Source organism: Bubalus kerabau, chromosome 3, assembly GCF_029407905.1.
Source record: "Bubalus kerabau isolate K-KA32 ecotype Philippines breed swamp buffalo chromosome 3, PCC_UOA_SB_1v2, whole genome shotgun sequence".
NCBI classification, from domain to species: Eukaryota; Metazoa; Chordata; class Mammalia; order Artiodactyla; family Bovidae; genus Bubalus; species Bubalus kerabau.
This window is the reverse complement of record NC_073626.1, coordinates 26,839,602-26,964,461: the sequence shown is the minus strand read 5'-3', so window position 1 is coordinate 26,964,461 and position 124,860 is coordinate 26,839,602. Positions and strand designations below refer to the sequence as shown.

General features: G+C 44.7%; 1 protein-coding gene and 2 long non-coding RNA genes across 5 annotated transcripts; 1 reads left to right on the top strand and 2 right to left on the bottom strand.

The window, feature by feature from the left end:
- Positions 1–19,464: 19,464 nt before the first annotated feature.
- LOC129647562 (uncharacterized) lies at positions 19,465–21,869 on the bottom strand. The gene is made up of 3 exons (XR_008712348.1): positions 21,685–21,869; positions 21,093–21,251; positions 19,465–19,729 (listed from the first exon to the last, which is right to left on the bottom strand). It is a non-coding gene; the product is annotated as an uncharacterized LOC129647562 (long non-coding RNA).
- Positions 21,870–34,684: 12,815 nt separating this feature from the next.
- On the top strand, positions 34,685–40,250 carry LOC129647561 (uncharacterized). Its single transcript, XR_008712347.1, has 3 exons — positions 34,685–34,883; positions 35,846–36,018; positions 40,141–40,250. It is a non-coding gene; the product is annotated as an uncharacterized LOC129647561 (long non-coding RNA).
- Positions 40,251–43,344: 3,094 nt separating this feature from the next.
- ELOVL5 (ELOVL fatty acid elongase 5) lies at positions 43,345–116,699 on the bottom strand. Of its 3 annotated transcripts, XM_055571202.1 has the most exons (9): positions 116,512–116,699; positions 106,898–106,949; positions 74,510–74,575; positions 71,353–71,540; positions 51,811–51,888; positions 50,871–51,042; positions 48,923–49,047; positions 46,560–46,694; positions 43,345–45,226 (listed from the first exon to the last, which is right to left on the bottom strand). In XM_055571202.1, the coding sequence occupies exons 3-9, from the start codon at positions 74,565–74,567 to the stop codon at positions 45,083–45,085; spliced, it is 900 nt and encodes a 299-aa protein (XP_055427177.1). In that variant the 5' UTR covers positions 74,568–74,575; positions 106,898–106,949; positions 116,512–116,699; the 3' UTR covers positions 43,345–45,082. The 3 variants fall into 3 exon arrangements, with proteins under 3 accessions (XP_055427177.1, XP_055427176.1, XP_055427178.1); XM_055571201.1 differs by lacking the exon at positions 106,898–106,949 and having other exon boundaries at positions 116,512–116,698; XM_055571203.1 differs by lacking the exons at positions 106,898–106,949; positions 116,512–116,699 and adding an exon at positions 108,195–108,271.
- Between the last annotated feature and the right edge of the window lie 8,161 nt (positions 116,700–124,860).

Genomic DNA, 124,860 nt, shown 5'->3' with positions numbered 1-124,860 from the left:
TCAGCCTAAATCTTTGCCATTATTTTGATCACCCTCTTATTTCCACCTAGACTTGGTCAGGAGTTTCTGTTGGCTTTCCATTTATAATTTATCTAGCATCTCTGTCCATTTCTCACAGGTGTCACTGTCTCATCAGCTTGCCTAGATTATGGCAATACCCTCCTAACAGTTTTCCTCTCTTCCACCCTTAGCAGATATTATCTCCACCCAGTGGCTAGAAAATTCCTGTTAAATGGAAGTCACAAGAGACCCCTGTGTTGGCTCTGTGTTTCATTCAGAGCAAAAGCCAGAGATTTTTTATAATAACTATAAAAGTATAGAGTATACTCTATAGTATAACTATAGAGTATAACCTTTAAAAATTGTGAATCACCATATTGTATACCTATAACACAGATTATATCAAGTATGCTTCGGAAGAAAAGCCCCACATGGTGCAGTGGTAAAGAATTTGCAGCTAATGCCAGAGATGAAAGAGACCTGGGCTCAATCTCTGGTTTGGGAAGTTCCCCTGCAGTAGGAGATGGCCAACTCACTCCATCATTCTTTCCTGGAAAATTCCATGGAAGAGAAGCCTGGGTGGGCTACAGTCTAGGGGGTTGCAGAGAGTTGGACATGACTGAGCATACGCACACATACTTCAGAGAGAAAAGCCAGTGTCCCTTAATGGCCTACAAAGCTGTGCTTGATCTTGCCTCCCCACCCCCACCTCTCTGATCTCCTCTCTGGTTATCTCCTGCTAACCTGCTCAACACAACACATGGCCTGCTTGTGGCTTCTGAGCCAAGACTGTGCTGCTCCCACCTGTGGCCTTTGCACTGACTGTTCCCTCGGCCTCAAATGCTTTTCCTTAGACAGCAGCATGGGAACCTCTGCCACCTTCAAATCTGCTTGAACGTCGCCTTTGCGGTGCGTCCCGCCTGGCCTCTCGGTCCCTCAGCCTTGCACTCGTGTATGATCTTGCCCTGTAACTTGCAACATATTACGGTGGTGGCGGTTCAGTGGCTCAGTCGTGTCCGACTCTTTGCCACCCCATGAACTGTAGTCCCCCAGGCTCCTCTGCTTGTGGGATTCTCCAGGCAAGAAGATTGGAGTGGGTTCCCATTTCCTTCTCCACAACATATTCTATCATGCACTTATTATGCAGTTTCTACAATGCTCACGCCACAAGGCAAGACATCTTTGTTTTGTCCACTTCAATTATTTAGTTCCAAGTGAAACTAAAATCCTCTCAATGAATGTTTGTTGAATGAATGAACTGAATGTCAATGTGCTAGATATTTCGCCTTCGTTTCGTACTTTTCAACAAGATTGAACGTTATGTGCTATCTCCATTTTACCCACAACATTCATTAAACGTGGAGGTCCTTGGAATGAAGTGGACTGAATAAGAAAACCAAAACCTAAGCTTGAAATGTCTAAGAATCAAAGCCTAAAGGCAAACCATCATTAACAGTCAGTAGGGCTGTAAATTACAGCCAATCCCACAATTTCCTTCTATGCTTTGCACCTTCTCTGTATGTCTTTCCCCTGCTCCTGTCAACAAAACTGTCCTAACCAAGTCCACTTTGGTGCCGCGTGATTTGAATCAGTTTTTCCTCAAAATAATAATCGGCCTGCCAATCGGCCTGCAGCAGACAAAAGAGACCTAGGTTCGGTCCCTGGATTAGGAAGATGCCCTGGAGAGAGAAATGGCAACCCAATCCAGTATTCTTGCCTGGAGAATCCCATGAACAGAGGAGCCTGGTGGGCTGCAGTCCATGGGATCACAAAGAGTTGGACACAACTGAGCAACTAACACATTTCTGCTCAAATAAACTCTTCAAAATTTTAATATGCCTCAGTTTCTATTGTAATAACCGGAGGACAGTACTTTAAAAGTGTAAGTAATTTGCACAGATCACAGGTTATTAGCTTGAAAAGTGAAATTGAGGACTTCAATCTTTTTTCCCTCCTATAAATAGTGTTGTTCTCAGCTTTCCAAAGGCTGCCTCCTGTGTTCCTGTTCCTCTCATGTTCAAGGCATAACAAAGGCACTCATGAAGTATATGATTTCTCAGAGTCCATGAGGAAGGCAAAATTCTGTAAACCAAAGCAGAATTTCCCAAAATAATGCAAAGGAAAAGTTAGGACTAGACACTTGCTTGTAATTATCATTCCACTTGTTCCTAAAATAATCCACACGTTTAAGAAACATAAATGTATTTAAATATGTAGGAATCTTTTAAGAATACATGAAGGAGTAAACATAAAACTAATCACATTTATGGAGTTTATTATAGTTATACTATACATGTTTACTATTATGTATATAAATAATATGCATATAAGAAGTGATGGATGTGCTAACTAACTTGATGGGGGAATATTTTCACAACATATAACAAATCATTACTTGGTGCCACTTTAATATCTTATCATTTTATTTGTCAATACTACCTCAATATATCTGGAGGAAAAAAAGACTTATGAAGCTCTAGTAGTTAAATCAGTGTGATCTTTTGGTGCAATGAAAGGCAAATAGACCAATAAAACAGAACAGGGCCCAGAAGCACACATATGAATGGCTAATTTACAGTGAAGGTGTTACTGTATATAGTAGAGAAAATATAGTCCTTTCAAAGCATGGTGCTAAGTTAACAGGATATTCAAATGGAAAGAAAAATGAATCCAGACCACTACCTTACAATGTACACAAAGACCAATTCAATGGCCTGGAGATCTGAAAACGTAAAACAACTGAGCTAATAAGAAACATAGATAAATATCTTCGTGAGTTTGCAGAAGGCAAAGATTCCTTAAACAGGAAACAAGTGGTAACCATAAAATAACAAAATGTAGGGAATTCCCTGGCTGTCCAGTGACTGGGACTTGGTGCTTCTACTGCAGGAGGCCCGTCGGGGAACTAAGATCCCACGGGCTGTGAGGCTTGGTTAAAAAAAATAATTACAAATTGAAGTATATTAAAACTAAGGACCTCTGTACATTCAAAGACACCATTAAAAGGATCAAAAGGAGGCCACAGAGAGGAAAAGTTATTTGCAGTACACATAATTAATGACGGACTCATAGCCAGAAATGTAAAGAAACACTAATCAGTAAAAAAAAATAAATGTCCTGTGGGGTTTTTTTTTCCTTTTAATGAGCAAAAGACCTGAATATCTGTTTACTAAGAGGCTCATGGTAAGAGCCTCATGGACCATGAGAGTTTGAGGACATTTTCTTTCTTGTTCTAGGAGGACATGAGTATGTTTGCTTTGAGAAAAAATATTAAGCTGATCATTTATCATTTGTGTACATTTTCCTTCAGACATATACTTTAATGGAAAGTTTAGATTTTAGAAATGGAGTAAGTAAATATTCACACTCATATGCATTGAAGTCCCTGCTGCTGCTGCTGCTAAGTCGCTTCAGTCGTGTCCGACTCTGTGCGATCCCATAGACGGCCTCCTACCAGGCTCCTCGGTCCCTGGGATTCTCCAGGCAAGAGCACTGGAGTGGGTTGCCATTTACCAAAAAAACTCTTTTGGGGAGGAGGTGCTAGGAAAATAGGGACAACTGTGGGAAAGAAACTTCTCATTCTAATTTTTTATTTTTTCAACTATCAGAGTGGAAGATGCTTCTAATAGTTGAAGAATAAACTTGGGACTTGCCATATGGTCCAGTGGCTATGACTCCTAGCTCCCGATGCAGGGGGCCCAGGTTTGATTCCTGATCAGGGAACTAGATTCCACATGCCACAGTCAAACTAAATAAATAAATAAATATATATATATATATATTTTTTTTTTAAGAATAGAATTTAGACTAGAAGTTACTGTGTAGCACAGAGTGCCCAGTCTGGCACTCTTTGATGAACTGGAGGGACGGGAATGGGGGAGGGGATGTATGTATAATTACGATGATTTGTGATGTGCAACAGAAACCAACACAACATTGTAAACATTTTTTTTAATTTAAAAATAAAATTTTGAGATATGAAATGAGAAAATAATGTTTTTCTAAAATTCTAATAGCTTGATTTCTTGATGGTCACCAAAATTCTTATTACAAGAGATAATACTTCATCAACAAATGATAAGATACTTTAATTTTGCTAATCAATCAACTTTCAGTCATTCACAAACATACTTTTTTTAGCAGGAGAATTTATTTTATTTTTATTAATTTTTTCTTGAGGTATATTGGAGTTACAATATTATATAGGTTTCCAGTGTACAACTTTGTGATTCACAAGTTTTAAAAGTTATACTCCCCTGGCAATCCAGTGGTTAGGGCTCCATGCTCTCACTGCCAAGAGCCCAGGTTCGATTCCTGGTTGGGGAACTAAGATCCCACAAGCTGCACCCAAAAAAAAAAAAAATTACACTCCATTTATAGTTATAAAATGTTGGCTATATTCTCTATGCTGTACAATATATCCTTGTAGCTTATTTATTTTCTTCATAGTGGCTTTTACCTCTTAAAGCAAATGTACTTTGATCTCACAAAAATGACAACTCAGCAAAGGACCTAGGACTGTAAAATTTAGGGTGAAATAAACAGGGGCCTTCCCAGATGGCTCAGTGGTAAAGAATCTGCCTGTGACACTAGAGACTTGGGCTCCATTCTTGGGTGGGAAAGGGTCTCTGGAGAAGGAAATGACAACCTACTCCAGTATTCTTGCCTGGAGAATCCTGTGGACAGAGGAGCCTGGGGGGCTACAGTTCACAGGGTCACAAAAGAGTCAGACACACAAACTCCCGAGCACAGGACACACAAAGAGGTTGTGATTAGGCAACTCTCCTTGTCTGAAGGCGTCCTGAGGAGGGTCTGGGGCTCCAGCTCAGGGACATATGGGACATATTTGCCAAAAATGGAAATCTGAAATGATTTCCCCACCAGCTGAAAAGGATGCTAGCAAGGAAACATCACTGTTTTCTATTTAATTCTTCCTAAATGCTTCCCCATCCATTCTTAGCCAGACGGCTGGCAGTAAAAATACTCATCTATTCTTTCATTTACTTGGATCAATACAGCCAGATTCTAACAAAAACCTCTGGGTTACTGCTTGTTCCAGCCCCAGAACAGGCTGTTCTAGTTTAATCAAGGTGAGATCAAATGTCTCAGCACTGCTTTCCTCAGCCAGCACTGAGTCTGTGCAGGGACCGTCTTCCTAAAAGAGTGTGAATAAGGCGAGGAGAAGGGGCCACATCAGAGGAAAAGCATCATGGCCCAGTGAACACAAAGGGAAAAGAGAAGCAGGATTTATACTTTTGTTTTACTCCCCAAGGTTGTGGCAACAGTCCCAGGGAGACAGTGGTCTCAAGATGGCTCTGACCTTGCACAGGTCCCTGTATGCAAGGAGTTTTGCTCCATCTCCAGACTCCAAGCCTGCAGAGGACCCCTCTCTGCTCTTTTCCTCCCGCCCTTCCTCCCTTTCCTCCTTAGCTCTTGGTCTCACTCTATTTGTTTTTTTTTAAGGTCAGATTAATTAAAATATAATTTTTACTTAAGAGTAAAATTCACCCTTTTTTCAGTGCACACGTCCATGAATTTTGACAAATGAATACAATTACATGGGCTTCCTCTGGTGCTAGTGGTTAAGAAGCTGCCTGCCAACGCAGGAGACTTATGAGTTGCAACTTTGATCCCTGGGTCAGGAAGATTTCCTGGAGGAGGGCATGGTGACCCATTCCAGTTTACTTGCCTGGAGAAGCCCATGGACCTGGCAGGCTACAGTTCCATAGGGTAGCACAGAATCAGATACAACTGAAGCTACTTAGCACAGCACAGAGCAAAAACTTACATAACCACCAAGATACAGATAACTTCCAACAGGATATCCACTGGCCCCCTGCCCCCCAGTTCCCCTTGCCACTTTGTAGTCAATCTCATCCTCCAACCCTGGGCCTTGTCAACCACTGATCAACTTTCTGTCCCTTTAGTCCTTTTCAGAATGTTCTATAAATGGAATCATAGAGCAAATAGCTTTCATGATTCATCCAGTTGTGTGTGTTAGCAGTCTCTTCCTTTCCATTGCTGAGTAGTATTCCATTGTATGGCTGTTGGTTTATTGATTCATCTATTGATGGATATTTAGCTTGTTTCCAGTTTGGGGCCATTATGAGTAAGGCTGTTATCAATATCTGCAAACAGTTTTCTCTGTACTCCTTAGTTTGTTATGAATATTCAAACATACACAAAAGTAGAGAGAATTCAGTAATGGAACCCCACCCATACCCATTCCTTGAAATTCAGTAGTGTCAAAATTGTGCTGTGTCTTCTATATCTATCCCTTTTTTTTCTTTCTTGCTAAAATATTTAAAAGAAGATGCTAGAAATCATATCAAATCCCTAAAAGCATGACAGATCTCTGCTGCTGCTGCTGCTAAGTTGCTTTAGTCGTGTCCAACTCTGTGCGATCCCATAGACGGCAGCCCTCGAGGCTCCGCTGTCACTGGGACTCTCCAGGCAAGAACACTGGAGTGGGTTGCCATTTCCTTCTCCAACGCATGAAAGTGAAAAGTGAAAAGTGAAAGTGAAGTCGCTCAGTCGTGTCCGACTCTTAGCAACCCCATGGACTGCAGCTTACCAGGCTCCTCTGTCCATGGGATTTTCCAGGCAAGAGTACTGGAGTGGGGTGCCATTGCCTTCTCTGGACAGATCTCTAAAGCATGGCATTTCACAATTCCAAATTCACTCCTAACTAACTTTTTCTTGGTATTATGCTTTTGAACTATGGTACTGAAGCAGACACTTGAGAGTCCCTTAGACTGCAAGGAGGTCAAATCAGTCAATCCTAAAGGAAATCAACCTGAATTCTCATTGGAAAGACTGATGCTGAAGCTGAAGCTCCAATATTTTGGCCACCTGATATGAAGAGTCAACTCATTTGAAAAGATTCTGAGGCTGGGAAAGATTGAGGGCAAAAGGAGAAGGGAGCAGCAGAGGATGAGGTGGTAAGATAGCATCATCGACTCAATGGACATGAATTTGAGCAAATTCCGGGAGATAGTGAAGGACAGGGAAGCCTGGTGTGCTGCAGTTCATGGGGTCACAAAGAGTCGGATGTGACTTAGGACTGAAAAACAACAAATCCATTCTATTGCTCCTTGTCAGACTTCCTTGATTATATCAAAAATATCTTTTTACAGTTGGTTTCTTAGAGTTTGGGCCCATATTACACAAGGTTGTGATGGCTCTTTAGAGTTTTCATCCAGACTAGTCCCCTCTCCTTTGACCTGCGTGCCACTGACTTACAGAAAACACATCTGTTTTTCTGTAGAATGTTTCCATATTCTGGCTTTGTCATCTTGCTTCCATGTAGCATCATTTAACTTTCTCCTCTATTTCCTGCATTTCATGTAAGCTTAGCTCTCAGGGCATCATTAGATGGTTGGGCATGTTAAAAAATAAATTGAGACATATGACAATTTTTAAGAGTTTGAGCAAAAATTGATTCCACATTGGGCAGTGTTAAACCAGGAATGGCTTTGAGTCCTTCACCAAAGGGAGCTGGGAGAGACTTTTAGAGAGAGAAGACAGAAACAGAGCAAGGAAATTATTGATTGGCTGTAACTTAAAGCCTAGTTTGCAATTGGTTATCATTGCGTTTCAATTTCATAACCTTGAGGCAGTCACAGGCTTAGATTTTGCTTTGCTTATGAAGGTCATCATGGCATTAGAGCTACCTCTGGTCTCTGGCTTCCTTGTTTAATGGATTTAACAGAAGCAAGACTTCTTCCTCGGAGAGGCAGTGGGCTTCAGGTCCACCCCATCAGGGCCTCTTGCCTACTGTCCCTATTGGTGATGCTAAGTTCTATCAATGTCAGAATGCAAGTGGCAGGCCAGGCGTGAAAGGGACCGTCAAGTCCCCTTTGAAAGTTGTGCTGCTCTATTTGTGTGACCCTGTCTGTGTGAGGGTCTCTTGTGTGACCCTCCCCAGGGAGTCCCCACACAGATGTGGAAGCCTGGGCCAGCTGCTCTTCACTCCTGCCCACAGTTCCCATCCAGAAGAAACCCTTTGTCATAACAGCTCTATCTACCTCTGCATTCTACCTGGCTTCATGCTTGCATTTGTGCCCGCTCCCTTTAGGCCGCAAGGCTCTGAGGGCAAGGCAGTGGTTTGTGTATCTTCTTCCTCCTATTTTCCTAAGTGATGTGACTTGAGCGCTAAGAGCACAGCTCCCGAGACAGAGAGACGGTGTCTCTTCAAAAGCATCTCTACTGCATGTGGATGACAGGCTACAGACAACTGACTTGGATTCCCTGTGCCTTGGTTTCTACACCTTTAAAGTGGGGATAGTAATAAAACTAATTTATGGGGGGCTGTTGTGAGGAGTGAATATTCAATAAAAACTACACATCTTCATCATCCTTATTGTGCATAGTTGGCTATCTATACAGAACTATGTGTCTTTGTTGGCTGCTCAGACACTGGTATATCTTGTATTTGCTTCATGCTCAAGAAGTGTACAGTTGATTTTCTCTACTTCATGGGATTCTATGACCCCCGAACTTGTGGGTACAACGGGTTATTTGGTCTAGTCCTCAGACTTTCAGGGAGGAGATAAGATGTTGTTCTCATCTTACAGGGACCCTCAGAGCCTAATTTATTCAAATAAATAAATAAAATTATTTATTCAAATAAAATGTATTCAAATAAAGATTTGAAGATTTAATGGTAGTGATAGGTAAGTGGGTCTTGGTGATTATAGGGCCAAGAAGTGTTGGAAGAGAGTTGGATTTCAGGTTTCCTACTTCCAGCTCTAGAGGTCTTTCTACTACAGCCTAATATTTGTGGATTTATCTAGCCTTTGGGTCTTCACTTGCAGTTGACTTGACAACTGTAGCAATGAGTGAAGACTAAACTGAAGAGGGAAAAAGTTGCAAAGACAATTTTGCAGAAAGTCTATTTCTGTGGCACTCTACTCTACTCTCAGTTAGGGCTTTCCCTGTAGCTCAGTCAGTAAAGAATCTGCCTGCAATGCAGGAGCTGGGTTCAATTCCTGAGTAGGGAAGATTCCATGGATAAAGAAATGGCAACCCGCTCCAGTCTTCTTGCCTGGAGAATCTCATGGACAGAGGAGCTTGGCAGGCTACAGTCCATGGGGTCGCAAGAGTCGGACACGACTTAGCGACTACACCACCACCACCGCTACTCTCAGTTGCTCTGCATTTCTTTCCTTCTGCCCTATCTGCGATTAATGTTCCCAGCAGGAAAAAACACAAACAACAAACTATGTTTTTGTCTGCTTGAATATCTGTGAGTACAGGAGATATGGTGAGGCCTTGGTAGAATGCTTCATCATCTTTGTACCTTAATCCCTGCTGTGGGGCCTGGGCACAGGCCAGAGAGTTCAGTGCCACCAAGGGCTTCCCGGGTGGCATTGTGGTGAAGAATCTGCCTGCCAGTGCAGGAGACACAGGAGACTGGGGTTTGATCTCTGGGCGGGAAAGATCCCCTGGAGTAAGAAATGGCACCCCACTCCAGTATTCTTGCCTGGAAAATCCTATGGACAGAGGAGCCTGGTGGGCTACAGTTCATGAGGTTGCAAAGAGTCAGACACAGCTGAGTGACTGAGCACTCACGCACAGCAGGTATTACTTTCTGGACAAGTCCATCTAGCCTAACGGTGCTCACATACCTCTTCCACCCCCACCAGTCCCTACAACTGAAATACAACTTTGAAAGTCTTTCCCTCCAGCCAAGGTGTAGTCTCCAAGATTACTTCATTAAAGTGCAAATGAACCCTCAAGAGATATGAGGTCCATTGTACTAATTCACAATGACTCAATGCTCCTAGGAGAAGATCCCTAACACTTGCTAATCACCCTTTTAGTAAAGGATCCCAGCTTCCCTCTTGCAAGGTTTAAAGTTGATTTGAGAATATTGTTTTATTTCTGCCATATTTTTTTTTTCCGGTTACTTTATATTTGTGCCAAATGCGTTTTCTATTTTAAGATGTCACATAAAGTTATCCTTTAGGATATAATTATTTAACTCTGTAAAAAATAATTAGGTTTAATAGAAGTCATTAGGCAAATAACTATTGAAAACAATATGGGGTTCCTTAAAAAACTAAAAATAAAGCTGCCATATGACCTGCAATCCCACTCCTGGATTGCAGAGAAAACTCCAGCTCAAAAAATACGTGCACCTCAGTGTTCATAGCAGCACTATTTACAATAGCTAAGATGCAGGCAAAAGCTAGGCTGCTTATACAGAGAACCAAAATTTATTCAGGAGCTTATTTCTCATATTACAGTCTGGAGTCAACACAGCAGGTTGATGGCAACTTTGCTCCATGTGGGCATTCACAAACCAGCTCCTTCCAATATTTTTATTAACCATCTCCTATGCATTGCCCTCCGGAGAAGGCAATGGCACCCCACTCCAGTACTCTTGCCTGGAAAATCCCATGGATGGAGGAGCCTGGTAGGCTGCAGTCCATGGGGTCGCTAAGAGTCGGACACGACTGAGCGACTTCACTTTCACTTTTCACTTTCATGCATTGGAGAAGGAAATGGCAACCCACTCCAGTGTTCTTGCCTGGAGAATCCCAGGGACAGGGGAGCCTGGTAGGCTGCCGTCTATGGGGTCGCACAGAGTCGGACACAACTGAAGTGACTTAGCATCTTAGCAGCAAGATGCGAAAACGACCTAAATGTCCATCAAAAGATGAATGGATAAAGACATGTGGTATAAATATACAATACAACTGTAAAAAGAATGAAATAACGCCATTTGCAGCAACATGGTGGACTTAGAGATTATTGCACTTAGTGAAGTAAGCTAGACAGAGAAAAGCAAATACCGTATGATATACCTTATATGTCGAATTTAAAATACAATACAAATTAACTTATTTACAAAACAGAAATAGACTCACAGACACAGAAAAACAAACATGGTTACCAAAGGGGATAGGAGATGGGAGAGGGATACACATTACTAGATATAAAACCGATAAACAACAAGGTTCTATTGTATAGCACAAGGAACTATATTCAATATGTTGTAATAATGTATAATGAAAAAGAATCTGAAAAAGAATATAGATATATACATACAAATATATAATCATTTTGCTGTATACCAGAAACTAACATGACATTGTAAATCAATTCTACTTCAATAAAAAAAATTTTTAAATCATTTTAAAGTTATTAGGCAAATAGCACAGGTGGTCCTCACTAATGGCAAAAATCAGGAACTGCTACTGCTGCTAAGTCTCTTCAGTTGTGTCCGACTCTGTGCGACCCCATAGATGGAAGCCTACCAGGCTCCCCCGTCCCTGGGATTCTCCAGGCAAGAACACTGGAGTGGGTTGCCATTTCCTTCTCCAATGCATGAAAGTGAAAAGTGAAAGTGAAGTCGCTCAGTTGTGTCCGACTCTCAGTGACCCCATGGACTACAGCCTACCAGGCTCCTGCGTCCATGGGATTTTCCAGGCAAGAGTACTGGAGTGGGGTGCCATTGCCTTAAGCTAGGTATAAAAGACTGAACTGAGAGTAGAATTATGGCATCACTGACCTAGTAAAAACTTGGCTTAACTTTTAAAAACTAATTTTAAATTATAAAATGTGTGCTGCTAAGTCACTTCAGTCGTGTCCGACTCTGTGTGACCCCATAGACGTCAGCCCACCAGGCTCCCCCTCCCTGGGATTCTCCAGGCAAGAACACTGGAGTGGGTTGCCATTTCCTTCTCCAATGCATGAAAGTGAAAAAGTGAAAGTGAAGTCGTTAAGTCATGTCTGACTCTTAGCGACCCCATGGACTGCAGCCTACCGGTCTCCTCCATCCATGGGATTTTCCAGGCAAGGGTACTGGAGTGGGGTGTCATTGCCTTCGCCGATAAAATGTGGAACCAATTCAAAAAAAGTTTGGGAAACAGAGAAAGGGGGGAGGGAAACAGCTATAAATATTCCACTCACAAATATCATTTTCAATCCTATTCACACTTGGGTGTTTACTGGGAAGGGTAACTAGAATACATGAGACGTGGCAGGTGAGTCTGCAGGGTGAGAAAGGGATTACTAAATTCCAAGGTGACTGCCCAGGAGAGAGATTCCTGGAACAGGTTAGTATTAAAAGACAGGAGGAGGGGGAGAGCATGATATAGGGAGGTTGTGTTAAATAACAAGAGGAAAAGAGATTGGAAGGCTAACAGGAGGATGTCAGAGGCACCATTCTCTGGCTATGCTCAGTCCAGGGTCTGAGTGACCCTTTGTCAGGGTAACTGAGTAGGAACTATTTGAAGGGAAATCTATCAGGGGATAACAGAGGACCAGATGGTTGGATGGCATCACCGATTCAATGGACATGAGTTTGAGCAAGCTCCGGGAGATGGTGAAAGACAGGGAAGCCTGGCGTGCTGCAGTTCGTGGGGTCACAAAGAGTGGGACACGACTGAGCAACTGAACAACTAGCACCTAATTGTCTAATGGCCAGATGTGACCTTCCATTTTCAAGGACCAGTGACATCTTCCGGAGAAGATGAGGAATAATTAAAATGTATTGGAACTATACTTAACATTTTGTAATAATCTATAAAGGAAAAGAATCTGAAAAAAGAATACATACATGTAACGGAATCACTTTGCTGTACACCAAAAGCTAGCAATATTGTAAACCAACTGTACTTCAAAAAAAAAAGAATAAATCTACCTGATGTGCATGGGCAGATAAGTTTAGTGTTTTGAAGCACTGCCGTTCTTTTACACCCTCTTAGGATAGGTATTGTTAATTTCACAATTACAAGAAAAAAAAGGTTAAAATGTAGATGGTTATGAAAATCATTCAGTCTTTAAAAAAGAGGAAATTCTAACACATACCATAAAATGGATGAAACTTAAAGACATTATACTCAGTGAAATAAGCCAGATATAAAAAAATATATTATATGAAGTATCTATAGAGTAGAGATAAGGAGACAGGAAATGAAATGGGGGCTGGTGAGATGGGGAAACAGAGAGTTGTTGTTTTATGGGTGTAAAGTTTCAGTTTTGCCAGATGAAAAAAGTTCTGGAGATGGATGGTGGAGATGATTGCACAACAATGTGAAGATATTAGCACTATCAAAATAGGTACTTAAAAATGGTTAAGATGGTAAATTTTCTGTTTGTGTAATTTTCCACAATTAAAATTTTTTAAAAATATATATAGATATTCCAGAATATTCAATATATAGGTATACTTAGATGGAATATGTCAGATTTTTCCTCCGTAGTGGAAGAGATAGGAAGCATGAGATTTCTAGGTAATTAATGAGAAATTTGGTACCCCAAAAGATGGCTTTCAAAGACCCAGAGCACTATCTTATCTTGTTTCTTCCGACAGAACTGTATCACATGAGCTACATTGTGTTGTTCTAACTGTCCCTAAGTGTGCATTTTCTATTTTCCTTATCATGGCTTATCCTATTCACTGAACATTTTCCAAAAGCCTTCAGTTCTTCAGTTCTGTGCCAGGCAGTGAGTATATGGTGGTTAGTCTAACAGATTCCTGCCCTCATTGGCCATAAGGGTCCTGATGAGGGAGCCAGCTCATCACATAGCTAACTTATGATGAATGTCATGGAACAGAAATTCAAGGGGCAAGGAGCGACCCATAACAGACTCTGAGGCTTCAGCTGGAAGTCTGGAAAGGCTGCCCTCACTGTGGTAGGTTAAAGGTGGCTGCTAATTCTGTGCCCTTCTCCCACACAGAGAGCAGAGTTATCTACCCTCCCTTTGAATCTGGGCTGGTTCTGTAACTAGTTTTGACAGGCAGAAATACAGCAGACATGAGGCTGTGTAACTTCTGAGGCTGGACCTAAGAGATCTGCCGTTCCTGCCTTTGTAGTTTGGAAGTACTGCACTGAGCTTCCTGAATTCCTGCTTCGTAGAATCATTCACATTGACACTGCTAGTAAGTGACGGTGCTGGGAGCAAATAAAATCCCTGTTGCTTCGAACCACTATGTTTTGGGTAGTTCGTTACACAGCTGCAGCTAACCAAAACATCGAGGAGGGAGGTGTCCTTTGAAATAGAATGGATGCTTCAGCTTTAGCACATCAACAAGTTTTCCAATATTGTACCACGTCAGTGGTTTTCAAATTGTGTTTACAGAACCATTTTCAGGGGACATCCCTGGCGATTCAGTGGTTAAGACTCCACACTTCCAGTGAAGAGGGCACGAGTTAAATCCCTGGTTGGGGAACTAAGATCCCATGTGCAGTGGGACACGGTCTAAGTAAATAAATACAGACCCATTTTCAGATCCGTGGGGAAAGAGAAACGGGCCTGGCAGTTCACAGTAGGGTAGGGTTTAAAGACAAGAAGTGAAGTAGTAGTTACTCAAGCGGTGGAGACTTGTTTTTTGCTGAGACCTATGGGTCCAAAGTTGGTGGGCTGAATTTGCAACATCTGAAAGCAGAAAGATTTGAGAGTTGTTCATAAGGAAATAAATAAAGGTCCCTAATGCTTTCTCTGATTTTGTGTGACCAGGCTGTCTGTAAACTTGTAAGCTTCTCATCCCTTCCGGTACGTCTCCTGGTCTCTGGTGTCCAGCCTGACAACTTGAATTCTGGGTGCTGCCATGTGGCGGGTTTAGTTGCTAAGTCATGTCCAACTCTTGCGACCCCATGGACTGCAGCATGCCAGGTTCCTCTGGGATTTCCCAGGCAAGAGTACTGGAGTGGGTTGCCATTTCCTTCTCCAGGAGATCTTCCCAACCCAGGGATCGAATCTGGGTCTCCTGCACTGCCCGCAGATTCTTTACCGACTGAGCCACCAGGGAAGCCCAGTTGCTTTGTAACCACCCTCTAAAACCCTAGCTGCAGCGGGACATCTGTTGTCTACCAAGGGAAGAATTTCCCAGAAGGCCTGATGTCTACTTCTGCTGGGCCACCAGCCGTGGACTTGCAGGGCCCTGGGCCCTCCAGAAGGCAGCCCTGGCTGGCCAGGCCTTGCCTCTCTATCTGCCTCAGGAGCTCCTTTGTGACAGCGCTGGGAGTGACCCCTGTGACGAGGAAAGGGCCTTCTTACCTGTACTGCAAATCTTTTGCTAAGAAAGGCCTACATCCTTCAGACAGCCTCTCTAGTCGTGGGCAAACATATTCTTTCAGATAAGGCCTTCCTTTAGCAAGTGGGAGAAAGAAAGGGCAGCACTTGAAATGCTGCTGTTTGGGCACAATGGCCTTTTCTGAAATGATCAATCTGTTTGTTGATGGAACTCATCCTTGTGTACACAGCATGTTTTGTACGTGGCGTTGAGCACGGAGGCCTTCATTATGAGTCTGAAGAGGTAAGTTCTCCTTTTCATATGAGCTGGAACTCTTGTGACATGCTGCTTCATTAGTCAAAGTTTTCGGACCCCGGTTTCTGTCTCCTTCACTGAATTAAGAAGGACTCAAGGGCAGGGAATGTCCCGGTCTTCCTTGTACCTCTAGCATCCAGCACAGGGCCGAGACGATTTGAGGGCAAGAAGACGGAGGAAGGAGGAGAAGAAAGAAGGAAGGGATCTACCATGTAGCACGTGTCACGGGGTCGCCATGTGGAGTAAAACAGTTCTCAGGGTTTGTAGAAAGGCACAGGGTGGGGCTAGGTGTCAAGTTTTTAGGAGGAAGTGGGGCTGTAGCAGGGCTTCTTTTGCATAAAGGGCACAGAAAATAGAATGGACACGGATAGACAAATGAATGCCTTGGCAACCCTCCGCTGCTCCTCCCAGAGCAACTGATACTGGAGGATGACAGCGGGCAGGATGACAGAACGCGGCCCAGGAGGATGGCTGTCTGTAGCGGCTCTGTGCCTCTACAGTGGTTCTGGCCGGCTGCCTGCTTTTCAGTTACCTCTGTGGATCACACGAGGCTGAGGGGTTAGAGGGGCCTCCGACACAAGTGTGGATTTGCCACTTCGTTTTTTGTGCCACCAAGCTCACCTGATGGCTGTTCTTCGGTGTCCTCAGTTCTTCTGACCTTTGCAGAGTGAACTCCCATCTTAGAAAGTGCCTGATTTCAACTGGGAGCCTGAGCTGCAGAGGGCAGAGGAGTCAAGCTAATAAGCTCTCCCTCCCATCCTGCTTCTTGCCAACAGCTTCGGTTTTGAAGAAGGCATTATTTTTAGAATTCCTTCTTGCTTTCATCTGTACCCTGAGTGATTAACTCCTAGTGACTCTTCTAATTGTTTCTGGGGAAGCAAGAAGCAAAAATGTACTTTCAACCCAAACAGAAATCAGACTTTTTTTTTCATCTTTTTCAGTCTGCCTCATACCCCCTAGCTCTCCATCTTCTGCCCCCACCTCCACTCCTCTTACTAAAATCATCTCCATTAGGTTTGCAGAACAGTGGCTTGTTTGGGAGAACCTTGTGAGATAAACCTTTGATTATATTTAAAGTCCAGTCGTGAAAATGCAGAGGCAGGTGAAGTCAATATTAAATTATAAATCTACAAAATACTTTAAAAAATCGAATTTCATTCTGTAGTTTGTTTTTGTTAAATTGTCCTTTACTAATCTTTTTTTTTTTCTTTGCCTCACCACAAGGCCCACAGGATCCTAGTTCCCAGACAAGGGATCAAACCTGGGCCCTTGGCAGTGAGACTGTATATCCCTAATCACTGTACTGCCAGGAAATTCCCTTTACTAATCTTAAAAAAAAAAAAAAAATCTCAGAATGGGAACTAGGATTTTCTTTCATGGAATTCAAAATCAAAAAAGATCATCTTTCAGATAAATTTTCTTAAGAGAAGACTACACACAAATAGTTGCATTTGGGGAATGTTCATACCTACGACATGAAAGCACACTCTATGTGAGTACTGAACAGTTCCTAATATCAACTTACTGGATACAACGTATTGTTTCTTTTTTTTTTTTTAAAGGCTGTGGTGACCAGTAAGAAAACCAAAAATGATGTTTGAGGTTGAATGCAAAATCTAAAAGATGTTTGAGGTTGAATGCAACGAAAAATGGATACATTTGGTGATTTTGCTGAGTCCCATAACTGAGTCCCGTTGTGGTGGTTCTTGATATGTAATGATTAAAATTTTAAATAAACAGAATTTGCCCTTGTATGCACTAAAGCAGAGTTTAAATAAAGCCTGAATCTGACAGGAAATCTTACTATTCATCCTTTCCAAAGTTCCAAGGAGTCAAGTCAAAAGAGGGATTTCTCAATTTCTTTAGTATGGCTCATGCAAGTGATAATTGGCACCTAAGATCTAAAGAACACAGTGTTAAGCTCTGAAATACAAATGACTTTAGGCAGAAGCACAGATGGGTGGGTAGAAGGGAGACAGAGGTTTTTTTCCCCATGAACATATTGTCCCCAAAAGGCACCTTTTGTACAGTTTATTTTTAAGGTCACATTGACAGGATGATTGTTAAGACTTTGATGAAAAAAGTTTGAGGCAACCAGTGTGAAATGCTAGGATGAAGCATCAGTGGTGAAACCGTATTTGAGACAAATAGAGGTCACTGAACAGAGAAAAATAAATATTATATGATTTCATATGTGGAATCTGAAAAACAAAACACAAAGCCATGACAAAACAGACTCAGATACAGAGAACAAACTAGTGGCTGCCAGAGGGGAAGTGGGTGGGGACAGGAGCAAAATAGGATGAAGAGGTACACTTTCATTTGTAAAACAAATAAGTCACGGGGATGTAACAGACTGTGAGGAACACAGTCAGTAGCACTGCAATAACTTTGTATGGTGCTAGATGGTTACTAAACCTAGCCTGGTGATCAATGCATCATGCGTATAGGTGTCAAATTACTATGGTGCACACCTGAAACTAATAATGTACATTATACTGCAACTAAAAAAATAAAAAAGCAGAACTTGAAATCTCAAAAATAAAATGAAATGAAATTTAAAAAGAATGTCATTGAAGTTTGGCATCTCTTCCATTTGCCCTGTCTCACAAAACAGTGACTCTGCTCACATGTTAGAGAAGAAGGAAATATTCAAGGCAAATACACTGGTCCTCATGTGCTATGTGAATGAACAGAATGTTCCAACAGTGTGTTTGGCACCTTCCATCTTGGGTACCTTGTACTGTATTTGTATTTACCAAGTTGAACCACACAGGCAAACACCAACCTCCCTACTCTGCCAGTAAACCCAAAATAAATATATAAACAAATCTAAAATAAATAAATCTTATCTGCTTGAAGTGATGTCTTCAAAAGTTCTCACTGCTCTCAGCATTCAGTCTGGTCTGGTGAGGCACATGCAGCTCTGCAGGAGCCAACCCTCGGACCCCCACATCCATCATCTCCCCCCACCCCACTGCCCGCCATGCCTCTGTGATACTGACTCTGAGGTCCTGGAACCTGTGCCCTCCCCCTCATGCCTCCAGGCTTTTATTTTTCCTTCTCCCTTTACCTTCATGTCTGCCTAACACTGACCCATCCGTCCACCTTTAGCTCAATGGCACCTCCTCCTGAGATTCTTCCTGGACTATCTTTTTGCTCACATCAGGATTGGTACCTCACCAGTATGTTCCCATACATGCTCTACTACAGTGTTAGACGGAATCAAGAGTCTGCGTTTCCCTGCTTACAGTTTCTTTTATAGTAGTAAAAATTCCTGTCTCAAGCAAATGTCTGCTGTACATTTGATGAGTGAATTTTTTTAAAATATTTGTTTATTTGGCTGCTCTAGATCTTAGTTGCAGGATATGAGATCTAGTCCGCTCTCCAAGGGTGGAACCCAGCCGCCTGCACTGGGAGCCAACAGTCCTAACCACTGGACCACCAGGAAAGTCCCAATGAATGAATTGTTTAATCACGGTTTGTTGCTCATCTTGTTTGTAGCCCACCTTTGCTCATTCACTTATGTGCCTAGATGCTACTGCTGCTGCTGAGTTGCTTCAGTTGTGTCCGACTCTGTGCGACCCCATAGGCGGCAGCCCCCCAGGCTCCCCGGTCCCTGGGATTCTCCAGGCAAGAACACTGGAGTAGATTGCCATTTCCTTCTCCAATGCATGAAAGTGAAAAGTGAAAGCGAAGCCGATCAGTCGTGTCTGACTCGAAGCGACCCCAGGGACTGCAACCTATGAGGCGACCCCATAGGCGGCAGCCCACCAGGCTCCCCGGTCCCTGGGATTTTCCAGGCAAGAGTACTGGAGTGAGCTGAGGTCAAATAAATCTTACATCATTTGCTTGATTAAAAATTTTTTCCTGATAGTCATTTGGCAACCTGAAAATTAGTAGGGGAAGTAATGATAGTTACTGACAGACTGCCTTTGTTTAATCTGTGAATCATTTATTTAACCTGTGAATTGAATGCTTTAAATTATTTTACTTGGGATAATAATACCTAAAATGATGAAGATGCACATTAATTATATGTGTACACTAAATCTCCTTTTGTTCCAATTGCAACTCCAAAATTTATCTTCTTCCCGACTCTGCCCACCCTCAATACACACACACACACACACACACATACACACACACGCACAGAGTCCCCTAGAGCCATCTTACCAGATTTTGTTTTTATTAGAGTCCCTTATGACAGATGTTACCACATTTCCAGAGTCATAATGAATCTTGTAAAGGAAAGTTGTAGAAAATGATGAAAAAGAGACCCACTCAGCTGGCATGTGAAGCTTCCCTTTGACTTCTTCAAACAAAACAAGAAATCAAGAGTGAAAATCGTCAAAGAAGACAAAACTTGGAATATTCTCCCAACACCATTAAGTCCTTCACACCCAGTCATGTGGATCTGAGAACAAAGTCAGTTGTGCAAGTCAGCTGTTAAGAGAGAAGAGTTATTTTAGAAAGATCATCCCAGGAAGCTTATTTATACTCTCTTTGAAGTAATGAGTCCAATGAACTCTTGAACTGGAGACTTGAAGTCCCTAATTTTGCCTGTCACTTGGAAAAGTATTACTCTCAATAACTTTCTGTGTAATTTATTGGAGAGCAACTTAAGTGGATGACAATATTATTAGCTGGACTTTTGACCTGTTTCGGTAAACACCAGATAAAATGCTTTAAGGGTGGCATTTGAAAGTCTAATTAGACAACATTAAAAATCAAGGTCTCAATAGCAAGTATAGTTCTTATTTCCAAACAGACATGAAAGACTGTTAGAACATTTTAGCCAACAATTCTGTGTTTCAGAAAATGAGGTTATAGATATGGCATAGTATTCAGCATAGAAAATTTTTCCAGGGGTGTAATAACTGTTATTAGGGACTTCACTGGTGGTCTAGTGGCTAAAACTCCAGACTCCCAGGGAATTAGATCCCCCATGCTGTAACTAAAGATCCTCCGTGCAGCAACTAAGACTCTGTGCAGCTGGCTCCAAGGTGGCTCATATAGAAGATAATGTACCCAAGTCATTCACCACTCCAACATTTCTGCAACATCTTCCCTGTTGCCAGAACTCTGATTTTGTTCAAGGGTGGCCCAGACCCCAGAGGGCTTAGTGAAGGTCTCCAAAGGTCTCTCAGCCTCAAGCGGAAACCCTTGAGAGCCAATCACTGCCTCTGTCTCCTTCTGTCCTCACTGGTGACTGGTTCAGGCATGGACAAGTACTGCAGCTCTAACCAATGGGGGTGGTCGGTTGAGAGACTTCTGGGAAACACATGTTGTCATGTCTGCATGCAATGCCATGGATGCCATGGCATCTTTTGAAGATGAGAAAGCTGAGCTGATGGGCAGAGTGGCTCTATAGATATTTATACGAGTCATCTGGGTCCTTGGTGATGTAGCTGAGTTGCTTAATCAACCTCGGAACCCCACTACCTCTTAAATTCTTGCTATGCGAGGTAAAAACTTTTATCTTATGGTGTGAATCAGAGACCAAAAGTATCTTACTGTAGTTCATGCCTGCCCCCAGGAGAAGCAAGGAGGAAAGCCCCAGCTTTAGAGTCATGAGGACTTGGTTTCCACTCTCACTTCCTATAAGTTGTTACTGAGGAACAAATTATTTCAAAACTTAATGACTTAAAAACACCAACCACATATTATCTTTGGCAAATTTGCAAGTGGCTTGGATGGACAGCTCTGGTTTAGATTTCCTCCTCTTGTGAGACCACAAGACACATGGACAGGAGTTTTATTGCGGTTTCCACAAGAAGGAACAGGCAGCCAAGGTAAGCAGGCTTACCTGTGACATGCCCTACAGACCAGTCCTGATTCAGGGTGAGAGAAGACTACACAAAGGTGTGAACACCCAAGAGGCGAGGATCATCTGGACCGTCCTGGAGGCTGGTTAGTCACCACATGTTTCAGAAGTAGGTTAACCTCCGGGTCTCAGTTTCTTCAGCTGAAAAAGATGGTAATAATTGTATTAGTCACACTTCTTGGTTGTAAGTGTTAGAAGATGACTCTGCCTTACTTAGGCAAAAGGGGGAATTTATTGGGTGAATTTGGGGCAACTCACATAGTAGAAAGGAGGCTTACATACTGAGGCTCATAAAATGTGCAGAAATCAAGAGAGGTCTGGGAACAAGCAGTATCAAGCAAAATTGAAGCCTCAGGATATGTTTGGCTGGGCAACTGGGATTGACATCACCTCCACTGCACCCTGAGCGTTGCTATCAGAGCTGAATTCTCTGCACCACCCCTGCTGCTCTGGGCTTCCCAGGTGGTGCTAATGATAAAGAACCCTCCTGCCAATCGGGAGACATAAGACATGCAGCTTCCATCCCTGGGTCAGGAAGATCCCTCGGAGGAGAGCATGACACCTATATTCTTACCTGGAGAATCCCCATGGACAGAGAAGCCTGGCGGGCTACAGTCCATGGGGTCGTAGTGAGTCAGATGTGACTGAAGTGACTTAGCCCGCTGCTGCTCTGAGTAACTCTCAACTGCTTCTGTGTCCTGAAAGTCCCACAGTACAGGAAATTTCCTGTACTGTCAACTTCCTTCCTGTCAACAAACGTCCATGACAAAGATCAGCCTCCTGGGATTCTCATTAAACAAGAGTATGCGTCTTTGGGAAACTGAGAGTGATCAGTATTGTTGGTTATTTAACTGAAGGGGGAAAGCAGGCACAGACTGGGTTTAGAGATTTCAAGTTTAGAGTGATCTCATCTTAGACCCTGAAGCATCTTGGCAACATTTCCAGACACACTGATCGTTTCTAATCACACCCTCATCCCACTCCTGCTTTCATATACGTATGCAAATTTTAAATTGCCAAGGTTGATGGTGAAAGACAGAGAAGGCCGGCATGCTGCAGTCCACGGAGTCGCAGAGAGTCAGACACGACTGAGTGACGAAACAACAACAACAATGTGAATCCTATCTGCCCTCTGATCTGGTTGCCCTGTGACCATAGTTGGAGGCAAGAGAACAAACTCTGACCAACTGAGGAAAGTAAGGTGAAGGTTTCCCATCCAAATTGCAGCTGGGCCCCGTGGAGCCTTGGCACGAACCACGATCAACCTCACTATCAAGTGGTGGTGCTTTCTCTTGTTATTCTCTTTGCTTCTATCTCAGTTTGAGTTGTCGGGGCACAACAAGACACCTCTTCCCAGAGAGCTTTGTTAATTGTTGGCATGGCTCTTACTGTTCAGACTCAATTCTTTTGTTCAGAGTGTTTCCTGCCTTGGGTCTGAAGTCACTGAAGTTATCATATTTAACTTGTCAGGGACTCTCAAGATCAGCACACCTGGGAATCACCAAGTGGTGGTGGTTTAGTCACTCAGTCATGTCTGACTCTTGTGACCCCGTGGACCATAGGCTGCCAGGCTCCTGTGTCCCTGGGATTTCCCAGGCAAGACTACTGAAGTGGGTTGCCATTTCCTTCTCCAGGGGATCTTCTCAACCCAGGGATCAAATCTGGGTCTCCTGCATTTCAGGTGGATTCTTTACTGGCTGAATCACCAGGGAATCATCAAGAGGGCTTGCTAAACATAGATTGCTGGGCCCTGTCCCCAGAGTCTCTGACTCAATAGGTCTGGGGTGGGGCCTAAGAATGTGCATTGTTAGTAAGAGGCCAAGTGGGGCTGATGCAGCCCATCTGGGGCGCACTTTGAGAACGACTGACTTGGGTGACTTGACGCTGGTGCTGGACTGCTTTGTAAGCTTCTTATACTCTCCCCAGTAATTAATTGCCTTTCATAAAGAAAGCCAACACACCACTCACAGAGCAAAATTCTATGAGACTCAGAGATAAATATTGAAACCTGGTTTCAGTTAGAAAGACATTTGACTACATGGAACAGAAACTTGACCACAGAAGCTTAACCTGGTAACAGTTTCTTGTTTTCTCACATTCTCCAGTAGGCCAGAAGCTGTCCAAAGCTGGTGAGATGATTCCACATGATCAGGGGCTCAGGCTCTTGCTAACTTTCTTCTCTGCCACCCTTGGTAAATAGCTATTGACCTCATGGTCACAAGATGGCTGCTGGAACTCCAGGTATTGCTTCTATACTCTAGGCAGGAAGAAGATGAAAGATAAAGAGGATATGCATGGGGGAGATTTTCTGGCAGTCTCTCTATAGACTCTGTTCCCATCTCATTGGCTGGAACTGTGTCTATGGTCACACTTAACTTCAAAGGAGCTTGAGAAATCAAATAGTTTTAGTTCAATACTTGTTGACCCAATAAAATGAGGAAAAAACTGTAATCAGCAGTCTGTTTCAGCATTCACTTGCTTGACTCCCAAAGGATCCCACACTGTGTATTCAGGCCAGTTCCACATACTGAGTTAAACCAACTATGCAAAAGCTGAAGGGCCAAAGGGGGGTATCCCTACATGAGAATTTCTCATTGCAGGTAAACAGGAGTGATATGAAAGGGTAAACTGGTTAGATATGAAAGGGTTAGAACTGGTTTCTTTTACAACACTTTGTGAAGTTTTATTATGCTTATGCATATATTGATTTTCCAAGACAAGGCTAAACATGCTGGGCTTCCCAAGCTATTTGACAGCAGAAGCTTTAAACAATTTTCCTGGAGTATCTCCCTGAACTAATTTCCATGGGTCTTTTGCCAGGAAACCATGATCTATACAGTATCAATTGTAGGTTTATTTTTAGAGCCCCCCTATGCAGAAGAAAGTGAAGAGGAACTAAAAAGCCTCTTGATGAAAGTGAAAGAGGAGAGTGAAAAAGTTGGCTTAAAGCTCAACATTCAGAAAACTAATATCATGGCATCTGGTCCCATCACTTCATGGGAAATAGATAGGGAAACAGTGGAAACAGTGTCAGACTTTATATTTTTGGGCTCCCAAATCACTGCAGATGTTGACTGCAGCCATGAAATTAAAAGACTCTTACTCCTTGGAAGGAAAGTTATGACCAACCTAGATAGCATATTCAAAAGCAGAGACGTTACTTTGCCAACAAAGGTCCATCTAGTTCAAGGCTATGGTTTTTCCAGTAGTCATGTATGGATGTGAGAGTTGGACTATAAAGAATGCTGATTGCCGAAGAATTGATGCTTTTGAACTGTGGTGTTGGAGAAGACTCTTGAGAGTCCCTTGGACTGCAAGGAGATCCAGCCAGTCCATCCTAAAGGAGATCAGTTCTGGGTGTTCACTGGAAGGACTGATGCTGAAGCTGAAACTCCAATACTTTTTGGCCACCTGATGTGAAGAGCTGACTCATTGGAAAAGACCCTGATGCTGGGAAAGATTGAGGGCAGGAGGAGAAGGGGACGACAGAGGATGAGATGGTTGGATGGTATCACCGACTTGATGGACATGGGTTTGGGTGAACTCCAGGAGCTGGTGATGGACAGGGAGGCCTGGCGAGCTGCGATTCATGGGGTCGCAGAGTCGGACACGACTGAGCGACTGAACTGAACTGAATTGAACTGATGCAGAAGAAGCAAGTACGCTCTTCTCCAGCCAGTGGAATAGTCTTATTTTTTCAAAGGGGAAGGAAATGAAAGTATGAGCAGTTGGTGAGTCAGGACGTGGGATGTGGTGTTGGTCTGGAAACTGCGTGAACTTGACAAGGGCTTGCCCTCACTGAAGTTCCCGCTCTTATGTGCAGAGTGTGAAGTGTAGGCTGTCACTAGGCTGCATCCCAACAAACTAAAAATCTGCAACTTCACAGCTCTTAGAAACATTAGGGAGGGATGTCTAGATAAATCTTTGCTAATGGGAGATGGAAGCTTAAGAAAGAAAAAGGCTTAAGCCAGAAAAGTCTTTTAAAAATCAAGAATAGTTTTAAGAGAAAAAATACCTTACTGAGTGTGAAGGATGGCAAATGTTTCCCATGGCTGCCTAAAAATCGCCAGAAACTTCGTGGCTTAAAAACAACAGCAAGGAACTTCCCTTGTGGTCCAGGGGCTAAGACTCTGCCACTCCCAGTGCAGTGGGCCTAGGTTTTATCCCTGGTCAGGGAACTAGATCCCACATGCCTAGCTCAGCCAAATAAATTAAAAAATAATAACAAACTTAATTATCTTCTAGTCCTGGAGGTCATAGCTCTGACATGGGTCTTACAGGACTCAGCAAAGTTGTCAGCAAGATCGTGCCCCTTTCTGGAGGCCCTGGAAGAGAATTCACTTTGTGCATTTTCCAGTTTCTAAAGGCTGCCCACACATTCCTTGGCTTGTGGTCCCCTTCCTCCATTTTCAAAACCAGCAACACTGCATCTCAGTGACTACGCTCTCTGTCACATCTTCCTCTCTGACCACAACTGGGAGAGGGTCTCCCCTTTTAAAGAACTGTGTGATTACTACATGTGTCTAGGTTGGGCCCAGCTAGACACTCCAGGATTACTCCCCCTCTTAAGGTCCCTAACTTAACCACATCTGCTGAGTCCCCTTTGCCATGTAGGGTAATGCATTACAAGTTCCAGGGATGAGTGTGTGGACATTTTTGGGAGTTGGGGGTGGGCATTATTCGGCCTACCACATGGATGAAATCTATTGTTTAAAGAAGTGTATGGGTTGAGAAACTAAAGGAGGTCACACAAAAAAATTGAAATTAGGCTTAATTTGTGGGGTAAAAAGAGGTAGGGAGAGTTGATGTGAAAAACAAAAATCCAAGAAAGAAGATAAGTTACAACATTATTAAAAATAGGACAATGCTAGTTAACAGTGTTAGAAGCATTGAGCAGAGGGGAGGTTTAGTGTAAGATTACTTTGCCTCTGTTGTGAATCACCCTTTCACAAAACGGAACTAAATATCTAAAACTAACACCATTTACAAAGCAAGCCTGTATTATTAATAGCATTAGTTAGTCTTGCAGAGCCTTGCTTGGCTTTTAGGGGTAGAAGGTCACTGAGGAGGGTCTGAAGCCATCAAAGAGCCACAGACAGCATTTGAAAGAATTTTTAGGAAGCCAGGGAGATGAGGGCAGTCTTGACTGTGTTTAGTGGCTTCAGGCTGTGGAATGGAAAGGTACATGACATTTACTTCCAGGTTGAGAGTGGGCTTATGACCAAGGGTGGCTGACATGTCGGTCCATCAAGGATCAGTAAAATGGGAAGAACTGAACTCCAACAGAGGGATCCGAGTGCAGGGTGTACAAGGAGGCTAGCTCAGCCTTGGCACTGTTGGCATTTGGGACTGTGCTGTAGGAAGGTTGGCTGCATCCTTGCATTCTACCCATTTGACGCTAGCAGCACCCTTTCCTCGGGTTGTCATAGCCAAAAATGTCCCCAGGCATTGCCAAATGTCCCTCAGGGGGGGCAAAAATGCCCTAGTGGAGAACCACTGGCGTAGCCTGGGAAAGGGAGAAGAAGTGGTAAGCCAGTAGGTGAAGCCCAAGAGCCTGCATATGTACAATGAAATATTGTTGCTGTTGTTTAGTCACTCAGTCATGTCCCACTCTCTGTGACCCCATGGACTGCGACCCACCAGGTTCCTCTGTCCTTGTAATTTTTCAGGCAAGAATACTGGAGTGGATGGCCTTGTCCTCCTCCAGGGGATCTTCCCAACCCAAGGATCAAACCCACATTCCCTGCATTAGCAGGCAGATTCTTTACCCCTGAGCCACCAGGGAAGCCTACAGTGAAATATTACTCAGCGGTTAAAAAAGAATAAAATAAGCCATTTGTAGCAACATGAATGGACCTAGAGATTATCATACTAACTGAAGTAAGCCAGACAGAGAAAGACAAATATCATATGACATTACTTACTTGTAGAATCTTAAAGAAAGGGTACAAATGAACTTATCTACTAAACAGAAATAGATTTACAGATATAGAAAATAAACTTATGGTTACCAGAGGGTAAGTGGGGAGTAATAATTTGGAAGATTGGGATTGACATATATACATTACTATATATAAAAGTAGCTACCTAATAAGGACCTACTGTATAGCCCAGGGAACTCTACTCAATACCCTGTAAAGGCCTATATGGGAAAATAATCTAAAAAGTGGATATCTATATATGCATAACTTATTCACTTTGCTGTACACCTGAAACTAACACAACATTGGAAATCAACTCTACCCCGAATAGAAGATTTTTAAAAAAACACGCATTTAGAGAACTTAGGCTGCCAGTACACTCTGCGAGGGAGCCTTTCCCAGGACCTCTGGCTGGAGCTCGTGGGCTGGTAGGAGCCTCCAGGAGCGTCCAGCTGGTATGCATATTGGTCTCTAAGTTGGCCTCCAGGTCAGGAGAGCTCAGGATCATTTGTTCAGGGGTGGCACTCTGGCTGTTGTTCATTTGTTATGGAAGCACAGGCTTCAAAAGGCAACTCACCTGCGCAGGTGACAGGCTTGTTTGCAGTATAAACAGCTTGGGAGCTATTATCTTATTTTACTTCATCTAGGCTAAATGCCAGCCCCTTCTGACCCAAGGTTTGTAGAGGAGAGAGAAGGACAGTGGAGGCTCTAGATGGAAGCCTCCAGATGGGCTGCCTCAAGCCGACACAGATGAGTTTGTCAAGATCAAAAAGAATGCATCCTTGGTGGGTGAATTAGAAAAGAGTGTCCCTCTGGGCTGGTCAGGAGCAGGGCTAGGAGACCAGCTGGTATATGATCTGCAGCCCTGATCCCTCTCAGCGGGGGGCCCAGCCAACAGCTGCCCCATCGTGGGGAAGCCAAGCTCCACCTTCCACTCTGCATCCCACATGTCCCAGGAGACTGACCTTCACACGTGAAAACCTTGGGACTCAGATGCGACACTGGGGAGCCTCCAACTAGGAGAAATTTTCAACTGTATACCAGCAGAATTAGAATTTCAAACAACACATGGTCAGAAACTAAGGCAATGATTCTGTAGGAATGAGTGAAAGGTAGTTTAGAAATAAGGAAAGAGCTAGAAGAGGCTGTATATGAGCCTGTCCATTTATAACTTTAGGACCTAGGTGATGAGGAGGCTGCAGAGGTGAGTGAAAGTGGTGCACTTTAAAAAAATTAATTGTTTTAATTGAAGACTAATTATTTTACAATATGGTGGTGGTTTTTACCATACATTGACATGAATCAGCCACAGGTGTACATGTGTCCCGCATCCCGATCCTCCCTCTCACCTCCCTCCCTATCCCATCCCTCAGGGTTGTCCCAGTGCACAGGCTTTATTGCCGTTTCATGCATCAAACTTGGACTGGTCATCTATTTCACATATGGTAATATACATGTTTCAATGCTATTCTCTGAAATCATCCCACCCCCGCCTTCTCCCACAGAGTCCAAAAGTCTGTTCTTTATGTCTCTTTTGTTGTCTCGCATATAGGGTTGTCGTTAACATCTTTCTAAATTCCATATATATGCGTTAATATACTGTATTGGTGTTTTTCTTTCTGACTTACTACACTCTGTATAATGCGGTGCACTTTTATGAGTGAGGGCAGACCACTGAGGGTGCTCCTGAGTTTCAAGTTCCGATGGTCCGAGTTTAAGAGATGCTGTTCCCCAAAGCTACCCATGGTCTGCTGTGTGCCTTCTGTGAATTTCTTTCGATGAGCCTGGAAAACCAGGAGTGCTAATCCTCTCCTTGGATGAGTGAGGTATCATTCTGACAAAGGTCCAGAGAAAGACATTCTAAATCAAGAAAACTCTCAGTAAGTGCAGAGGCTTCCCCCTGTTATAGATGGAGACTCAGAAGCACATCAGGCCAGCTGCCAACACTTGTAGGGCCTGGGGTAAGAGAGGACAAAGGTCCTTATAAGACAAACAGAGGAGACAGAGGGAGGTGGTGGGGAGGCCAGAGGCTAGAGTGATGCAACCACAAGCCAAGGAAAGCTGGCAGCCATCAGGAGCTGGTTGAGCAGAAAGAATTCTCCCCTGGAGACATCAGAGGCAACACTGCCCTGCCCATACCTGACTCCAGACTTCTGGCCCCAGCACTGGGAGACGATGCTTTCTATTGTTTCAAGTCGCCACATTTGTAGTAATTTGTCATGACAGCCCCAGGACATCAGGGCTCATTACAATAATTACTAATCATGTTGAGCATTTCTTTGGCCTGTTATGTGCCAGGCACTCTACTAAAGAGATATTTTTTTAAACCAGCATTATCTCATCTAAGCCTCATAAGATATGTGCTTTTATTATCCCCATTTTACAGATGAGGAAAGTGAGGTTCAAATAGGCAAAGTAGCTTGCCAAAGGCTGCATGGCTTATAAGCTAGGTTTGGACCCAGTTCTGACTGACTCCTAGGTCGTCCTTTAAGCATTCAGGGAAGCCTCCTTGCCTGGTTCATCCAGCTGTCCTGGAGAAAAGGCCCTCATCTGGTGGCTTCTGGTTGAGTGTCACATATTCTCCACCCCCCCCCCTCCACCCCGACTCCTTACTTCAAAAGAGGCCCAATTCTTCTAGCACCCTCTCCCCAAACCCTAACCCTCTCCCGAAGCTCTTTGTCGCTACCTCAAAGTGGGTTGTAAATTACAGCCAACTATTATGCTAAATCATGGGAACACCGTTTCCTGTTATAAACAAACATTTCAGGCACACACATAGCTCTTTGTACCTCTTAAACTTCTAGGTCATTAGGGTTTATTCGCAGATGTTGCCAAGATGAATCAGAGATCTGGAGGAACTAGCTGTCCTTGGAGAAGGATAGCCATCAGGATGGTTTCTTGTTAGTTTCTTTTTGCTGATTTTGAATTCATGCGAAGACTATCTCTATGTCCCAGGAGACACAGTTAGAGAAGTTTATTTTCTTAAGACTTAAAATATATTCTTTGAGCTCGCTATGCTATCAGAACGTCAACACTGGACACTGCTGATGGCATGATTTAGAAAGTATTTCTTTCCTTTCCTGCTTTTGCCCTATCTTTTGGGAATTAAATAGGGTTTTTCCCTCTATCAGCTGATGACCCCAATAACCGTGAGTGTGTATGAGTGTGTATAGGTGAGTGTATGTGTATATATATGTATGTATGTGTAAATATGTGTGTGTATGTGTCTTGAGTGTGTATGTATGAGTGTGTATATGTGGTGGTGGTGCTTGGGGGAAGGGGATCTGGATGAAGTGGCCGTTTTTATTTTGTTGCCTTTTATTTATTTTCTTTCACACAAAGCTACCCCATTTTACAGGTGGAAACATTGAGTCCCGGTGAACCAAAAGAGTTTTCTCCCAGATGACACCTCCAGACAGACTTCATCACAAACGCTGTGCTTATCCTCGCAGGAAGCCTTCCGTTTAAAAGTGACAATAAGAGCTGTTGTACAATGAGTTTTGAGGTTAATTTTAAAGCAAGTCATGTGCCCCTCCTGGTGCTCGGACCCAAATATGAGGCAGAGACTCTAAGCCGTGCACAGAGGAAACTGCAGTTGATCAGGAGGCCCCACAGGCGCAAGGACTGCTTGATTACGGGAACGTGAGCCTTGGTCGCAACCTATGCAAGGCTCCATCCTTCGGGATTCCTGTGCTGTCCAGTTAGGGCCCTGCATGGGGCAGAGGGGACCCCAGTCCAGAGCCAGGCCCAGAGACTGACCCTGGGTCATTTCTGTACCTAGATACTCAGAGCCATAAAGAAATGCTCGCCTAACCTCTTCTGTGCTCACCAAAAATGTCTTCTTGATGCATTTGAGGGGCTGAGGGTGAAAGGGAAGGACAGAGCCGGGGCTGCCCACAGTCTTTAAGCTGACCAGGAGATGAGATGCGTTAGAGCAGACAGAGGGCTCTGGTTTCTTAAAATGAAAGCTTACCCTTGATCCCACCTTTCTGAACCAATTTTTTTTTTTTTTTTTACCTATTTGAGGCTCTTGTACACAATCACCAGCCCAGGACCTTCCGTCCTCTTTTCTTTCTCTAAACCGAAGCCTGCTTCCAGGAAAGCATCTGATAAATTCACTTGCATCAAGCAGGATGTTTTTGTTCAGTTGCTAAGTCAAGTCTGACTGTGACCCCATGAACTGCAGCAGGCCAGGCTTCCCTGTCCTTCGCTATCTCCTGGAGTTTGCTCAAACTCATGTCCATGGAGTCAGTGATGCCATCCAACCATCTTATCCTCTGTTGCCCCCTTCTCCTCTTGCCCTAAATCCTTCCCAGCATCAGGGTCTATTCCAATGATCTGGTTCTTCAAATCAGGTGGCCAATGTATTGGAGTTTCAGCTTCAGCATCAGTCCTTGCAATGAATATTCAGGGTTGATTTCCTTTAGGATTGACTGGTTTGATTTTCTTGCAGTCCAAGGGACTCTCAAGAGTCTTCTCCACCGCCACAATTCAAAAACATCAATTCTTCAGCCATCTTTTATGGTCCAAATCTCACATGCATACATGACTACTGGAAAAACCATAGCTTTGACTTTGTTGGCAAAGTGGTGTCTCTGCTTTTAAATACACTGTCTAGGTTTGTAATAGCCTTTCTTCCAAGAAACAAGTGTCTTTAAATTTTATGGCTGCAGTCACCATCTCCAGTAATTTTGGAGCCCAAGAAAATAACATCTGCCACTGTTTCCACTTTTTCCCCATCTATTTGCCATGAAATGATGGGAGTAGATGCCATAATCTTAGTTTTTGAATGTTGAACTTTAAGCCAGCTTTTTCACTCTCCTTTTTCACCCTCATAAAGAAGCTCTTTAGTTTCTCTTCATTTTCTGCCATGAGTGGTATCATCAACGTATCTGAGGTTACTGAAATTTCTCCCAGTAATCTTGATTCCAGCTTGTGATTCATCCAGCCATTTTGCATGATTTACCCTGCATATAAATTAAGTAAGCAGGGTGTCGATATACAGCTTTGACATACTCCTTTCCCAATTTTGCACTAGTCAATTGTTCCATGTAAGATTCTAACTGTTGCTTCCTGACCTGCATACAGGTTTCTGAAGAGGCAGGTAAGGTGGTCTGGTATTCGCATCTCTAAGAAATTTCCACAGTTTATTGTGATCCACACAGTCAAAGGATTTAGTGTAAACAATGAAGCAGAAGTAGTTTTTTTGGGGGGGGATTTCCTTGCTTTTTCCATGATCCAACCGATGTTGGCCATTTGATCTCTGATTCCTCTGCCTTTTCTAAATCCAACTTGTACATCTGTTAAGTTTTTGGTTCATGTATTGTTGAAACCTAGCTTGAAGGATTTTCAGCATTATCTTGTTAGAATGTGAAATGAACACAGTTGTATGGTAGTTTGAACATTCTTTGGCATTGATTTCCTTTGGGATTGGAATGAAAACTAACCTTTTCCAGTCCTGTGGCCACTGCTGAGTTTTCCAAATTTGCTGTCATAGAGTGCAGCACCTTAACAGTATCATCTTTTATGATTTGAAATAACTCACTTGGAATTCCATCACCTCTACTAGCTTTGTTCATTGTAATGTTTCCTAAGGCCCACTTGACTTCACCCTCCAGGATATTTGGCTCTAGGTGAGTGATCATACCATTATGATTATCCAGATCACTAAGACTTTTTTGTATAGTTCTTCTGTGTATTATTGCCGCCCTCAAGCAGAATGAACAGCTGGTTTTCTTCTGGAGAACATGTGCACTGGGAAGACTTCAAGCAAAAGGGATGGGTCTCTGTGCAACTTCAGAGATAAGTTAGGTAAGAGGCAAGGGACCTGCCTGGGGGCAGCCAGGGCTGGGGGGAGGAGGGAAGGTAGGCAGGAATGTGGGCAGGAAAGCAGGGCAGACGGAGAAAGCATACAGGTCAAGGGGAGATGGGGAAAGAATAAAGGCAAGAAATTTGACGGTGCTGGTGTCAAGTGATGGTGGCTTGACCAGTTTGCCAACCTGCGACCCTGAAGCTCAGTGTTGGCTGAGTAGAACTACAAAGCAATTCACTCCTTATTTGTTGAGATGGCCAAGAATCTCTCAGAAGAGATGTTCAGAACCAGGCTGGCTGAGAACTGATACTGCCAGATGCTGCAGCAGCCAAAATATTTACTGTGAGGCCCACACTGTTTGGGAAGAGGCTGAACGTACATTCCTGTTGCAGACCTTGGTGGGTCCTGCCTCCTCTGCTGTTGGCCTCTGTGACTCACCGGGTGACTTACCGCTTATCTCTGCGGGGATTTATCTCCCTGAACCAGCCTCCCCTCTGGCATTCCAGTGAGAGATTCCCTATGTCGAAAGAAGTCCTGACTGCATTTCTGGGAGAACAGCCCTGTCTTACTTTCCATGTAATGTGAGGAGTTGAGACTCAAAAACAGTCTTGTGAGGTGAACAGAAAAGCAAGCATGCTGTTTATACGTGGGGAAACTGCAAAGGACCGTCCTGTCCCAGGTTTTCAGGGCCCCAGCAGGAACCTGGACCTTGAAAGACCTGTGTCTTTCTAACTCAGTAGGGACTGTCAGTTCACCTGGAAATGACCTAATGACTCATGCAAGATCACATAATTTCTTGCTGCCTCTAAAATCAAAATGTTTTTCTATAAAATCACAATTTAAACATCAAAAGAAGAATCCTCAAGGGGAAAGAGGATTTCTCCCCCCTCCCCATCCTTTTTTTTTGTTGCAAAGCACTCATTTTAGTTAGATAATTTGAATCTCTGGGTGATAGACTGATTCTGTCAAAAAAAATTTAATGACTTTCTCATTTTACAAATAATGTTTATTGCAGACACTCTGGAAATTTTAGAAAAACACCAAGGGGAAGATAAAAATCACCTGCAATTTCCCATTCAGGTGTAATTGTTATATAATTGTTATAACAATGATAACAGTATAATTGCTGTTGACATTTTGATATCCCATCTTTTTTTCAGGCACCTAGAACCTTCTTTAAAGAAACTGAAAAAAATGTGGTATAAACTGATTAATAATTTGCTTTTTCATTTATCATTTCCATGACCATTTTTCTCACGATTCAGTTTTTTTCAGAGCACGTTTGATCCACTGCATACTATCCTATGAATGACGTACCTAATTCATTTAACCCATTGGAGGGATTTTTAGATTGTTACTTTTTTTTTTTTTAAAAACTTCCACAATGGACATCCTTGATTTTATCTAGTGATAAAATCTAAAATCTAGTGATGTTTTCACCCAGTGATTTGTCTTGAGTGTTGGTTTGCAAAAAATTTAAAATGGGGGCAGATAGACAGGTATTAGGCATTAGCTTGATTTTTGTCAGTTGGCAAGGGAGAGAAGTGAGGCCTCTGGTTTCAAGTGTCTCCTCTGTAAAGGGCCCCTCCTTCTGATGTGCTCTCAGTTCTGCTCCTCTAACGTGGCCTTCACATTATTCATCCTGTCAGACTCCTCTGGAGCTGCCATTGCTTTCAGCTGTCATCCCCTGCTCCCCCTGGTCCCTGCCTTGTGGGGATGACTCTCATCACAGCCCTCCTGGTCTTGCCGGCTGTTGATGAATGTTTTCTGTGTCTCAACTCAGTGCTTGAAAAGTTATTTCTAAGAGCAGCACGTCCTTGAGGGATCCTTGTCACGGTATCTGAAGTCAGGTGCACAAAACTCTTTGGCAAATCACTGTATGGTTGGTTTTCCTGTGGGTGCAGCCTGCTGCCCTGCCAGAACCACTCTCGCAAGTGGCGGGAAGCCCAGGGGTAATTAACAACAGGTGACCTCGGGGTTTCCTCTCATTCCCTCGCTGGACCAGGCTAACATCTTCTTCTCATCGGGTACTATTAGTTGGTGAGTTCTAATACAAGGAGAACAACTGGGTTGATCATTATTTCCAAGTTATAATTCAAGAAACAGATGAAGAGAGGTCATAAAATCAAATAAGGCCTAACTGAGCACCTTTTAAAATTAAAAAAAAAAAAAAAAAAATAGAATCTCTTGGGTTGCAGGCTTCTAAAAATAGTTTCCAGCACCGTCCTTCACCTTCACAATGATTTTTGTCTTCACTTCTAAATCTGAACAGCACAGAGCAGCAGAATTTATACATTAAGTTCTTAAGACAACAGACAGCTCATTTATTCTTAACAGTGGTGGGATTTGACTGTTTACCATGTTTGATTCGGAAATACATTTGGGCCCACTTTGCTGAGATGACATAGATAGCTTATTGATAACCACAATGTCTTTTTTTTCCTGAACTTTTTCTTTTTTTTGCATTTGTTTACCTCCCCATTTATTTACTTTTATTTTAAAATTTTATTTTTAATTGAAGGATAATTGTTTTACAGGATTTTGTAGTTTTCTGTCAAACATCAACAAGAATCAGCCATAGGTACACCCATGTCCCCTCTCCCCCAAACCTCCCTCTCGTCTCCCTCCCCATTCCACCCCTCTAGGTTGTCAGAGAGCCCCGTTTGAGTTCCCTGAGTCATACAGCAATTCCCATTGGCTATGTTTTACATATGGTATTGTAAGTTTCCACGTTGCTTTCTCCAAACATCTCATCCTCTCCCTCCTCCCCTCCCCCCATGTCCATAGGTTGGTTCTCTATGTCTGTTTCTCCTTGCTGCCCTGCAAATAAATTCATCAGTGCCATCTTTCTAGATTCCATACATATGTGTTAGTGCCTTTTTAAAATTTTTTATTGAAATACAGTTGATTTACAATGTCATGTTAGTTTCAGGTATATAGCATAGTGGTTAAGTTACACATATACATAAACATAGACGTTCTTCTTTTACATTCTCTTCCAGGACGGTGTCCTTCTTGTGAAGGACAAGATGACTGCAGCCCCCCACCCCACTCAGAGACGTGTGAGAGACTTCCACGCTTATCATCTCCTGTCCATTCATTCACAAAGTCATTTATTCAAACATCTGAGACTCTCCTATGTGCCAGGCAAGAAAAAAAGCCCTCAGTCTTCTAGGTGGGAGACAAATAAATACATAACAATGAAACTCTTACAAGGGAAAATAAAGCCAAGTTGAGATAGGCGCGTGTGAGGAGGGTCTGGGGGAGGTATTTTAGATCTGCTACTTAGGGAAGGGGACTTCCCTGGTGGCTTAGTGGTAAAGAATCTGCCTGCCAATGCAGGAGACCTGGGTTTGATCCCTGGGTTGGAAAGATTTTCTGGAGAAGAGATGGCTACCTACTCCAGTATTCTTGCCTGGGAAATCCCATGGACAGAGAAGCCCGGTGGGCTACAGTCCTTGAGGCCGAAAAGAGTCAGATACGACTGAGCAACTCAACAACTACTACTTAGAGAAGGCCTCCAAATTTAGGCAAGTGGCATTTAAGGTGGCAAGATCAAGTCACAGAAATAGCTTATCTGGGGATGAAGAAGCAAGGACGAGGCCTCAAGACGGTAAGGGCTCTGAGAGGGAACCGGTGAGGTTCCCTGCTCAGGCTGAAGCTCTGAGCAAGAGTGTGGCGGGAGGCCTGAGGGAGTTTGGCAGGTCAGGGAGATCCTACAGGCCACGGGAAAGATCTAGATTTTTATTGTTGGCGAGCAATTGTTTGGAGGTGGCCCTGAGGCAGGGGGAAGCTGGTGACCCTGAGGGGACCTTGGTCAGCTCTACCATGCTGTATTCCAAATGCCATTCACTGTACACTCTGGGGCCCCTGAACCCAGTGGTGACCACCTTGAGTCCCAACATGCTGGGAGCATTTAGTGACTTTTTTTTAATTGACCTGTATAGTTGATTTACAATGTTGTTACTTTCTAGTGTACTGCAAAGTGATCCAGTTAAACATATATGTGTCTCTATTCTTTTCCATTATAGGTTATTACGAGGTATTAAATATAGTTTCCTGTGCTATACAGAAAGTCCTTCTTATCTGTTTTATAGATAGTAATGTGCATCTGCTAATTCCAACCTCCTAATTTACCCTCCCCCACCTCTTTTCCTTCCTGGTAAACAAGTATTTCTCACAGTTCTGGAAGCTGGAAGTCTGAGATCAGGGGCCAGCATGGTCGGGTTCTGGTGAGACCCTCTTTGGGGCTGCAGACTGCCAACTTCTCCTAGCATCCCCATATGATGGAAAGCAGAGAAGCAAGCTCTCCTGTGACTCTTAGAAGGGCACTAATCCCATAAATGGGGATTCCACCCTCAGGACTTCATCTTATCTTAATCGCCTCCCAAAGCCCATCTCCTAAAACCATCACGTGGGGTAGGGGGACTAGGGTTTCAACATATGCATTTTTGGGGGTCACATATTCAGTCCATGACACATGATGTAATGTAAACTCAGATCACATTGGCTTGAAAGCCTGTTTTTCTTACTGTACATCATGTTGTCTAGTCTTTTCTGATTCCTCCGTTCATTCATCAAAACACTGAACGTTTGTTGTGTCTGGTGCTATGCTAGGCACACACTAGGGATTAGACACAAGAGACAATTCTTGCCTTCAAGTGTCTTACAATCAAATGGGTTGTTCAGAATCCATACTGCATCTGCCAGAAAGGAGTGAAATTATAACATAGCCTCTACCACCCATACACGTACCCGCACTCCCACACACCATCTGAGATTTTCTGAAATGGAGATTTGTTTTATTTTTCTCATTACAGGATGCTGGCAGCTGCCAGGCAGGGTGGGCCACGGCCAGGCATGAAAACCAGCCACTGCCCCATTTGTCCTCAGATGACATTGGTACTACCAATTCAGTTGGATTATCACTTAAATTTGGATCTTTGTCACTTAAAAAAATCTTCCAAGAGCTCACTGTATGGGGCAGGGCTGAAATGATAAGGTATCGGTGTGGAAGCCTGCCAGTCACGTGGAGAGCAGCACGAACCCCGGGTGCTCAAAGAAGTGTCAGAGTCCAGCATGGGGCTCACTCACCCTCCGCCAAGGGCCACAGTTCAGGTGGAGGACAGACAGCTCTATCAAGACCTTCCAGATGGCTTCTCAGAAAATGCGGGAAGCTTCCAGTGATATCTTATTCAACTCAGGAAAATAAGAACCACCAATTTAAACACATAGGCAGACACCCCAATATCCTTCCATATGCCTCAACACCATCTCAAGTATAATAGCACCCGAGATAGTCTCAGTGTCAGTACCCCGCTTGTGTCCTTCAGAACAGTCACGATACTATGTAATTATTTGGTTTGCTTGTTTTCGTCTTTCCTCCAAAATGAGGTTATCTTTTCATTGCTGTTTCCCCAGCAACTGGCAAAATGCCCGGAGCAGAGCTGGATCGTCAGTAAGGGTGGGGGGAAGGGCATATTTCTGAGAAGGCATTTACTTATTACCAGTGACCAAAGTGATTTGGAACGGTCTTCAGTGTCTGAGAAACGGACTCAAAAGTTTTATGGTAATGATGATGAAATAAGTGCTGTATTGATATCTAAGTAAATATATGCTATTGTCAGTTCTTTAAAAAATAGTAATAATGCAAAATGTGATTTTTTATCTGACAAAAATTTTTATTAAAATTTATAGGTATGATTTGGTATTATCTTTTAGGACTTGGCAGTTTTCTTTACTCAATGGCATCACAGAAGGAAGAAATATACATAATAAGCGCAAATCAGATAGTCTGATATTTGGGGATCTTTGTACAATTCTCCCAGAATCTCTAATCCATTAACTGAAACCTCTCACTAGACAATGTGTAGGTTCTGAATAATTTAAAGTCACACCAACGTAGCGTGGAGCTAAATGATCAGCCTGGTTGGAAGGGAAGCAGCCAGCATGGGAGTAACGCGGCTGTAATCCTGTGGTTTAGGAGCTGGTCTGAGGGGCTGCCTTCTGGGCAGCTCCTTGCAGGGTGAGAGCATCAGCTTGGAACAGGTGGGTCCATTAGAGCTCTGATATCATGCTTCCCTGGGCAGGTCACGGATGCTCTCTGGGTCTGAGCTTCCTCATTTGTAAAGTGGGGATGACAGACACCGCTACCTGACATGAGGAGGAAAGCACGTGTGTCTCATGCTCAGTGGACGCAAGGTACAGGGCGCAAGTCTCAGCTGGCTGGTGCTGCTGAGACACCACCACAGACTGGCAGGGTTAGGACAGCAAACGTTTCTTGCTGGCAGTTCTGTAGGTTGGAAAGGCTGAGACCAAGGTGCAGCCTGGCAGAAGGGATGCTCAAGCTCTCTGGGGCCTCTCTCCTTTATAAAAGGCGCTCATCCCAATCACAAGGGGTCCACCCTCATGACCTCATCCCCTCCCAATCCCACCACCTTAGGTTTCAACACAGGAACTTTACAGGGACACAGACATGCAGACCACAGCGGTGCTCCCCACCTGACTCCCTTCTAGAACTCCTGAACCGAGCTGTGTGCCTTCAGCGGTCTGAAGCATCAGGGCTGCTCAGCTCAGATGGGAAGAGAAACTGCTGCATCTACAACCGTACTCCCTTTCTGGTGCTTTTATTCCATCGGTGTGTCTTTTTCTTTTTAATCTGAACTTTGTACTTGCCTCTTCTGCCTTTCCATCTTCAGAAACCTCATCACTGATCCCACTGCAGGTCTTGGGACACAAGACACATGCACTTTGATCTTGGGTCAGTGTGGACACTTGGCAGGTACTTGAATCCTTGACCTCCTTTCATAAAGGGCCACATTTAAACCACTGCCCATCTATTCTTTTCTGTACTGAGATATATTTAAAACATACTCTAAGTTCTTTCTCAAATATATTCTCCAAACATCAGGCCCATGACCTAAGTTTTCAGACTCTAAAGCCCTGTCTTTGGTTTGGAGGAATTCTTCAGAAGGTCTGAGTCCTCTTTGAGTCTGCTCCCTCTTATGATTCCCCTCAGGTTTTTTTTTTTTTTAATATTTATTTATTTGGCTGCACTGGATCTTACTTGTATGTATATGTGTGTGTGTGTATATATATATATATATATATATTTTTTTTTTTTTAAGTTGTGGCATGTGGGACCTAGCTCCCTGACCAGGGATTGAACCTGGGCCCCCTGCATTGAGAGCTCAGAGTCTTAGCCACTGGACCACCGGGGAAGTCCCATGCATGACTCCCTTCATTTTATGACATGAGTGCCAATTCTTGTTGTAATCACCCTCTTGTTCCTCCTTAGCTCTGCTCGAAAGGGAGAAGAGGAGGCGGGCATCTGGACAAGAGGCATGGCTACCAATGGTTCTTTTAAGGCTAATTACTAGGAAGGAAGGAAGGCGTAATTCCAGAGAAAGAACCCTGGGAACTCTGAGCAACATTCTCCACATTTATCAATGGGAACACCCAAATTACACTCTCCTCCCACTTTACCTCTTATTTTAAAAATAAGCTGTTTCTCCCACACATCCAATAGTTCTGTGAAATGTGTTGTGTCTCTCCGTACTTGTTTCCTGAACTTGGAATGCTGTCTCCCTAGCAACCTTCAGCCACCATCTACTGGAATCCAGGTCATCTCTGAAGACTCAGATTGAACGCGCTCTTCTTAGTCACCTTGCTAGAAGGATTCTCTCTCCCGGGTCTCTTATGGTTCCTGTCAACGTCATGCTCCCACCACAAACCAACCTGTGCGGGAGTCATCTGTGTGTATGTCTGATCCCAGTCTAGAAACGGTTCCTCTGGGGACTGGCATTTCTCACACATCCCTGTTTGCCCAGTACCCCTCAGCCCTCTGCATTAGGTGCTCTCCCAGCGAACCAGATGGTCAACACAAAACACACTCACGGGAGATACAGGGGATGGTGAGCACTAGGCAGAAGAGTTTGGATGATCTGAGAAAGTGGATGCCCACTGACCACCACGATTGGCTCTCTGTCACCACGCCAGTCACGGGGTCCCACTCTGCTTGTTCCTACAACTTCTGTCCCGGAGCCCAGGATGTCTTCATAAGCTGGGTGCAACATCTCACACAAACTATGGCAAAAGTCAGCCTGGGAACTTTCTCGCTTGGGGTAAGTGCCATAAATATGTTGGGAAAGATAGAGAATGAAGCTCATAAAAATGTCAAGGTCAACACAGATGAGTTTTAAATCTACGCCTGGAATGAGAATTAGTGAGAGCAGAGAGCAAACCGAGGCAAGCACTATTCTGCTGCCATCTCCACGGAGGGCACTATTCTCCAAACTGATACTGAAGAGGAGAAGCTATTAGTATTTGAAATCCTGGACTGATAAGGGAAGAGTGTGAGACATCTGTTTAAAATCAGTTCACGTGAAACATACCCACGTCTGTGGACGGATCACAGAACTACCAGCAGGGCTCTGCAGGAATGATGCGACAGACCAGAAACCGATGAACCTGCCGTTTTCCCAAGAGGGAATAAAGCAGATTCCAGAAATTCCAAAATAGTAGTGTAATGTAAAACTTGGACAAAATTTGGAATAATACAGTCGTACTCCCAACAATTGCTGGTTTCTTTTCAACTTTTTTAAATTAAAAAAAAAATTGTTTTTATTTGGCTGCATCAGATCTTCTTTGTGGGCATGCAGACCTCTTGGAATCTTCCTACACCAGGGATTGAACCCATGTTCCCTGCGTTGTAAGGCAGATTCTTTACCACTGAGCCACCAGGGAAGTCCACTTTTCAACTCTTTCGATTCAACTAAGTATCCTACCCAAGAACTTCCTCTCCTTTGTGATAGGATTGTTAGAGCAACTAGTCAAGGAACTAACAGTAAAACAACAGCTGATCTTTAGAGAGACCAGTGGTATGGACTGAAGGTAATAGATAACACAGAATTCATGCTTTGCTGGATGTGGCTCCAAGAGCTTTGTATACTTTATTTATCTATTTAACCCTTGTAATGAGTCTGTAAGGTAGGTACTGACTTTATCCCAATTGGGTAGATGGAACACTGAGGCCAAGTTAAAGCAATTTGCCTAAAGGTCATACAGATAGGATTCCAGCCAGGCAGTGTGGCCTCCAAGCTGTGCTTCCCACGTTAGGCTACACTGCCTTCCCTGTAAATGGCAAGGCTGCTCAGAAGGGTAACTGGGAATCCTCCCTTTTCCATACGGGTGTGTGAACTTGCCCTTCCACTTCCATACAGATGAGAGAAAAGGGTGGAAACCATCTGGCCTACTCTGCCCTCTGACTCACTCACTTCTCTCAAGGAAAGAGGGCGACTTTCTGGTTGCCAAAGTTGGAGATATGATTGAGCATCGTAGGCATCAGGGCACAACCTGACACAGAAAGGGAGCTTGTAGCTAAAGCTGGGTAAATTCCAGGGCTGATATTCAAAACCTCTTAATCATCAGTTCATCACCACACCAACACACTAGGGCAGCCACAACCACCAGTGAGCTGGAGCTGACCGTGGTATGTCAACAGGGTATTCGGAGAGCCCTATTGCTATCTTTGTGTCACCAGCCAGCCTCCTCAGTGACAGATAAACTATGCTGGTTTCCATCAGTCTGGTTTTGATGTCCTTTTAATTTGTTCTGGACTCAGAGGGGAAGGACAAGGATGTAAGTAATCATTACCACCAAACCCCAACAATCCTCTGCACTTTTCAAATGATATTCCCAATACTAAATTCAGTTTCTGATGACATTTTGAAGGTGATATTGACAAACCAGAACACACTCAAAGCCAGGGTCAGGCCTGCACTAGTAACCGTGTGGTATGAAGTGGAGGAAGGGACGATAGGCTGTTCATTTCCTCACTCCCATGGGTATGGATGGACTCAGTAAGTCAGACTGGGGAAGGTGTGGGGGGTGGGGGTGTGTGGCGTGGGGCAGGACCTGGGACGTGAACTGGTCTTTGGCAAAGAAACTGACAGAGGTGGGCCCCTGTTACTCTAAACTGGGGGTCACAGAACTACAGCCACAGGTCTTCTGTTTTGCAAATAAAGTTCTACTGGAACATAGCTAGGGCCCACCATTTACATATTAACTGTGTAATTACCTGTGTATTAGGCTGCTTTTGAACTCTACAAAAAGTGGTTGAGCAGTGTGGTCTGCAAAGCCTAAGACGGGTAGTAGCTGGCTCTTTCCAGAAAAAATGTGCAGACTTCTGGTCTAGATCTAGGAAAGTAATTGTAACAGCTTGGGGAAAGGAAGGGGGAGGGGAGGGAAGAAAAAGGAGTGGGCTCAGAGCTGGGGTCTTTAGTATGGAAACCAGGGAAGGCTTAGAGGAAGGAACTGGGATGCAGCCACCACCATGCATAACAATGTGGGGATCCCTCCTAATGTGAGCTGAGCCACAGTATAACCTTCCAAACTGAATTATTTACATAGTTTTTTTGGGTGACTTTCTAGATGATGAAGAAAAGAAGACTTTTCTCCAGTCTTTCAGAATTAGCAGCATATTAACAATGTAAAACCAAGCACAGGTAATCAAAAACGTTTTAATGATTAATTTTAGACATTATTTAACATTGTGGGTATATCCAGATGAGCTTAAGCACACTTTGACAGCACACTATTGAATGTTATAGTTTCTGTGTTGAAATATGTAAAGACATTCTCAAACTAGTACCTAGGAAGACATACATTTACAAATATACACATTCTAGATTTGATAAGGTAAATGTAAACAGATGCCGTGACTCCTTCCAAACAGAAAACCCACAAGACTAATTAAGAGAACCCAACTGGCTCCCTGTAATATGAATGTGCAAAATTAAAGCATGATAAACTGATATTTACATAAATATCAAACCATTCATTTATACATTGTCAATGACTTTCTCAGATGTGTCACGAGTGGTTCAATGAATGTATTTTTCCTCCTGTGGAGAAGGTATTCAGAGGCTAAATTCCAACACTTTAAAATGACACACACACAAAACAGTCTATCTGTTTGACCCCTGCTTCTAGGGTATGAGACATGATTTTATGATAAGCAGTCTTATTTTTAAACAAGCGTTTCTAAATAAATCTTTAGAGTCGGAGCAGGGAAAAAAAAACCTTACAGGTGCTATTAGATTCACATTAACCAAACCATCTCTACTCAGTTCTCCAGTTTTCTCATGCTGCAGCTATCTGCTTAATTTTACCTTGAATTTTTCTAAGGTCCTTGCCACCCCACCCTTCCCCATTCATTACGGTAAGCTAGGCACATTTTCAAAGGAAGTTTGTGTCAAAACAGATAGATAGCAGTAGAGAAATCAATCCGAATTTGGACCCTGGCAACTGGTCCCCCCACTGCTCATCTATGGGCCTCTGTCAAATGGTTAACTATTCAGTTATGTCTCTTGAAAAGTATATATCTTCTCTAAGTGGAAAGCAAAATGGGCTTTGTTTCCTGTATAAAAACACTTACACTTCTGACATTTAAAACGGCCTACTCATCCTACACACTTCCTGAAATCTTGAAGACAAAGAATATATATTTAAGTTTCATCAAGACTGCTTTAGCTCCTCCCTCCCTTTTTACATTATTAATAGTGGCACTCAAAATAAAAAAATAAGATCTGTTAAAAAGTTAAACTGACTGTTCCACTAGATCTGAACCTGTCTGATTTAAAGCCAACATTACAAAAACTGAAGGTGCCGATTTCACACAGACAAGTCACCTGAAGTTCTGTGTCACACATTAAGTTTCATAAATCATGGTTGTTGATTTTTCTGAACAGAGCTATAAGAAATGAATAAAAACTTGAAACATACCCTAATTGAACTAATAAGCTTTGGGCCCTGCTTTTTCAATTTTAAGGCATGTGTGTTTCTCTACTGTAACAACATTATACAAATTTACAATCACATGCATGATCTACAGTTAAAAAAAAAAACAGTTTGGATTACAGTGTTATTAAATTGTGAATCACAATTCAGCACCTATAATGTTATAACTAATAAGGCAACAGCAGTGTCGTGTACTACAATAACACGCCCTCCACAGTCTAGCGCAGGGGTCGGTGAGAGCCCAGAAATGTTAAAAAATCTTATGCCTACTTGGATAATCTGTCTACGTTTTCTAGGGGTTTGGAATTGATGGAAGAGGTCCTACGTGAGTCACACTATTGTAGGCTGACTAGTTACAGCAGCTGTTAACGAGCATCGGGCACAACTCAGATGTGCTTACAATCAGACGATGTGGTTCAGAGGCTGCCAACCCTTGGACCTCAGTCCTTCCGCTGCTTCCTCGGCTTCACATTGTTCTCCAGGGAAGAAAAGCCGCTGGTGTGGCCGTTCACAGCGGCCACGGAGCCGTTCTGGTGGTCCTTTTGGCGCTCTCTCCTCCGGGAGACCCCCTTCTTGTTGTAGGTCTGCAACACAAAGGGCAGATGGGAGCCACGGCGGGGGTGGGGGTGGGGGTGGGGCCTGGCCACATCCCTAATGCCAGGGCGAGAGCCTCTGGGGACCAGTGCCACCATATTGAGAAGCAATGTCTGTGCCCAAGCAACCTGGAAAATGTTTTGGGTTTTTTTTTTTTTTTTTTTTTGTCACTGGTTTCAATCATTCTTTCATTTTCTGAGGCTCAGCCTGGGTATGTTCACTGAGTCATGGGCAGAGGTATGGATGTTATTTGACGATTAGACTGAAAATACAATTCACACTTCACTCGGCTCTGCCCTGCTGTCTCCTGCTGTCTCTCACATCCTCTGCCTTCAAAACTGTCTCATGAAAAAAAAAAAAAAAAAACAAAAACTGTCTCATGGCTTTAGCAACTGTCTTGGCCCTTTACTTACAAAAGCACTCTGCCATGAATGGCAGTCAAAACAGGTGTGACTTCAGCTTTGTTGGGCCCCATCTTTTCTTTAATAACCTCCCTTGTATCTGTCATTGCCCTGAAGTGCAGCATGAGCTACCAGCCAGGCAGGAGGAAGATGCAACCCAGAGCTGCCACCCCAGATATGTCTGGGAAAAGGTGTCCGTCTGGAGGGGGCGCAGGGAGGCCAAATGTGCTGGGCAACCCCTGCCCTGGCATGGAGGGGGGTTGGTGCTGCTGCATGTGATCTGGCTTTCCTGCTTCTGCTCAGGGCCTCTTATTTTGCTCCTGACCAGCCCCTGTGCCTGCCCGGAGCCAGGCCCAGCTCACAGAGCAGGGACACACGAGACCCAGGGGTAATGGGAAGTAGGAGAGTCAACAGTGACCACACAAGGTCAGGCTCCCCCAAAGCATCAGCCCTGAACAAACCCTTCTGTGGGCTGAAACCTACACCACATCATGCACTTGGGAACGATCTGCACCCCCAAGCCTGAGCAGTGTGGGGAGTAAGTGTAAGAAAACTGGGAAAAAGGGCTGATTTCTATCTGTAGCTGGGGACTGTAATGGAAAATTCTTCAGATATTTAATTTAGCCCTGGAGTTTAGGGCAGTGGGGCTGAGAGACTGAGATTGAGACTCATCTACGCCATGTCTGCAGCAGCCCCAGGGAAGCAGAACGGGACAGCTCTGCTTTCCCACAGGGACCTGGAACCTCTTGTGCCAAAGCCCCAGAACTCCAAGGTCTGGCCAGACTTCAGCACCTTCCACAGTGGCAGTGACCCCACCTCCACCCTGCTCCCGCCAAGGCAGGGGCTCCTCAATAAAGGAGTGAATGAGGGCCTTGGCTGCAAAGACCCCAAATCCCCATCACCACAGAAGAGTGAGATTTACCTGAATGTAGAAGTTTGTGAAGAGGGTGATCAGAGAAATCATGTATCCAATCTGGAAATACAACCAACCGAGAGGGAAGGTGCACGGCCAGATGACCCCACAGCTGGTCTGGATGATGGTCAGCACAAACTGAAGCTGGGTGGGGAGGAGACATAGCTGAATATGTGGCCAGGGCCCACGGTCAAGGCGTCTGCCAAATGGGTGCTCTACCCTGCACCCCCGAGTCTGGGAATGAACACTTACTAACCTTTCTGTAGGTACAGAGGTCATTTCAAAATCATGAGGCATATGCTAAACATATCCCAAACCTCTTACGCATCTGCGTTTGTCTTATGTGTACACTCCTCCCTTTCCAACTGCTGCAGTCACCTTCTCTAAAGCTCGGGGAATAGCCAGCAATGCTTTCATTGTATATTTGGAAGTTCTAGGAGTAGATTTACAACATACACACATCAAAATCCTTATGTTGTACATGTAAACTTATATAGTATTATATGTGAATTAGCTCTCAATGAAGCTGGAAGAAACGAAAAAAGGAAAAAAGAGAAAACGTTTTAAAAAAACCCAACACACACACACACACACACACACACACACTTCAGAAATACAGTACAGGAGATGCAACCGTACTTTTTGCTAATTCTTCATAAAGGAAGGGTGGGCATGGAGTGTATGTTTAGAGGGACCAGGAACCTCACTGCAGGATATACAATCCCATGGGACCCTTTCCCCATCCTTATCCGTGGACCTTCTGATTTGGTGAAGGCTGGGGTTGGGAGACAGACTTACTTTCTTCCTAGGATATAGTGCTAATTCCATAGATTATTTCTGGTGGGTACATCTTGAGAAGCAGGGAAACGGCGAGAAGGGGTTAAGATAAGGGACAGCTGCTGGACGGGGACATTTAAGGAGTGAGTGGAGGACGAGGCTCCGCCCATGGGATTTCGGGCCACCTCTCAGTGTTTCTATGTAGGGAACTGTTTTTTTTGTTGTTGCTGTTGTTGTTTCCTTTTTTTAAGGTAAGTATTCTAGACTGAGAAGCAACTGTAAGTGGCGCATAGAATAAATACAGGGAAACTGGGTGCAGTCTTCCACCTCAAAGGGCAGAGGCCAACAGGAGACCAGCTCTCCAGCCTGCTCTACATGTGGCTTCAGCAGAACCACACTACGTGCAGCAAGTCAACCCTGGCATCACTTCTCATGTGTAATGAGGAGGCAGATGAACAGTGACCCTTCCTCACAAGTGGGTGAGGGGACATAACAAGGATTGTCCGGCAGCCGGCAAAGAGGTGCTAATGAAACACCAAGCACAGAAGCAGCTCAGAAGGTCTTCTCAAATTTTTTTTCCCCAGATGGTTATTTTGCAACATTGAAGAATCACAACTGACACAGAGGGATCTGAATCAGCTTGGTTTCCTTAGAAAAGAATGTGTTAAGAAGGCAAGACCAGGGCTAAGAATTTAGTATCTAATATCAACAAGTCAGCTAGCCCTAGCCTATCGCCTCCGCATCCTCCTCTATAAAGTAGGGATAACAACATAAAATCAGGCTACTGGAACAATCCCTGTAAAACTGCTCGCTTGACATGAGCACGTGGTAAGCTCAAGGAATGTCAGCATTTGAACAGTAGTGATAGTATTAGTAATCAGTTTATGAAAGAAATCACAAAGGGAGAAGAAAAGGCTATATAGTATACTGACAACCAAGGAAAGCTTTAACAAGGACGGTGGGAAATAACCATCAAGTGCAAACAGCTGCTGGGACGTGGGCCCAGGAAGGGGGCTGTCACCCGGGGCACTGCAGTGCTATTCCCGCCACCACAAGGGCTGAGGGGTGGCCTGGCACCTGCATCCTTGCTGCCTAGTAACCTACTAGCACGCTGGGCTCTTCTGGTGGACTATAGTCCCTGGGGGGCAAAGAGTCAGACATGACTGAGGCGACTTAGCACACCCTGGACTCGCGCTCCTCCCAGCAAATCCTGGCACTCCTGGAAACACAGGTACACAGATGCACCTTGGATTTGGATTATAATTAGAAAACACGGACACACATGGATGTTCTGTGCACAAACTAAGAAGAAAGGGCTGGACTTAGGAGTCCGAGGATTAGGTTTAGTCTTTGTTCCCCGTTTCAACTAGCTGCCTGCCCACCGGCGTGGTGTCTCCATTGACTGAAATGGATGGAATTCCCCGCTCTGCTCACTTCAAGGTGTTTATCTGGATCGAGAGAGAGGGAGGATGGGAAAGGCACCTCTCAGGAGCTAGTCAACAACACTGAAGCCAGGAGGGCAGCAAGGGCAGCCCAGGAAGAGCTCAGTGCCCCCCAGGCGGTGAGTCCTGGCAGAAAGAGGCTGCATTACTCACCAGCTGGCCCTGCGTGATGTACTTCTTCCACCAGAGGTATGGCCGCATGGACGGGATGGACGACAGGCCGTAGTATGAGTACATGAGGACGTGGATGAAGCTGTTAAGTGTGGCGCCAAAGTAAGCTGTAGGAACAGAGGGAATTGGCGAGGAGGATGCGTCAGTGTTCTGTATGTGACAGGTAACAAAACCCAAGATTCTTTCTAAATTTAAAAATGAAAAAAAAAAAAAAAGTTTTTGAATAGGCAAACACTGCAGCAGCAAGCTGGCACTGCACGGGCATGTGACCAGAAATCAATTTCCACATGGGCAGGCAGCCATCAAGAGGCTTTAAGCCCAGGGTCAGCAGCCAGGTGGGGATCCAACCAGGAGTCAGGAACCACCCATCTCGCTCTGGCATCTAAAGGCTTTGCTGCCAGGCTGCCACCCACTCCCAGAGGATGCTGCCCAAGTGCCTCCGATACTGCATTGAAGCCTTGGGGAAAGACAGCCGCAAAGGGTGGGAAGCTCAAAGCTGGCCATCTCTACACATTTGCTGAGGTCTGGGGAGGAGGGCTGTGGTGCAGAGGCCATATATTCTTATCAGTAAGACAGAGTCTAGATCCCAGTTCCTTAGAGATGAGAGACCCATTATTTACGTCACAATTTGTCATTTCCAGTAGAATCACCCGGTCTTTTCTCAGACTCTCCGTCCTCTGCCCCCATAGCCAGCAACCAAGCAAAGCAACCAGCTTTCCCCTCCCTCTGTGGTCAGGCTGGGCTATGACAGTAACTGGGGGTGTGACCTTGGACGAGTCATATCCATTTTCTGGTTGTTTCTCATTTGTCATTCTGCGGGATCTGACATTTAAAGCCTTCTTCCATTGGGGCTTTCCAGGTAGCTCGGATAGTAAAAGAATCTGTCTGCAATGCAGGAGACCAGGATTCAATCCCTGGGCCAGGAAGATCGCCCTGGGAAAGGGAATGGCTACCTGCTCCAGTATTCTTGCCTGGGAAACTCCATGGACAGAGGAACCTGGCAGGCTACAGTCCTTGGGGTTACAAAGAGTTGGATAAAACTGGGTGACTAACACACTTTAAAATGTGGGCAGGTACCATTTCTATTAGAAAGTTAAGTCAGATAACCTACAGCCAGGGGGCGCGAGCTCTACCAACCCTTCTATTGTCTCAGGGTTCTCCCAAAGTGGAAGGAGCTGTACTTAGAAAGCCTATGCTGGTTCTAGATTCCTTTGACTGTGTGCATCCTGGTGGGCCAAGTTAATCAAGGGTGGTGCTATCCTGGGGGAAAACACGTGAGTAGACTGAGAGGATCAAGTTTGTTGGTGATGGATATCAGGAACTCTGACCGGGTCATATTAGCCCTCCTGGGCTGAACCTGACGGGGACAACCTCATCGTAAGGAACTATGGGATACTTCCAGACCACAAGCTTTCCATATCCTTCTTAGAGAATTTACTTCAAATGTTGGTGCTTGTCCCAGAAGCTGCCCAGCTAAACATGCTCCAGGAACGTGAGGGTCACTATGTCAGAGGATGTGCAGATGCCTTGAGGTACTGCAGTGAAAGCTTGTTCCCTGAAGCCCACTCCTTGGCACGATTCCATCTTCCTGGTCTGTCCCTGACAGTCAAACACCTTCCAAATGTGTATAGAAACAAGGATAAACAACCTGGAACAGAGAATTCTGCCCAGATTTGTTGAAGTGCCCCAGGCTGGGAATCTGGTCTTTCCCTCATCCTGCCGCATCAGCACAGGGTGTGCCCCAAACCAGAGAAAGGATCTGTTGGCTTGCTGAGTGCACAGGCCACGCAGACTGTCATTAAAGGCAATCTGGACACCATGGTCAAAGGCCTGACCCAGAAACCTGCAGAAGCAGCACCTTTCCTCTCAGAGCCTTAGTTTCAACTCAGCCTCCCTGCTCACACCTGTCCCCAAAGACGTTCAGACTCACAGTGGCCGCAGGGGACCCAGTTCATCACGAACCACCAGATGTTGAGCATGCTGGCGTGGTGATACACGTGCAGGACAGTGATCTGGTGGTTGTTCTTGCGGAGGATGAAGAAGAAGGTGTCCATGAACTCGATGAGCTTGGAGAAGTAGTACCACCACAAGACGCGGATGATCTAGGACGAAGGGGCTGTCAGCGTCTCCCGCCGGGTTGTGCGCCCACCCCGGGACCTCACCACCCCACTAGCCCCGCTAAAGCTAGTCTTTCTGCAGGGCCTTTGACCAGAACGCCTGGGGGGTGGGTGGGGGGTTGTGAAGGCAGGGCAAGCTCTACAAGGGCTTCATGCCCTTCACAATTTTTTAACAAATCCCTGTAGGCTGCCTGTTCCCTCTGGAGCCATTGGAGGAGGAAAACCACAAGAAAGGCACCTCCGATTTCAGGGGCTGGCATGGAGCAGGTGACAGGACACACGGCAGAGCGGGAAAGAAATCTGGATGTCCAGTGCTGTGCTGTGCCCAGTGAAATGCCGTACAGGAGGCTCTTCACGGGGGCTCTGAGGAAATGACTGCCAGGCTGAGGGTAGACTGCAGCCTTTTATTTAAAACAAAACCCTCAAAAATACTCCAGTATGGAAGCTGGCCTCTACAGATCACACCTAAAGGTGATGATTAAAGACATCACCTGATGAACCTGTTTATGTAAACAGAGAGCAAATACTGGTAAGCACATGCATGCTGTCTTCCCTGGAAGTTGTTAACAGGACTCACTTTTGCAGACAGGGAGATTTTAGTTCCCCTCCTATACTTTCCAGGCTGCTTAATTTCCCTTACCATGAGCACACACCGCTTTTAAAATTCTTTTTAAACAATGTCCACAGGGATTACCTGGATGGCCATCTTGTCTCTCGTACAATTTCTTTATTAAGAAAACAAAGAGCCAGTACCTTCATGTCCGCTTCTCCTCCACTGCGTGTGCCCTGACAGAAGAAGTTGTACTGGCCTTCCCATACTCCCGTCACTAACTGGGGAAAAAAGGGAGAGAGAGAAAAAGCCAGTCACCAACAAAATCAGAACCAGGAAACGCCCTATTCAATTAGACTTCATAGTTTGAGAATCCGTGCAGACTGTGGGCTGTGGGGAGTCAAGGGTGCTCTGGGCAAGAAAACCATGATGACAGGGGAGGGTGAACTGGGGGAGTTCAAAAGCCTAGGGACTCAATTTCCTGAAGGGTGGGCCCAGGGCCACTGCAGCCGCCCCTACAGGCCCTGCTTGGCCATGCTGCCTTTCTTCAGAACCCTCCGTCACAAGTACCTCCCCAATCCTGAGGCCCAAGGGATCCAAACATGTGTGGGCTCCTGCTCTGATCCGATCAGGGTCCTGCCCTGCCACGGCCTCAGGGGAAACCACTGGCTTTCTCAAACCTGAATGCGTAGGCCCAGAATGAAGTTAAGGACACATCGAAAGGCAGATGGATGGGTATCCAGCAGGTCTGGGGTGGGGCCCAAGAATTCCTATTTCTCGTAGGTTCCCAGGTGAACCTGAGGCTGGTCTAGAGCCCTCACTTAGAGACCACTGCTGCCAGCTTGGGGCAACTGAGTCCAGCCTCAGCCTCTTCACTGTTTTCTGTGTCACCTGCAGATCCATGGCTCAGACCTCTGAGAACTGAGCTGTGCCCACAATGCAGAATTCATCTGTGGCAGGGTGGGCACTGCAGTGCCACAGAGAGGACCCTGATGTGGGGGGCAGAGTGCAGGGTCGCCAGCTCCCTGTGGGGGCCTCAGCTGCCACACCAGGTCAGCACCTGCTGGGGGGTAACCTAAGGACCTGTTCCAGAGGGAAGGTGTGATCTGAGCCCCTGTGCATGTCCACTGTCTACCCACTGCGTCCCAGCCAGCCAGACACCCATGAGATGGGCCTCTTTCTCCATGTAGACTGCAGCTCACCACCTCCTTCTGAAGCTTTGGCGTCCTCAAGTGTTCCTGGTGGCCCTCCCTCTGGTGGTCAACGGGGCAGGGGAGGAGAAATCAGAGGTGGTCTACCTCATGCCTGAGCTCATCCGTGGATCCCAAACGAGGAACCGGCCCCTGGGCCTCAGTGTGTGGTTCTTGGCATGTTCCCCAGTCCAGATGCACGAGCACCACAAGGGAACTCAAGTGACATGCAAATGCCAGGGCCCCAGCTGGACTGTCAGAACCAAAACCCCAGAGAATCTAACACTGTGGTTTATAACGTGTGGTTCCCACCCAACAGCAGCCTCTCCCAGGAGCACCCAGGAATTTGCTAGAAATACAGAATCTCGGGCCCAACCCTAGACCCACCAAATCAGACATTGCTGGGTGTGAAATTCCATGGTGTAAGAACAGGCTGTTTAGGTAATTTTCGAGGCAACTCATGTTTCAGAACCACTGGCTTTAAACAGGGTTCTCATCCCAGCTGTATGACAGGCTCACCGGGGGAACTTTTAAAAATGACGAATGGCTGGCCTCCTCCAGGCCACTGTGGGGCCTTTCACAACACACTCAGGCAACTGGGATGTGCAACTAGGAGTGGGAGCCTCTGGTTTCATGCTATCTGATTCCAGTAAGAAACAGTTCGCCCAGCAGTGCTGTGAGAAAGATGTAACTGACACACAAGAGAACCTCAAGGTTCTCCCACAGAGCATGACTAGGGGTGGGGGCTGCATGCAGGGAACGCCAGCTGATCGCAAGGGTCTGAGGACAAACAGGTCAACTTCCATCCAGTCTGACCTCAGAGATAGCAGCCAGCAGTGGGTGTAGCCACTGCACTCACACTCAACACCCTGCTTCAATCTGACTTTCCTTCTACTAACTTCTCTTCTGTTATTTTTGCTTTGCATTGTCATCTTCTGCACCTGAAAAAAGCACGAGTTATGTGGCCAAAGACAAGCACAATGATTCAGAGCACATCATTTTACAATGAAAATAATCCAGGAGTAGGGAGCAGAATTTAGCAAGTCACCTAAATTCCCCTAGCCCTTGATCATGTTTTACTCTAAGAGGAGGAGGCTGGATTAAATTATTTCCAAAGGTTCTGTTTTAATTTTTTACAGTACTACATTAATATTTTTTGAAAACAGGTCACATGTAAACTATACTCTACTATCTTCAAAAAACCAGACCCACAGAGAATTTATTGGAAGGTGTATTATCTTTCTGGTCTTTCCCTTTCTAAAGTCATGCCAGTTAAGCATACTGCATACAGATCTACTAGAAGTCCCAGCAATCAAGAAATAAAGCCTGAGTCTAAAGTAGAGACAGAGAGAGAGAGAGAGAGAGAGAGAGAGAGAGAGAGAGAGAGAGAGAGTGTGTGTGTGTGTGTGTGTGTGTGTAGCACTTGTGCTAGGGTGGAAACCTGAGGGGAGAAAGGTGTCATCTCAACTCAGTGTTCTTTGCTGCCCTTCCTTCTATCCTATGAGGAAACTGATAAATTATCTTCTGCAGCTGGAGGGTACGGAAAAAGAACTTTTTGGAACTCTACTGGATTAAAGGATGGAGACAAAGAAGCCCAGATTACAGGTGTGATCCTCTCCCAGGTGGGATACATTCTCCAAGGGCAAAATCTGTTTCTTCTTCTATAAAGTGCACACTGCCCCCCTCCCCACTCCGCACCTTAAGCCCAGTGGGCTGTTTCCTGAATTGATGTTTCTGATCACAGGTGCAGCGAGTAGCGTAGAAAGTTCAAAGCAAACTCAACACCACTTCTGGGCATCTGCTCTAAGTATGCGTACTTTTCCCCCTTGACAGTAAGAAGGGGCAAATGTTTTCAAATACACCAGAAGAGAATGTAAAGTCTTTGTTCACAGAAGCCTTCTCTTAAAAATAGAAACTTGAAGGACTTCCCTGGTGGTCTAGTGGTTAAGACTCCTCATTCTAAAGCTGGGGACGTGGTTCAATCCCTGGTCCAGGAATTAAGATCCCGCATGCTGTGGGGCAACTAAGCCCCCAAGCCACAATGAAGAGCTCTCCCAGCCAAAGAAATTTTAAAAACAACAATATTAAAGGTTAGTTAGTGCTTGTGCTCAGTAGTGTCCGACTCTTTGCAACCCCAAGGTCTGTAGCCTGCTAGGTTCCTCTGTCCAAGAATTCTCCAGGCAAGAATACTGGAGTGGGTTGCCATTTCCTCCTCCAGGGGATCTTCCTGACCCACGGATCAAACTTGAGTCTCCTGAATTGGCAGATTCTTTCACTGCAGCACCTGGGAAGCCCCAAAAATAAAGGTAGACTTAAAAAAAAAAGAAACTTGTAGTTCTTTCATATCACCAATGGCGGGGGTGGGGGAGGGGGAGGGGGAGGAGGAGGGGTGCACTTAAATACCATAAAACAGGAAACCAATAAAACTTTATTTACAAAAACAGACAGCAGCTCTTTAGGTCTCAGTTTCCTCACTCCTCAAATAGGATAAAGACTGTCTCCTGTTGAGGTTGCCATGGGAAGTTAATGAGATGAAGTATGGAAGGCTTATCTCACCCAGCCTGGTAGAAAAGGTAAGCACAGTAACTGCTGGAAACAACCATTACTTTATCCTTTTCAACTGCAATGCTCTCAAAATTTTCTCTATCCTTCAAAGGTCAGCTAAAATTCTATTTTCTTCATGACTGCTCCCTTGGGCACTCCAGGTCAAGCCTGGTCTCCTGCCTCTGGGCCTACCCTACCATGACTTACACCTATCTGCTCACATGATCTTTAAGCCCTGTCACTGGCTCTGTCTTAAGCTCTGCTGTCTTAAGTTCTTGGCGGCACTGGCTGCAGCTCCCTCATCCACAAAATCCAACAGAGGGAGGACTCATACACAAGAGATGCTGAACAAATATCTGCTCAACTAACCACAGAGTTCAAGGTGCTGCTTCTTGTCCCTTAAATCTAGACCTGCTGTTTTAGTTGCAGGAAAAAAGTCTTCTGTTCACAAGATGAAAATCAGTCCTCATCAAATGTCCTACTGGGGACATGTTAAGTTTTAATTCTTGAATATCCTTGGCTTCAAAAGAGATAGGATAAAAAAAGGAGGTGGGGAGCAGGGGGCAGGATAATTTAACACATGAGGATCGAGCACAGGAGTTCAAGTTGATTTATTTAAGCCTCTCTGCCAGCTTTTGTAAAAGTGGCCGATATCAGGACCTTGGTTTCTCTGTTCCCATCAGAAGAAAACAGTGTGTCTGAGTAACAGCCCAGAGGCTCTCAGAGCCAAGGCCTGGCCTCCCCTCCAGCCTGTGAGGAATGCTTCAGAGACAATGCTCTCGACAGGCCTGGCTTCCTCCCAAGAGCAGTTCTGGTCTGTCCCTGAACGTTCAGCACGCTGCAGCCTGGGGGAGGACCCAGGGGGCGGGGCGAGTGGCGAGGTACTGGAAGTGAGGGCAGGAAGGCTCAACCTTGACTTCTGAGCACCACCTCGAGAGGGCAGGACCGTGCTCCAGTGGAAAAGCAGGCCATAGCGAGCAGCTGGCCACCACCCTCCCCAGCCCTTGATCCCGCCAGCCATTCCAAGAGCGACCAAGGCAGCACCAGGTACCCTACATCTGGCTTTTCCCAAGTAACCAAGACATACACAGCACCACGGCAAAGCATTGCTCCCCTTCTCTGGAGTAAAGCAAACTTGAGTTAGGCCAGGAGCACGTGCAGAGCTATAATTAAAGCCCAGCTAGAAGCTTTCTTCTCTCCTTATGAGACAAATTCAATAAGCAAAGGGGGTTGCATGCATCTTTTCAAAGAAAAAAACTGAGGGGAACGTCACTGCTGGGTCTGGATGACGCAGTTCATGGAGAGAAGCATTTCAAGTTGATTTTCTGGGTGAGAGATGACTTTTCTCATCTAATACCACAATTTAACCACAAATAGGGCACATACCCTGTAGTACAATAACCACTTCCATGGCACTTACTGAAACGCTACCACAGCATCTCAATAAAACAAAGTCACCTGAAACACTAAGAAGAAAAATGTCCTCCTGTGTGGCCCTTATCAGTCACTCACCGGACATCCCAAGATCTCAGAGCAACACGATGATCCCTTTTGAAAAGGGGCTAATGGTTTTAGTGATGACAGTTTGATGAGCTGTATGGTTATATCCATTTAAGCAGAAATGGAATGAAAGGTAACGAGAACAGACACTAACCATGGTGAAATTCAACCATCCTAGGACCCGAGGGACTTTGCTAAAATGAGCAACACCACCAACAGTGTGTGAGGCTGATGTCATCACAGATTTGACTGTCCCTGTGGGTGTGTACAAGTGTGTACTTTTTTAGACCTGGATCAAGTTCATGTTTTTACTAAGGAAACATGAGTAGAGACATGTGTGGTCCAAAGTCCAGCTTCTCAATGGCACTGGTGGGACTAGCACCCGAGAAAATCTGACTCTGGGTTCAAATGTAATCTCCAACAACACTTCCAAGCTCCTCTGATCTTCTTTGTCTGTTCTGAGTCCTTAATAAGAACACAACGGAGATACTCTAACCATGAAGAATTTTATGGAAAAGCAGACCTTTCATTGGATCTTTACCTTCAGCAGATGTTTGGTTTAAAATGAACCATAAGACCTAGAGAAACCTATGCAGGTCAGGAAGCAACAGTTAGAACTGGACATGGAACAACAGACTGGTTCCAAATAGGAAAAGGAGTACGTCAAGCCGTGTATTATCACCCTGCTTATTTAACTTCTATGCAGAGTACATCATGAGAAACGCTGGGCTGGAAGAAGCACAAGCTAGAATCAAGATTGCTGGGAGAAATATCAATAACCTCAGATATGTAGATGACACCACCCTTATGGCAGAAAGTGAAGAGGAACTAAAAAGCCTCTTGATGAAAGTGAAAGAGGAGAGTGAAAAAGTTGGCTTAAAGCTCAACATTCAGAAAACTAATATCATGGCATCCGGTCTCATCACTTCATGGGAAATAGATGGGGGAACAGTGGAAACAGTGTCAGACTTTATTTTTTTGGGCTCCAAATATCACTGCAGATGGTGATTGCAGCCACGAAATTAAAAGACGCTTACTCCTGGAAGGAAAGTTATGACCAACCTAGATAGCATATTCAAAAGCAGAGACATTACTTTGCCAACAAAGGTCCGTCTAGTCAAGGCTATGGTTTTTCCAGTGGTCATGTATGGATGTGAGAGTTGGACTGTGAAGAAAGCTGAGTGCCGAAGAATTGATGCTTTTGAACTGTGGTGTTGCAGAAGACTCTTGAGAGTCCCTAGGACTGCAAGGAGATCCAACCAGTCCATTGTGAAGGAGATCAGCCCTGGGATTTCTTTGGAAGGAATGATGCTAAAGCTGAAACTCCAGTACTTTGGCCACCTCATGCGAAGAGTTGACTCACTGGAAAAGACTCTGATGCTGGGAGGGATTGGAGGCAGGAGGAGAAGGGGACGACAGAGGATGAGATGGCTGGATGGCATCACCAACTCAATGGATGTGAGTCTGAGTGAACTCCGGGAGGTGGTGATGGACCGGGAGGCCTGGCGTGCTGCGATTCATGGGGTCTCAAAGAGTCGGACACGACTGAGCGACTGAACTGAACTGAACTGAAGACCTAGAGACTGTCATACTGAGTAAAGTCAGTCAGACAGACGGAGAAATATCATATGACATCCCTTACATGTGGAATCTAAAATGAAATGATACAAATCAACTTAGAATGCAGAAAGAGACTCACAGACTTAAAGAATGAACTTATGGTTGCCGGAGGAGGGAAGGATGGCGGGGGGGAAGAGATAGTCAGGGAGTTTGGGATGGACATGTACACACTGCTATATTTAAAATGGATAACCACAAAGACCTCCTGTATAGCACATGGAACTCTGCTCAATGTTATGTGGCAGCCTAGATGGAAGGGGAGTTTGGGGAAGAATGGATGCATGTATATGGATGGCTGAGCCCCTTCACTGTTCACCTGAAACTATTGCAACATTGTTAATCAGCTATCAGATCAGATCAGTCGCTCAGTCGTGTCCGACTCTTTGTGACCGCATGAATCGCAGCCCTATACCCCAATACAAAAAGTCTAAAAAAATTAAAAAAATAAAATGAACCATGAATACTCCCAAATGAAAAGTACCTTTTCTCTAGGGTTTAGCTGATCGATCTTAGCAGTGCTATTATGGAACAGGGTCAAGTCAAAGCATGTGGGTTTGAATTTCACATCTCTCCTGTCCAGAGCAGAAGGATGCCCATTAAGATAATTTCATACCCGTGACCTCCAAATGTGCTTTTTTCCACTTAGGACCAGGGACACCCCTGGGTTACAGCTGACTGCAATATTCTTGGTTACGTCATAAGGACAGGCTCTGTGCACTAGAGGAGGCTTCAGAACAAAGCAGAAACAAACAGCTTGTCCTCAGAGCAGCCTGACACAGGTATGTCTGGCATTCTTCCCCAGCCTCGGGCCTTGTTCTCTTACGCTGCAGTTTGTTTCTCTCACTGTTCAGTCTCCTGAGCGGTGGTTTCCGGTAGGCTGCTTCCACACGTCCCAGAAAGAACACTCATTTTGTATTTTATGGGGCTGCTGGTGGCAGGGAGAGAAAACCCAAGCTGAGATAGTGTTCTGAGAAGGTGATGCACAATGGCCTGAATCTCAGACTCGAATCCCAGGTCCAACCAGGACTTTGTCTCTGCAGGATGGAGTCAGTAACCATGTGACGAACACTGAGTGAGTGGGACCAGTACCAGGCACAGGCAGGTACTGTATATGTCTTTGCTGTGATTCCAGACAAGTGCCTGCTCTTCTTGCCCAAATACTTGAAGGCTCGTGACTAGGTCTGTCTTGCTGTATACAGAAGCCCCAGGAGAGCATCCTCTGTGTAATTTAGAGAGAGATTTCCAGCTTACCTACTGACTCCTGCTTTGCAAACTGAGTCTGCTTTAGCTGAGCATTTATAGACTGGTACCTTGTTATACCGGGCTTCCCTGGTGGGTCAGCAGTAAAGAATCTGCCTGCAATGCAGGAGATAAGGGTTCAATCCCTGGGTCAGGAAGATCCTTTGGAGAAGGAAATGGTAACCCTGGAGAAGGAAATGACAACCCACTCCAGGATTCATGGAAATCCCATGGACAGAGGAGCCTGCCAGGCTACAGTCCATGGGGTTGCAGAGAGCTGGACAACCCAACTGATGACTGAACAACCCACCACCAGCTTGTTAACAGCAGCTGCAAGGCTGGGTTAACAAGGTCTGCAGGTCAGTTAAGAAGAGTCTAGCCTGGTTCTGGACCAACGTCAAAGCTTCGTCTCTACTGAAACGCCTTCCCTCCCCGTCCCCTGGGTATGCAGCTCAGGCAGAGGCTGTCTGGGCTGCATCCTTCTCTCTGAGTGCCCACTGCAGGCGTTCTCTAGGGCAGTGCCAGGTGAACGGATGGGCAAGTAACTGAGGCAATGCTTCCCCTCGAGAGAGGTTTCTTTCTGAGTGAGGAATTTCAGGTGTCAGGGAACTGTGAGTAAGAAGTGTCTGAGGCAACAGTCAGGCCTTTCTTGTAAGTATTAACCTCACCAACATTTCAGCCTCTCTACACCTCTGTTCAATAGGCAAAAGCAGAAGAGTACTTAATGTCTTTTTCAAAATATTTTTGTAAACAAAATCATTTTTTAATAAAACGCAATAATTACTTGCCGGGTCTTTCAAGTGTTTTTCCAAATCTGGTTTTTCCCACAATAACCTATCTATTATTAGGAAAGCCTGAAGGGAAAGAAAAACAAGGCTGTTTAGAATATAGTGTGTCCAGAGCAACTGCTCTGCACTCTATTGAGGACCTTCCAAGCCAGAGGCGGGGAGGCAGCGCTGCAGGTGCCTGGGGAGGCGCGTCGATAGCACTGACTCCACAATTACAGAGAGGCTGGACACAAAACACAATTACAGAGAGGCTGGACACAAAACTTCACAATTACAGAGAGGCTGGACACAAAACACCCGCCCCACCAAACGCTCCATGTCTTTCATCTTCCCTATAAAGAAGTCCTGGACGTTCTGATGAGAAGATTCAAATGAAAAAGTGACTTCTGTCCTCGCAGTGCAGCCAACCGGACTAAGTACAACCATCACCCCCGCTGTTAGCACAGTGCATGGATGCTACAGGGACCAGCAAAGGGCTGCAGCACCACTGAGGCCTGTGAGGCGAGTGTCGTGTTAACTGCTCAGTTGTGTCTGACTCTGCGACCCCATGGACTACAGCCCACCAGGCTCCTCTGTCCATGGAATTCACCAGTCAAGAATACTGGAGCGAGTAGCCATTCCCTTCTCCAGGGGATCTTTCCAATTCAAGGATCGAACCTACGTCTCCCACATTGCAGGCACATTCTTTACCGTCTGAGCCACCAGGGAAGCCCTGATATAAGGTGCTGCCTCCCTGAGAAAGAACTCAGAAAAGAGGAAGTGAGCTTATATTCAAGTCCTTTAAAATAAATCTCTCTTTAGTTCAGTCACTCAGTCGTGTCCGACTCTTTATGACCCCATGAATCGCAGCACGCCAGGCCTCCCTGTCCATCACCAACTCCCGGAGTTCACCCAGACTCACGTCCATCGAGTCAGTGATGCCATCCAGCCATCTCATCCTCTGTCGTCCCCTTCTCCTCCTGCCCCTAATCCCTCCCAGCATCAGAGTCTTTTCGATTGAGTCAACTCTTCGCATGAGGTGGCCAAAGTAGTGGAGTCTCAGCTTTAGCATCATTCCTTCCAAAGAACTCCCAGGGCTGATCTCCTTCAGAATGGACTGGTTGGATCTCCTTGCACTCCAAGGGACTCTCAAGAGTCTTCTCCAACACCACAGTTCAAAAGCATCAATTCTTTCGCGCTCAGCCTTCTTCACAGTGCAACTCTCACATCCATACATGACCACAGGAAAAACCATAGCCTTGACTAGACGGACCTTTGTTGGCAAAGTAATGTCTCTGCTTTTGAATATGCTATCTAGCATGGTCATAACTTTCCTTCCAAGGAGTAAGTGTCTTTTAATTTCATGGCTGCAGTCACCATCTGCAGTGATTTTGGAGCCCCCAAAAATAAAGTCTGACACTGTTTCCACTGTTTCCCCATCTATTTCCCATGAAGTGGTGGGACCAGATGCCATGATCTTCGTTTTCTGAACGTTGAGCTTTAAGCCAACTTTTTCACTCTCCACTTTCCCTTTCATCAAGAGGCTTTTTAGTTCCTCTTTACTTTCTGCCATAAGGGTGGTGTCATCTGCATATCTGAGGTTATTGATATTTCTCCCAGCAATCTTGATTCCAGCTTGTGCTTCTTCCAGCCCAGCGTTTTTCATGATGTACTCTGCATATAAGTTAAATAAGCAGGGTGACAATATACAGCTTTAACGTACTCCTTTTCCTATTTGGAACCAGTCTATTGTTCCATGTCCAGTTCTAACTGTTGTTTCCTGACCTGCATACACATTTCTCAAGAGGCAGATCAGGTGGTCTGGTATTCCCATCTCTTGAAGAATTTTCCACAGTTTATTGTGATCCACACAGTCGAAGGCTTTGGCATAGTCAATAAAGCAGAAATAGATGTTTTTCTGGAACTCTCTTGCTTTTTCCATGATCCAGAGGATGTTGGCAATTTGATCTCTGCTTCCTCTGCCTTTTCTAAAACCACCTTGAACATCAGCAAGTTCACGGTTCATGTATTGCTGAAGCCTGGCTTGGAGAATTTTGAGCATTACTTTACTAGCGTGTGAGATGAGTGCAATTGTGCAATAGTTTGAGCATTCTTTGGCATTGCCTTTCTTTGGGATTGGAATGCAAACTGACCTTTTCCAGTCCTGTGGCCACTGCTGAGTTTTCCAAATGTGCTGGCATATCGAGTGCAGCACTTTCACAGCATCATCTTTCAGGATTTGAAAGAGCTCAACTGGAATTCCATCACCTCTACTAGCTTTGTTTGTAGTGATGCTTTCTAAGGCCCACTTGACTTCACATTCCAGGATGTCTGGCTCTAGGTCAGTGATCACACCATCGTGATTATCTGGGTCGTGAAGATCTTTTTTGTACAGTTCTTCTGTGTATTCTTGCCATCTCTTCTTAATATCTTCTGCTTCTGTTAGGTGCATACCATTTCTGTCCTTTATCGAGCCCATCTTTGCATGAAATGTTCCCTTGGTATCTCTAATTTTCTGGAAGAGATCTCTAGTCTTTCCCATTCTGTTGTTTTCCTCTATTTCTTTGCATTGATCGCTGAAGAAGGCTTTCTTATCTCTCCTTGCTATTCTTTGGAACTCTGCATTCAGAGGCTTATATCTTTCCTTTTCTCCTTTGCTTTTCGCTTCTCTTCTTTTCACAGCTATTTGTAAGGCCTCCCCAGACAGCCATTTTGCTTTTTTGCATTTCTTTTCCATGGGGATGGTCTTGATCCCTGTCTCCTATACAATGTCAAGAACCTCATTCCATAGTTCATCAGGCACTCTATCTATCAGATCTAGGCCCTTAAATCTATTTCTCACTTCCACTGTATAATCATAAGGGATTTGATTTAGGTCATACCTGAATGATGTAGTGGTTTTCCCTACTTTCTTCAATTTAAGTCTGAATTTGGCAATAAGGAGATCATGGTCTCAGCCACAGTCAGCTCCTGGTCTTGTTTTTGCTGACTGTATACAGCTTCTCCATCTTTGGCTGCAAAGAATATAATCAATCTGATTTCGCTGTTGACCATCTGGTGATGTCCATGTATAGAGTCTTCTCTTGTGTTGTTGGAAGAGGGTGTTTGTTATGACCAGTGCCTTTTCTTGGCAAAACTCTATTAGTCTTTGCCCTGCTTCATTCTGTATTCCAAGGCCAAATTTGCCTGTTACTCCAGGTGTTTCTTGACTTCCTACTTTTGCATTCCAGTCCCCTAAAATGAAAAGGACATCTTTTTTGGGTGTTAGTTCTAAAAGGTCTTGTAGGTCTTCATAGAACCGTTCAGCTTCTTCAGCGTTACTGTTTGGGGCATAGACTTGGATTACTGTGATATTGAATGGTTTGTCTTGGAAACAAACAGAGATCTGTCGTTTTTTTTTTGTTTGTTTTCTGTCGTTTTTGAGATTGCATCGAAGTACTGCATTTCGGACTCTTTTGTTGACCATGACGGCTAATCCATTTTTCTGAGGGATTCCTGCCTGCAGTAGTAGATATAATGGTCATCTGAATTAAATTCACCCATTCCAGTCCATTTCAGTTCGCTGATTCCTAGAATGTCGACATTCACTCTTGCCATCTCTTATTTGACCACTTCCAATTTGCCTTGATTCATGGACCTGACATTCCAGGTTCCTATGCAATATTGCTCTTTACAGCATTGGACCTTGCTTCTATCACCAGTCACATCCACAGCTGAGTACTGTTTTTGCTTTGGCTCCATCCCTTCATTCTTTCTGGAGTTATTTCTCCACTGATCTCCAGTAGCAAACTGGGCACCTACTGACCTGGGGAGTTCCTCTTTCAGTATCCTCTCATTTTGCCTTTTCATACTGTTCATGGGGTTCTCAAGGCAAGAATATGGAAGTGGTTTGCCATTCCCTTCTCCAGTGGACCACATTCTGTCAGATGTCTCCACCATGACCTGCCCATCTTGGGTTGCCCCACGGGCATGGCTTAATTTCACTGAGTTAGACAAGGCTGTGGTCCTAGTGTGATTAGATTGACTAGTTTTCTGTGAGTATGGTTTCAGTGTGTCTGCCCTCTGATGCCCTCTTGCAACATCTACCGTCTTACTTGGGTTTCTCTTACCTTGGACGTGGGCTATCTCTTCACGGCTGCTCCAGCAAAGCACAGCCGCTGCTCCTTACCCTGGAGGAGGGGCATCTCCTCACCGCCGCCCTTCCTGATCTTAAACGTGGGATAGCTCCTCTAGGCCCTCCTGCGCCCGCACAGCCACGGCTCCTTGGACATGGGGTTCGTTGTCCCTGCCGCCGCCCCTAGCCTGGGGTGTGGGGTTGGTCTTCCCGGCCGCCGCCCCTGGCCTCGGGCGTGGGGGCGTGGGGTAGCTTCTCCGGGCCGCCCCTGGCCTTGGGCGTCGGGGCGTGGGGTAGCTCCTCTCGGCCGCCGCCCCTGACCTCGTTCGCGGGGTAGCTCCTCCCTGCCGCAGCCCCTGACCTCGTTCGTGGGTTAACTCCTCTCGTCGCAGCCCCTGACCTCGGATGCGGGGTAGCTCCTCTCGGCCTTTCCTGCGCCGTCGCAGCCTGGCACTGTCGGCCGCTGCCCCTGACCTCGGACGTGGGGTAGCTCCTCTTGGCCGCAGCCCTTCAGGCATGGGGTACCTCCTCTCGGCCGCGCTTCGCCTGCGCTTAGTGCGCCGGTCGCAGCCGCCACATTTACCTGAGATGACCCTACCGATACCAGCTTCAGATGCTTACACAGGACACCCAACAAACCGTCCAGTTTTTGTTTTTAAAAAGAAGGTCAACATAGATATAACAATTATCCCAGTCATGACCTCACAGATACAGCTGAAAAAACACTTTTTAAAGACTATTTTAAAAAGCAGTACAGCAAATGGTTAAGTTTGAGACCCAGTCATCTCCAACCACGGATGAAAAAAAGAAGTTTCCAGGTTATGGAGTGGGAAAAAGAACAAGCAGTGAATTTTTGATGCATAGTAACTGAAGCTAGAAATGGATGAAATAGCAGATTAGACACAACTGAGAGTACAAGTGAATTAGAGGAATGCAGAAGAGAAAAAAGGTGCAAAAAACTCAAGAGAGAGTATGCAGGTGTGAGAATGTCCACCACACATCTAACAGGAGTTCCAGACGGAACTGATGGAGGAGGAGGAAGTATGGAGAAGACAAAGCCTAAGGACTTTCCAAAATTAAGAAATACATGAATCCATGACTTGGATGCATACAATCCTGAGACAAGAGTGAACTACTATTTAGGTACATTTTGTTTTTATTCTTAAACACAAGTTTAGAAACATCTTTAAAGAAAAAGGTTACCTACAAAACAAACAAAAATGGGACTGCGGCAGACTTCTCTGGAATAAATCTGCAACGTGCTGGGGGAAAATAACTGCTAATTTAGAATTCTATGCCCTGCTAAATTATGTTCAAGCATACACACACACAGATGATACTCAGGGACTAAGAGTTTAGCTTTCACTGAAAAGGAACTACTTCAGAAGAAAACTGAAGCTCAAAGCAAAGAATGGGTTTCACAGATGAATAGTGTACAAAAAAAAAAAAAAAAAAAAAATCAGTCAGCACAGACTGTAATGATGACTGTTTAGGGTCTCAGAAAGAGGCAGAATGAAACCCTGACAGCAATATCATGGATGATGGGGGCTCAAAGCCCAAATCATCTATGATCCTTGCAATGTTTAGGAGTAGAAACAGCAATTCACTTTAGAATTTATTAAGTCAAAGGTGCATGTTGAAAACTTACAAGTAGCTACTAAATAATAAGTAACTTTCAAATCAGCAAAATGAAAAAAAAGTTCAACAGAAAGCAGGAAAGAAAGCAAAAAAGCAAAGAAAACTTACACACAAAAGGTGATAGAAATCATTCTAAAATAATAATGAGCATACTAAGTGAAAATGGATTAAAATTTCCCCATTAAAAGTGTCAAGATTCAATCATTAACTCCTAACTGTATGCCTGGCAAAAATCACTCACTCACTCACATTGGCAAAGGGGACACATCCAAGAACATTCAATGCAGCATTGTTTTTTGTTTTGGGGGGAGGTTTCTGATCAGAGAGAAAAAAAGTGCTTTTTAATTCCTTCTTAACTGCAAAAGCCCTTTATCTCAAATGCCAACATATACATTTATTTCTAGCTAGTAAAACACATGAGAACCACAGCCTAGGAGAATAAATAGGAAAATAACGAAACTGTGCTTATGTACTATATCAAAAAAATACAAAATGCAAAACAAGAATGAAGTTTCTGTGACAGAGAAAGATAGTGTTGGGAGATAATTCTTCAAGGATCTCCACACTGTTAAATTGGAAACAACGTACATGTCCACCCAAAGAAAAATGGATCAAATGACTGATCCAACAGTTAAGTAATAAAGAGGAGTTAAAACTAATGAATGAAATCCCTAAGATTCGAAGTATCTTCTCAAAACATAATGCTGACTGAAAAAAGCTACTTGAAAAAGAGTATATATAAGCCATACACCACTCATGTAAGTTAAAAAAAAAAACAACTCTCCAAATAGACTATAAGTTGTCACATATATACATACATATGTGGAAAATGTATAGAAACATAGCCAGGAAAGAAACATGCACTTCAGAAGAACGTTACATCTGTGAAGGGGCTATACCTGTGATGCCTTTTTGTCATGTACCTAGAGAAATATTTGTGATTTTATTTTCCATATTCTGAAGTAGTTTCAAACTTACAATTCTAAGTAAAAATTGAAAAAGGAAAGAAAAAAGAATAAGTTCTGAATCTATGCCAATTCAGATCACTGATCCAGTTGGCAACCAATCATTTTCTAAAATTACATTTAAATGTTCTGAATCTTTGCTGCATGTTACTGGATTTTCTCACACTACTTTACCAACACACAGTTCTCACTGCAAGGGAATAAACAAACTAACACTCAAAAAACAATCGTGTTTTTAGTCTGTGATTTATCTTTGTTAAAGTATTGATAAAACATGGTTGCAACATTCGCTTTTTTCTGTTTCAATGCTGGAGCCATGCTAACAACAGGACAAAAAAGATGTGGAAGGAACACTGTAACCACAGCCAGTGAGGTGCCTGTGAGGGACAGGCTGGAGGGCACATCCCCAGGACGCCGTGATGGGGGAGAAGGCATCAGGCTCCGTGGGACCATGAGGAGGCAGGAGAGGCTGGGATCACTGCTTCAGAGCCAAGCCCTCAAGAGGACACAGAGGAACTGACCTTGAGACAGGTCCTTAGAAATGAGACAGGGACTGTCAAACTGAGGCGGGTTTGGGTCTGAAGAAATCGGGAGTTTCTAGGGGGCAGAGACCCAAAGAAAGGAAGAACCTCGTTTTGGGGGTTTGAGTAGATGGGGTACAGGAAGGCAGCCAGCAGTTCTCTTCATTCAAGTTCAAGGTCTACATGCTGACTCTGCTTCCCGCTGCTAGGGCTGAGTCCTACGATTTCTGCACCGGATGCTCCCCTCTGGACTGTGACACACCAAGCAATTAGATCCTCCTTGCTTTGGTGACAAGAGCCCAGAGGCCAGGAGAGCACGGCAGACACACCAGAAAAGTCCCAGGTCAGGACAGAGCAACCACCTGAGTGTTTGAGATGTCAACTAAGGAGTTATTCTACTGGCTGAGAACAACAGGGGAAACCCAGTCCAGTGCAGCCCTGAATAAGGAGGGAAAAGTCACAACCTGGCATTGGTGGGTGGGGATTCTCTGATCTTGGGGATGAGGGAAGGGAAAGACATATGGATGATCTGAAAACACAGTGGGGCTTCCATTCAGATGAAACATGCCCTGCCCCTTGGGGGCAGGGTGGGTAGAAAGGCTTGCAAGATTTTTATGTCTACTGTGAGCACACAGTTTTACAAAGCTGAGTAAGTAATACAAAATTAGTTGTTTCTCTTTTATAACTTGACACTTTATTTTCAAGCCTTTACCACTCACTGTGATCTCAGACAACACCTAATCCCAATCTAAAACATACTGTTGTTCAAACATACAATACTTCTAATTCAGAGATCTGTGACCTTTTCCCCGGAAATAAACATCAAGTTCCTGAGGTAATTAGAAGTAAAGCCATAGGTATACCTATGGCTGATTCATGTTGATGCTTGGCAGAAACAAACACAATTATCCTTCAATTAAAAATAAATAAATTTAATTATTAAAAAAAGTTAAGCCATGTCTCTCCTTTTGATTTTCTTTCCACCAAATGCATAAGCGATACCTTAAACTGAATTTCACAGTTTTAAGATAGTCATTTGGTTATTTTCCTTCTTCAGGTCATTTTAAAGCTTCAGTGACTCCCCTTTCATTTTCATCTCCCTCTTTCAAATAAGATTTCTCTTGTCTACTTGCAACAGTTAATTTTATTTATATTAACCCAGAACTTATGGGGAGGGAGGCAGGAGTGGGGTTCAGGATGGGGAACACATGTACACCAGTGGCGGATTCATGTCACTGTATGGCAAAACCAATACAATACTGTCAAGTAATTAGCCTCCAATTAAAATAAATAAATTTATATTAAAAAAAAACCCAGAACTTTGCCAAACAGGTATGAATTCATACCACAGGATTAAACAAACAAAAATATCAATGGTTACATATTTATTTTTAAAATTCTTTACAGACCCAAATACACAGATAAGCAGGAGAATAAATAAAGACTAATGGTCATGACCACACCAATGGTGCGACCACAGGCAATGGATCTAACTCTTGGCATATTTCCCTGAAGTGAGGGGCCCAGCTGGGCTCCAGGATCCCTTTAATTTGTTCAGTTATAAAACCCCATAATTGTCCTGTGTTTTAGTATTCACTGGACTATAAGTGCTAAGAAAAGAAAAAAGGGAAAAACCAGTAGCTACAATGAAATTTAAAAGTTGACAAAAGATATGTTATCAGGATATTCCTGAAGGGTTTATCTAAGTACAGGAAAAAAAAAAAAAGTCAGACAAAATCCAAAGTAAATATCATCTAATGTGGATACTAGGGTTAATTTTCAACTCGAGAATATCTGCTCTGGCTCTATTTTTATAAACTTGATTTAAGGATTATTGTCTCCGTATCCATTACTTCTCTATGTATTCTAAGTTGTGAGTTAAACATATTTAACCTCCTTTGTATATTTCCTACATCTCTATATTCAGGGCTTAGATACTGCTCAACGTTTTCTAATGTTCCCACCAAGCTGCCTTGGAGGAAAAATTGGTACTTCCTATTACAACGCGCTTATTAACAGATCCCCCAAATTCAGTCACATGCACTTGGCAGCAATTTACCCAGCACTTTCTTCCCCTCTTTACCAGTGAATTAGCTGTTTGAGAGGTTAAATTGTGAAGTTGTGATTATATCTCTAGGGCTTGAGAAATATATTCGGCAGATAACTTAAGTTCTATAAGATTTAATAGTCTTAAATACTTTTTCTCTAGAGTATTGCTATGTGCAATAATTAACTCTATAAGAGCCTTCATAAGGACATGGCTCTCTTATCTATCAAGTGTGGGAAAGTATGCGGTTCACTCTGAGACCCCCGACAGCTCACTGCGGCTTTGTCCCTGGAACACAGAGAAGAGCACAGGGCTGGGCCCGGGCCTGTCACTGCCCCTGCCTCCAGGCCTGCAATCTCCATCTCGGAGGCTAATTAAACTGCTTTCGCTCTAGAACAGGACAGAAAAGAAGCAAAAAAAGGAGTTGTAAGCATTTCACACACTGTTGGCATAAAAGCAATGAGAATAGCATCTCTAAATTCTTAATCATAAAACCTTTACCTCGCTTTATGAAATTTACGTGGGGGAACCTGACCCAGGCCTCCCTCTGCGGCAGTGTCTCTGACCATCGGACACAGTGCTTCCCACCAGCTCCTGCATCACAGACCCCCTGCACATACCCACACAGTCAGACAGACCTCCATCACAGCTCGAGGCTGGTGGGGAAATCACTGTAAGATTCATATTAGTTTCTCTCCTTTTCCTCTCCTTGGAGAATTAAAGTCACAATGAAAGGTTAAAAATCTAAGCAGGAGTACTTGAAAGTGTTTGTTTTCTGTATGGCGTCATTCTCCGCCCCAGAGATTTAGGAGTCGTCTTGTGCTGTAAACCTGAACAGTGTAGTTCTACTCCTAAAACGCATATAAATCGTGCTTATCCCAGAGAGAGCTTTCCTCTCCTTCTACTTTAAAGCCCAACTGTACTGTCAAAACAGGAGGCTTAAGTGCTGATCTGATGTTATCGTTCACTCTTACTTGAGCCTTTCAGATCATCAAATTTGGTTTTCAACATGTTTGTTTTATAGAAGAAACAATCTGGCCTGAACTTATATAGACCATTCAAACCCTAAACACCAACCTCACTATCTACTCTTCTCAGCTTTTTATAAAAATAACTTGTCCAATCTCCAAGCTGTTGACAGTGATCAGATCAAGGTGGAGAGAGGCTGGCTGACCACAAACACACCAGACGCAGACTCTGCCCACTTCCTCCCCCCACCGCCTCCCAGGAAGAATCAGGCATTTATTAAACGCTTCCTAATAAGATGCTCACAGATCTGTTTTTTTGCGTTTTGTTCAATTTCTACTCTGTACTTTGCTTGCATGAGCACGTTTCTGAAAATGTTTAATTCTGAGCGTAACACAAAACATACATAACAAAAGAATAGCAAAGGCTTCTATTTTAGATATTCCAGAAGGCACATTTGTACAAATAACTCCAGTGTTTTGAAAAATCGATTTTAGAACATCCTTAAAATGCATTCCTGTACCTGTCCTCCCCTCCCCCACCCCACCACTGGCCTTCTCCACTTAGGCCTGGGATTCAGGACAGTGACACAAGTACCCTGAAGCAAGAGGAAGCATGTCAGCCTCTGACTTACCTCACAGAACATGTAGAGAGACAGCAGAGTGAGTCCGAGGTTGTACACCACTAAAATCCCCCGGCAGGAGAACGGTTGCCTAGTCTTCATATATTTTGGTCCCAGCCACACAATTAGCAAGTACAGGATGGAGCAGACCAAGGTGGGGACGTAATTGTCCAGAAGAAACCATCCTTCTACTCGAGTATCTGGAAAATTGTAAAAGAAAAAACATTCAGTGATAATAAAGTAGATATAAAAATAATCACAATGTGCTTTGAACATGAAAAAATTTTCTCTAACCACAATGTTCCCAAGCCAAAAAAGCAACTTAAAGAGGAACTGTGAGTCTTCAATGCATAGGCTCAAGGTGAGGCTCTCATTCATGTTCTAAACAGTAATGTGCATATTACCAGGGGCTTTGCTAAATGACTTTTATAAAATCTGTTCTTAAGAATCTTAAAGAAAACAAGGAGAAAGCTCAATTTTTCACTAACTGGATTGATTAACCAGGCTTGCTGAATTATGCATGGGTCAAGGAAACCCTAGAAGTGGCAATCTTTGAGCTCCGAAGCTCTCCATGTCAGCCCAGTGTCAGCCAGTCTGTCTGGCATGTGCAGACTCAAAAATGTGCCACTCGGCCAGCTCAGAGATTGTCTTTGATTCAACAGGCCTCGTCTGCGGAGTGCCATAGTCAACAGCAGCAGGGGTGATAACTTTTTAAAAAGTGAGAGTGAAGCAGCAAACGACCAGATAAGAGAAGAGCAGAAGCGTGAGAGAGAAGACCTACATTATTGATTCAAGGACATTACTGATGCAGGAAGGACCTCCTGCCTCCCCTTCCCTCCCCTCCCCTCGGCAGGAAGGAGGAGGAAAAGGACAGTGGACCAGCCCCTTCTTTGACCTCCTGGCTCAGCCATCTTGCTACTCTCTCTCCAGGGCTCTCTCCCTTGACCTTGCAGGACAAGCACAGCTTAAGTAGAACATATGTCCACTTGGGGAAACACTGTCAGTCTCCTTTCTTGCAGACACCCTAAATTCTCCCAGTGTCTCTTTTTCTTGGCTTCAGAAGGAGACTCCATCCACCCTCTGCCCACTGATGCTAGGGTGGTGGTGATGGTGGTTTCACTGATCTGTGCTTCTGAGAAGCCCTTTAGGGAAGTGGCTGCCCCAGCAAACTTATTAGTAACAAGAGGATTCTTAACACCTTTTGTTCTCAGCTGTGGGCCTGAGTCAATTCTGAGAACACAAGTTCCTACTTAGCAACTAACATCAGACCTTTATGTATGTTTATGTGTTGGTGATGGACAGGGAGGCCTGGCATGCTGCAATTCATGGGGTCACAAAGAGTAGGACACGACTGAGCAACTGAACTGAACTGATGTGTGCATAACAACACAAACATAATGAATGCCCCTATGAAAACCTCCCATTTCCTTTTATTTAAAGCTGTTTTGCATCTTGCAAATTTATTTTAATTAAATTAAAATTTCTAACAGATCTTCATTTTCCTATGTCACCAAGTATCCAAGTATTTCCTAGGTGGCTGGCCCTAACCCCAGGTGGTAAATCCTTAGGGAGCTAGTCAATCATGAAGCCCTAACCCACCCCCAGGGGACTGGTTCAGATAAGAGCATGTGGAGCAACTGCGGCCACTGAGCTCTGAGGAGACGACAGTTTGTAAAGTGCTCTGGGGAAGAGTTTTCTGGTTCTTAAAACCATGCAAAAGATCAGACTTTTTTCTCCTCCTCTGGCGGTGCAGCCTGGAGCTTCAGCAGCCAATCTGCAACCACAAAAGCTGGGGGGCCCTGACCTGAGCACACAGCTGCCGACACACTGAGGAGGCAAGGTAGGAAATGACAAGAACAGGGTCCTTGGGCAACATCACAGGGCCCCTAGAAGAACTCAGATCTCACAATGTTCCTATTGCTGTTGTTCGGTTGCTAAGCTGTGTCTGACTCTCTGCGACCCCATGGACCGCAGTGTGCCAGGCTTCCCTGTTCTTACACAGGTCAAACTCATGTCCACTGAGTCAGTGATGTCATCCAACCATCTCATCTTGTCATCCCCTTCTCCTCCTGCCCTCAATCATTCTCAGCATCAGGGTCTTTTCCAATGAGTTGACTCCGCATCAGGTGGTCCAAGTATTGGAGCTTCAGTCCTTCCAATGAAAGCTAATAATTTTTATTACTGTTTCAGCCATTTAAAATTAGAGTTTTGATCCTACAACACTGAAAGAAGGCATCATCCCAACATGAGCACAGACAGATGGATCTGGCTTGTTCTTTTCCAGGGGCCACACAGTAATTTAGCTTGTTCCCCATGGAACAAGTTTTGACAAGCAGTACCACTAAGCAGCCTCCTTATACACATCTCTGCTGAGTCAAAGGGCACATGCATTTTAATTTCAACAGAAAACACAACTGCCCTCCAGAGAGGTTACCTGGGTAGACTTTCTCTACTTCCTCACTATTATCACAGATGGCATAAGCCTTACTGCATCCCTGCCTTACTAACAGATGAAGTTCCTTTTATTGTTTTCTTTGTATTTTAAAAACCATGAGTCAAATGGAGATTCTATCTGTTTAAAAGCCTCTGGGAGTTTTCCTATGAATTGTTCTGTGAACCTCCCAAGTTCCCTCTTTACAGGTGACATGTTAGAGATGACATTAGAAGAAGGTGTACTATTTGGAGCTGACTTACTTGTCCTGAAGGACAATGAAAGATGAGGGTAAGAAGTGAGCTCAGGCACGTATACTTATCCAGTGATGTGACACATCACAAAAAAGGGCTTTAGAAAGCCCTTAAAACTGTAAAACCGGAAGGGTTTTAAACCCCTATTGCAGCAGTGTATTTTGAAAATCGGATTCAGCTGGAGACTGACAAGAACTGAGCAACCCGTGCCACCAACAGTGGTGAAATCTGTGGCACGCTCAGGCTGTAAGCTTGCAACACAGTCCGATCTCCACTGAAGTCAGCAGAGGTTCCCGCACCTGTGTCTCTGCCCCGGCAGTCAGGGGACCTTGCACCTGTTCATGACTTCAGGACTCCAAGCCCCTGGTATCTAATCACTGGAAAATGAGCATGGTTTCTAGACTGTCTTCATGCAATATTCACAAGTTGCCTGTAACAAGGAGTGGGAGGAAGGATGGGAGAGCAAGACTCAAAACCACCTTACCTCGGGGGCCAAGCCATGCCCGGAAATAGGTGCTAAGCGATGCATCAAAGTGCTCCATTTTAAAACCTATTAAGAAAAAGAGACATTGATTAATCTCTACTCAAAATGCTTTCTGTAGTTTTTTTTTTTTTTTTTTTTTCATAAAACAAGAACAAATTCTTTTCAGAGAAGACACTCTGGACAAGGTTAAGTTCCTCATGTTCAAACAACTTCTTTTTTAAACTCACAAAAGTAACTTACGTGCTAAGTTCTCATTTGAAAAGCAAAAGGAAAGACACAATCCCGTGAATTCACTTTATAAATAAGTGAAGCGCCAGTTTTCTGTGCTTCTTTTCTCAGCTCCATAAAAATTCTCTCTGTGAAGCTGAAATCTCAGAGGGGAGAAGGACAGAACTGGATAGAAAGCAGGCAGAAGGGGGAAAGTCCATCAGGGCAAACAGGACTGCCATGGGGAGAAAATGGTTCCTCTGCTGGGTGTTTTTATTAATTACTGTCCTAACATACTTCACGTCCACAGCAAAAAATTCAAACATTTAAAATGAAAAGAAGCAGTAAGAAAAATCTCATCATTCTGGTCCAACACAATCCCTCAGACCCACTGTCAGAAGGAGCTTACTGGTACCATTTCTTGGGTATACTTCTGGAGGTTTCTCTCCTCTAAGCACAAAAGATAACACATGCTGAATGAGTTTCTGTAACTGTTGGTCGCAACCCATTAATATTGATACATGATCAAGTCAACTTTGCATTAAAAAGAACAAACTAATCATCATAATCAGAGTGCTCTGTCCTTAGGTAGAATGAATAAATACTGCCATGAATCTTCAGTGTTACTGTACCATTATTTATGAGTGTGATGTAAACTACATTCTTACTGAGGTAAGCACAAAAGAAAAAAGTTGGGAAAACACGTACACTGAGTACTGTATGTATTATGACATCTTGGAGATTGTCTCATAACAGTGGTTAGAGACCCACCTCCATCTTCCAAGATTTTACAACTCCCTACTTTCCCCCCATTTGAAATTTACATTTACAAGCTAGTGAAGCATCTTTTCATCTGTGCATTTATTTACTATATGTTCTATACGAAAGTCAGGAGGCACATTTTTAACTGTCTTGGTCGTTACTATTATAGAAATAACCACAAGTATTTTTCCTTCCAAGGGCAAAGGAAAAATTGGTTTCATCAACTAGCAGTTTAATGCAACGTCTCTCCCTTAGCTGGCCACGCTGAAGCCTACGTCTTATCCTTTGTCTAATTTCATGGATAACTACCCTAAAGTAGTTTGAAATTACCTAATGGATTCTAGTAGTTACAACTGAGTTAACCCAGCCTGGTTGTGGGAGGCACAGGCGTAGCCATCAATGACATCTTGAAAGCCACAGCTAGTAGGGTTCTGTCCCAACATCTATCCTTCCCTGGGGATGACTCAGGAGGTCACCTGGCAGACTCCTTTCAGCCAAGAAGCCACCAGCTCCCCACACACCCAAATGCCAACAATTAGACACACCACCTTTGCCCCTCAGCAGTTACCCAACCAGAGAAGCACAACAGGCTGGCGGGGGTTAAGTGGTTCCATGTGGGCTCTTTCTCAGACAATCTGGGTTTGAAACCCATTTTCTCCACTTACTAGTAATATGACCTTGGACCATAGGAGTTATTTAACCTCCTACCTGCTGTTGTTGCTGTTTAGTCGCTCAGTTGTGTCTAACTTGCTTGCAACCCCACAGACTGTGGCCCTCCAGGCTCTTCTGTCCATGGAATTCTCCAGGCAAGAATACTGGAGTGGGTTGCCATTTCCTTCTCCAGGGATCTTCCCGACCCCAAGACTGAACTTGCATCTCCTGTGCTGGCAGGAGGATTCTCTCCTGCTGGGCCACCACAGCAGTCCCTCCCTGTTCCTGCCCGCAACATGTGGGAAATAATTGCCCCTTGGGGGCAAAAATTCCAGCTGGGGCAGGAACACACACGCGTAAAGTAAATGTTGGCATGAAAAATAAAGCATGGTAAAGGGGATGGGATCGTGGAGCAAAAATTTTCTTTGGAAAATGAAGTTGCCACTCGCAGAAGGTAACCACAGAGCAAAGAGAAAGGGCACTCCAGTTCAAGGGCCAGCTGGGGGCAGTGGCCCGGAGACATCTGTACCCCCCCTCCCCGCCCACCAGGGTTCACAGAAATCAACCCCAAGGCGTGGGGAGCATGTGGCTACAGGCTGGAAGGAGAGGCGGCACCTTAGCTGTGCTCACAGCCTGTCCCCACATCCCCTTCACAGCTAGCTCCCCAGCTGCCCAGCCACTGCAGAACAGGACAAAAGGTCCCAGCGAGTGAACTCCTCCCGCTGGGCGGCCCGCCCCGCTGGGTGAACTGGGCACTCGCTGAGCGGCCTGTGGGCTGAGCTGTACTCTTTTGTACTGTTCTAAAAGAACAGGAGAGGCACGGGGCCCTGCCAAGCCCTTGACACTCTGCCTGGTGATCGGGGATCACGGGAACGGCATGACCCACTTTGCACAACGTCCAAGTGCACGGCCAGGTCTGCGGCCTGACCGCCCATGGCAGATTCCCATCTTCTGAGCCACCCGTGGCCCGGGAACGTCACTTCACCACCAGAGTCATCCTACTGGCGGCTCCAGGCGAGCTGGGCCATGCAGGCACACAGCTGCTCTGGACAATTGTACTGGCAGGGACCAAGCCCAGGCACTGGGCCCATGCTAGAGGAGCTCTGGTCCTGAGCTCAGCAAAGAATAAGCCATTCTTTGATGTGACTGGTTCCCCACACTGAGACGGGAAAAGGGGATGTCAGTCCTCCCAGGAGGCTGACCATGCTGACACCAAGCCAAGCATCACCTCCCTACGCTCTTTAACCAGGAGTCTCCAGCACCCACTCAACCTATGGGGGCTTCCAGAACCACAGGTCATGTGGGGAGGGGTCGGATCCATTAAAGAAAAAAAAAAAAAAATCTAACCACGACAGTATCCAAAAGTTCTTCATCAGGTCAAGGGCCACACACACAAAATGATGATAAGGAAAACATGCTAAGGGTCAAAAACAGAGGCAGGTACATTAGAACAGATTTTGAAGAATCCCTCTTTTACGCACATTTTCCAAAAAGACACTGTCTGTTGAACATTACTTCCCACTATCAAATTCTAGAGTCTTTCTGGTAACCACGTGGCTGTATTACAATTGTGTCTTTGGGGACGACAGAGGATGAGATGGCTGGATGGCATCACCAATTCGATGGATGTGAGTTTGAGTGAACTCCGGGAGATGGTGATGGACAGGGAGGCCTGGCGTGCTGCGATTCATGGGGTCACAAGGAGTCAGACACGACTGAGCAACTCAACTGAACTGAACTGTACTAAGAAAATAAATTACTAACTAGGGCTAGGCTAGGAATTACTCTGTATTAACAACAGGATGCAACACAGTTCAATGTACCTTCACCTAAATCAAAGGAGAAAAGGAAAGATATAAACATCTGAATGCAGAGTTCCAAAGAATAGTAAGAAGAGATAATAAGAAAGCCTTCTTCAGCGATCAATGCAAAGAAATAGAGGAAAACAACAGAATGGGAAAGACTAGAGATCTCTTCAACAAAATAGAGATACCAAGGGAACATTTCATGCAAAGATGGGCTCAATAAAGGACAGAAATGGTATGGACCTAACAGAAGATATTAAGAAGAGGTGGCAAGAACACACAGAAGAACTGTACAAAAAAGATCTTCACGACCCAGATAATCACGATGGTGTGATCACTGACCTAGAGCCAGACATCCTGGAATGTGAAGTCAAGTGGGCCTTAGAAAGCATCACTACGAACAAAGCTAGTAGAGGTGATGGAATTCCAGTTGAGCTCTTTCAAATCCTGAAAGATGATGCTGTGAAAGTGCTGCACTCAATATGCCAGCACATTTGGAAAACTCAGCAGTGTCCACAGGACTGGAAAAGGTCAGTTTTCATTCCAATCCCAAAGAAAGGCAATGCCAAAGAATGCTCAAACTACCGCACAATTGCACTCATCTCACACGCTAGTAAAGTAATGCTCAAAATTCTCCAAGCCAGGCTTCGGCAATACGTGAACCATGAACTTGCTGATGTTCAAGCTGGTTTTAGAAAAGGCAGAGGAACCAGAGATCAAATTGCCAACATCTGCTGGATCATGGAAAAAGCAAGAGAGTTCCAGAAAAACATCTATTTCTGCTTTATTGACTATGCCAAAGCTTTTGACTCTGTGGATCACAATAAACTGTGGAAAATTCTTCAAGAGATGGGAATACCAGACCACCTGATCTGCCTCTTGAGAAATGTGTATGCAGGTCAGGAAGCAACAGTTAGAACTGGACATGCAACAATAGACTGGTTCCAAATAGGAAAAGGAGTACGTCAAGGCTGTATATTGTCACCCTGCTTATTTAACTTAACGCTGGACTGGAGGAAACACAAGCTGGAATCAAGATTGCTGGGAGAAATATCAATAACCTCAGATATGCAGATGACACCACCCTTATGGCAGACAGTGAAGAGGAACTAAAAGCCTCTTGATGAAAGTGAAAGTGGAGAGTGAAAAAGTTGGCTTAAAGCTCAACATTCAGAAAACAAAGATCATGGCATCCGGTCCCACCACTTCATGGGAAATAGATGGGGAAACAGTGGAAACAGTGTCAGACTTTATTTTGGGGGGCTCCAAAATCACTGCAGATGGTGACTGCAGCCATGAAATTAAAAGACGCTTACTCCTTGGAAGGAAAGTTATGACCAACCTAGATAGCATATTCAAAAGCAGAGACATTACTTTGCCAACAAAGGTCCGTCTAGTCAAGGCTATGGTTTTTCCTGTGGTCATGTATGGATGTGAGAGTTGCACTGTGAAGAAAGCTGAGCGCCAAAGAATTGATGCTTTTGAACTGTGGTGTTGGAGAAGACTCTTGAGAGTCCCTTGGACTGAAAGGAGATCCAACCAGTTCTTTCTGAAGGAGATCAGCCCTGGGATTTCTTTGGAAGGAATGATGCTAAAGCTGAAACTCCAGTACTTTGGCCACCTCATGCGAAGAGTTGACTCATTGGAAAAGACTCTGATGCTGGGAGGGATTGGAGGCAGGAGGAGAAGGGGACGACAGAGGATGAGATGGCTGGATGGCATCACTGACTTGATGGATGTTGAGTCTGGGTGAACTCCGGGAGTTGGTGATGGACAGGGAGGCCTGGCGTGCTGCAATTCATGGGGTCACAAAGAGTCAGACTGAGGGACTGAAATGAACTGACACACCTAAATCAAGGATTAATCCTGTGACCCCGGGCAAGTTCCTGGCACACCTACTAAGTATTTCAGGATTGAGGTTAGCCTCAGGCTTAACTTCAAGAGAAGTGTTGAAACTGCCAGAGCTCAGAATATAAAAAACCCGGAAATAGACAGTAGAGTACAAAAGGCCAAAATCCGAACCCCCTAAGACAGCCAGGCTCCTGTGGACGATCCATTTGTCCAGGAGTCAGCTCTGCCAGGAGAAGTGCCAGGTGAGTCACCTGCGTGAGGCTGAAGAAGCATTCTTTTTTCACTATGATCCAGAATCACACAGAATTTGCTGGAGGCTTGAAATAAGATACAACAAGTTTCCCAGCAAACTAGTCCCCGCTCTCGCTTTCCACTTGGTCCTGGAGAGGGACAATAAGCTGTGAGCAGACAAGGCGGAGAGGGTGGCCACAGGGGAAGGTGGCTGGGGTTAAAGAGAGCTGCTCCCGTCACAGTTCTTGAGATGCAGTTATGAGTCTCAGTTAGAGTGCAAATGCTAATCATGTTGGCCATTTACACCTGGAGCAGGAGAAAGCTGCTGAGCACATGAAAAGTACCAGGATCTTAAGGCAAATCTGCTTTAAAAGATAACCAAGATTTTTAAAAATTACTATAGTAAAGGAGGTTAATTTTCATAAACCCACAACTAGGCTTCTTGGTGACTCTAAAGCTTAGCAGTTAAGATTTATTTTCAGGGTCAAGCCTTGGTTTCTCTTGCTGCCAAGGCAGTGGTAGCAGGGAGCAGCTAGTCTGCTTTGAAAGCCCCCTTTCCTGTAAAAATCAGTCAAGTCACACTGCTCCCGGTTTAAAAATGTGTTTATGGCAGACACTTAACTACTGCTAACTTAATCATCATGCCCTGTTCTACTTGTTTACTCATTTAGAATCTCACGGTCCGGCTAAAAATGAGTCAGCTAAGCCAAGCTTCCAGCTCCCAGGGGTCAGGAGGAGGTCTCCCTCAACTTTCTGTTCTCTGACCCATTCACCCCCTTAACGGTCCATTCCTGTTAAGCAGGCAGGGGAATCCTGTTCAGGTCGCTGCCAACAACACAAAACATTAAATGGTGCTTTAATTTGGTCGTCACAACACTGTTTCTTGAATTGACAAAGGTTTTTCTCAGCTGGAGAAAATCAGCTCAGGAGTGAGAGGAGGAAGCCAACCCCACCTGCTCAGAAATGTTCAAATATAAAACGATCCTAAAGACCCTCAGGGGGAAAAACTTCCAAGTACTTCCAGACAGGAAAGCAAGTTGATGAGAGAATCCCTTCAGAAAGCCGGCACTTAAATAGATGTTAACTCCAGATTACATCTTGGCTTGGAAGAAATTATCTGCCACATCGACAGTGGCCTCCTCACTCTGACAACTCAGGAATCTGTGCCTTTTCTCCTTCCCCCACAGGCTTCTCATACTTTATTACCCTCGTTCTAAGGGCGTGTCCAACTCCTGTTAATGTTCTGATGGAGTCGTTTTCTCTGGCTGTGCACTGAGAAAGGACATGGCTCTGTCTGGGCTTCAGACAAGTCACTGCAAAGCTGGGGCACTGCCAATTCCGGCTGCAGGTCAGCACTGGGGTTGAAGGCTGAGGCCCTCGTTCTGGTGCAACAGACAATCGAGGGGAAGCTAAGTGATGCCACACTCAAGTATTCTGCCTTCCAATGCCAGGGCCACGGGTTCGAGTTCTGGTCAGGGAACTAAAATCCCACATGCCGTGGGGCAGCTAGAAAAGCCTGTACGCCGCAAAGAAAAATCCCGACTGCGGCAACTAAGACCCATTTAAATCAGATAAGTAAATAACTATAAAAACTTTTTTTTTTTAATTAAAAAAAAATTAGGTTAAAAGGGAAGCCCCTTCCATTGTCTCCAGCTCCTTGACTGTCCCCCAGTTAACCGAAAAGGACTATTCTAACCATTGCCGGAGAAGGACATTTCATTCTTTTAAAGTGGTGGAGGATCACCCAGGGGCTCTGTTCTTAAATGAATCATCTGTGGTCCTTCCTCTCCATTCTGACTTTATGCTCTTTCCAAGGCCCAGGTTAGATGTCAAATGACTCCCCCTTAGCCTCTGGTAGCTTCCAGGGGTATTCTTATTCACAACTAAAGAATACAACATATCATCAAAGTTCTTCTCCTACTAGAGACCCCACACACCAACCCACTTACCCCACAAGCATCTGGAGAAGGGTTCACTGTAGAAAATCACTCTTGGATGACTTAATTTTCATTTGAAATCAGGAGAATAAGACAGGTGACATTTGGCTTGGGTTGAAGCACATTGTCAATTAGAAGAAGACAAAGCAAATCTAGACACAGAAAACCCCTTGCCAGTGGATACAGACTGGACTGCTGCGGATGGATGGAGAGCTCTGCTCCCCCAAAGAGCTTAGATAACAGTAACTCATCAATCTGCACAAGGCTGCGTGGAGACAAGGCAAAAGGTCAAGTGTCAGGATCAGGCTGTCTGGTGACTGGTTTTATTTCCATGTTCCCAGTGACACTGAGAATGACTGCCCTTCATGCCACCAGTCACTGGAAAGGCAGCTGACTCACTAAGTTAACAAATATTTAACACACACCTACTGTGTGCCAAGCAGTGTATGCTTGCTAGGAAAACGGCAGAGATGGACATCCCTCTGCCTTCCTGAAACAAAGTGCTTGGATAAGAGACCCTAGAAATTTCTGGTGGCTCAGACGATAAAGAATCTGCCTTCCAATGCAAGAGACCTGGGTTTGATTCCTAGGCTGGGAAGATCCCCTGGAGAAGGGAATAGCAACCCCCTCCAGTAAGGGCTAGTCCATGGGGTTGCAAAGAGTCGGACACAACTGAGCGACTAAGATACAAGACCATTTTGGGAAGTCAGTGCGAAAATGGTGGCAATTCACCTTGGTCTCATTTTCAAATGCCCATCGTTACTTTCACTATCTTAATCAGTGATAAAATTACAGGCTTACATTTAAAGTGCTGTGACTGTCAGTCATGCTGTAATTATGTGCTCATTTGTTCACAATCCCCATTAAACTCCAAGCTCTTCAAGGGCAGAACCTCTGGCCTTCTCATTTGTATCTTCAAATGAGAAGCTATGCCTGACAGACTGCTAATTCCTGGCTGAAAACATGAATGAATAAACCCACATCTCAGAATCACCTAGAAGCTTTAAAAAACAAATTTTTAGAGGACCCACTTCTAGAAAATGATTTAGTAGTCAAGGGACTGAGAAATTTTTTTTTTTTTAAGTTCCTTAGGTAATTTTGATGAGTAACCTTCTTTGGGAACCACTTCTGTGTATATAAACTGGGCTTTTGGACACTAATGAAATCTGCGGCAGACAGTATCTATATTATGTATTACAATGACAGTCTAGACTAGGACAGTAGTCAAGGACAAAATGCTTTTGATTCCTACAACTTAAGTTACAACTCCCTGTTTGTTCTAGCTCTACCAGCAGAAGCAGGGGATGGGGTGGGGAGGTCATCTCTAAGCCCATTAAGTTAGAGACCAGTTATATTTTTAAAACACAGTATCACACAGTATATATACCATATAGTCAGCACGTATTACGTAGTGTAAAATCCTTGTCCACTGTGGAATGCTGTTATAAAGAATACTCCCCAGTAGTAGCTGGTGGTTGTGGTTGTTCAGTGGCTAAGTCATCTCCGACTCTCTGCGACCCCATGGACTGTAGCCCATCAGGCTCCTCTGTCCATGGGATTTCCCAGGCAAGAACACTGGAGTGGGTTGTCATTTCGTCCTCCAGGGGATCGTCCTGATCCAGGGACTGAACCCAACTCTCCTGAACTGGCAGGCGGATTCTTTACCACTGAGCCTCCAGGGAAGCCCTTAACCAGCACTTCCCAGGCTGACAGGTGTCAATGGTGGCTAGGTCTGCAAGGCTCAGCCAGGGAGCATCTGCCTTGCTGCCTGTGACCCCCAGCAGCTGTTCTTGGCACAGGATGGATTCAGTAACCACATGCCTGGTCACACTGATTTCGGTAATAGAGAGGTGCCACCGAGTGGCTGCTAATGCCAGAACTCACGGCACATACCTGCCCACAGCCAACTAGACATACTGCCTGGAAGGATGCAAGATGGACAATGGGAAGAATCTGGACCCTGGCCGAGTAGTGGGCTCAGGCTCCGTTATTGTCAGTCCTATACTCAGACACTTCTGATTGGTTTCATTTCCTGGATTAGAGGACTGAGGTGTCTTCACATGAACTTGGCATCTGCCGAAGGCAGCCCCTAAGATGGTCCCCAGCGATCCTCTCCTGCACTGGTCCGGGGCCGTGGGTGTGACCAGCGGAACACAGCAAAAGGGATGGCGTGTCACTTCTGGGATGAGGTTATAAGAGCCACTGGGACTGGCATCGTGGTCAGTGTGCTTCTCGGATGACTAGCTGCTCCGGGGGGCACCAGCTGCCCTGTTGTGAGCCATTCTACTCGGTGGGGGGGCATGCACAAAATAACCCAGGCCTCTGCCAATGACTGCCCCATGAGTAAGGAAGTGGACCCTCTGGCCTGGGCCTGCCGGTGACTGCGGCGCCACAGCCAACTCATCACAGAGCCTGAGCCAGAAGCACCCAGTCAGCCTCTCTGGGCCTCCTGACCCTCAGAGACTGTGTGGGATAATAAATGTCTGCTGTTTGAAGCTGCTGAATTCTGCAGTAACCTGTTACTTAGCAATAGAGTAAACTGACAGGTCAGTGGGGGTTAGAGGGGGTGTTTCAAAGCCAACTCCCCTTTCCCGCGCTGATTTTCCTTCTGGTTACCACACTCAACCGAGGCACCAATTAGAAACATGGCCCTAAAACACACACACACACCTTGATTTAACTAGAATTGGGAAGGAAATGAAAAGGCTTGTATACTCTAAAGCATAGAATTTGGTTATGAAAAGAGTATATAAAACTTTCATTGCTAGTCTGAAGCTTGACAGACAAGGGATCTAACATTTATTATCTATTACACACCCAGATTACAAAGACTCAGTGGAGATTTATCCCCATTTTCTACATGAGGAAATTAAAGGTCAGAGACTTTGAGTAACCTGGCCAAACAACAAACAGATCCATTTAGTTATCTGCAGGTTTATATGACTTAAAGCGGCCAAGTGTCCTGGTTTATTGGAACTTGGTTTCCTGGGAGTCAGGAGGGGGAAAAAAAGGCACATTAAGATAAGAGTCAGTTACTCTACTATGCATGAATCTTGTGCTCTCTGCAAACCACCACACAGATGATTTTTTTTTTTAAGTACTTCTTAAAAGCTATCATTTTGACAGCTTGTGATCTGCAATGAATTTTGAAATGTCACCAGTGAAAAAGAAAACCACAAGCCTTTCTAGCCTTTAATCTCACAGGATCCAAGAAAGACTTTTTTCCTGTAAAAAAGTAAAACAATTGCTGTTATGATAAAATCCAGCAAGGAAAATTTTCAGCCTGAGTTTCTGCAATTGGGTCCACAGAGGATAAGTAGGCAACTGCTTGCCTCATCCAGACTCCTGGGCCCTTGCAGATATGCACCCAAGTCAGGTGCTCTGGCATGAGGTGTAGGCAGGGCCACAGTCTCCTCTTCCTCTACACAAGCCCAGAGACAGCCTGCTGACACCACTGGGAAGTCCTGTATTAGCAGTGCCCAAGGGATCTCCCTATGTGGTAGGGTCAGGAGGCCACCTATCAGCAAGGTAGTACCATCCCAATAGCTCTGGCCCTTTCACTTTTAAAAAGATCCACGTAACACCCACCAGAATGCTGTAATCATAAACACAATTGTCGGTGAGGACATGGAGAAACTGGAACACTCATACATCATTTGGGACTGTCAAATCATACATGTGCTGTGGAAAATAGCTTATGCTATGCTATGCTAAGTTGCTTCAGTCGTGTCCGGCTCTGTGCGACACCATAGACGGCAGCCCACCAGGTTCCGCCGTCCCTGGGATTCTCTAGGCAAGAACAGTGGAGTGGGTTGCCATTTCCTTCTCCAATGCATGAAAGAGAAGGGTGAAAGTGAAGTCGCTCAGTCGTGTCCGACTCTTAGCGACCCCATGGACTGCAGCCTACCAGGCTCCTCTGTCCATGGATTTTCCAGCAAGAGTACTGGAGTGGGGTGCCATTAACAGCTTGGTAGGCCCTAAAAAAGTGAAACACATGGCTACCATAGGACCCAGTAATTCTACTCTTAGGTATAAGCGCAGAAGAAATGAAGACAGATGTTCACATAAAAACCTGCACACAAATATTCACAGCAGCGATATTTATCATAGCCTCCCCAAAAAGGTGAAACCCCAATTTCTACCAACTGATGAATAAATAAAAGGCAGTTCTGTATGTTTTTCAGCCGTAAAAAGGAATGAAGTACTGATACATGCTGCAACAAAGATGAATCTTGAAAACATTATGCTAAATTACACAAGTCGGACACAAAAGGTCACATGTTATATGATTCCGTTTTGTAGGCAATGTCCAGAATACGCAAATCCATACAGACACAAAGTACATTAGTGGTTGCCAGGGCCTGGGGGAGGGGAGGATGGGAAATAATTGCCATGTGTATGCGGTTTTTGAGGTAATGACTATGCTCTGGAATTAGATGCACTTAAAATTAAAAAAACATTAAAAAACCCAGAAATACTTAAAAAAAAAAAAAGTCTTAAAATTCTGCATTCTCAAGCTCACTTGTAGAAATCCTTATGCTAATAAAATAAAAGCAGAAGGGCATTAGGATTTACTTATACAATTGTCATCAGTGATATTAGCAGCAGAAAAATGGGGGGGGGGACTTTTAAATATCCATCTAAAAGAAATTTGCTAAATTATGGGACAGGCACACAATTAAACAGTATGTTGTTATTAAAATGAAGCTCCCGGGCATTTATCCCAGAGAAAAGACTGATGTTCCCACAAAAGCCTGTACATGAATGCTCAGAGCAGCTTTATCTGTAACAGCACCAAATCAGAAACACCCACGGTGGTCCTCAAAAGGTAATTAAACCCTGGGTACATCCACATCACTGAATACTTCTCAGCAACAAAAAGAACACATTTCTGATACATGTAACAATCCAGATGAATCCCCAGAGAGTTAATGTGAGTGGAAAAAAGCCAACCCCCTTATATAACATTTTGAAATGACAAAATTACAGAGATGGAAAAGAGATAAGTGGTTGCCCGGGGTTAGAGATGGAGTGAAGGCAGGAAAGAAGCGGATGTGGCTATAAAAGGGCAACATGTGCGGATGAAAACATTCTACTTTTCTCTAACAATGTCAGGAACGGGTTGTGGTACCAAACTACAGTTCTGCACCATGCTACCAGGGAGGAGGAATTAAGTAAAGGGTACTTGGGAAGTAGAATCTCTGTGTTATTTCTTACAACTGCTTATCAACCTGAAATTACCCCAAAATAACAAATTACATTTTTTTAAAAGATCCACAAAAGTGAGCAAAAACAACCACCACCACCCAATAAACAACAGTAAGCAACCTACCGTTTTAAAAAATTCAAACACCTCCCTCGCACCTCCCACTGACACAGAGCTGCGACCTTCTGGCATCCTAAAAGAGTTTCTGCCAGAAGGGAACAGTGTGAACTATGACCTCATTCATGAAAACTTAACCTTTCACCTAAATGTTGGAGTTCCCACTATTTTAATTTTCATATCTGTCTAATTTAGCTTTCCAATATGATTTACCCAGACTATGCAGGTGATGGGAGTACTATTTGAGCAGTTTAATGTTTTAATTTTTTTTTGGCAGTGCCTCTAGGCGTATGAGATCTTAGTTCCCTGACCAGGGATTGAACCTATGCCCCCTGCCGTGGAAGCATGGAGTCTTAACTACCGGACTGCCAGGGAAGTCCCCAGTCTAATGTTTTGACCAACTTCAAGGGACTATACCTCTCACACAGGCTTGTTTTCAGAGAGTAAGAAAATCATTAAGCATGCCAAATAAAATCTTCCCAAATAAAATCAAAGCTTTGATGATTCGGGGGCATTCTGTGATCCTGAAGGGTTCCAGAGTCAGAATTCTGAATGCCCCATCCCATCTAACAGAACCATGGATGAGCAGGCACAGATAACTGGGATACATCTGTAAATCTATTATGCTTGTCTGGTTTAAATAAGAACTTCATGTCCTCCGTTATTTCTGTGCCATTTTCTATTCTCCTACACAGAACATAAAAAACTTTAGGTATCAATATAGTTTCGAGTTGTCACATTCTAGATATTTTTTTATTAAAATATCAAGAAAAGCTTATTCCATTATGAAAAATAAAAACTGCTTTCTTCTATCTCTGGGGCCATTTTCTTGTCAATCCAACGAAAAGCACAAAGCGGTGAAGAAGCACTTTTATCAAGCGGAGGAGTCCTACGGTTCTGGGATCCCAGTTTCCTGGGTGTGTGCGGTGTAGGTGGCAAGTCCTGTCCTGCAGGGGGCCCTGGTGCCCCTGGATGGGAAGGAGGCTTCTACACCCACAGCTGCCCAGAGCACAGACACTGGCCAGCAAGGGCTGTGGGGACTTCTGTAACCCTCTCTGGAAATTCTCCAGCAAGATTAGATCACTTCCAAGCAAAGCTTTTCTCCTTTTCACCAAGTGTTACTTCCAATGACTGTGCCACTGTGTTTTAAACCCCCTTGACGACCATTAAAGGTGAAATACAGAGAATGAGGCCCTAAGGTGATTCCATTTTAGTGGAACTCCAAGTATTTCAGCAAGTCACATGAGTGTAACTGAATATTCTGACTGGCCAAGAACGAGATTTTCCCTTTATTTCAATTCTCCCCAAGTAACAGCACTCAACTCCAAGCTGTCATAAAAGCCCTTTTGCTGTAACAAAATGAAGATTCAGAAGCCAGTGACTGAATTAGCATCAAGTCAATTAGGTGCCCACTTACAGCCAGAATATGGAAAGAGAGGCACTAACAGGTCTGAAAGTGAAAATGAAGGACATAGTTAAGGAGGAGAAAAACCTATTTATGTATAGAATTTGCAAGACATCTTTCCAGGAGAGCTCAATCAGGGAATTTCAAGAAAAGAATTTAGGCGGTAAAATGGCACACATTACTATTTAGCAACAGGCCTTTCATGGGCATCAAATGTGTTTAAGGAATCATGGTAAAGGCAGAGATAGGCAATGTGGTCCGTTGATCAGAAATCGAGCTACTGTCTAGCTGGAACTCAACATTCTTAGCTCATTTAAAAACACAAATGTTCCAAGACAAGACATTTAACTGGGGGGGGAAGGGACAGATATAAAAGAATACATGATATCCTACTTTGATCTGGGAAAATTAACACATGTTCCTAGAAAGAACCAAATAAATGCACTTGAAGAAAATTAATAGGACTACAGAAGCAGTGACATGTTGAAAATGTATTATGGCTTTCCCCAATGATGATCTTCATATACATGAAGAATTTAATATATACCCTCAGGTTGGAGAAGGGAAGGGAGTGTGTCTTGATCAGCTCAGACTGCTGTAACAAAAATACTATCGACAGGTGGTTTGAACAACAGACCTTTAATTCTCACAGTTTGAGGGGCTGGCAAGACCAAGGTCAAAGTTCACTGAAACCTTTCCCAAAGGCCTCACCTCCAAATATCATCACACTGAGAGTTACGGTTTCAACATATGAACCATGGAAGGGAGGGCGAGGGTGGAACGGAGGCACACAAACATTCCGTCTATAATAACAAAGAGGTGGTTTTAAGAGATAAAGGGAATGACTGTTTACAGAGTCTAAAGAAAATTGCTACTTTTAAAAAACCTAGCCTCTAAAGTGAATCATTTTCATTCATTCACTCCCTCAAGTTACCAAAACACATAATCTCTACTTTACAAAAGGGCTGCGTTCCAGAGAGCTGATGTTCTTGCGTGCATCCTCACTCGTGTCCAACTCTCTGAGACCCCATGAACTGTAGCCTGCCAGGCTCCACTGTTCATGGAACTTTCCAGGCAAGAAAACTGAAGTGGGTTGCCATTTCCTTCTCCAGGGGATCTTCCCAATCCAGGGCTCAGTCTGTCTTTTTTATGTCCTCTGAATAGGCAGGCGGATTCTTTACCACTGTGCCACGCTGGGAAGCCCTGTGTTCCAGATGTTAATTTATAAACTAGTCATCTGGAAAATTCTATTTTCTGTATTCTATTTTCCATAGAAATTGTGATATTTGTAGCTCTAGACCTTTTGGGGATTCCACCCCAATTGTAAAAATATGATTAAAGCAAAAGTTAAAAAAAAAAAAGAAAAAGGTGACCTCCTCTCTATCCCCAGATGACAGAGAGTTTGGGCAAAACTGACAGAGTCTCCCACATCCTAGGAACCCTCAATTCCCAAATTAGGAACCCTAGCTGTAAATGGCTGACAGGTCTCCAGATGAGCCCTAAACTAATGCTGAGCTCATAATGAAGTGCCAACTAGCCCTACAAGAAAATAATCTCGTGTAATATGTGTGCCATGTGAGTTACTACCTTCCGGGTTCTGACACTTTCACACTATAGTATGATCTTCGGTAGGCTGTACAGACTTAAGTTTCTTGATCCATAAACATGTGTAATAATGCCTTCATCCCACAGGATTCTTGTGAGATTATATGAGCCATATGGGGGCAATGCATGGGCACCTCAATTCAACTCCAAGCTGTCAAGACACACGTGGCAGCTGTTTTTATGATCATCAAACATACATTCACGGCATTGTGGGAAGCACTGGGACACGGACCATAGGACAGTACAGCCGCCTCCAGAGAAGTCAGAGTCTCACGGGAGAGAGGAGAGGTAACCAACAAGCTGAAGGCGATGCCCTGACATAGGATGTGCAGATTCTACGCAGGGACCAGTGGGTCGCAGGGGCATGTGTGAGGCTTGCCAGTGGGAAATGGGATGGGAGGAGGAGAGAGGAAAGTGAAAACCTATGTTGGAGAAGCAGGTAAGAGCGCTAGTGTTTGCTTTTAAACTGGGGGCGGGTGGAAGGCTGGAAAGAGGGTGATTATCAAGGCTGTCAGAAGACTGCCACAAAGTCCATGCAAGAGATGGAGGTGCTGTGAGGCCACGGCAGGGGAAGTTATCAGGCAGGGGCCACAGGAGAGATGGCAGGAAGGCGAGGTGAGGGAGAGGAGGAACCCACGGGTTCTGACTCTGCACCCGACAGGCAGGATAGTCAATGAGTCAGGGAGCAGAGTCATAGGGGAGGAGGAAGGGAAATAGGGAAAGTTCTGAGGATCTTAGAAATGTGCTGCCAGCTACTAATTTTATTCATCACAGTCCTATCGTGCCTGCTGAGTCAGGAGGCAGGCCGTGCACTGAGAGTTACCGAGTGCAAACTAGTGAACGTTCTCTGTAATGACATGTTCTCTTGTAAGAAAAATCTGCAAGATGAACTGGGCACTGAGTCTATCATGTTAAGTATAAGAAGTTCAAGGTTAAATAAGCTAGGACCTAAGCCACACATGTGTTTAGGGATTTGTGCTCTTGCTAAGAAAACACTAAGCCAGCTATGCTCTAACCTGAATTACACACTTCAGGGAGATTTAATTATTTAGCAAATTGCTATTTCGCTCCACTAAATGGTGTGCTAATGACTGCTAGGAAAAAGTTTTCCAAAGTTACTCCCCCATCCCATCTCTCCAGAAGAATCTGAAAGCCACTTAGGACAGCCCAGCCCACCTTTTCAAACGATTTTTCTTATTTTCAAGTCCTTTTCTCTGAAGAGCAGCATGATGACACTAATGGCAACTAACAGTCCTTACTATGTGCAGTCCTTCTGCTACAATTGTACAAGGATGGCCTCACTTGACCCCCACCAGCCCTTTCCACATCCCCTTCTCACAGGGGAGTACACTGAGGCAGAGGGCAGTTAAGTCCTTTATCCAAGGTCACGTCCATGGCAGGCAGACTGACTCCAGAGGCTGCTCTTTTAACCATCACTCTAGTTCCTATGTTACAGTAAAAATAAAAAAGGGATGCTTATTGCAGAAACTTGAAAAAATCGAAGAGTGCTTTTTTTGGGGGGGGGAAGGGGTTCATTTTAAAGTAGAAACAAAAAGCCTCTGAGAGTGTGGCAAAATCTACATCCCTCTTTCAGCCATTTACAAACAGAGTGACCTTGGGCAAGTCAACCTCTGAAAGCCTCAATCACCTCACCTGAAGTATCCCCTTCAAATGGAAGTACAAATAATACCTAATTGGATGAAATGGTTAGTGTATAGCATTTGGCACAGAGCTATGGTGTTGGAGAAGACTCTTGAGAGTCCCTTGGACTACAAGGGGATCAAACCAGTCGATCCTAAAGGAAATCAGAAAATATTCATTGGAAGGATTGATGCTGAAGCTGAAACTCCAATACTTTGGCCTCCTGATGCGAAGAACTGACTGATTTCAAAAGACCCTGATGCTGGGCAAGACTGAAGGAGGGATGAGAAGGGGATGACAGAGGATGAGATGGTTGGATGGCATCACTGACTTGATGGATGTGAGTTTGAGTAAGCTCTGGGAGTTGGTGATGGACAGGGAAGCCTGATGTGCTGTGATCCATGGGGTCACAAAGAGTCTGACATGACTGAGCGACTGAACTAACACTATATAATAAATATAGAAATGAAATATAAATATATTTCACTTTTTTCTGGGCTTTAACAAAGCATATATCTGTATAATCTTGCATTTCAACACTGCAGCAATTACTTTCTTCATAAATCTAATCTGAGCTTTGGAGTAATATTTATATAAATGCTTTCATTATTCCATTATTAATCATTTAGTCTGTTTCCAAATCTTTAGCATTCTTAAATAACATTGTGATGAACATCTTTGCACATAAAACTTTAATTGTGTATTATTTTCTTGAATGAGATTCCCAGAAGTTGGCCAATTATGTCAAAGAGTCTTCATATAATATATCTTGCAAAATTTCTTTCCAAAACACTTTCACCTATTAATGTTCCCACCTGCAGGGAATTTGTGAGTAGTCTATAAAACTGCATCCTGGCCAGGACGGGGTAATGTTATGAAGGAAAAAGAGGTGTTTTTTTTAGTCTGATACAACATGTTCTATGTTATTAAAAATATAAATCATACAGAAAGCCCAATAGCTGAATAAACATCGAATATATGTATGTAGTCATTTCTGGCTAATGGTTGTAAAAGAAAAATGAATAATAAATTCTATGTATCACCTATTTTCTGAAAGATTGATTTGTGAATGTAAGCTGGTATTTAATTGGTCACTTAAGTTTTTCTGGGCTTCCCTGGTAGCTCAGCTGGTAAAGAATCTGCCTGCAGTGCAAGGGACCCAGCTTCGATCCCTGGGCCAGGAAGATTCCCTGGAGAAGGAAATGGCAACCCACTCCAGTATTCTTGCCTGGAAATTTCGTCGGCTGCAATCCATGGGGTTGCTAAGAGTTGCACATGACTGAGCGACTCACACAGGTTATTAGTAAATGGGACTGTCTGCATTCCACAAAGATCCCCCCTTAAGGCCAGGAATTCAGTCTAGCTAATAATTTTTAAACCAGGGAAGCATGCATCTTACACACACAATAGTGATCTTGCATTTAACAAAGTACACATCAAGTGTTTAAGTATCTATTTTGCCCAGGGACATGGGCTGTTTCTTAAAAAACAGAATCTACAAACCCAGTCACAAAGGAGCCCCACAGAACACCAGTAAACCCAGTAACAGAGGCTCACAAAACTAGCTTTTAAAAAGCCAAATGTTTTCTGTGTTTAAGAACTTTTAAGTAAGATGATGCTTCCAGGTGGTTTTAACTGTGTACATAACATTCTGGAGAGGACAGGCCACTGTCTGCTCATTAGTAGCCAAGCCAGCCAATTCCGTTTATGTCATTAGTATTACTGTCAGTAAAAAGCATCATAATACAGCTTTTTTTTTTTTCAAACCCCATGTGGAGGCACTGAGTCAGCAGTTAGAAAAACAGCTTGACTTGCTCACAGAGAATGTCCCCATGCATTTCACAGGATACAAATGAGAAGCCCCAAGGAGTCCTTCCGCTCACCCACACCCAGAACATAAAAGTTGAAACCAAAGCTTCAACTGAGAATCAACCAACTGCTACTTGCATCATAAAAATCCTCCTGACGATAAGTGGGCCACCCTTGGGGAGAAGGAAGCCCCAGTGAAAGAAAACTTCGACCCACAAAATGTCAGGCGGGCATTGGGATAAGCCACCCCAGGTCTAATAGGATGAAACAGCATTAACTCTGGCCTGATTTGTTCCAGGATCAAACAAACCTTGGATCGTCACAGACTGTAATGCCTCACTAATGAGTTAAGAGGATTTTGTTACAAAAATCGTAATACTCTTCCTTAAGAGAATCCGCGCCATCAGGGTGGTAAGATCATTAAAAATAAAAAACACAATGATGATCATGAGAATAGTAACTAACACTGAACACTCAGTGTGTTTAAGTGTCACTCCAGGCACCCTGACATGCACCACTTATTTCAAATCTTTGTAACCTTGTAAAGGGTCTTTTGCCCATTTTACAGAGGAGGAAACGGGGGCTCACACACTGGAAGGTTCTATACATGATGACAGAGCCTGTCCTTGCTTCAGAGGATACATACTAAGCTCTTAACTACTTCTCAAACTAAAATCAGACTAAGTTTAACTTTGCAAGGAAAATACAAAAGTGCATCCAAAAGCCACCTGCAAATATGTATAACACACTGCTGGGTTCTAAGCAACAAACTAAGGTTTTGTAAGGAATGACTTACGCCCAAGGCATCCTAACCACCAAGACAGAGGTGTGCAAAGCAGAATGTCACTGGGCCCATGGGTACGACACACCTGATTTTGTTTTCCTTCCCCATTCAAATGAACCAGAAAGAAGTTTGGTGTCCTGAACACAGCACCAGTGCGGCCCTATCAAATCTCATGTAGCAAGCCTGCTTAGGAATGATAGAAAAGCAAATAAAGGTGATAAAGTAATTTCAGTGAGGCTATGACTGAAAAAACCTCACATGGAAACTTCTGGTTTGAGTGCCCTGAGGGATAACATAATATGGAATGAGAAATGTGTCTACCATGTGCAGCCCTGGTCAGTTTCTAGAGCCAAGATGAGTAATAAATCCTCAAATTTCTTTAAACTATTTTTCCAGTAGTCATGTACATATGTGAGCTGGACCATAAAGAAGGCTGAGCAACGAAGAATTGATGCTTTTGAACTGTGGTGTTGGAGAAGACTCTTGAGAGTCCCTTGAACTGCAAGGAGATCCAACCAGTCCATCCTAAAGGACATCAGTCCGAATATTCATTGGAAGGACTGATGCTGAAGCTCCAATACTTTGGCCACCTGATGTGAAGAGTTGACTCAATGGAAAAGACCCTGATGCTGTGAAAGGTTGAGGGCAGGAGGAGAAGGGGACGACAGTGGATGAGATGGCTGGATGGCATCACCGACTCAATGGACATGAATTTGAGCAAACTCCGGGAGATAGTGAAGGACAGGGAAGCCTGGCGCGCTGCAGTTCATGGGGTTGCAAAGAATTGGACAGAAACTTAGTGACTGTGTGTGCTTAGTCGCTCAGTCATGTCTGACTCTTGGGACCCCACAGACTGTAACCTGCCAGGCTCCTGTGTCCATGGGATTTTCCAGACAAGAATACTGGAGTGAGTTTCCATTTCCTTCTCCAGGTGATCTTCCTGACCCAGGAATTGAACCCAGGTCTCCTGCATTGCAGGCATATTCTATACTGACTGAGCTACAAGGGAAGCCTGACTTAGTGACTGGAGAACAACAAACAACAACAACGGCACATATAATCAGTTATGGATCTATCTCTAGATATTACATCAACTGATGCAATTAAAAATATACATTTTTTTTAGAATCCACAACTATCCAGTCTATTAGAACAAGGATATACAGGTAGAAGATATAAAAAAAAAGACATCTACAGCAATGAGTTTGGGATAATGATCTCGTCTTAGACCAAGAGAAAAAGTTGAGGAATGCTCTATTATCAGATCAGCATGTTTCCACCTACAAAGAGGATCAAGAAACTGTAGAAATAGCTTGAGGTGTGACACAGAAGAACTTTCAGAGATGTGCAAACAGCAGAGATGGCCCGTGGGATATTGCATAAATAAGCACTCTCCCTCAAAGGCTGGGAGTACAGATTAACCTGAGGCCAAGGACTATGTTTTGGACACTAACAACCCCACTCCCTTGAAAAAGGCAGAAAGGCACTATGCTAAAGGTTGCCAGGTCTCCTGACTGTTCTGCCCCCAGGCCCAGTTTCCAAGGGAAAGATCCCAGCGGGGGGTTGATTTCTGTCAGGAAGGTTGGTGCCCAGCTGGTCCTTCAGGATGCCATGTGTGTCACACTCTACTCCTGACCAACCTCTCAGGGGTTTAGGGTCCTGTCCAAGAACAAAACCATGCATGGAGAAAAACTACAGCACTGAAGAATCATTCGGGTATTACTCTTCAGAACAAATTCTAGATTAAGATAGCCATTACTGAGTCACAAACCAGGCACATGATACTTACATCCAAGTGTCAAACCTTATCTATTCCAGTGCCCACATCTATCACAGGAATTGAGGATAGGAGCCCCCTGTGGATTGCACAAGCATCCCAACCATTTACATACACTCTTCTTGATGGAGTGGACTGGGAGGAACCCACAACTGTCCAGTCTATCTGGAATCACATATATGTAGAAAATTAAGACCACAAGGAACCTGGTAAAAGAGAAGCAGCACCAAAGGGACGAGCACAGAGGGGAGGAGGGAGCGATCTGGGCTGGGGCATCCAGGGAGACCTCCCCAGAGGAGTGGAGCTGGGACCCATCCTTAAAAGAGCAGTGGGAGTGGTTAGGCCAAGGGATTTGGGAAAAGGGCTTCCCTGGTAGCTCAGATGGTAATCTGCCTGCAATGCAGGAGAGCCAGGTTTGATCCCTGAGTCAGGAAGATCCCCCGGAGAAGGGATATGGCAACCCACTCTAGTATTCTTGCCTGGAAAATTCCATGGACAGACCACGGGGTCGCAAAGAGTCAGACACAACTGAGTGACTAATGCTTCACCTCACTTCATGCCAAAGGAAAGACACGATCCAAGAGCAGAAGGGAAAGGAGGGCTGCCACGGCCTGAGAAGGATGAAGCAGTCACATGGGCTATGATTCTGCCTTCACCTGAAAGCTGACAGCAATGATTTAAAAGCATACTGAAACATGTGAACGCTCTGTAAATGTTAAAGGAATTGATTCTCGGCAGAATCAGGGCAGACTTCATACAGGTGGCAAGGGGCCAGGTTACTAAGGGCTAACAAGTCAAAGACCTAGGAGGCCGAATGTGGATGGCTGTTTCAAGCTGAAGCACAGCATGCAAGGAGGCGTGGAAGGATACAGGGGGTGAGCGGCCGTGCACCTGGGCAACACCACCATCTCCGCGTGCGCTGATGCTTCCCCCTGCGCCTCACACACACCCACCTCTCCCAGCTGCACCACCACCCCAGGCCGTGTTCTTCCACTGGCTCTCCCAGATGGCTAGTCTCAGCTATCCACCCTGTTCCCGCCACCCCCTGCCCCCCATCTCCGCAGTGCACCAGAGCCACCAAAACCCACAGGCCCACTACTGCCTGAAGCCTCTCAGCGACTGTGCGCCTTGTTCTCTGCAGACAACCCACAACCCCTCATTTGCTTAGGGCCCCTGCATCACTGGCTCACCCCGGCTTCCAGCCCAAGCCTGTCCTCCCTGGCCTGCCCAGCCCACGGCCCAACCACACCCACATCCCACCACCTTCTCCTTTCTGCAGGCAAGCCCTGTGCAGAGAAAGTTCCCTCTGCCTCCTGCCCCTCGTCCCCCTACCCTCACCTCTGCATAAAGGTCCTCACTCAGAGAAATCCCCCCTGACTCCTCTCCCCCAAAGCCCCAGGCTTGGTGAAGTTCCTCTGTTTACACTCGAATCACAGCCCAGATACTATCAGCCCTGAGGGCAAGGTTCACATGGACACAGCTTGGTGCTGGGCCCATCACAGGTGGGATGGATGAGTGGTGCATGGTTGCTGGGCTGGAGAGCAGACTGGGGACAAGATGGGAAGATTTGAAAGTCCTCTGACCTTTATGTCATTGGGCAAAGACAGCCTGGTCCTGCGTGGCCTCGCTGGCAACACCGCGGTCTCCATCACTGCTCCCAGCACCAACCAGGGCAGCTGACTCAGCTTTAAGACCTTCATCAAAGGGCAGCAGCAAAAAAGGCTGGGTCTACTTTCCAATCCCCTGCTTCTGGGTGTGTGAGAAGCCCCCAAGCCAGCAGAACTGCTTTGTCACCCAGCTCGGCAGGACGACATGGCTTCCACCTCACTGGCTCGGAAGCACGGTCTGTCCACTGGTTCACGAAGCAGGTGGGACGGTGCCCCTCGTCTGTATGCGAAAGACGGTCCCTTGCTACAGATGGGCTCTGACTCAGGGCCCCAAATTTATCCCAGTTAGAAACAGGACACTCCTGCCCCTCTTCAGGGAGGTTCCTCCCCACCCACTCTTCCCCCTTTACCCCCCTGGCAGCCAATTCGCTGGTGGCGATTACCATCACCAGATCCAGAACTTCGATGCCTGCCCCCTCCATCCCAGCGCTGCCTCCTGAGGTGTGTCTTCAGTCAACCGTCGCACAGATACTCTTGCCGCCACATCTGCCCCTGTGGAGCCTTAATCCTGGACAATCTAACTAGCTGAACTGACATGTTCTGCTGAGATTCAGGCTTGTCAGTATGAATTCCCTGAAACTCTCTCTCTCCTTCAAATATCAAGGTGCTTGTTACCTGCTACAGGTGGATGAAACTCCAAACATTATGCCAAGTGAAAGAAAACAGACATAAAAGGCTACATATTGTATGATTTGCTTTATATGAAATATGCAGACTTTGTTGTTCAGTTGCACAACTGTGTCCAACTCTTTGCAACCCCATGGACTGTAATACACCAGGCTTCCCTGTCCTTACAGCAGCTCAAACTCATGTCCATCGAGTCAGTGATGCCATCCAACCAACTCATCCTCTGTCGCCCCCTTCTCCTCCTGCCTTCAATCTGTCCCAGTATCAGGGTCTAAAGAAAGATCAGTGTTGCCCAAAGGCTGGGGGTGGGGAAGGGCAGGGCTGAGAATGGCTGATGGGCACAGGGTCTCCTCTGGGGGGTGAAAATGATTTGGGATTAGACAGAGGTGGCTGGGGTTCCACAGTCTGGGTGAACTACATGCCACTGAATTGTCCACTTTAAAATGGTTAATTTCAGGGGCTTTCCTGGCTGTCCAGTAGTTAAGACTGTTCGCTTCCACTGCAGGGGGCACAATGCAGGCTTGATCCCTGATTGGGAACTGGGACTAAGATCCCGCATGCCATGCTGTGAGGTCAAAACATTTTTTCAAAAAAGTTAACGTCCTATTATATGACTTTTGCTTCCAAAAAAAAATTCAAATATTTAAAAAAAAAAAAGCTACTCTTTCCCTCCCAATCCATAAAAGGAGGCTCAGCATCTCCTACTTGCCTGCCTTCTTTAAGAACTGACTGCTCAACTCTGTTTCCCCCTTTATCTTCAATTTTTTAGTAGCTGATAAGCCTGTTCAAGTCTCCCCAACCTAAAATCCTTCTCTTAACTCTATTCTACCCTTGAACATCACCTAGAACCGTCTCAAGATTTCATAAAAAGCAACAAAACACTTCTAAAAGTGACAGGTAAGATATACACAAAACTCCTATAAAAATGAATGGGCCAACTTGCAAGAAACTCTTGAGATCAAGATGGAGGCAGGCATGAGTCAGTGAAAAGGAAGCTCTCAGATTCCCTGGGAGTTGTACCCTCTGGAGAGACGGAAGCCACACAGGGCTATTTAAAGGTAAATTAAAAGTAAGTGGAAAACCTCTGTTGCATTAGTCATATTCCAAGTGCTGTAGTTACTACCTGTGACTGGTGACTCCTATACCAGAAAATGCAAAGCGTACCCCGTAGAAACACCTGAGTGCGTGGAAGCGAGCAGCTCACTGTGCAGTGGCACCTGAATCAAGACATTGCAGAAACCGAGGGTATAAACAGCCTCAAAGAAGTCCCCAGGGTAAAGGACAGGGCAGGCGGATGCATGTCGACAGTTCCCCAAAGCGGAACGCTGCATGATCAGACATACAAAAAGGCCAGAAGGACCTTCTGGTAACACAAGAAAACGATAAAGGTTAAATGGTTAAAAAGAACAAGGTGGAGATGTGGGGATGTGATGCTTGGCTTCCCTAATGGCTCAGAGGGTAAGCAAAATCGTTGTCAAAATCAATAGTGTTAAAAAAAAAAAGAAAAAGTTAAGAAGTATCTATCAAACAGACATGAACAGAAAAGAAACTAGCTATTTTTAAAACTATTCCAAAAGACAGACAATCTGAAGGTCCAAATACAATAATGTATAGATGGGAAAGAGAATGAGATTTAAAAAATAAAGAAAGTGAACATCTAAAAAGGTATTTACACCACACTGAGACCTTAAGTTACTCCTTTCTGCTCTGGATTTTTATTTTAAAAACTGACAGTCCTCCAGTATGGCATCTATGCAAGCAACCAGCATTGTCAGAGGATATAAATTTACTTTGAAATATTACCCTACCTAAGGATGGTACTTACAGACCTTCAATTGACCAAAAACAGTATACTCGATGAAGTTCACATATGAAGGTGACCTTCAGAGATTCAAAGTGATTTTAAAATCAATGTCTAATAGGATGAATGTCAACAGGTAAAACCCATATAAACAAAAGCTCTCTGAGTTTCTCAACTTTAAAAAGTGCAAGTCCTAAGAACAAAAAGTCTGAGAGCTGCTGTATTAAAAACCGCATACAGAATTTCTCCTCCTCTGTAAAGTTTCATCTCTAAACTGGCATTAAAATTTGGCTTCTCAACTTAAAAGCAAAATTCCTAAATATACCTCAAAAAGCACCAGCTAGCAATAATGAATAAAACATACAATATATATAATTTAAAGCACTCTGTGAAGTAAGTTCTTACCAATTTCCCAGTAAATCAGACTGTATATAGCAGGCTGGGCTGATTTTCACATTATCATATGGGTGAAAAACACTAAATGTTTCTTTAGCACAATACTAACTTTCCTTTCAAAAGAAGATACTCTTCATGGAAACTCATTCACCCAAACCTAAAATTTTAAGTAATAAATAAGACCTAAGCATCCTGTGGTGAAAAGTCATATTAGGTAGTACTGCAAATAGAATGTATTAACTCATCAGCCAGTATACAGATGCTAAAGTGCTTACGTACTTACATATGTATCATATATATATGCAAGAAAGAGAGAGCTCAGAATCAGCATTTTTCTGCCACAACAAAACACCTTTTAAAAAACCACACTTTCCATTTGCCTATCGCCTCAGTTGTCCGTTGCCACCGGGTCTTCAGTTGTCTGATTCATGATGCTAATGGGCTCAAGGAGCTTCATGCAGGAAGTTTCCCAGCCTACTCAAGGGAGCCTGTCTTCCCTGTGTGTGGTTCACTTTCTTCTTCCTCTAAATGGTGTGTCAGTGGCAGGTACGCCCCTGACATCACCTGGGGAATGTAATCACCAACAGGAAAGCAAGGTCCCCACTGAATGGAGAAAAGCAGGTCAGCAGAGACAGATAGAATGAATATGAGTAAGAGGGAGAAATTTACAGGACGTGCCCTTCTCTCCAAAATAAGACTCTGAGAGTGACATTTCAGAGCTCCAAGCATGACTGCCATTGCTTATTCCTTTAACAGAGAGCAGTCCTAACAAGAGAACGAAATCCATGTGCCACTGAACACCCAGTTGCTATAAAGGTGCATCACGCCCTCCCATCTGTCTGTGAAGAAACCCAGGGCTTTCAGACTAGAGCTCAGGGCATTCACCTCAGGTCATGGCCACAGAACAGCTATTTGCAGGTTTCTCTATAAAACGTTTTTTCTGTTTGCTTTCTGAGATTGGAATACATCAGAGAAAATGACTGCACGCCAAGCTGACCATCTCATTAAGGGCAACAATTTGATTTCAAGAGAAAAGAAACATCATGACTGTTTTGAGGGGACAGTAGCTGAAATGTCAAGAAGGGGCACTGGGGTTGGGACCAACACGTCCTCTCCCACCTCCTCTCCCACCTCCTGATCAACACGGCTTAACTCTGCTGTACTTGGTTACACTTCCCGGATACTGTGGGGACTCTGTCTTACAGGGGTACCAACTGATGTGAAAGACAATGCACGGGATAGCACCCATGGGTCTTATTTAACCAAATCAACGGGCAAAGGGAAGAAAGAAGAGAAAGTTTAGTTGGTTAACTTAGAATGAACGGGATCTTCATTCTAAGAACAAGAAGGAAATAATCTTATTTCCTTTTCTGGAGGATGAAATGGAACTCCTTGAAATTAAACTGACTTTCTTCACATGTGGTATATGGACATTGTGCATGGTAACTCACTTCAGTCGTGTCTGACTCTCTGTGACCCCGTGAACTGTAGCCCGCCAGGTTCCTCTGTCCATGGGATTCTCCAGGCAAGAATACTGGAGTAGGTTGCCATGCCCTTCTCCAGGGCATCTTCCCGACCCAGGGATCGGAGCCAGGGATCAAACCTGTGTCTCTTATGTCTCCTGCACTGGCAGGCGGATTCTTTGCCACTAGCGCCACCATTATTGGTCAATTCATCTTATAGGCTTTAAACTTTTTTCAAAGTTAAATTTCGCACAATCTTCACTGAAAACTTGTAAATGCAAATTACATGGTGCAACTGCCACCAAGTAGAAGGTCAGTGATCAGAGAGGGAAGACGGCAGCAACTGACAGGTAGGAAGGCAATGAGTGTGGTGCTACAGGAAGACACCTCTAACGTCAATACACCTGTAACTTCAATCACTACAACCAAGTTCATTATAAAGAACAAAGGAATTCAGAAATCAAGGACCTTCAGGACGTAACCAAGTCTGAAACAAGTGTATATATAGTTCATTGGCAAATTGATATTAAAAAAGGAAAAGATGTGGAAATGTTCTAGCAAGTACCATCCATTTTCCTTTTGCTAGGACAAGCCAAGTTTTGTTTAGGCTCCATCCTCCCCAGCTCAGTAGGTGAGATCTGATAGGGTCAGGACCCGGGGTATGTGTATGGGGGCGGGGGTAGTAACCATGTGACCACTAGTGACTGGCTGGGTGACAGACCAACAGGAGCCACAGAGGCTTCTGGGAAAGTGACATGCGACACAAGGTGAACTATGCAAGGGTGGTAAGATTATGTTATTTCTAGTTTTTTAAAACAATAATTTAGTATTAACTTATTTTTATCTACTAAAAATTTTTAAAGGTTCATAGAATTCAAGTGGGAGAAAAAAAAATGTAGGCAAAAAACACTAGGAAAAACTTCTTAACGTTAAGGAATGTGACCTATTAAATCCTTCAAAAGAGCTGCTGAGTTTCTTCACCATAAAAAAATTTAAAGAAAGGGAACAGATAAGTCATGACCAATGACACCCAGTCCTGTATCCCCAACTCCACACTCAAGCGCTGTTTCCATGTGCTCGTGCCACCGACATATACATGGTGCATCTGCACCTCAGTCCCAACAAGCCAAGCCTCCCTGCCTCCTGACTCCATCCAGGTGATTCTGCTCTTGCCCAGTCACTTTCCAGGAACCCAGTCCTGAAAGCACGCTCCCTGCTGCACGGATCCCAGGCCAGCCCTGTGACTCCAGTCACCCTACCCCCACCCTGTCCTGTCCTATCACCTCTTTGCCAGAACCATCTCCTATGAACTCCTTGGCCTCCAGAACCTCCCCGCATCCAATCCATCCAGCTTTCACACTGATCTCTTAAAGCACAACTCATTCACTCAGCACACACTTACTGACCGCTGTGACAGGTAACCAACGACCACAACTTAGTGGCTTATTGTTGTATTAGTCGCTCAGTCACGTCCAATTGTGTGACACCATGGACTGCAGCCCACCAGGCTCCTCTGTCCATGGAATTCTTCCAGGCAAGAATACTGCAGCAGGTTGCCATTCCTTTCTCCAGGGGATCTTCATGACCCAAGGATCAAACCTGGGTCTCCCACACTGCAGGCAGATTCTTTACCGTCTGAGGCACCAAGGAAGCCCTAGAAGTGCTTTTAATAACACAGGTGTATCTTATAAGTCAGAAGTCCAAAACGGGTCTTGCTAGACTACAATCCAGGCATGCGCATGGCTGCTTTTGGAGGCTTTATGGGAGGATCCTTCTCCTGGCCTTTCCCAGCTTCTACAGGCTGCCTTCTGTCGGTCCATTAACAGTTACCTCCTCCGTCTTGAAGGCCAGCAACACTGGGCCCAGTCTCCTCACACCCCACCCTTCTCATTCTTTCCCACGTGCCTCTTCCACATTAAGGACCCTTGAGAAGTGAAAGTGAAAGTCGCTCAGTCATGTCCTACTCTTTGCGACCCCATGGACTATACAGTCCATGGAATTCTCTAGGCCAGAATACCAGAGTGGGTAACCTTTCCCTTCTCCAGGGGATCTTTTCAACCCAGGGATCAAACCCAGGTCTCCTGCCTTGCAGGTGGATTCTTTACCAGCTGAGCCACGAGGGAAGCCCCTTAAGGACCCTTGGGGGTTGGTTACACTGAGCCCACCTGGATAACCTAGGACACTCTACTTCAGCTGACTGGCAGCCTTAATTCTATCTGTAGCCTTAATTCTCCATATAGTCACAAGTGATGGGAAACTGGGACATATCTTTGAGGGACTTTATTCTGCTGACCACAAGCACCTTATACGAGGCCCTGGGCATGGACAACATTAAACACAGGCTGCCGTCAAGCTCAAGTCAGTCCTTCAATACCAAATGTTAATTGGCTCCCAGTGCTTAAAGAGTTAAGCCTAAACCACTTAATCTTACAGGGAAGCCTTCCTTGATTTCGAAACACTCCTGAGCAACTTACCGTACCCGACCTCCCTGAAGTCCCCTAGCACTGATCTCAACCTGCAGAACTGGGAGCACCCAGCTCACCCACTTCTGCTCCACACCCACTCCAGTGCCACTCCCAGTGCCTGCACCATGTTCGCCCCAGCAGACACTCTCCACGCTCCAGCTCACACTCCACCTGCCCTCTCCGACGCCCAACAAAGCTCTGTGGCCCCAGCTGGCCATTTGGCAGGGACACAAAGAGTTCAGGCAGAGGGGTGACCCAGCGCTACCATCAGCTGACTGTGCAGCCCGGCCCCGCCATCTGACCTCTCCGCCTTGCTTTCATCAGCTGTCAGGTGAAGAGCAGCCCAAACTATTTCTAAATCTGCGCCCAGTTCTAGGAAATCCTCGATCCCGAAAGCCACTATCTAATCAAGGTCAACATCATGTCAGCTGAACTATTCCACTCCCTTCTGATGGAGGGTCCCTGCCTCTGGTCTTGGCGTTGCTTCCCACTTCCCAAAAAGCATCTTTCTAGATTACTCCTCTCCAAACCAGTTAAAGGCTCTTAGGACAACGCTCAGATCCCTCAATGCGGCCTCAGTTCCTCCTTTGCTTCTCCTTACAATCAGTCCCTCATGTGCTACCTGCCTCCTCCCTCACAGCCTCTGCCTGAACGCCTGCTTCCTCTCTCCAGCAGGCAGATGTCTGCTCAGTCTCCAGGCACCCTTCCCCGGACCCCTGGGTCTAATTTAGGGGGTCCCTTCCTGTCTGCCCACAGCACTCCACACTGCGCTCTCGGTGCTCATCACTATGGTATCAGTATCTGTTCCCTGTCAGTCTCTTCCACAGACTCCAACGTCCACGTGGGCAGCACAGTCACTCTCATCCACCCTAGTACAGGCCGGGGGGCGGTCACCAGGATTCCGGGTACAGCAGCAGGACTCTGAGCTGCCCACAGCCACTCAGAATCAAGATGAGATTTCTCAGTCTGTCTGCAGATTCGTGTGGCTGTATGTTTAAAGTCCTGGCTAAGGGAGACATAAGCGACACTGTCGGGGGTTGGTTTCTGGGAACGTGCCTTAAGAGAAAACAGAACTGAATCCTCGGCCCCTTCTACTCTGTCTCCTCCTCTATCCTGCTGCCTCCAAGCCCGACACACAGTGAGCTAGGAGCCTGCAGCTGGTCACCCCGTACCCTTTCCCCAGCCCTTTTGTGCAAAATACAAGTAACACCTTGTTTTGAGATGCCATTAGTGGCACCATGATTATTTTGGGATCTTTGTCACCTGCACTCAAACCTAATGGCAACACACAGCCCTACCCACAGCACCAACAGCGATCTACTGCATCAAATTCACACCTCACCTCTCGCGCTGGGTTACAATCTGTCAGTAGGTGTACTGTCATATGTCCCTGCAGGATCCACGCACTGGAGCAGAGGGCAGCAGAGAACACAATAGGGAGTAAGTGGGTATGGTCAGTGAATCAATGACCACGTGGCAACTGAAGCAGACAGGCTCCATCCAACCTACACGGGCTGCCTTAACCTTGGCTCAGTGTTGCTGCTGCTGCTGCTAAGTCACTTCAGTCGTGCCCCATTCTGTGCGACCCCATAGACGGCATCCCATCAGGCTCTTCTGTCCACGGGATTCTCCAGGCAAGAATACTGGAGTGGATTGCCATTTCCTTCTCCATGGCTCACTGTTGAGGCCAAGCAAAATTAGGTTAAAAAGAGAGTGTCAGTTTCGACCATTATTTGACCAGGAAATAGATGAGTACTTAGACACCAGCGTGCATTCCCTTCCTTCCTTGGGCACAGTGCCACAATAAATCCCTGGCTTATTCCACCTAAAAGCTCTACAAGGTAACATGCAAATAAGCAAGGCCGTTTAACACAGCACACTGAAACAGCATCCTCTGCTCCTGGCAGACGGCGGGGGGCACGTTTCGCAAATTGCTCTACTCCCTCAGCCTGGGTGGGGGGACAGCAACCCTAAGCAGGGAATCCAGCCCCTTAAGGCTGCTATCTCCTAGAGCTGGCTTCCCCGCGGGGGCTCATCTGTGCAGTGTTACAAACTCTCAAGCTTCTCAGGCTATTGAGGCATACTCACCTTCACAAAGCCATAAGCACAGATTACACAACTGATTATACCCAAAAGGTACAGAGAGATAAACATACATGCAAATAATTGCCAGATACCTACCACATGCCAGAGAGCACACAGGTACCAAGGATACACAGGGAACACGCCAGACCTGGAGCAGAGAGGGGAGGAAAGCACTAGTTGTCCTCCCCTGATGAGAAGGAGGCTGATGCACACAGAGGTCAGCTGGGTATAACCAAGGTTACAAGAGCCGGAAGGGGTAGGAACAGCTAATTGAGTAAATAGCACCAGAGGTTCCAGGGTGTGTGAGTCTGACTTACAAGAAACAGGGCCTTTTCTGTTTAGTTGGGTTTGCTTTCGTGTGTTTTTGTCAGTGGGGAGCAATCGAGGAAGCATCCGGACACAGACGGTGCAGAGCAGAGATGGAGCTGACAGGGCACGGGTGGGGAGATGTGGGGTGTTCAGAGTGAGAGGTGTAGGCAGGAAGTCAAGCGGGATCAAGGATGGCCCTAAGTGAAAGTAAACAAAGCTTTTCATATGGAGTGCGTGGATCCCACTGACGTGTCAGAAGATCTCTGCAGGAAGGAGCCGGGGGAAACCAGGCACCCTGCAAGGGCTGGAGTGCTGTGAAAGGAGGGCAGCAGCCGACACAGCAGAGCCCGAATGGACAACAATTGGTGACTGATGGATGGAGGGAAGGAGGAAGGATGTGGTTGACGGGGGAAGGACCCTGGCACTGATGGCCTGGGCAAACTGGTGACGGGGATGCGCCAGGTCATGCTGGCAGACAGGAGACAGGTTTGGAGGGCGACCAAGTGAATCCGCTGATGAGAGGTTGGAGCTTCTGTTGAATCTGGAGCTCACAAGACAGAAGTGGATTAGAAACAAATGTCTGAGATGGACAGCAGGTGGGCAGGTGGATACGTGAATCCGTGGGCAAGGCAATCACCCACTTAGATTGGGTTTCCAACAGTACTTTGCAACGATTCATCTACATTTTGAATTTTGGAAGTCCTTTATAACATGCCAGTCCCATTTGCAAAACGATGGTAAACTCAAGCATGGAGCTCCGTACCAGGGCCCGATGTAGGGCACCCACCATCACTCTGCATTCAGAGCCACCTTCCTCTGGGGTCCCTGCTGCTGCTGCTGCTAAGTCGCTTCAGTCGTGTCTGACTCTGTGCGACCCCATAGACGGCAGCCCACCAGGCCCTGCCGTCCCTGGGATTCTCCAGGCAAGAACACTGGAGTGGGTTCCTGAGCCTCTTCCAAACCTACTATGTCTTGCGAAGCAAACAGAAAGGAGCTGCCATAACAAGCACAGTACATAAAGCATTCTCTGGGACATGAAGTCCTGAAACACTGTACTTAAGGGGCTATTTGGAGAAGCTCTGACCTGTTTTAAGGCAACCACCTTCTTGGATGAAGCAGACTTGCAGACAATCAACGGCTGCACTGATGAGGACAGGCGATTCTCTGCAAGTCTCTAACTGGTCCCTTGAAGCCCGGCTTCAAGACTGAGCTCTACTGCAACCCCATTTCTAATACACAAATCAGACTGCAATCGCAAGTGGCCGGGAGACAGACATTTAAGAGGCTTTTAAGCAACATCAGCTGCTGTGAGCAGCTGCTTGTAATTCTAAATCTGACTGCAGCCTCTTAACTGATGTGATTACTTGAATATTCAAAATAAATTATCATGATCTCCAAGATAATTCATACAAAATATACAAAGGCAGTGTTACAGCCTCAGCTGAAATGAAGAGAGAATGGAGGAACTTAATTAACAAAGATAAGTTATGCACCCCCTCTAGAGAAAAGGTCTTAGATTTTAATTCAAACAGTGTAACATAAATATGGATATGACAGGAAAACACATTTCTTTTTTATATAAAAAAAAATTCAATCTAAACCCCCACATTTTATAACTGTTTGGGTGTGGGGTGCGAGGGGGGTGACAAGAATAACAGGCAGAGTTAAAATGTATTTAAAAAAGAAAAAAGCCTACAATGTGGCATATTTGAAAGCAAACACAACCCAATAATTATCTATCATCTCCTCTACAGCCAACGGTGATTTCACCACCTAGTTACATTCCATGCTAACATATAAACCACTCTGAATTTTGTGATCCTCGTATTTTAGGGATTATGGTACTTAGAGGCATCATAATATTGTCAGGCCTAGTGACCCACACTCAGAAAGAAAACTAAGAAGTCCTAAAAGAGAAAGAATCCCAAGAGAACTAAAGGGGTGGGGAAGGTGTTAGTCTCAACAACCTGAACAAGCAGCCTTTAATCAGGCCTGTGTCAGAATGACCTAGATGTTTCAAAACACACATGATGTACATCTCTACCCAAGGGGAAGCAGACAATCTGGAGGCTCCCTAGAGGATGACGGTGCCCTTCCCTCCCAGCCCACAGCCCTCAGGTTTTACATACCTTGTAGATCAAACCCAGGTGGGCCTGGGGCCAGACAAGGAAACTGATGCTGGACGCCTTCGACCAGTCTGGATGTGGACCCTGCCTCTGCCACCTGCTAGCTGGGAAGCCTTGAACAAGTCACCTAACCTTTCTGTGCCTTAGTTTCCTCATCTGTAAAACTGGGGGTACCGATTTCATGGGGGAGCCTTGGTGGTGAAGCACCTTAGAAAAGTACCTAACATGTAGTATATTTAGCACCCACGGATCGGCCTCATCCTCTTCATAAGTCCCGAAGTATTACACTGCCCAACTGCAGCATCATTTATTCTTCTGAAGAACATTACTCAGCTGACTCAATCTTCTATTATAAATGATGCTTCAGTGAACATTCTAGTCAATAGAGAGATTTTTTTTTAATGATGCTCTTCAAATTCAGTCAGTCCCCTACTTAATTTTTAGGTATAATACTGATAGTCTCAACAGCCCCTCCACCCCAAACTAGGCACAGAAGTCTCAAAGAGGTGGAGTGATTGGCCCACCAATGCCTGTCCAGCTCTCAGGGCAGAGCTGGACCCCTGGTTCCCTGCAGCTGCTAACCTGAAAGGCCTCTTCTCCAGTCCCCTTCCTACTGGTTTGCTAACTTTTAAAAGCGTGTAGTAGATACTTTTCGGAGAAGGCAATGGCAACCCACTCCAGTACTCTTGCCTGGAAGATCCCATGGACGGAGGAGCCTGGTAGGCTGCAGTCCATGGGGTCGCTAAGAGTCGGACATGACTGAGCGACTTCACTTTCACTTTTCACTTTCATGCATTGGAGAAGGAAATGGCAACCCACTCCAGTGTTCTGCCTGGAGCTGCCATCTATGGGGTTGCACAGAGTCGAACATGACTGAAGCGACTTAGCAGCAGCAGTAGATACTTTTAATAATGCACTTTAGATTCATAGTAAACATTTGGAAGTTTTGTAAGAGGTAAACTCAAACTTTCACAGAGGTACATATCAGCTCAAAAACAGGGTAGATACAAGTGTCAACAGCTCCTATAAATATTCAGGTAATGTACTTTTTCTGCCAAAGCCTGAAGCAGAGGTACCCTAAACACTACCCCCAAGGGACATCAGCACATGGCGAAACTTACCAGAGAAGCAAATGAATAATTATTGAATTCAGTGTCATGAGAACTATTCTTTGGGGAAGGAGAAATTGACAACAATTACTTTGTAGGAGCTTGTGCCGTGCCAAGACAAAAAGAACAGGTACTTCAGGGTTCAGGATAACTCAGATAAGATAAGGACCAGAGTGGCCAACTCTGCAGTGTGGCTCTAATTAGGTCTGTTTAGTATGCACGCCGGAGAAGGCAATGGCAACCTACTCCAGTACTCTTGCCTGGAAAATCCCATGGACAGAGGGGCCTGGTAGACTGCAGTCCATGGGGTTGCTAGGAGTCAGATACGACTGAGCGACTTCACTTTCACTTTTCACTTTCCTGCATTGGAGAAGGCAATGGCAACCCACTCCAGTGTTCTTGCCTGGAGAATCCCAGGGACGGAAAGCCTGATGGGCTGCCATCTATGGGGTCGCACAGAGTCGGATAGGACTGAAGCGACTTAGCAGCAGCAGCAGTATGCACGTATCAGAGGTTAGCTCTGACAGGGTGAAAGTGTTGACAACGGGGGAAGAACCGTAACATAGAGATGGAACCTGTAACCAGCATGTGCTCACAAGAGGGCGTGAATTAGTATCAGGATTGTCATTTGAAGCTGCAGTTGTTTCAAGAAAATGGTTATTCTAATCAGAGAAAGCATGAGAATCCCAGCACTAGAAATCTTAAGTGAAAAACTATTCTCTAAACGCCAGTCAGCAAGAAGACATCAAACAAAAGGTACTGAAGTCTAACAAGAAACAAGGAACACTGAGGTTATCACACATCACTGCGCTCAAATGGGACCAGAAGGGGAGCGGGCAGGGAGGACAGGATTCAGTCTTCCTAAAAACTCAGCAAGTATGACTATTTTCAATCCAGGGGCCACACAATTTTAAAAGCAAATGTATTTGAGTCAAATAAAAGTATCCTCATGGAGGAAACATGCCAGAAGGAACCAAGCGGCTTGGTTATGCTAACGTTTATGCGTTGAAATCAGGGTAGGGTGGGAAGGCGCTTCTGTGACACAAACCCCAATATGAGGAGGGTCTACCTTTCTGAACAACTAACTCTGCTAGGCCAGAGTAACTCCAGCGGTTACGTTTAACTTCTTAAAGAGAAAACTGTAATTTCTATCCCTGATTTCTGACATCTACCTTTCAAAGACCTAAAGGATTTCAACTTTGATTCTCTATCCCTGATCAAACAGAAGCAAAGGATTTGCTCTCTGCAAAAGCGAAAATAAAAAATTTTCGTTCTGAAAGGATCCTGAAATTCACCTTGGTATAACTTGTTTAGTTTTAAAGGACCAACGCCCAGAGTTGATTTAAGGTTGAAGGCAGGTTTAGGATAACAAACCAGGGCGGCCGGGTTCCATACAAGGACAAGGCACCCTACCCAAACCACTGTACCTTCCAAACCTCTCAGATTACTTTCGTTTCAATAAACAAAGGAATATGCATGTGCTTTTCTATAATCCCGTATTACGAGGCAATGTTTATTTTATGTGAGTTTAGGTAATTCAGTGGATGAGAGGACCCAGAGGCCTTGGTTCTTACTCTGCCAGCAACTGACTCCATGAGCTCACCAGTACTGAGACTTTCCTTTTCTCATCCACAAGCACCCTGATTTCAGTAATATTAAAACAGGAAAGAGGGCTCGTGTGATTTTACCATGCCACTGATTACAAGCTGCATCACTACCCAGGTATGTTAAAACGTGAAAAACTGCCTGAAAATGGATGAGATGTGGTGGAAACACGTCTTTCTAATGTGGCAGACAAACACTGGCTGCAAAGAGGAATGGGGACCAGAGGGGGAGAAAGGGCCTGTCTGGATGGATCATGGGCCCTTGAGATGTTTCCAATGGAGAACAAAGCCTCCTCTCCCTCCCTCTATGACACTGCAGTTCTTCTAACCCCCACGCCCGAGAGCACCCCTCCTCTTGCTGGCCCTCAATCCGGCTGGTCGTCAAGTTGCGTAAATCTTCTCCTAGAGACATTCTCAAATGATTAGCTCGCTCCAGTGTGTGCTCGTGGCCGTGGCTCCAGGTGAGGCCTCACCACTGCCTGGCCTGCTCCAACAGCCTCCCAGTCCACCCTCATATCCCCCATGTCCATCCTCACCAATCCATCCCACGCACTCTGACAACACTCATGTCCTTGGAGCACAACATTCAGGATACACTCCTTCCAGTCCAAAAGCCTCAGTGGTCTTGTGACAACATCTCAGGAAAGACAATAGGCTAGGAAAAGACCACCCAGGCTAGAATGCTTTGTGACCTTGGGCAAGCTTCTAAACTTCTGAGCCTCCATTTCCTCACTTGTAAAGTGGGAATGCTTAGAGTACCAACTAATAGTACTTGAGAAAAATCCATGTTAAGGGCTCAGTGCAGAGTCTGACACGTAGTAATAGTTTAATAAAAGTTAGCCCTTATTATCAACAACTTGTCTTACTAACCTTTCTTCCCACTTCTGCCTGTCAGCTTCATGCATCTGGGCTACTTGCTTTAATGCCCAATGATGCACTTGTCTGCTCTCTAAACTTTCTCTCCTAGAATGCCCATTCTCTGTGCACCTGTAAGATTCCTCTAGGATGGGTCAGGTGAAATTCAAATGTGGATTCCGTTCTGTTTCATTTCATTTAATTCAATCCTGTCTTTGATGGGGCCTGACATCTTTGGTGGCCCTTATAGCCAATACTGGCACACCCCTATATCCACAGAGACTTACCCTGAAGGTGTAGTTTAGCAGCCTGGTAGGTGTGGTGAAACTTAAATGCACTTCCTCAGTTTGGGATAGGTCCCAGGATATCAGATTTCCACTCTTCTAGTTATTACTTCAAGTAACCAAGGCCTAAATCAAGGCCAAGGACCCTCTCTGGAAGGTGGTGGCAGTTCCCATATGTGAATATGGTAATAGGGGGTCTAGACTGGAACTGGCAGTCATCTTGCAAGATCAGCCTATGGACCTAACAAACATCTGGGAAGACTTCAGAGAAACAGAACATAAGTTCTGCCTTTGGGACTTTTCAGGTCAGGTGGTCATTTAAGTCCATCTGGCACTGGGTTCTCTGTCTCTTGCACAAAAAGCATCCTAACCAACTGGGCAATGTGAGGCGCTGATGACCTGGCAAGCTCTGCCATAAAGCTTTCCCAGATACAGTGAGACAAGCCCCCTCTCAGAAATCTGCTTCTGATCCTCTTCTAGTATAAGGTGCAGATTAAGTACAGGTGTAAAAGGATTAAAGTATAAGCTACTTCAGAAACTGTGTTGTTCAGCTTTGTATACAACCCCAAGACACACACACAGCACACACTCAGTAGCTGACAAGCCAATAAACTAATAGAAAGAGTGAATCAAATGTGGGCTAAAAGGAAGGAATAGACTTTACAGATGTGAAAGATGGCGAACTGTTAATCTTGGATGGCTGAAGATGGACCTTTATTCATGAGGTTAGATTTTTAAGTTACAGAGTAACAGAGTTACATAAAGGGCAGAGCCCACTGAACAAATCCGAGCAGCACAAGGACAGAGGACGGGGCAGGTAAGTTGCAGGAGACAGATCTACACGATTTGGACAAGTCACCTGGCACCTCTAGGCCTCAGTTCTCAATTCTTTATAAAAGAGGTAGGGGATATCACTTCCCACAGGGAGGATGTAAGAATTATCTATGGAAAGCAACTATTAATAGGAAGGTGCCCACATCAGTAATACCTGAAACTGAATGTATGCAAAGACAAACCCACTGGGTAACTAATGGAAACAGTAACTGTTCCCATCAGGAACAGAAGAGTTGTTAGGCACAGAGGAGGGCTTAAAAATAATTAGAAATTTTCTTAGGGGAGAGGGACAGGATGTGGCCGAGTAAGGGGCTGAGTAAAAAGTAAAACCATCATTCATACTCTCTACTATCTACTTACGCATCAAAGTCACCCTAAAAGATGGTAAACAGCTTTGCCGTGATTTCTGTAATTCAAGTTGGAAATAAGACACCCAAGGACTGATACTCACTTCTACAAACAGGAGGACAATCAACAGTTATGCTGAGAGAAAACGAGGAGGTAGTGGCAAAGAGATCCTTGCAAATACCCCCAAATTAAGAATTCTGACACCCCTCCCCCCAAAGAAAAAGCTCAGTAGATCCCAGGGAAAGAGATAACTCACCTCATTTTCAAAAGCAGCTTTGCTGGAATACTGGAATTAGTGTCTGTGAAAACCTAATTTTAAATATTTTCCCAGTTATTTGAGATTCTCCAGCTTTATTTCTGGCCACATCCCCTAAACCTCACTTCCCTTCCCCAAGAAGAAAAATAAGTGAAGAAGAAACATTTATCAAACCACTATTTGGCAAGCCCCCATGCTGGGCACTTTCAGCTGTATCATCTCATGGAATCCCTAGCAATTCTGGAACATGAAACCCTGAACAGAAATGATTTCAAAACTGAGTCAAGAAGCTGAGGACAGAGTCTGAAGCAATGTATTTTTCTTGAAAAAAAAATCTGACCGTCAAATTTTAATACACTTTCTACTTTCACTTTCAGCTAAGTTCTGTTCTATATTCTGTAAAACTAGCCATCAGTAACCATCAATAACATTTCTCCTTTTGTCTTCAGTTAGAAACAAAAAAGAAATGCGAAAAAGAGAATCTGTCCAGAAAAACTTCCTGTCGATGAGAAGTTATAATCTAGGGTAAGAATGCAAAAGGGACACGAATGACATTTCTCTTCCAAGTACTGAGCTCTCCCTGGAGAATCCCAGGCAGCATCCAAGAGGACTGAAACAGTGATGCGCTTGTCCCCTCACCGCGGATGCAAAGTTAAACTGTTCATCCACAGCCACCGAACGCCAAACCGGTTGTGTCCGTATCTCTAGATTCTGCTCCAAGTGTTGTTGGCTGAGAGGTGCAAGCAAAACAAGTGCACCCAACAGGTTATCTACTGAGTGGTTAGGGAAACAAGTTACAAAACCTAACAAGCAACACGAGCTCTTCCGTGCCACCCTATAAAGAAAGCACTTCCTGCCACCGGTCCCGCTATTAAAGAATTAAGGCTCCCCACCACTCTCCCGTCGCAACCCTAGGTTCCGCAGCCCAGTTCGTAGGTCATGCACTGGATTCTTCCATTCGGGACTCCCCACCCCCACCCCAAAGTGGGCCAAGTGCATTATCCACATTTGCAATCAAGAAGCCAAGAGCTGAGCTCAACTACAGTCGTGAGCAGGGGAAACCATCACCCTAAAGGTGCAAGGGCACGGAACGGTTGATGGCAAGACACAGTTCTGAAGAACAAGTCTTGCTCCAGGCACGACTCCCTCCACCCCGAGGCGGGCTTGCGAACGCTGGGGTAGGGTGGGGGGGGAGGGGCGAGTCTTATCTGCGTTTAAACTGTAAAAGAGGACTTTTCCTTGCTACTCGCAGCAGACACGACCCGGCTGCGAGCCGCTCCAGCCCGCGACCCCACCGCCCTCGCGCCCGGATTCCCTCAAGAGTAGCCCAGGTGGTTCCCGAGTCCCCGCCCCCGCGCTTCCCCACCGGCCTCATCCTCTCCGAGGACCGCTGGCTACAGTTATCTGGTTTTAATAAAAACCGAAGTGTTCCCAGGCTAGCGGGTTCGCCTCCTGGGCGGAGGCAGAGGCGGGAGGGCAAGAGAAAAAACGAAAGGCCCGAGGGGACCGACCCGCGCTGCGACCTCCCGGCCCCGCCGTGGTTCTCCCGGCTCACGCGGGTTTTGTTCTCCGAGGAAGCGCGATCGCTCTCGGGGCTCTTCCCTGGATCTCCGGCCGCGCCTTCATCTAACCCGGGCGGGTGAACTCGAGCTCAGAGCCCACCCGCCCTGCCTCCCGTAGGCGAGCCGGGTGCGTTCCCGCCGCGCCAGTCAGTGGGCACACCGTCTACCGGCGGCTTCCACCGCTAAACAGGTGAGACAGCATCTCGCAGAAACGGCCGGGGCGCCTGCCGTCGCGCCCTGAGACCCGGGTCCGGTGGGCTCCTTCGCCACGCGGGCGCAGCGCGGGCCGGGCCGGCAGTCGCTCGTGCGCTCCGGGTTCAGAACCCAACAGCGGGGTCGCATCCCTGGGTCCCGGCCGCGCGCCGGCGCGGGTGTCATGGCCGAGCGGCGGCCAGCCGAAGTTTTCCGGAGCCGCCCGCTTACCTCTTAGGCCGAGCGCAGCAGCGGCTAGGAGAAGCGGCTAGGCGGAGGTGGCGGCGGAGCCCGGGGACCAGCCGAGCAAGGAGGAGGCTGGAGGGAGGTACCGGCCAGCAGGAGCAGCCGCGATAAGAAGAGGAAGGCGCCGGGTATCTACAATCAGAACGTGGGCTGACCGTGACGTCACAATGGCGCGGCCAGCCAATCGCCGTCCGGAGGCCGAATCTAGCGCTATGATGTCATGCGGCCCGGGAGCCAATCGTGAAACAATAGAACTTTCGTGATTGTGAATTCCAGAATCCGATGCAGTGAAGAGCAGTGGTCCGGGTTGGTCCCCTCTGGTTCACGTGTCTCTGGACAATTTTATCCGCTTTCTTCCTAATAAGCCTGCGTGGAACGCAGAGCCTGCGCAATAGCACCGGTGAAGTTCCCGATGCCCTGAACTCTGTTTCTCTCAGTGCCAGGCCTGGCAGGGTTGTGTGGCTGCGTTTGGACGGCAGACGCTCACTGTGGTGCTGTCTCCTCGCGGGTTCTGGAAGGGAGCCAGTTCTTGGTTTTAGATGAAAGGGTTAAATGCCTACGGACGTACTAGAGCTAACGAAATAGGGCAGCAACAACAACAACAAAAAGCGCTGGAAACTGGTGTTGCAGCTTAACTCCCTGTTGGTAGATTTACCGTGATTTTTCTTAGGGATTCTCATTTTCCCTTAGTGATCACTGCCAACTCCATTTCTCCTCAAGACTTTTTGTAGGAAATAAGGTGAGGGAGTAAGTGACATCTTTTCAACTAGACAAATACAAGCACATAAGACAAAGTGCTTTGTGTTCGGGGCATGAGTAGATCCTTGCTGTTTTTCATTGATATTTGGATAATTTAAGGCCTTCATCATCCTAGTATCCTATGCTTTCTTCATGTCAGGTCTCAGAAATTAAACCTTTCTCCCAGTGCACTCTAATTGTATTTCTGTTACCCAAAGCCCATGGATCCGACATAGCCAACTATTTAATGCAGGCAAATTTATTTTACATACTTTTTATCATGTGCCAGGTGTGTTCCAGGCACTGAGCCATTGCCCTTTGCTTTAAGAATTAAGATGTTCAAACTATACACAAATTAGATAATGTAAACATACACAAATAACTAAGATTTTTTAATATCTGATTGCCATCCTACTCCACAAACACTGCAGTTTGCAATATTATGCTTGGTGTAAAAAACTGCAAGAATTCCCTCCCCAAGTAAAATGATACAGTCAGGAAACAGCTACTGTGCAGAACGGTAAACTGCTTTGACAGAAGCCAAGATACATAAATTGATGAATCACTTTCTGTCAAGGGGCATGTGAAAAAGCATCTGTCAGAGGCATAGAAGAGTTCAGCAAAGATGTCTCTCTTACTCTTCATTCTTCTGCTGGAAGTTCAAAGCCAGAGCTGGTTCAACTCTCTGTCACCCTATCCAAATCTATCTTTCCAGGTTTTAAAATTTTCAAATGTAACTTGCTATTCCAAAAATCTCAAGTTTTATACCACACAGAATTGTTTTTATTGTGTTTACCTATCAATAAAATGTTTTAAACCCATACTATCAAAATATCTGTTGTTGATTAGTCGTTCAGTGTCCAACTCTTTGAGACCTCATGAACTGTAGCCTGCCCAGCTCCTCTGTCCATGGAATTCTCCAGGCAAGAATACTGGAGTGGGTTGCCATTTCCTTCTCTAGGGGATCTTCCTGACCTAGGAATCGAACCCAGGACTCCTGTATTGCAGACAGATACTTTACTATCTGAGCCACCAAATCTGTATTTATTTTTAATTATGGACTTACATGGGCTTCCCAGGTGGTGCTAGTGGTAAAGAATCCACCTGCCAATGCAGGAGACATAGAGGCCTGAGTTTGATCTGTGGGTTGGAAAGATTCCCTTGGAGGAGGGCATATCAACCCACTCCAGTATTCTTGCCTGGAGAATCCCATGGACAGAGGAGCCTGACGTGCTTACAGTCCATAGGGTCACACCGAGTCAGACACGGCTGGAGAGACTTAGCACGCATGCACATGGACTTATATAACCATTGTCATACATTAAATATTAAATATTTTTTTCTCATTTTAAGACAAAAGTAAATATAAAGTTTATTATTTTATTCCTATCTCCCAAAGGATGTCTTTTCACATGCTTTTGACAGACGTGCCTTAGTTACTATCTGTGTATCTTGGTTTCCATTAGGGCATTTTTCACTCTGCAGTGTAGCTTCCTGATTGTCACATCTTGTTCAGTCTGTGGGGTGCTTGTTCCTCCACTTTCAAGACCCCTACTTTAGACTGTAAAGTCTATTGGAAGGGAGTTTCCTATGTGTTGAATTTCGATCATTATTTATTCTCAGATATTACTACAGTCCTGATATATAATAAGAGCTTAGTAAATATGTTTTTAGTAAGTATGTGAGCTCTTATCCCTGCCTCACCATCATCACACTGGTACTTCCATTTCCTGCTCCTGAACTCCAAAACTCTGTCAGACAGATATGTCCCAAGACTGTTGACTCCTCTCAAACTTAAGCTAGTAAGGTCGTGTTCTCATTCTCTTCCCATCCAGAGACTTAGGGCTCCCAATACATTTATAATTCAGGGAGGAACTTCTGCCCTCACCTAACTCATCTTATGCCGTGCAGTGTAAACTGGCTACCATGACCTCAGTATGAGTTACTCTATCTGGTTGCACCATCACATTCATGGATAAAGTTGCAAGAAATGGCTCTCCAACTTAACTGTGGCTATATTTTTTTTCCCCAAAATCAAAAGAATGGCTAGGACTCCATGCTAGGGTTCAAGAAAAGTATGTTAGTGAGTGTCAGAATCAACTTCCTGGCCAAGTTGGGTGCTACACCCTTTGGTGAAGTCATTCCAAACCTGACAACCAACCTGTCAAAAATGAACCTAAGTAGGTGCCATACAAAGCCCTGTAACTCTTGCTTGGTTCCATAAAGCATCCATGGAGTCCCCCGAAAAGGGATTGTTGAATTACCTTCATGTAATAGTTGACTATTTTACTCCTTCTCCTCTTCCTCCTCCTGCTTTTCTCTATTTTTTAAATTCTGGCAACATTTTTCCTTCAGTGATCCCAGACCTCTTCCAACCATACACTTCCATTTGTATCAGAAGGTTGCTTCAGTATTGAGAAATATTGGAAATTTTTTTCTATTGTTATAACATCTGAAGTTGAATTAAGAAATATGATTGACAGTTTCATCAGCATACAATTCCAAGGAGTGTTGTTTGATTTAAAGATGAAATACTATATATGCTGAGAGGGTATTTGCACAACTCAGTGAAACCTGTCCTTTGTAATAAAATATAAGCCCCTGTTTGCCTCTAGACATTTGAATTCTGGTTAAAATATAGGCCACTAAGCTAGTTAACCGGTAGCTCAGATGGTAAAGAATCTGCCTGTAATGCAGGAGACCTGGGTTCGATTCCTGGGTTGGGAAGATCCCCTGAAGGAGGACATGGAAACCCACTCCAGTATTCTTGCCTGGAGAATTTCATAAACAGAGGAACTTGGCAGGTACAGTCCATGGCGTCCCAAAGAGTCAGACGTGACTGAGTGACTAATACTTTCACTTTCATAAACTAGTTTATAGCTAAGGTTGACGCTATTCAATCTCTGCCTTTTGTTTTTCCTCCCTGTGATCCTACTTTTTTCTTCTTTTCTAATTTGTGTTTTCTGTTATCTTGTTTGTGGGATTCCCATTGGCCTGCTTTGTCTTTGCTGGAGAGAGAGATTAAAAGGCAGTTTCCTTTCCTTCTCAGACCTTGGAATTAGTTCCGTGCTTCCATTGTTACTTTGCTGCCAGTCCTCTTTATTGCTGGTCAACATGTACCCAGATTTATCTCTATTCCTGTCATCTTGATGGATGTGAGCTACTGGAAGGCACTGCCCATGCCTGGCTACCATGTTGCTACCCAACAACTAGCAGAACCTCTGGCAAATAGCAGATGCTCATATATATCTGCCGAATGTAAACAATTTGAACTGTTTCTGGATTCTCTGGTCTTGTCTCCTCCGCTTCATTTTAGAGTATTTAGTACTCTATCTAGGAGCAACTGCATGATGAAAGAAAGGATCTGTGTCCTCATCTCTATCTTTACTTCCCAGGTGATGTTATCACTCACTCCCCCTTTAATGGCTTTGCTGCTACTAACTCTCAAATGTATTTTCTCCAGCCTGGACCTTTCCCCTGAATTCCAGACTTATATTCTTAACTGCCTATTAGTGACTCCTTCTCTTGGTGTCTGTCTAAAAGTTATCTCAAACAGAGAATAATAAAAAAATGAGCTCTTGATTTTTCCCCAGACTTGCTCCCCCTGGGGTGTTTTCAAAACAAACACCTTAGAGTTATGTTTAACTCCTCTCTCTCTTTCACATCTTATCTCCATGCATCAGCAAAATCCTGCTCAGAATAATCTAACCCAGAAATCTCCGAGGCTTGCACCCTGGCTTCACTCTGATGTCTTTAAACGTCCTCTTTTTAGAGAGTTCTCCTTGATCACTCTCTAAATTTGTAACATCTCCCTCTTTGCCTCCCCCGTTCTGGAAGCTTTTACTCTGCTTTTTTTTTTCTCCCTAGCACTTATTATCAGACATAGCATAGGTTCACTTTTAATATTTATTTATCCTCATCTCCCCATTAACTTACTGAGAGCACAGACTGTTCTCTTCACCACTGCTTGAAACCTCAGCACTTGGAACACTGCTTGGCACCTGGTAGGACCTCAAGCAATACTTACACTTATTCAGTGAATAAATTGAGAAACAAATGAATAGAAAACTGAAACGCAGATCAGTAAGATATGTTTGTACTAGGTTACCACTTGGCCAAAAATGAAGTCTAAAAGAAAAAAAAATACCAAGTACAATAATTTTTAAAATGACTATTGATGGGTATTATTTTTCTGTTCCCCATTATGATGTTTTTTTCCTGCCACCTTTATGAAATGTTAAAAGTTAAAAAGTTAGGGATTTCCCTGGTGGTCCAGTGGATAAGAATCTGCTTGCCAATGCAGAGGACATGGGTTCAATCTCTGGTCCTGGAAGGTCCCACATGCCGTGGAGCAACTAAGCCTGTGCATGCACCCCAACTATTGAGCCTGTGCTCTAGAGCCCGTGAGCCGCAGCTACTGAGGCCCACATGTCAACAGCCAGTGCTCCACAGTAAGAAAAGCCACCATAATGAGAAGCCTGAGCACCACAACTAGAGAGTAGCCCCTGGGGCTCTTCACAACTAGAGAAAGCATGCACTCACCAATGAAAACCCAGTGCAGCCAGAAATAAGCAAATAAATAAAATTTTAAAAAATCTGAAAAGTTAACACATTCTATGAGAATACCTAACCTTTTAAAAGAGGATAAAAGACTATAACTCAGGTTATGATGAAAAAGGCATACCATTGTCTTAAATTGGTATGAATTTGGGATGTCTTAACTGTGGTGTTGGAGATTCTTGAGAGTCCCCTGGACTGCAAGGAGATCAAACCAGTCAATCCTAAAGGTAATTAGTCCTGAATATTCATTGGAAGGACTGATGCTGAAGCTGAAGCTCTAATACTTTGTCCACCTGATGCGAAGAACTGACTCATTGGAAAAGAGCCTGATGCTAGGAAAGATTGAAGCCAGGAGAAGAAGGAGACAGCAGAGGATGAGATGCTTAGATGGCATCACTGACTCAATGGACATGAGTTTGAGCAAGCTCTGGGAGTTGGTGATGGACAGGGAAGTCTGGCATGCTGCAGTCCATGGGGTCACAGAGTCAGATATGACTGAGTGACTGAACTGACTGATTGACTGATTCTTCTATAAATGTATCAGTTATCTTGAATATCAAGTACTTTCTCTTGAAATAGAGACTGTTATGATAATCATTTAGATGATGAGTCAAATTTGGTACCAGTTTTTTCTTTTTACTACTCATAAATTTCTAAAATCTTTTCCATTCACACTCTCCTTTTACCCTTTCAGCACCATAATGAGATGAGAAAATTGGACAACAGAAGAGTTAAGTGACATACCCAAGACTACAAAGTCAGTTAGTGCAGAATTAAGATTGAATTCAGGTCTCAGTCCTCAACCTCTTTACAAGCTGAGCTATGCTAAAGACACGATCTTGTATCAGGAAAGCTTCTCAATGTGTCTTTTACTTTTCTGGTTATCGAAAGAGAAATTTCTTAATTGATACATTTCATTCTACAACATATGAAAGAGCTAAAGAATTCTAGAAAGTAGACAAAAGCAGATGATAACCACACTTCTAGCTAAAAACCATGTGCAACTGGCAAAGAGCAGTGATGTGGTTTTGTTGTTAAGAGCATGTTTGTGTGGACTATGTCCTACTTGAGCAGCGGGTTCTAGAAGTGTTCTAGATGGCTTGGGTGCTGGTGATATAGTACAGTATATGCTTTGGTCTAATTCTGACATTTATAAAACAAGTTTCCCAAACATTAGCCATAATTGGTTTAATTGTTCTAGGTTATGCAATGTATTAGTTTTATGCATAACATGTCATAAAATTTATTCCTTTGTGTACCCGCAGAGCTAGACGTGTTCTTACATGTCAAAAACTGGCAATGCCATTTCATTTCACAATCTCGAATTTTCTTGAGAGTGAATGTGGCATCTTAAGTATATGTTGCTGTGCGGTTATGTCTGCAAACGATTGCTTGGCATCTGGTGTTGAAGCATATTTTTTTAAAAAAATTTCATATATTCCTTAATGTCAGATTTACTCAGTCAATTCTCTTTCAGGTTTAATGGTTTTGTAGTATTGTCTTCTGATCTGAATGTTTAAAAGATCCATTGACTTGCATCAGATGTATTTCAGTAGAATGAATACATTCTATTGTCAGATTGATACCCTATAGACTTAAAGTTATTTAAAGTCTAGAAAATTAGAAGTGCAATAATATTTTGTTATTTGTGTATTTTGCTGATCAGTAAGATTAATTTCTACATAGTCTTAATCTGTATCTAATCTTTTAATTTTTCTCTGCACCTTCCTGCACCCTTTTTACTTTCTGATGTGACCTGGGACAAAATGTTTCTTTCCTGCTCTCCCTGTAATCAGAACATTCTGTACAGGCCTTTGTTTTATCACTTATAATGTTAATATTGTAATCATTTGCTTATACTTCTCTTCCTTAAGGCCAGAAGATGTGTCATTTATCTTTGTTCCTCTAGCATTATGCTATGCCAGATACATAGTAGATATTCAATGTTTACTGAACAAGATTTCCAAAGACTGTTTACTTTCTTCATGATAAAGACATCAAATAAAACATAGTAGGCTGTTTCAGGATATGCATGAGAGACTTTGGGAGGCCCAAGTTTATTTCAGCAGTTTAATATTCTGTCATAATGTAGTAGGTAGCTTCTGAAAGTGCCTCCAGTAATCTCTGGCACCTGCTATTCATGTCTATGGACTAGATCTAGTAACTTGCTCTTAGCAGAAAGAACATGGCAAAAATGATGGAATGACATTTCCAAGATTAGATAGGAAAAAAGTGACTTCTGGGATTTCCACAGCTGTCTTGTGGCTAAGACTCCAAGCTCCCAGGTGCAGGGGGCCAGGGTTTGATCCCCGGTCAGGGAACTAAATCCCACATGCCACAACTAAGACCTTGCATGCCAAAACCAAATGATTCCATATGCTGCAAGGAAGATTGAAGCTCCTGTGGGCCGCAACTTTGATCCAGCACAACCAAATAAATAAATATAGCTTCTTGACTTGCAGGCTTTGTTGAAACAAGTACCATGCTGGAAATGCTCACATAACAAGAAACTAAGGGTCGCCTCTAGCCAATAGACAACTAGGAACTCAAATCCTGACACCAACCACTTGGGTGAGCTTGAAAGTGGATCCTTACCCGCTGAAGCCTTGAGATGATTACAGGCCCTGAGGGCATCTTTTATCCTGATTGTGGGCATCTTGGGTATAGTCTGTGAAAAGCCCTGGAGCACAGAACCCACCTAAGTAAGCAACACACTGATTTCTCATATATAGAAGCTTTGAGTTAAAAATGTGAGACCACTGGAAGTCCAGTGGTTGGGACTTGGCGCTTTCACTGCCATATTGTTGTTTTTATTCAGTTGCTAAGTCATGTCCAACTCTTTGTGACCCCATGAACTGCAGTACGCCAGGCTTCCCTGTCCTTCTCTATTGTCAAGAGTTCGCTCAAACTCATATCCATTGAATCGGTGATGCTATCCAGCAATTGCATCCTCTGTCACCCCCTTTACCTCTTTTCCTCACTGCTCTGGTCTGGGTTCAATCCCTGGTTGGGGAACTAAGATCCCTCAAGCCAAGT

Coding starts and splice junctions, on each gene's coding strand:
- ELOVL5 (XM_055571202.1), bottom strand. CDS start 74,567: ATGGAGCACTTTGATGCATCGCTTAGCACCTATTTCCGGGCATGGCTT. Junction 71,541..74,509: donor GGCATGGCTTGGCCCCCGAG/GTAAGGTGGTTT, acceptor ACAATTTTCCAG/ATACTCGAGTAGAAGGATGG. Junction 51,889..71,352: donor CTCTCTACATGTTCTGTGAG/GTAAGTCAGAGG, acceptor TTTTTTCCCCAG/TTAGTGACGGGAGTATGGGA.